General features: G+C 31.9%; 6 protein-coding genes across 13 annotated transcripts; 3 read left to right on the forward strand and 3 right to left on the reverse strand.

Moving 5' to 3' along the window:
* The first annotated feature begins 31,981 nt into the window (after positions 1 to 31,981).
* LOC125077895 (G1/S-specific cyclin-D3) lies at positions 31,982 to 46,943 on the forward strand. The gene is made up of 5 exons (XM_047690007.1): positions 31,982 to 32,392; positions 34,492 to 34,713; positions 40,942 to 41,104; positions 44,346 to 44,467; positions 44,574 to 46,943. The coding sequence occupies exons 1-5, from the start codon at positions 32,159 to 32,161 to the stop codon at positions 44,754 to 44,756; spliced, it is 924 nt and encodes a 307-aa protein (XP_047545963.1). The 5' UTR covers positions 31,982 to 32,158; the 3' UTR covers positions 44,757 to 46,943.
* Positions 46,944 to 47,886: 943 nt separating this feature from the next.
* Positions 47,887 to 60,930, reverse strand: LOC125077948 (protein lava lamp-like). 3 transcript variants are annotated; one of them, XM_047690082.1, is made up of 10 exons: positions 60,620 to 60,930; positions 59,876 to 60,005; positions 59,518 to 59,628; positions 59,113 to 59,270; positions 58,648 to 58,846; positions 57,297 to 58,445; positions 57,112 to 57,219; positions 50,314 to 56,887; positions 49,494 to 49,648; positions 47,887 to 49,071 (listed from the first exon to the last, which is right to left on the reverse strand). In XM_047690082.1, the coding sequence occupies exons 1-10, from the start codon at positions 60,740 to 60,742 to the stop codon at positions 48,992 to 48,994; spliced, it is 8,787 nt and encodes a 2,928-aa protein (XP_047546038.1). In that variant the 5' UTR covers positions 60,743 to 60,930; the 3' UTR covers positions 47,887 to 48,991. The 3 variants fall into 3 exon arrangements, with proteins under 3 accessions (XP_047546038.1, XP_047546037.1, XP_047546039.1); XM_047690081.1 differs by having other exon boundaries at positions 59,518 to 59,631; XM_047690083.1 differs by lacking the exons at positions 59,113 to 59,270; positions 59,518 to 59,628; positions 59,876 to 60,005; positions 60,620 to 60,930 and having other exon boundaries at positions 57,297 to 58,447; positions 58,649 to 58,754.
* Positions 60,931 to 61,280: 350 nt separating this feature from the next.
* On the forward strand, positions 61,281 to 63,396 carry LOC125077661 (39S ribosomal protein L28, mitochondrial). The gene is made up of 5 exons (XM_047689653.1): positions 61,281 to 61,417; positions 61,555 to 61,822; positions 62,007 to 62,326; positions 62,409 to 62,590; positions 63,250 to 63,396. The coding sequence occupies exons 1-5, from the start codon at positions 61,397 to 61,399 to the stop codon at positions 63,305 to 63,307; spliced, it is 849 nt and encodes a 282-aa protein (XP_047545609.1). The 5' UTR covers positions 61,281 to 61,396; the 3' UTR covers positions 63,308 to 63,396.
* Positions 63,397 to 63,733: 337 nt separating this feature from the next.
* On the reverse strand, positions 63,734 to 76,525 carry LOC125077553 (probable phosphorylase b kinase regulatory subunit alpha). 6 transcript variants are annotated; one of them, XM_047689479.1, is made up of 20 exons: positions 76,155 to 76,525; positions 75,094 to 76,079; positions 74,635 to 74,848; positions 74,446 to 74,555; positions 73,180 to 73,327; positions 72,588 to 72,752; positions 72,025 to 72,192; positions 71,609 to 71,735; positions 71,054 to 71,139; positions 70,029 to 70,202; positions 69,203 to 69,459; positions 68,235 to 68,273; positions 67,957 to 68,085; positions 67,524 to 67,662; positions 67,124 to 67,168; positions 66,316 to 66,420; positions 65,991 to 66,106; positions 65,636 to 65,893; positions 65,304 to 65,561; positions 63,734 to 64,646 (listed from the first exon to the last, which is right to left on the reverse strand). In XM_047689479.1, the coding sequence occupies exons 1-19, from the start codon at positions 76,411 to 76,413 to the stop codon at positions 65,313 to 65,315; spliced, it is 3,774 nt and encodes a 1,257-aa protein (XP_047545435.1). In that variant the 5' UTR covers positions 76,414 to 76,525; the 3' UTR covers positions 63,734 to 64,646; positions 65,304 to 65,312. The 6 variants fall into 6 exon arrangements, with proteins under 6 accessions (XP_047545435.1, XP_047545436.1, XP_047545437.1 ...); XM_047689480.1 differs by lacking the exon at positions 73,180 to 73,327 and adding an exon at positions 73,537 to 73,684; XM_047689481.1 differs by lacking the exons at positions 68,235 to 68,273; positions 73,180 to 73,327 and adding an exon at positions 73,537 to 73,684.
* Positions 76,526 to 81,131: 4,606 nt separating this feature from the next.
* LOC125063850 (adenylate cyclase type 9) lies at positions 81,132 to 94,364 on the forward strand. The gene is made up of 8 exons (XM_047670511.1): positions 81,132 to 81,316; positions 81,741 to 82,105; positions 82,246 to 83,252; positions 83,637 to 83,891; positions 83,975 to 84,340; positions 87,402 to 87,775; positions 88,160 to 88,354; positions 90,465 to 94,364. Exons 2-8 carry the CDS (start codon positions 81,819 to 81,821, stop codon positions 92,283 to 92,285), a joined length of 4,305 nt encoding a protein of 1,434 aa, XP_047526467.1. The 5' UTR covers positions 81,132 to 81,316; positions 81,741 to 81,818; the 3' UTR covers positions 92,286 to 94,364.
* A 1,291-nt stretch (positions 94,365 to 95,655) lies between these two features.
* On the reverse strand, positions 95,656 to 121,520 carry LOC125077684 (gamma-aminobutyric acid receptor alpha-like). Its single transcript, XM_047689687.1, has 11 exons — positions 121,395 to 121,520; positions 104,720 to 105,066; positions 104,561 to 104,628; positions 104,257 to 104,477; positions 100,563 to 100,645; positions 99,573 to 99,707; positions 97,207 to 97,334; positions 96,836 to 97,021; positions 96,628 to 96,759; positions 96,278 to 96,461; positions 95,656 to 95,873 (listed from the first exon to the last, which is right to left on the reverse strand). Exons 1-11 carry the CDS (start codon positions 121,439 to 121,441, stop codon positions 95,710 to 95,712), a joined length of 1,695 nt encoding a protein of 564 aa, XP_047545643.1. The 5' UTR covers positions 121,442 to 121,520; the 3' UTR covers positions 95,656 to 95,709.
* Positions 121,521 to 121,896: the final 376 nt, after the last annotated feature.

Consider the following 121,896-nt stretch of genomic DNA (forward strand, 5'->3'; position numbering starts at 1 on the left):
GTAGTTCATTTATTTGAAGGTCCCAGGCTATATAGCTTCACGTTCCTCAGGAGTGGAAGAGTGGTGCAGTAACCATCAATATCAACCTATATCGCAAACGGTACGAAACATTCATGTACAACGTATACTTTACTGCGGTAGAAATTGCAGAGTACTTACAGCTAGTTATTACGTAATTTTGCTAACAACGAATGATGAAAATACCGAATACAGTTTCACTTTAATAGTTCAATAAAACAGTTTTACTATATTAGATCTTTTTTGACATGAAAATACTTTTACAAAGGAAGGAAAGACAATCTTATCTTTAATTTAATGTACTTGTAATTGCAGTTTTTCGTTTCAAGTACATGTTTGTAAGGAGTTCAACACAATTGAATTGGTATGTAATTTTGTATATTTATATCAACTTCAATGGTCAGCAGGTAGAATATGATATGATATTGGCCGTCTCATAAAACAATTTCAATCCTAAAAAAAAAGTAAATCGTATTATATGAGGTACCAAGATCCTTTATAGCATCTATTATGCAATGTGGTTCGTCACAATGTAAGGATTGGTATAAAAACGTTTGACAACAATACAAAAGTAATAAGATTTTGAACATCCATTAGTGAATACCCCCGCATAGCTCCCACGCTCGATTGTCCTTCAGGGTGGTTGATTTACCTTCAATAGCCGTATGTCACGCTTAAAAAAACAATGATTTTTTTCTTATGTATCTTACATAAGAAAAATGGCCGTCTAAAATTTTAAGGAATTTAGATACACTTATTTGAAAATAATTTATTAAATAAATAAGTGACGTATTTTTTAAATAACCAATGCATTCTTTCAAACTATTTGAATTTTCAATCAAATCTCATTATTCATGTCAATAAAACATCAACCATTAATTTCTGTCCTAGTCATAGTATTTGTAACCTCGACAAAGTCCTCGCCGTCATCAGACCCCCCGCAAGGGAACACATTTATTTACCACAAGTTCCTTTCGTCTACATAATTATTTAGTGTAATGCATAACGAAAACATAGATTTAAAGAAAATAAACATTTATAGAGAACATTGAGTTCTTGATCTCAGAATTTTACTTAAAGCGTTTTCTTAAAGTGCTCATATTATATGTAATTCAGTCACACAATAATTGACTTTTTATTCGTGAGTATGAGAATTTAAGATGTGATGTTTATTGCCCGTATCAAGTATAAACGGTGGCCTCAAAAATTCCAACTGACTATGCAAACACTTGTCGCAGACCGTAAAATTTATAACACAAATATAGGTATAATATAAAATGCCTCGGTCGCCGGGAATGCTGTCTTTAAGTTTTATTTTGCTACGTGTGTGTATGCGTGTACGCATGTAATGGTTACCGTGGACAGATCCTTTGTCTTGGTTTGCATCTCTACTTTTACTTCAAAATACTCGGATTCATTACATACGTTTATACTTAACACAGCACGAACAAAAATTATCAACTGCTTTAATATTTTTATATTTAAATCCAAACAGTTGATACGGTCGGCAGCTAATTGAGCATGGGTAATTTGAATCGTCGGATTAATATAAAATTAATTTAATAAATCTAATCTAATCTATAGGTATTCATAAATGATTACATTTTTATATTCATTAGTAACCGGAAAAACATCCGATCTCATATATTATGTAATACGTCTGTGATTTTTAACAAATACTGACGCTCTTGTTTTTAATAAGACCGGTCATAATTAGTTGCGATCACTCGTTGACCTTACAACGACCATTATAAGTTTACATAAATGTCCATATGATACTCGTACGATACCTCGTACTTGCTACGAAAGCGATCGCTTATCACTCGCAAGCAGTCTAGTCTTCGTCCCGTCAGACATATGATAACTGCATGGGAAATGCGCCATGGGAACTAAGAACTTACAAGGTATATTAATCAATATAAACCCGACACGAGTATTGAACGTTTTTGGATAATAATTCATGTATTTAGTTGTGATAAAAATCACAGAGAGCAAAAACATTAAAATTTATTTAATATACAAAATAATAAGTATGTTGAATTTAAAGAATTTATATATCGTTATGATGATTGATTATAAAGTATATATGCAACGTACATTGATGAAAACGGTTTGTTACAATTATTTATGTATATACATAATTATATATATATATATATGGTTTTCCTAATTGAACGATCGGTGACACTAAGTTTTGGAAATGAGCTCATCAATTTTGTAATCAGAACGTTCCTGAACTTATGCAATCCATATACGGGCGGCGTATCGCTTACCGACGAGCAAACGGGCTGTTATAAATAATACAACGTAATAATCACATCGTACAGTAACCCTATTCACCTAATCAGAATCCCCTAATTTCGCTTCACGAGGCAATTGTAGCGAATTCACGGCACGTGACCGCTATTTTGTGTTACTGTATATGCCTTTATTATTGCATTCAGCTCATTCGTGAACTCTATTAAGTCATCTCATAATAAACGATGCGGGTTAGTTGATTAGAGTTTGCGATATGAACATGCGAAATCATGTCATTTGGTTGACTTTGAAAACTTGTAATTCAGCAATAATTTAAAAGGGATATGCTTCATTGAGACTACATTGATAAGAGCCGGGAATGCGGCGAGACGGAACGTCCGGTCGTCGATGTTGTGATAAACTATTCACATAAACTTAGGCAAACAAATATTAATGACATGGCTTCGATAAATCAGCTATGAGTAACAAATTGTGCTTTTGCAACAACGCCTTCAATAAATTATTTCATTTGTATGCAATTCAACTAACTATATGTAACAATTCTACGAGTACAAGCAGATATTGTTTAATAATAATAAGGAACGGCCATATAATATAATTATTATTATTTTTATATTGTTAACATAACAACAAATTAATTGAAAGAAGTACACCCGAGTGGGAATTCCAAGGAAACTGTCTATGAATAAAGTACTCTTAGCGGTTTTTACGGATGTAAAAATAGAGAATAGAGCTCAGAGTCTTAACAATAGGATACGGATATCTGGCGCCAGCGCGTCGCACTCACTACAAATGCCTAACGGTCGTATTAACCTGTCGTACTGAATTCCCGTCAAGTTGTATGCGTACCTGCTCTTTGTATTACAGGTATCTACTATCCGAAGTGTTTCTTTTATTGCTTGCATTACAAACAGAGTGAGAATAGAACAGGAAGCGATATTATACCTTAAATTTGACAGTAATCCACAGAATAACACTTTATTTCACGTAGCGCTTTGTACTTCTAACTCTGTACCGTGTAAAGTGTTTACTTTCGGTTTCCAAAACTTCCCCGTGTTAAATGTATTTATTTAAAATATCAGTAGATAGTATTTAGATATTTTCTTTCAATTTGAAAGCTACTTTAAATTACAATAAAAACTTTGCCTTTGTTGTATTATTTTATTTTATTTTTTATTTTGTCTAAAGTCAAGGCTTTTTTTAGTCTAAATCCTAATTACCTTTTGTAGTTATTAAAACTATTGTGCGCCTCGAAATTTCTTTTACCATAAAGTATGGGGATTTTTGTAATATAGGTAGGCGGATGGGAAAACGAGCCACCTGATGATAAGTGGTCACCAACGCCCATGGACATGGGCACTACAAGAAATATTAACCACACCAAATGACTAATGTTAAACGGGTATCCCTGCGGTAATTAATAACATTAGTTTTTTTACTTATTATTTGGTCAAAAAACAAATGAGCGGATTTAATATTTAATGGTTTCATTATATTTTTTGCTTGCGCAAACCCGTCTGGGTAGGTATCACCCACTCGTCAGATATTCTGCCGCCAACCAGCAATACATGTTAGAAGGGTGAGTGAGCCAGTGTAACTACAGGCACAAGGGACATAACACCTTAGTTCCCAAGGTTGGTGGCGCATTGGCGAAGTTGGTTAATATTTCTAACAGCGCCGATGTCTATGGGCGGTGGTGACCATTTAAGATAACATCAGGTGGCCTATTTGCCGGCCCGCCTACCAATTACATTAAAAAGAATACATTAGTTAGGAAAACCAAATAAAAAAAAGAAGTATTACTATGACAGCCATATCGTATTTTTATTAGGATCTTCGGCGAAACACGCCACAAACTTCGGGAGAAAGTGAATTTAACGGTATTTATACTGGGGGTCTAGTTTACGTAACAATAACCGCATCACATGGTTCGCGTAAACGTGGCAAGCTTTTGTTTCATGTAAAGGCCGTTCTCCGAAACATAAAGTCCTTTTGCATAAGTTGCGCCATATGTCCAGAGCCGTGGGGTAGCGGGTTCGAGGGTGCACATGTGTTTACGCATTCATTCATTGCGGTGCTATTAATGGGTCCATTCAGCATTGTCTTGCACATGCACCGGATATTGCATCTCGCCCCGCCTTCCTCGCTTTGCGACAAATTAGCAGAAACGATTATGACGAAGTCTGTATGGCTCATGGCGGACACGTTTCTTTTAACAGCGGTTTTATTTTCTTATGATTTAATGAAATTATGACTGATAGAATTATTTTAGTATAAAATATAATAGATAAAATATATTTGTATTTAGATTAGATTTTTTGTTCTATACAAAATGTAATAAAAGCTTACTTGTTTAAAGATAAATAATTATATTTTATGTAGAAAGTAAGAAGAATAGATTCCACTACTGTACAGATATATAAGTAATTGACTAAATATTCAATTGTCTTTCAATACTATTTGATTTATAGTCTGTTTTTGTTTAATCTATTCTACGGTAAAATAAAATGAGTACCACTTGTATTTGGTAACCTACTGCTACGAATGTCGTAGCAAACGTAGCAGTAGGCTACGGATTTTATCTGTGAATCTTAATCTCACGCCTACAGGTAGGAACAGTTTATATCATTTGCTACATTGGATATTTTTAGGCGATTTTGTAATAACATTTATATAATTAATACGTTGACGCACCTAAAATATCTCATAACTTGTTTTTAATAAATAACGATAAAAAAGCTTTCGTTTAAACTCAATTGTGTTTCCAAGATTTTTCAAAAGACAGTAGATTTTTAAACAATAAGCATTACAGTTGGGAATAAAGTAAAGTCGTGTGAAATTCCACCTCGTATCACGTCTATCTCTGTCCCATAAATTCCAGCTTAAAATCGGGTACCTTCGGATAACCACCCATTGCGCCGCTTTCAGGCGACCGACACTAGAGAGCTGATAATTGACTCGTTCGACTAGTTTGCGTCCGGCCACCCTTTCCATAAATATTTCCCGATCAAATTATAATGCGTTCTAAAAAATGCCACGAGCTCAATTCTCGGAAACCTCCGCTTAGGGCGGTTATATTCAAAGTTAGCGACAGGGACAGGTTTATTAGTTGCGTAACAAGTTTGAACGAGAGAGTTGCTGAATGGAATGAGGTTCAGAACAGTCAAAAGGGCGAGCTGTGAGAATTACAAGAAATGGATTTATTTATTGATCTTGCCTGTTCCGTTATAGTGTTGTGACTGTTAGTATACAAATGTGATCATTATCAGTTAGGTTTCGCAGAGAGTAAATAACGACGAATTCAAATTTGTAATATTGTACGATACAACATTCATTCGGTAACAAACATGAAAAATATGATAAAAATATAATGATTGTGGTTTGTAGAGTCATTTGATAACATTATAAAGTCACGTCTTTTTTTTTTTTATTACAAACCAAAGACTGGTTCCGTTGACCGGATTAAACAAATTACAAATAAAAACAACTTATTCAGGGCATGTTCGTAATTACTTTTGGGAAAAATTTACAGGAAGACGCTACTAGAGTCGAACTATGCCGTCTTTTCTCGAGCATAACAACAACTGTTCCATATAATTCTATTTGTGCGGTCTTGGAAGTCTAGCGCTAATTGCTACATATTTTTGTCATTACACATTAACTATTTTTACTATTAGATTGTTAAATGACATGCTTAATGGGTAATTTTATATTTTATTTTATGCAACACAGTTAAGCTTTTATCATTTTATTGGTCCAATAAAATAGTTGTAAACGTGTTTGTATCATTAATTTATATTGTGTAAATAATTTTCATAAAATAATTAGGTACTCAAAACAGTGAAAGAAAAATATTCTTTGTTCGTAATCTATTTATTCTTTACTATAACAGAAAAACAATAATTGGTCGTGTTATCCATAAAGTTTTTGACAAATAAGTACAGAAAGAAAATCACTATTTTCTACATTTCAATGAATTCGTGGTAACAATTAAGGCAATTTATCGATCACATTATAAAGTGACCCAACACTTTTATTAAAACCATTGAAATTATCGATATAAAATATTGACAATACAAACTCCCAGTCATAAAACCAGTGCCGCTTAAACTAGTCTTCCGCCAGTTAAATGACTTACTTCAAAACAACAAAAAAATCTTACATACGAACCTCTTACATAACAACTTCTTCTTGCGTTTGTTTATACATATGTCAAGTCTCCAGGCATGAACATATTTGATGTCATATATATTCCAAATAAATTATAAAAAAACTTCGGTCTTGACACTTTATTTCATTCATTCCTATCCTATCAAATGTATGTGTGAGATGATTTCACCACTTTATTTTAGGGCGACCTGATTTCTTCCAAGACATGTATATTCTACCTTAGATTTACTCTATGTGATTTGCTAGTAACTCTGTTATATTATACACAACAAACAGTTCTTGATTAATTTATCTTTATTTATAATCAGGGCCGGATTTAATGGCATTGAGGCGACAAATGAATAGAGGCCTGAATTTGTTATCGCTGATCAAATTAAATTATTTAAAAAATATAAACGGTTATAGTAAATAACAAGATAAGTATATACCTGCCTTGCATGTAATACACTTAACTGCTTATATACTCTTTAATTTTATTTCCATAGTTCCGGTAATAACTCGCCGACATACGAATCGCCATATTCTCACGAATTCATAATGAATACCATATATTATTATTCAAGATCCCGACCAATGATACCACATCAATTGAATGTCAAATATTATGATATATATATACTTCTCCAGTGATTTAAATATGCTGTATGTTTCCTTCGTAAGTTTTCATAGCACTCTTTTTTTTTTATTTACTTTACAACATTCACGGGCTCACAGTTGTCTGTGCCTTTTTTCACATTTTATTTTATTAATTATGGCGTTATTTTATATTTTTGCTGGCATTTGTTTTTTTTTTTCAATTTGAAATAAAATATAAATAATCCATAATAAATATATATGATAATATATAAAAATACTGTAGTTAGGTAGTTTTCTTTTTTTTTTCATAGCTCTCTAAGCTCGGAAATATAGACTATAGACACTTGGTATGTGCACACGATGATAGTAATGCTTACCGGATCTAAGCCGGGGTTTCATGGGAAAAATCAATTTTTAAACATGTATATTTTACTTTGAATTTTTGGTGAAAATTTTATAGAGATGATAACAAAGAACTGGCAATTATTAATTATTTATAATATAATATTACAAGAAAAAAAAACAGTTTTAGAAAGAATTCTAACCCAAAATATTTTACAAATTTGTGATATGCCAGATGTTGAAACTAACAATTCCTCAAGTACATTGTTTAAGAATATAAAAAATTACAATTATTTAAATCAATACAGAGCGATGGTATTGTTTTTCTACGAATCAACTGTTTATGTAGACAATGCACCAATTGCTTTGAAAATTTTGGGATTCCTGTTTTTTCCAACTTTGGGTCGTGAGAATGGATCACGTGCAGCCGCACTCATTAGGTAAACAGTATTTTGACGTGTTTGCCGATGACACGGATAGATATATTCAATAACTGACGAGAATTACACAGGCTTGTTTATTTCTCTTTTCTTAAACTGGGTAGTTTTACCCCCAAAATATCAAACATATTATTACTACACAAAAATTACTAATTCATATTAGGCTTTATTTATTTTTAAGTACCGTCTACATTGCAAAAAAAAAGGTAAATTCATTTTATTCAGACGAACAAGAAAACCACATTCAATTGTTTTCGAGGCAAATATAAATAAAGCGAGTGTATATGTTCCCTAAAAAATCCCTTATAAAGAAAACCTTTTATTTAGAGATTCATATCTGTCAATGTCTGTACCGTTTAATTTGTAGTTATATTTGTAAAAAGACAATAATAGTTTCGCACGAGTACAATTAACATCGGGGTAAGATATTTATACATTATAAAATGAGCTTTAGATTGCGCCGATTAATTTGTTGTCGTTTCCCAAGGATGATATCTAATCAGAGATTTACTGGTTATGACGATTGTGGCTGGATATCCCGTACGCGTCTCATGTCTCCTACTTTTTCCGGCTAAATTAAATATTAAAATACAGGAGGGCTTCCTTTAGATAAGACTCGAAGACTTCTCACGAGCGTGGGTACGCATTCTTTTGATTTCCTGTTCGTTACAATTGACATAGTTTGTCAGGTGAAAGAACTTTTTCAAGCAATACTATCTAAGAAGGTATGTTTTATTTACAATAAAATGCACTGTTCGCCCCTAATTTAAAAGACCAGCGTCTACTTATTGTGAAATTTATAATTATGGCTAAAATATATGTAAGTAACAATTGTATTGTATTATGACATAGTTTAACCCTCGTCTTGTTTGTACTGTGGATGCTCGATGATGATAATATTTATGTTGTTTAAATTATGGTGAGTGGGACAGGCGCAGGCGCAGGGTGGTCGGCGCGGGCGCACCGCTTTGCCACAGCTATGCGTACTGTCAACACCGACCCCATTCCCGACACTACACGGCACACAGTTTTTTTATGCGCACATGTGCGCCGACATACCCAGACCACAACTCACGACAAATATTTAACTTCAATTCTAAAACGCTTAGAAGCACACCAGCGAGATTGATTTAATACTCAAACGAGTTAATCAGGTCCGGTTCTAAAAAATATGTAATTATTTCATAATTACATATTTAATTACTTAAAATTGGCCTGGGTACGATATCCAATAGGTAATTATTTCAATAGCATAATTAGTACTCAAAATATACTTGATTAGAGGTACGGGAATGTATCTTTCATCAAATATATTTTCGTTTTTAATCATTCGTAAATAGACACTCAAACGATCTCATCGTCTTCAAATAAAATATTATATCCTTGAAATCTTAAAAGATTTGCTAAAACTTGGAAATGTAAAACTCGAATTAATCACTAAAACATGAAATAACTGAAAAGCGCTACTTATACGTATAATGTTATTATTCATATATTAAAACCTTCGCCAAAAGCCGCTGCACCGTCAAGTTTAAGTTTTATTTAGTTTTAGTTTTATTAATTTTAATAAACAAAAACTTTGTCAAACGTGTAAATTTGAACATTGGGAAATGGTAGTGTTTGTATGACATTTATCCTTACAAAGGTGAAACAGGCAATCTGTGCCATACAAAACTAAATAGCTATTGTAAAGTACAACATATTATTAAAGCTTTGTTATCGTAAAGCCTCAACTGTCAAGCCTTTTCACATAAATTAGTTCCAATACCTATGGTACAGCAATAGGTACCAAAAATAAACCAAGTAACGGCGCAATCCATTAATTGACCGGACCCGCCGTGAACAAAAAAAATTCTATCAGATAAAGCGGGTAAGTGTTTACGGTTTCTCACGAGCCTCGACCAACCCTCAATGGCGCCTTGCTGATTGATAGTAGCTTAGCCTACCTTCGCACCTCTTTCGGTGCAAGCGATTATCAGCTTTAAGGTTACGTCGCAAGGTATATTTAGCCACCACTTTCCTTATCGCACTATTTTCGGATATCTTTAACTTTTCTTGTTGTATATTTAAGACTTATACCCTAATCAGAAGGTCGGTTTTCAAATGACAGTCAACATTTTATAACGCCCATTCAAAGAATTCTGCACCCTCAGCGAGTACCTGTCCGCGGCCACCTCTAAAGAAGTGAACAAAAAAATATTATGTTAATTTCTAATATCAAAGCATTATTCATAGCTGCTATAATAGCTTTGTTATCATTATTGGGTAACATTCCCTTGTAATTGTCGGCGGTTTGACTTCCCGCCGACAATTTTTAAAATGTTAATCAATACTTATTTATAAAAAAAAGAAAGTTTCATCCTCACCATTGTAATCATAATAACCTGGTAAATTGCACAAAAAATAAAAAAATACCTACAGAAAAAAATACTGAGAGCACTTTAATAACAAATAATCGAAACACAGACGACTATAAGCTTCTTCGAAGTAATTTGGTAACATTAACTGGAATGTGTTCAAAGCAAATGAAAATGGCGACTTCGGCATTTTGCAACTTAGTTCGTACTTAAAATTCTTTTGGTTAATCGACTTATTTTCTGTTTCAAACTTTTTATTACTTAAGGTGTGTTTCAATTGAACGAAAATCCATAACCTTGATATTTTACATAAATACATATTGCCAGCTGAGTAGTATTCTTATCATACAGGACGTAGGGTACGAATTGGTTAACAACGTTGCCCAAACACGATAAGATCTGTTTTAGGTTAATGTTTTGTGAACTTAGCTCTTACGTATGAGTGTCGTTAAGAGCATTTTTGTAGATTTCGTAGCGTGTAACGAGGCGTGATGAGGCCCGGGGCCTCCATTGCGGCTCGCCGCGGCCGCTCTGTAATCCCATAGTCGGTGTCGGCTTACGGCGCCTCCTGCAATTATCATATTCCACCTAAACACATAATATTCAACACGCAATTTTAAAAATAACAACTCGCGTCCGGCCCGACCTCAATCGACCCTGATTTATAGCGGGCGCCGAAGCCGCCATGCCAAGCCGCTGCAAATGATTGCATTCCCGAAGAAAATAACAATAAGTGCACGTCCGTTGAAATTCTGTTATATTAAATTTTATCATTGACGGTGATTAATTAGAAAAAACTAAATTGACATAAAATTTTTACTTATTCAAGATCATTATTACTCAGATACTTACCATTAAATATTATTATTAAATAAGCAAAAATAATAAAATCAGCAAATGGTCCACCTGATGTAATAATATGTACCACATAAAACGCACAATTATGTTAAAATCATTCATTATGGCTTTGAAAACCGGTCGTTATATCTAAACGCATCTATTGTGGCGGACTGGGGTCATGAGCGAATAATCAACAATGAGCATGCCCTTAACGCGCATACAATTTATGAATCAAATGCATGAATGAGCTCGGTCGGCCACGTGTCCACGTTCTCACGCCTTGGCTGTTCTCGACGCACTTTTTATCGCTGCTTCATTTTTTCGAGGCGCTGTGTCGCGTGGGCTACATCTGCGGATCACCACCCCCACGACGCGCGACCTCACATATGGCGCTATCTTCGCTAATTGCTTCATCGTCTAACGAAACGCTTATTTTATTATACTTATCTATGTGGTATTATAATTTTTATTGTACGTTTCATATCTATCTCTATTCATGCTATCATTATTGAACGTTCTGTTTTATTGATGTTTGAATAAATTCTTCAAATGATTTAGATCGGTATGTTTTTGTTCGAAATATCGCGACAAGGAAGCGAATGTCATAAAAAAAAACTTCTTTAAATAATTCGAGCAAAGCGGTGTGAAGAAGTTGTACGAATATCAAATAAAAATAGAATAGACGTAATTAAGACAAGTTTTGTTCGCGCGTGCAAATTGTTCAAATCAACAGTCGCATTCGAGCAGTTAATGGAAGGCGGCATTCTTTTCTTCGCCATTAGTTTAACAAACGGCTGTCACGACTTGGGGTCTCGGCCGCTGGCGAGCCCGCGGCGACTAAACGCACATTCATGTTAACAGCCATAGCTAACAAGGATATATGTACACTACAAATTGCGTACACTTGTTGTTGGAATGCACTTTTTTTATTCTTTAAACGCGATTTGAGTACCTTGCAATTTAAAACTGCACTGTGTCGATATATAATACAAGGTATCAGTGTTCAATATAAATATACCTAGCCTGCAATAGCCAAGAACCTGTAATTAAAGTGTTACACATCTAAATTATTCGAATTAAACTTCTTCATACATATTAGTCTAAATTAAAAAATATATGGTAAAAAGATAGTATGTAAGAGATTTTAGTTTGGCTAATATGCGCTTGAGGCGGGATCGTGCGCTAAATTGCCGGCCAACACATTAACAAGTGTTGAAATACAACATAACAGTTATTGAATCAAATCACCTTTATCGACGCATATTTGATTGATTATTTAGTAATAGTATACGAAACTCATTAAAAATCTTGATAAAGAGTATTTTAAAATTAAATCACGATCTTCTACGTGTACATTGTTTCCAAAATTGTAATTAATTTGTTACTTATGAATAATCAATATATTACTTGTATAAATATTTTACTATTAATTTTAATTAGATAATTATAGAATCTTAAATTCGATCAATTGCTGCTAGAACATGTTTGCTCATTTTTTATACAAATTATTATCTTACCGATCATGACTTAATAAATATTAAAACAGGATCGCAAATAAATTATAAAGCAAACTGACGTTTGACAAATTAAGCCGGATGCAAAGACCGTTTTCACATCAGCTGATTGAGATTACAACTGCATAATTGAAAAGTTATTATGCTAGTAATATGTGATGCGACGCTGCACACTCGGAATGCGTGCTTGTTTTTGTCACTACAAAGTGGGACAATGGTTTTATCAAATCGTGATCATTACATATTTTCACAATGGAAGCACGTGGAAATTTCACAAATTTAAACCTACAATGTGCATACTATAAAAATTCTTAGTTATGACGATGTCTACTAAACTTCATATATTAAATAAAATTAAAGTTGACATATTATATAAAGCCAAATAAAATTTCCACACTATATAATTTACATTGGAATTCATGAAATAAATATCTTAAATTACAATTAATTTATAAAAAAAATTGATCATCTATACTAATATGATATACTTTTAATGCTTAACCCCTAAAACGCGAGCGAAGCCACCGAAGACATCTACATAATAAATTATATAAAGGTTGTATTTGTTATAGTTTCCTGATTAAAGATAATAAAAGTAAGAACTTTTTTACTGTAAGTTTTTAACGAGTAAGTAACAAAACATATTTTATGTACTGTGACTGTACAGAGTTATGTGGTTTCATAGAATCAATTTTAAATATCTAACGTGCGCGATCTACTCAGCGACTTATATACTTTTAATAATATTTGAACAAGATATTGTTCCGTTTATAAAGTAACTTTTGTATTGAAATATACAAAATCTAATTATTAAACTTAAATAGATAAAACACAATTAAGACTTTTAATCAAATTAAAAATAATTGTATAAAGATTTCTCTGCTCACTAAAGGATGTCTGATAAAACCGTGATATTTTTAAAATAGCACGAGCATAATAGTTGAACGTGACCATGGATGAACAATTTAATTAATTGGTTCCATGTTCCAATTTGATATTAAAGTTGAGTATGTAACATATGAATTGCGCGTGTAGAAAGGTCGCCCTAGGCAGCGGCCGTGGCCTCAGCTTCCTGTGGCGCGAGCGGTCAGACTCAATTAAAACTCATTGCAGGGTCGTGCGAACTGTCCGCGTGCCGCCTGCCCGCCGTCGTCCCCTTGCCCACAGGAAATAGTGCTTGTCTAAGTTGTCTCCGTATTTTCGGTCAATCAACTCTACCACGCCCGTTTATATTTTATTCTAAATATTAGATTGTCATTATATCGTGTTTTTTAGATTGTATATATTTTTGACGTAAAGTGAGTCGTTAGTTATATTTTGATTAATAGTCCCGTCATTACATACAATTAAAAATACCCTGCAAAGTTGATTATAAATATTTATTCGACATCTATCACCAGAAATAAGAAAAAAGAAGAAAAACTGCAAAATAAAAAACAACAAACTGCAAATAAAAACAAGCGCTCGATAGCTCAACAACGATCAACAGTAGGTTAAAAACCCACCTAATGTTAATTGTAGAGCGAAAAATCAACAGAAAAGTACATGAGCACAATTTTATTATCGTGGCCTAGAGCCGAGTTATCGAAAAAACAACTTTAACCCTCTTTTCAAGATCAAAGCCAAAGCTCATAACAAATCTTGGTCGAGAATTAGAAATTAAACTTTTCTTCATATCTAAAAATCATCTTCCTCGGTTTACTTGCCTTATTTTTCGACGTAAGTAAACTAAACTATTCAAATACCAATCTTTTTCTTCTGGCTGGTATTTATTAATCCCAGCTATTGCCAGGGTCTGCCTTCCGGCTAAGTCTACTCCACTTTGCACGGTCTTTAGCGTTATCATGTTTAAATACCAAAGTTATAGTTAAATGAGATACTAACATAAATTAATCTTTAATGTACATAGTGTAGGCGTACCATTTGAAACTACATTTAAAAAATATTCTGTAGCTGTGTTACATGAACGTAAGTGAATAATATGAAATCGCTAAATAAAAAAAATAAATTGAAAAGCGTGTTAATTTTTTTTAAAAAGATACATTAATATGATTCATTTATACTCTCATCCTTGGGAAAGATCACCATCGAAGCAGTGGCGCCAACAGCTGAATCTTTAAGGAGAAACAACGCGTAATAGACCTTAATTAATTACTTTGTGACATTCCACATATTACAGTTGAGTTTTTGCGGGTTCCAGTTGCGCTATCTCTATGAACGATTTATAAAAAGACTTCAATGAGTTACAGTATCACATACCATCCCCTATATAAAGATACATTACTAAAATAGTGATGAGTTAATATTTTATAATGTTGTTTTATATTAAATAACAGTTTATGCTTTAAAATTGCTAAATTGGTTATGACTGTATTATTATCAGAGTTAATCTAATCAGTTACTTCTATAGTATCGGCCATAGAACCTATTTATATATAGTCTTCTAGCGTTCTGTCAAATTACATAGATACTATATAATCAAAGACATTAAGATGTTCCCATAGATAATAAGTAATGTTTAGCTTGTTAGATATATTTCTAACAATGACAATTAATAATTACGAAATATAATTATTCTTAGGATTCCCACCCTAAATCCAAAACTCCAAACTCGACCAACAAAAAAAAAAAGACTTTTTCTTTTTTCTTTCTAAAATAAAACTTTCGTACTCATGCGCTTTTTCAAATATAAATCAATAATATCTACTTTACTAAAGAGTACTACAGTTTAAAGTGTATAAACGCCAGCTAAATAAATATTGAAGAATTGGAAAAAATATTGTTTTTTGAGAAGCGCAAAAATTAGATTAGAAAATGATTCAAGTCATATTTTAATTTATATTTCATAATTTTATGTTGGCTCAGATTAATTGATTAGTACTTCGGTGATTATCAGATCTGTGAAATAAGTGCATGTATTAAATATCTATTGATACAAATTACGTCATTGCAAATGAAAAGCATACGAAACTGTAAATAATAATGTCGGTATCCTTTTTATTTTAAATTTACTAAATACAACGTATTGTTTCATAAGCAAAAGATAATCATTATAAAATAAAATGATGTTCAAATAAAAATAGAATAAAGTAACTGCATATTGATTAATTTGGTGAAAACATGATTTTTATCTTTGATTAAATAATGATATAAATTTTCGATAATCATGATTCGTTGCCATATTAACAGCTGAATGTATTATTTTGTGCAACATATTGCACCTAATCAGTGCAATAATTCTGCTTCGCGATCAAAATCTAATATGTAATCAATATATTATAAATGTTTCATTATTAATGACGCAAGCGCATTGTTTTATCTTTATTACCTAATGCATTGTCGCCTTTATAACCTCCCCCTAATTTATAGATAAAACACAATTGATATGTCGAATGAGTGTCCTAGAATATTGCGTGGCCGTAAAACTTGAATCTTCTAAAATAAGCTAAAGATGTCTCTATGGTGAAAAAATTATCAAAGTTGTATAATCATTTTCGAAAGATATAATACTTATTAAATAGTAATCCTAATCAGCCAGCTGATTACTAAATGGGTATGACATTGCACATCTATAAGATAACCGAGACTTGAAATCTCCACCGCAGCAAGAAAAAAAGCACCAATTTAGTTTAAATTTTTTATTAATTTATTTTTTAATAAAGAATACATTAATTAATAAAACCTAATATATATTAAAGCATTCGCAGTTTTTTTTTTTGTTGTGGAGGCGATAATACTTACGTACCGTTCTTTGTTTAGTTTTGTAAAAGTATTAAGTGCAACAAGAAGTGCTTACTATTCAATCCTATTTCCTTAAACATAATTCAGAGTGTATATTCTTCTTAGCATATAAAGACAAATATAGTTTAGGTTCTTTGGTATGAGATACGCTTGTCGTGCAGAAAAATCAACAAAATATATTTTGTAATTTTCCACGGTCGAAGCCGTGACCGCTTTTTATGTGCATTATCTAAAATGGCTTTAAAAAATTGTCTAATCGAAATAAATACCAACAAAGGGATACGAGAAGCGCTTAGTTATTATAATGTCCATTACCTTGATATGTTACCACACGAATTCTTCGTATATCTGTAAAAGATTTGTCAGTAATAGGTATGTCAATAGCGTATTGTACTCTTCGAAATTATTGACTTAAGTATTATAAATATATAATTAAGCATATGCCATAAAAATATATTAAAGCCTCTTCGAAAATGGCAGTAAAATGTGATAGGATTGTCATAAATATTAATTTTATTTGATTTTGAGGTTAGCGCTCTTAAAAACACCGATGGAATATTTCGGGTTATTTCTCCTAATATCAGTCTTAACGGAAGAAAGTTAATGAGATAATCAAAATAACACGTTTAAAAAAAACGAATTATATTATTTAAATTCATGTAAAACAAATATATGAAAATGAGCGAATTATTGAAAGTGAATACGTAGAAACGTCGTAGTGAGGCCCCAATTCTTAATTCTGTCTACTACGACTTCAAGGCCCGCGAGTCATTGGCATGCCCTCACTCAAGGCGAATTCGTCCGCCGAACGAAATGACGCTACTTACTGGATACTAAGATTACCAAATGATAGAGACACTGACTTTTAAATATAAAGTAGTAACTAGATAACGAGGAAAAACAGTAACAGCGACAGTAAACATGCGTATTACTTAGATCATATAATTTGTGATGTAAAAATGGCTTTAGGTAAGCAAATATAAAATACATAAACAGATTTAAATGAACATATCTTGAGAAAACTATTTAATTAAATATAAATTTCGAATATATTTGGAAATCCATAAAATTGCAATATGTATTGCAAATGATTCAGTGAGTCGACTTTTAGATACATAAGTAGTTACACAACCAAAGTACGATAACTATTATTCCAGGTAAAAAGTAAGTTTCCCATGCTTCATTTTAATCTGTACTAGGGTGAACCACGCTTAGCCGTAATTAGTATGCATTACTTATCTGTTATTTTTACTACAATAATAGATTCAATAAATGGAAAAAAGACAACGTTCAATGGGAGGATAATATTCTGATTAAATAAAAAGTAAACACACATCGTGACAAAAGTTAATAAATGTAACCGTTTGTAGTAAATAAAATATACCTACAGTCAAAATTTACATATCACACGATGACCGTACCGAATGGTGCTAAGAATGGCATTTCAACGCTGAATCAAAATTAAATTCGGTAAAAATGATTTTTTACTGTTCATTGGCGCATTTTAGCCAACCGGTGAAGTCGAGCCTATTGATGTTATTGATTGATGCTTGCACAATTTGTTTACCAGACAACATAGACAAATGGGTGTAAAAACCGTATTAATAATGACGTTCATGAATATTGCTTCCGATTACGAATATAAAGATGTGGAATCATAGTGGATCGATATTTGAATCGATAAATTATTTAAAAAAACAAAAGCAAAACAAGATAAAATCATCGTTAATCTATTTTATTTAACCAACAATATTAAGATTATCTCTAACCGAAATAATTTGAATCTATCGCTATATCAGAAAAATACTCATATCTATACGTGCAACTGATAACAGATTCTGAAGACTTTCAGTGTGTAGATAGATCTATATCCAGATCCGAAATGTCGACGTCTTTAAACCAACCAAATAAGTATGTTCTTTTTCGAAATACTCTGCGAATTCTATATTTTTAGATTGTCTTCCGGATTGTATTCAATTCAGCCTAAATGGATAAAACATAAAATTATATTCTACAATTATTTAAATATTATATATTTTTTTAATAATAAATAAAAAATAAAACCTAATCTAACTGGTTTTGGCGCACTTTTTTTTTGCTGCGGTGGCGTTAATACTTAAGTACCCTATATTGTAACTAAGCTAACACTTTAAAATTTGTAGTCACAATGAATTATTGGAAAATCATATTTTATAATATAGTATTAAAAGAATTAAAATGGCTTAGTACATATTAGACACATAACTTCATTTCATCACAGTTTAATCAATATTTTGCCATTATTATTTTAAATATTTATTGCGGAAATTAATAATTATTTTACTGCCCTATTTAAGTATCACATTAACGTACCTTCGTTCCTGATGTCATTATCGATAAAAATGATAACCTTGAGAATCTCCATGGTACTCAAAATTAATTAACATATTCGTTTTATCTAATTCTACTAAATCTATACTTCAAGGATTTTATGGTGTATGTTTATTTTATATTTTATATGTATTTTTTTATATAAAAATATTGTTCATGTTGTAACTATTAAATGGATTTAAATTAAACGGAAATGATTTTATAAAGAAATAAGAGAGAGAAATATATATTTCCACGAGTCAAGCCAATGCAATGTGGCGGGCATGACTGTTTTATATTATTTTTTAAATACAATTTCAGTAGTGATTTACAACTAGAAAACACAAAATGGTATGCCGCATTATATTAAACTACTAATACTTAATATTTGCTAAAAACCGTTGTAAAAAATAACTCGTTAAAATAGACAAGACAAAATTATGAGTTATTGCGGGAATGTGAATTTCCATTTTTTAAGTTACACGAATCGGCATACGGCTTAGTGGGGAACAACAGGGATCCCTACGCACAGGACTCGGAGGCCCGATAAGAACACAGCGGGTGTTCCTTAAATAGAGGCCATTCGACGAACCGATACGAACTGGTTTTATTAGTATATCGACGTCTGAGGCGCCGAAACCGAAATAAGGCGTTCCGTCAGACGCCTAAACAAATTTTATAGGATTTACTTATCTTAACTTAGTGTTTACTAAATTTTTATGAATGGGGATTCGAGTGGCTTCAATTGTCATTGACATCGAAATCGACATCTTTTAAAATTCGTAAACAAAAAAAATTATAAACTTAATCTTTGTTTTTCAATCCAAATTAAATTACAAGCTGACACAAACAAAAATGCTGATAGGCATCTATTATAATAAAGTAGGTATAATATTACCCAAGACTTATTCTATGAATTTAACCTGAGTAGTGTCCTATTTATACTAATGTATAATATAACGTAAACTAGTTACGTGCTCTTGATGTCCTACACGCGTTATAGTAGTTAGGTAGGTAGGTATTTGTAACGTTTATCAAAAAATCTTTTAGTAAGCATCTGCCGAAATGTTGTTTGATGCCAGATTATCTATCGGGTTCAGGGTCAATCGCTGGAGGCGAATTATCCATAAAACCATCATCTGCTCATGTAATTTTGTTTTGCATGTAACATGTGAGCTAGTTTTGGTAATATTTAATATACTATTGGAACATTGAACTTTATCACGTGGCTTGCAATTAGCCATGTGTTCTATTATTACTTAGTGATTGTATGTTCCAGTGGTTCAGAGCTTTGGCCATAATATCATTTTTAACAGTGTTTTATACTAACGATCTCTAACAAGAGATCCACACTTACGATTACATTGCATCGTGCAATATATTTTTTAAATGTTTGTGTTCCATCAATGTATCCTTATTAATATATATATTCAATACATCAAGCTTATTAAATATAGTCTTGCAAACTGACATGACAAATTTAACGGACACAGGGTCCAAAAACATTGATTCTGAACGGACAGCTTGTACTAAAATTTTAGCAAAATTTCAAGTTCCTTAGACATTTACATCTATTACAAATTACCTATTATATTTATTTTGTGAAATTATTTATTTTTAGTGAAGATTGTATAATTATAATTAAAAATGATCAAAAATGACATGGTTACAAATATGTATGTAGATATATGCGATTACAACATAACAAAATAGTGTACTTAAAGGAATGTGCTTCGATCTAACAAAATATTAAACGTTCTCTTTTTATTATCATGGATTGTTTTAAAATATGATTACTGGAAAAACCCCTGTTCTTAATACAAGCATGTAACAATGTAAAACAAGTACCTTGGTACATATTTAATGGCGTGACTGTAATATTGTTATAGTTTTGCATAAGAATGCAACTGATGATCTAACGTCTACATTCAAGCAGTTCGGTTAAAATAGTCCATTTTTGTTTATGTTATTTTACAATAGAATTTGGCTGGCAAATTATATATACCAGGTATTACGATTAAGAATGACAGGGTTCTACTCAATCTCTCTTATTTCGTTACGTTTGATTAATATGCCTTCCCTCTATATTACGACGTCTTTGCTATTATATTTGAAACTAAGACATAAGCTTTCAAATAATAAATAACATTCTATATTTAAAATTATACTAGATTTTTAAAATATTGACACGATACTATAGTGTTAAAAATACAATTGACACTCCATATTTAAAAAAGAAGTCGATATGTACTTTATGAAAGGTTCATTTATAACTTTATCCAAGACTTGAAAATTATTCTGCTATTGTAAATTAAAAATCTATTGCAATAATACAAAAAGTGACCCTGATTAGCGTTCTAGTATTAATTCACAACGTCGTATTGTTAAAAGCATCACTTGAAACAGAGCGAGTGAATACATGAATAAACCCAGGATGCTGTAATTTTATGATTACGATACGACTTATGAATAATTTATGCAAGATACAACATGATATAATCACTATTATTTTCAAGGTTAACATTTATATGACAGCACACTTTGAATATGTGATCATTAATTTCCGGAGCTCTCGATACTTAGTGAGGAAGGAAAATGCTAAATGTTAAAAACAAGCTAATAAATTTATTTAAAACGGTATGTATATCAGTAATGAACACATTCGTGAGAAGTCTGTATCACAGCGCTAATGTGGATGCTGTTTTTAAAGGATTCATCGGCACAGAAGCGATTTGCCTAATTGGAAAGCGACCGGTATACCAACATACATTTGCAATCTGTACCTAATTCATTAAAGTTTTTTTTTAACCGTTCGCATCACGAATATTGGACCGTTGTTTTTTGAATTTAGATTAGGGTAACGAATAAATGATTTTATAAACATTTCAATATTTTTAGAAAATCATTTTAGTTCCGAAAGGTCAAGCTTTACAATATGTAAAGTAAATAAAGTCTCAATTTATATTTAAAATCGCATTCCTAAGAAATACCCTGTATTACCTAATATTACATTAAAGTTTGCCGTACAATGACACAATTGTTACCACTTGAATCTTTAAAAAAAACCAGAATTATTACGACAGCGTTAAACTGAACGACAAATTATTTATAAGCGGCTCGAAGTAACAAAAGCTCTCGAACTAAACATGAACTTAATGAGAGTACGTTGATCAGACAATAAACAGAGACAAATCTTTGGACCGTTCCCACGGGGCGGGTGCCCGCAGTCATTCCGGTTTTCGCCAACTTGTATGTTTGTTGTCAAATTAATCTGAATTCACTTAGTATGCGCTAACCGACCAGTCGAGCAACTATTCATTCATAGGCCGAGGAATGCTAGATCGCTCGTGGATCGCCTCGACCGACCTTCGCCGCTACTTGCCTCGCAAAAAGTGTGTGATCCATCGAGCCTCGCACACAACTATGTTGAAGTACCAGAATCCGATATGCTCGAAGCCATACTGCGTCTCCCATGCGATAAAACCATGCTTTAATTCACTTATTGTATAGCCAACTTCGAAGTTGACGAAGTTTTTGTCCCACATGTTATATGAAGTTTGCAGATCGTCTCGATGAATGAACGGTTATGAATAAATTAATGAAAAAAATGTGCATTGCCAGACGTCGCCTGTAATAGCGCGTATAAACTGAATCATTTCTCAGGATACCTGATAATAAAGAAGACGTAAAAAATAAACTCTAAGTAGCTTTCTTGATAAAATAGAAAACTCTCATAGTAAGTTCTTTTATAAACTAGTCAAAGGAGATTTTGTGATCATAAGTGCTATGTCAAAATAATGTTATTTTTAAAGACTCACTAATTTGATTGACTTATTAATGTTAAATAGATTATACAATTCGATGGTATTTGCTTAAATTCTTGCGTTCTCATTGAGCGCCGGATGGTTCATGTCAATGACCTCATTATATGCGCGCTGTTACGGAATTTTAATTATATCTATGTATTTACTTATCTACAAATTTATTACTAATGTATAGATTATCGTTACGTGTTTATTTCACTGCTAGTTTAGCCGAATAGCAGATAACAAGTTATCCATGTTTCTAGGACATTTTATTCAGTCTTTTTTTTATTAAAGTTATTATAGTTGAAATCCTTTTTTTTAATTATTATAATATACAATCCGTATTATAAGTGTAGGATTCTGGCGAAGTTCTGCTGAAACCCATCGGCACCTCCAAAGTGACGTCAGTCCGGACGCGTCCGAGCCCGCGCCCGCGCCATCCAAGGACAGTAAACATTTATCAGGTCAACGCTCGCTACCGTCTCTAGTCGTTTTTTTTATTCGGCCCTGACGACCGAACTGCCAAAAACGTCGTAGTTGAATGAGGCCCGCTAAATGAAGTTACTTACCGCAACTCCGACCACGTCTTCCTCGAGTTTTTTCAAGTCTACTTTCAAGGAAGTAATCTTCAAAACACAATATAAAGACTCTTCTATGCTTTTTTGCTTTTTTTTTCTTAATTCTGTTTTTAACGGTACAGTTCAAATAGGTATTTTATCAGTGATTCGAACTAACTAATCTGATGCTTTTTCATTTATCTACATAAATAAATTTACAATCTTTGCAATTTATTTTTTATATTATTTAAATTAACAGTTGATATTGAACATTTTCGAATTAGATATTTCGAAGAAAATATTAGAAATTTTTAAATGAAATAAGACCGTTTTAATACGTTTTCTTAAAGCAAGAACCGTTGAAGACCTCCCACAAATGTCAACGGAAACAATATTAAGGCTGTATCCTGTTAGACGTGTTAACATATCGTTGAATGCTCTAACATAACCGTCACACACTCCGCTCCACACTGCAGAACACCTGACGCATCATTAGGAAACATAAATTAATGAATATTGTAGAATCTGATTATGATAATCATATTATTTATAGAAATCAAAACAGCATAACTCACGGTTAAATTCCATAATTCATTATTTAAATTAAATACACATTAGCTATAAGTATAATTTAAAAAAAATGAATAAAATACAGTTGAAAGATTTTTAAAAAAATGACATATTTTATTTTTAATCCCTAATAAAATGAAACTGGCATGGAAAAATTAAAGAAATCATATTGAGAAATTAAGAAATCATATGAATAAAAGGACATTTTTACAAATTGTGGGAGATATAATTTCTATGTAATAGGGTGCAGGATTATAATATAGTAACCATCACTATACCACACATACACTTATACGTAATTTGATTAGAAACATTGACACGTCCTTCGAAGTTGGTAACCAACCACGTGACACATGCAAATTAAAAACACGTCGAGTACAAGTTTTGGCAGGCGCCACAGTAAGTACACTGTTTAAACATTGGTGAATTGGCAATTTGTTAATTTGTTCATTAGGCATTGACCGTATGATAAGTATGGATCTAGAAATATGTATCTATTATTAAAGTACGTTCTATTTTCATCCAGATGTACTCAAAAATAGAGTGATCTAAAACTGCGATTTCAGGCATTATTAATATGAAATTCAAAATAATAAAATACAATTTTCCAATACATTATCAAATATATCTTTCATACCAATAGATAAATATGATATATATTGTTATACTAAAATTACGACATTTCTGAATTTTGCTATACAAGTGTTTGTATTCAGTTCTAAATTGTGAGATTTGAATATTCTTACGGTATTGATTATTTAAAGATGGATTAAGGTATCTCCTGTAAATAAATTATGTATGTAAGTATTGAATTTACTGGCTAGCTTTTTTCACCTTCTAAGTTACGAGTATTTAAATTAAATGCATCCTAATAAAGAGAACAATGGAATTCATCCAATTTTCAAGAACTGGAATAGCAATATGTTTCAAACCTTCTTCCGCCATCTTTCACACGAGGTGTTTAACCACGAGCCTCATATAATTGTTAATGGCAGAAGCAGAAAAACATACAAATAGCAAGGTAGTCATTTTCAAATGTTCTTCATAGAAGCAAATTATCAAGCTTTTTTTAACTTCTACCAAAACGATGCTCTTATAAGATAAAACACGAAAATATTATGAAAAGTCATTTAAAAATCTGGAATCTGATACAAAGGCAGAATCTATATTTAAGAATAGCATGCAAAAGTTTTATGAAGAGGAAGAAACTCCTAATTGCAAAAACAGGGCGTTATATGAGTTTCATAACACATTTGAAACAAGTAGGTAGTATCAAGTGTCCTCGTTGTAAATTGTATTATTTATCATTAGGAATCGGTTGTAAAAAAAATAATAACGAACATGTGCATTCGGCGGTCCATTATATCAATCAGTATGAATTCATTGAATGACCGATTATTATTTGGTAAGCTTTGTAATTAAAAATGGTGATTAGAATCGCTCGCTGCTTCATTAGATGTACGATGTTCTTGAACAGTATTATTAATACTAATTAGGCATTATACGAAACTATTTAATTCAGTACGGGACTTTATAATAGAGACCAAAAATTGCGCGAAAACCACGCGCAATTACTTTTAAAAATGTCATAGCTATTCGAGTGGCATGTTTAAAATTATAAATCAGTTAAATTACAATTCTAAGGCGATAAGTTGAATTTAATTATAAGAAAAAAACGTTTTAATTGATTTATGCGGGAATCTTCTTCTGTTCAAATCACATCTTAGTCTATCTTTTCTCACATAATCAGCAGTCTATGTTAAACCGGAAGATAACTACTTACTGAGAACACTTGGAAATTCTTTATGATGATTTCACGCAGTGGTTTTAATATATTTTAACATAATCTATCGAGTTATAGAATCGTTAAGCTTGGATGAGGAACTCTAAGAAATCATGACTAACGGAAATTTCAAACCAAAATTCAAACATGGATACCTAGCGTCAATAATCAGTACTAAGATTACAATTTACTAAGATTACAATAAATAGATTTTGAGTAGTACAGAAGTTTTAATTTTCTTTTTTTTGCTTTCGTGTATTTTTGTGCAGCCCTGGATACTCTGTAGAAGTAATAGTATTAGAATACACATAATTGAATATGAGGTTGGGCGTTTGATATTACCTAAAATTAAAAACTATATTCTTTTACAATTTATTTAAAATAGGTAGCGATCATTTGCGTACTGAAAAATGGATCACCTGGCGGTAAATGGTCACCATTGCCCATGGCCATTGGTCCTTTAAGATTGGCAATTGGTTTCCAGTGTCATTAGATATTCGTATTTTAAGAAATATTAAGAACTCCAGCTACCAGCAATCCTCCGTCAAACTTGGGAACTGCGATTTTCTGTCCCCTGTCCTGTAGTTACACTGGCTCACTGTAAGTAAGTATTGCTGTTTGACGGTTGAATTATTGATGAGCGTGTGGTATCAACCCCGGTAGGCTAATAATGAATACATTGTATACCACAACAATGATGAAGCCGAAACATAGATATTATTTTATTCATAAGAAAAGAACATAAGAATTATTTAAGTACATCATTTATTATGCGTTTATTTACAATAAATTATTAAGCAATTGTACATTTAGTTGTCTGCTTAATTAATATTTAATTTCTGCTTTATAATAGATAAATAAATTATAATAAATAATAAAATGATAAAATAAGAAAAAAAAATATATTTTATATAAAATAAACGTTGGAAATTTTATTCTTTCTTAATAGTCCATGTAGTAATGCAGTGAAATCTATATAAATATATCAACAAGGCAATCGTCGATGAGACCGGAATCGAGACTACAATAATACTTGTAATCGAGTCATATGTTAATTTCAGATCTTCAACGCCGAATTTTCGCCTCTAGCTCCGGTGGCGTTGACGCACTTTGATTTAATCTCAGTTATATATTCGGTGACATTATTTCTCATGCGGACAGGTAGTTACACGCATTTTTATTACAAACATATTCCACAATCCGATATGCCGACATCTTTCAGAATAAAAATAACCGGATGATATTAATCTCAGTTCAAAAAATATCACAATTTTTATGTAAATAGTCACGGTACCGATGTACTGTAACATGACGATTTGTTTAAAATTACGAGCCTATTTGTCTTATAAATAATATTGTGATTTTAGTTTATTTTATTTATATTTAAAAATATAAAATGATCATCGATTTGTGTTATTATTAACTTTTTAATATACCTACATAATAAATTTGAGCTCCACAATATTATGTTCAGAATAGTATTATAAAACAACTCACTGTAATTGTATAGAAGTAAAACAACAATACATTCCTTGAATTCCATATGTTTGCATATTTTCAATGAAACCTAATTACGCATTTTTATTATTATTTAACACTTTGTAAACAGGCATTGCTATGAATAATAGATGTCACTAAGAAATCGAAACTTTTGATAAAATTATTCAATAAAAATAGGGTCATATTTTTTATAATGAAATTAGTTTATTATGAATATACTTAGATATATAAAAATAATGTTATAATAACATCGAAACTATTTTCTATAATTTTATGAATCTTCTATACTTAGTATAATTTAAAAATGGAAAAACAAGCGTTTTAAAGAAATAATTATCAGATAAATATTTATACATAAACTAAAAACTTTACAGATTTTACTTGCCTGACTATGACTTAACAGTCTTCAAAATTAACTGATTGATTCTATATTAATTTTGATATATTATAAAGAAGATTTAGTAAAGATAGTTTTTTGTTCCTCTTTTGAGGATTCAATCCTTATGAAGCGAATATAGCCCATGATTAATGACAAATATCTATAAAAATAGGGCCGAAATGGTAAGATTATTTTTTAAGTTGGCTAAATAATGCAATATAATACTAACCAATAAAAAACGGAAATCTATTAGCTAATAAGTTACGAAAACAGAATTAAAATAAATTAGAATTAAAAAAAAAAACGTTTTATTTTCATATCTAGTTTTTGAAAAAATAATGCTTACATAAGTAAAAAGTAAGGTAAACTAAGTTTGTAACTTGGTTATTTTATCTTTATTATCCGAGTTATTTCTGTTCCGAGAAGGCAAAGGAGCGATTAGTATTGAACAAAAATTCGTTTGTTTCAAATACACAATCGCATGTAGCTCTAGCTATGAAATGAAACAATAGAGCAACAAATACTATTAACTCATATACTTTCGTCCATAAAAGCAAACGCGAAGCGTTTACTACTCTCTTCGACACGTTTTAGTTCTTTTAGATAATATTTTTTCACGTAAAGTACCTTTAACTATAAGACAATAACGTAAATCAATAAAACTCCTTTATGCTTTAACCGTCGTTAGTAATACTACTAATATGATAATATTTCAATACTTTTCATATTCAAATAACGTATGTAAAAGTATGGATCGTATATTGTAATATGTTTGCTGTGTTTTTAGGTGGATAGTCGATTGTTCGTCCGGTGAACGGTGCAGGTTACATTCCATTTCGTCGCGTTCCATTACGCAGCCTCGTGATTCCGAGAAAGAGTGATGTCCTGCTCACACTAAGCATTCCACTTTATTGCCTATGTTTTGGAATCCTGCTCATTGTTTGAGTTCAAGTTCATTTTTATACCAAGGAAACACCTCTTAAACTCGGCGATATCCGGCATAAGGTTGGCGAGTTTCATTAATTTGTATTTCTCAGTAATGAACGGAACGCGGCGAAATGTCTTTTAACCATAAATGCGCTTGAATTACACGGCTGGGGCATCAGAGGGATTATAATAGTTAATTTGTTGTTATACAATAATGACACGACTTGAAAATTGAAAGAAGTCGGTACTGAGGTGATCGAATGGAAATTATACAAAATCTAAATTAATATAATTATGTTTTGGTCAAGATGCTTTTACTTGATTGGTGAATGGATACAGTATGTATTTAGATAATTTTTTTTAAATGTTGCTACGGCAACAGCTTTACTTTTAACGTCAATTTAAAGCTTATTTATGATTCTTCTATTTAATTCTTAATTTTTTTACAAAAAAATCTGTAAGTTAGAAAAAAATTCTTCACCGTAATAGCAACCTTAATATTTAGCGGTTTGGACAAAGCCGGCTTGTGATTAATGAGTTGCGGTTATAGCGCACTTCCTGAGCGCGCCCTACGCGCCTTCTTGCGATTAAATTAGCAAAAAACCCCCACCATAACACAGCTCATATTGTCACACTGATTGCTTAACGTGGTCATTGACTTGTAGCACTCAAAATTGAATAGATACAGCTCCATCAAGTTAATAACATAAATGACCGTTAAGCGTAGAATAAAGCTGCTTTTCAATACGTTCGTGGAACGCTTTGGTTCGCCTTGATTGAGTAGATACAAAATACAAATGACAATTACTGTGGGTACCAAAATACCTATGCAGATCGAATAAATGATATATTCTTTTAAATCGCTGAATAAATTTCACTAAAGCTCCTATGTTGTAATAATATTTTATTTTTGTTTATCAACTTCAAACGGCTGGATTCCTATTTGACGTAGAGGTAGATTATGTCATAAGATACGTAGTCTATAGAATACTTCTGTCTTTAATAATGAATTATTCATTCAATTATTTTTTTATAACAAGTGAAGTTTTCAGACATCTAACAATACATATGTCATATTTATGTGTTTTATTGTCAATATAATTTGGTCTAACACCTATAAAAACGCATGGATAAGTTTTAATTGTATTCAAATAAATTAACTCAAAAATTATATTTGCAAGCATTCCGATTATATCATTTGGGTAGTGTGAAGTGTGTATTTCCATATCATTAAAATATATTTTTTACGTACAATGTTTTAGAAGAGTTGTCTGTACTGATTAAATATAACAATAAGCATTTCATGATTACAAACGACATTGTAAGCTAATATTTAAATCAATAATTTTATCCGAAGCCTAATTGCATCCTAAGCGCTTGATTATATAAATTATTTATTTCAATGTACCTATAGCAGCTTGTTTACTGAAAAAATATATTAAGAATAGATTAAATATTACAATATTGAAAGTGTGCAAAGACCTAATGACATCAGAAAAATATTTGATTACTTGTAATATAATCATGATAAAAATTATTAAGTACCTATTTACTAACATTGACATAAAAAAATTAGACACCTACTTTTGATATTTTATTATTATTAAATATAAAATATAAAAAAACAAACTAAACAAATAAAAAAATATTTATAACTATTTAAAAGCGACAATATTATGTAATATATAATAGAAAAATTATTTACAAATAACATTATTCGTAATCGCTTTTCAACGAAGTGATAAATAATTATTTTTGCAAGAATTTCTTCGTCCGTATTTAAAGCTCGTTCCTAATCGTATAGTTATCGTGCTAACTAATGTAATTACTTCGTAATTTTTTTAAGCAGTGATGGTTATAAAAATTAGTACATATAATAAATATCACGCTAAATGATCTCTCGCCTTATACAGCCAGCACATCTATTAGCAAATACATCTTATCGTACATCGCACATTTTCTCACCTTTTTTCTTATAAATGTTCTCATAGCTTTACATATTTGTCCAGAATGTACAGACTTGTTTTAATCACAAATTTTAAAATGGTTTTCTATTTATTAATACAACGTGGCAATCGGAAAGCTCACATTTATTAAAATGAAAGAATTATGATGAACATAATATTTACGGGTGCTTAAATATTTACGTATATCCAAGAATTGTTATACTGTATGGAAAGTGATTAAAATAAAAAACAATTGCTTTAGTTCTAAAAGTATTATAATATCACTCGGTTATATTTCAATTTTTATAAATTCATAGATCGTTACAATTAAATCAACTAAGTGTCAAAAAAGGAAGGAATAAATAAAATACACTTGTTATTATTAAAAATCTCAATATGTACGGAAAAATATTAAAAGAAATAGACAATTTTTAACCAAATGACTAAAATATAGGATGAAATAAAAATAATAAACATATATGTATAACTGTACTATGCGATTATGTTGAAAGATTGACCTATTTTGTTTTATATTTGCTGACACAAATAGGTCAGTCCTAATATTTTAGTAATAGTATATTATTATTTACTAGTCAAACACGAATGTTATTGATAAAGACATCACGTAAAAATTTCACAATACGTTCGTCACTAATTAGATATGCAAAAACAGCGCTGTCACAGCTCGCTACAGTAATCAGCTGACGAAGACAGCTGATCGTTATGCGCTGCGTGTGCGCTTATATTAAGGAACCCAATACTGTGTAAGATTATTATCAAAACTGATACTATCGGAAAATTTTCATTTTGATTAAACAATCCATTTATTTATTATAAAAATAAATTAACTACCTAGATTAAGTTATTTTCGTTTCAAAGTTATCCAATTAGGGTTTCTTTTAAATTTTTTTTTTTATAAAGTATGCAAAAAGAGAACAAAGATTATAAACAGTTTGAAATTATAATAAATCTTTTTAAAATAAATTACTCAGTCTATAATTATTTTTTTTCAATCATTCGTATCGTAAAACTAATCAAATTAATATTAAAACAATAAGGAAAATGTTCGTTTCTAATATGTATTTGCTTATTTTAGCATTTAATTTAAAACATCAAAAGTTTAAAAACTAACGTACTTAGTCTTTATCATAATGCTATTTAAATATAAATACGTTCCACAGCAAAATACACAGCTTAGTAATAATTTACTCGAACTAGGTCGTCTATAATCTTATTGAAGGTACCGTAAAGTGCAACCTTTAAAATATACAAAACTAGATAGATATGGTTCAATAACCTTAATCTTTAGTTGGATTTTAAATAACAGCCATATCAACTGCCATTCAGACGGTGATATACCTACTCGCAACGATAATGTTCACTAATTAGTTTAAGTATTGAAATAAACCTTTTAAAATGTGCAATGTGCAATAAGCACCTACAAATAATCCATCATTTTACTAAATAATGAGGCACTAAAATAGGTTTGAATAAGTTATATACATACATATACTATAATTTAATCTGCCAAGATCGACATTAATATGAAGCATGCGCTGCCGTACCAACTGCTATATATTTCTCAAACTTCATAGTATTATAGCTATTATGTGCATCTAGTAATTTCTTTGTGGGTAATTTAAAAGGATAAGTAACCAATCTATAATTAAAATAGGTATCTATCGACAGATAGGTATTGTGGTCGTATGGTCACTTTTATAATCAGTCCGTGGAATCCATCTCATTTTGTAAATACTAGAACGAGAGGCAAGAATCACGAAAGAGTGTGAGCGAGCAAGAAAACGTGTTATGTATTATTATTCGAACGTCGAATCGGGAGAAACCTGCGTGCGGGCCTCACAGGCGGCTCGTGGCCCCGCGCCCCGCGCCCCGCCGATCATATGTTCGCCGGTCGGTACGGGTACGGGCGACCGCCGATCACTGTGACTCAGGCTCTCGCCGCCGAAGCATCACAACGTATTCGCTCGGCTTCCGCTCGGTGCGCTCGATCAGCTGTAAGCGACAACATTACAACGCGACACGCGACGCAAGCGAGCCATACATAAGCCGCTGTGCGGTGTGCCATGGAGCTGCTGTGTGCGGAGCGCGTAAGCCCCGGGAGCGCTGAGAGCGCACGGGTCGGGCCGGCGCCGGTGCCGGCCGCTGCTGCCTCCGACCCGGTGCTGCTGCGCCGCCGCGTGCTCGACAACTTGTTGCGCACCGAGGAGCGTTACGCCATAACTGCTAACTACTTCGGCACCGTGCAGACCGAGATCACTCCCCACATGCGCCGGCTCGTCGCCGAGTGGATGCTAGAGGTGAGCGCACCCGTGTGATGCGTCGCACGCGCATGCCGCGCCCACACCGCCCGGTCGGCCACCACTCATTCGCCGCCTCGTCGACCGTTCGCCATTTTGTTACTCACCACTCAACCACGTGTAGGGTCTCTTAACCAGCGGCTGCAACCATGGCTTATGTATGCTCTTTCGCCAATCGCTCACCCAACTTATCATAAAAAAATCTAAATCTTAAAAGTATTTACGATTTATATGTAAACTTTAAATTTGTTCGTTATTTTGAAGCGGTACCAGAATAACAGTGTCACATTCTTTCTTTGTTTACACGATCAGCTGATTAAGTTTTCGTTATCTTTTAATGTGATTCCTATTGGAATCAATAAAATGAAGGATTTGTTTTCTTCGTATAAAACTTGGTTATAATACGAACATTGCAAATAATTAAAAAGGGTATGTCTATGATATTTTTAATTTTGATATCATTGTTTTGTTTTAAAATATGGTGCAATTAACTCGTATGTTAAATTTACAAGAATAAATCGCTAAAAGTATTGTATTTTAATCATTGGAAAGTAGTGGTACATAGCGCTTGCTCGGGAGTCGGGTAGAGAGGCGCGCGAGGGGCCCCCGGCCGGAACGCGCAGGCGGTCGCCGACCGATGCGACTCGCTCGTTCTATTTGAATAATCAGCTGATTTTGACACGCACACAGCTGACGCCGGACGCGCACTATCTTTCGTTAATATCACATAAACATACGATTGTACAAAATTAACGTTTTATAAAAATTATTAGATATAGCTTTAGTTTATATGAATATTATTTGTTATATGTTTATGTTAATTAATTTTGTAGGTAAAGTTACAAACCTTTTTGACCGGGTATATATTATTAACTTTAAAAATAAATTAGTAAACTGAAGAAATAGATTAGAAATTTGAGGACGTAACCAATCAGCTGAAAAATCGAGCTCGGCCACGTGGGGTTCGGGCAGTGAGCGCGACGGTTGCTGACGTCATTCAGCGCAATGGCGGCGCACTGCGCATGTGCCTCCTACTTTACAGAGTTTACCGACACCTCGTGGTTACGTACCGTCTAAACCAGTTGCATACCTACCAAATTTCAGCACAAGCAGACCGAAACAACTCCCGTGGATGTGAGGTCACTGACATCGTTACTACAATTATTAACATTCAAGTTCAGTCTCAAAGTACAACCGATATCCCCAGCCACTGTTAAACTTGTTTAATTATTTTTTATCATCGATTTATATGTATGCATAATACATAATGTTATTAAAAACATTTCTAATTTTGCCAGTAAACGATTGAAAACCGAAACAATAAAGTAGCATACATATATCCTGCTGAAAACTAAATTTGAAATTATTTTCTTTTGTTACTATGTATATCAGAAGTCACGGGATTTTCTAACATTACAACGATATCGCATTCATTTTGTCACATACTTTATAGAGCGTTGCATGTGCGTTAGCGCTAAGTAGGAAGTTCGTAACAGAACAATGGCCTGTTTCGTTGTTACATACGTTAATCAGCTGACAGGTCCATGAGCGTGAGACACTCAGCTGAGACAGCCATGGGATGCGCGTGTTTTCTTAAGGCTACAATAGAATCAGAATCCGGACTCTCGAATTACACCGTGCGAAACTATGCGAGGATAAATTACGGCTCTCGTGACATTCTCCGCTTACTGAATAACTAGTTCATTAGTGTCATCTGCTTTCACTTCCAGTACCTTTCAATAAATTCCTGTATTTACTTAGTTTCGTAACAACAACTTTCAGAAACTAATACTCTGTCCATCTTTTACTGCAAATTGTACGTTATAAGTACCTGTTACTTATTACAAATACTTAGGTTTTGTTATAAGTTGAAAACTGTTTACCGAATAACGTTCAATAACCGTTGTCGATAAGAAACTCAACAAGTAGGAAAGTAATGCGCTTTGTATTATCGCAATATGTATGTATTACAATTTATGAAATATATAGGTTATCAGGAACTCCGGATGATAAACTCAGTACTGGGTGTGCCGCGGTTTTGATATTTCTAAGAATACACGACACTTAATAAAATAGACTGACTACTGATACCTTTCCAGGTGTGTGAAGACCAAAGTTGTCAAGAAGAAGTCTTCCCTTTGGCGATTTCGTACTTGGATAGATTTCTGAGTACTTGTATGGTGGGGAAGAGCCAATTACAACTTTTGGGAACCGCCTGTTTGCTGCTCGCGTCAAAGCTACGAGAACCAAGTTCTCGCGGCCTGCCTGCTGAACTGCTAGTGTTCTACACTGCCAACAGCATCACGCTCACAGACCTCTGTGTAAGTTACCCAATATGTACTACTGTATATTTCAGACAATATATTGTAATAATGCATGCACACTTTCTGTTGTAATTAAACTATATTGCGATGGATATAAAAGGAACCGTAAAGTAATGATTGAAACGTAGATCACGACATAACTTTTACAAATGATATAAGTACATATTAAAATCGGTCTTTAGCTCATTTATTTCTCGTTAGGTAGCTAACCGCTTAGGTTGGTTAACAAAAGAATATAGATTTTTTGTTTTATGCAATACGAAATTATAAAATTGACATTAACTGTAGTCTAATAATAAGAAACGAAAATTTTAAATATCGTTAATTTATTACGTTATTCTGTAAGCACGTTGCATGGTGATGCGATCGTGGCGCGCTCAAGAAGCTGCCAGACGCTTTCGTGTCGCTTTACTACGCTGATTTCTAACAACCTCGCCTCTCAACGAGCGTGAGAGATTGGAATTCCAGATTTATGACGGTTCAATTCCACCAATAACGGTTTTACGTACATTTTAAAATACGTTTTAAGCATATTGACCTTTAGTATTCCCAAATTCTAATATCTTACGAAAGTTACGACTATGAATACTTTAAAAAATATTTATCCAAAAATAAGTATGTGTCACATATGATTCAGAAGAGGTAGAAGACATTTATAAATAAACGTTTAAAATTAGTAATCTCAAAATATTTTGTCTTAAGGCGTAGGACAATGTCACAGTTGAGCGCAATTCGTTCTATGGTCTAGAGGGCAATAGTAACTATACGATGTGATTGCAATTTATACATTTTAAAGATTTAGCAATATATAAATCAATTTGTGATATACATCTTCGTTATATTTTTGAGCCCTAAGTTGCAATGTGTGGTTGCCACATTTGGTGAATGTAGTGTAGTACCGTGTATGGTTCTTAATTCCTAAGGGCGTTGGCATCCGTTTACTTTCGAAATAGCTCACTTTGTATCAGCGTGTTAGCGCGAATTGGCAGTATGTTTTCGTTATCATTGTCATTAGTTTCAATTATGTAATTTAAACCTACAGTTTTATCTTTAAAGGGTACACAGTTTTAATAATTGTTAGGTAATTAATACTAAAAAATATGATTATAAGTGTATAACACTTTCAAAATATTAATAGCCTGATTGAAATACGAGAACAGAGGGAAAATGTTTTGCTATTTACATTTATATTACACTGAGTCAATGTCTGTTGCATTTCGGGCGCGTCGCGGCCACCCGACGGGGCCCCAAGCGCCAATCGTTCAGTAGATAATAAGTGCACCGCACATCTTTGTGCGTCACATTTACTCGACCTGTTTTATTTTTTAAATGCTTTCAATGACACTTGTTCTTTTCCCTTAATTTGCAACTCATCAAATTACAAAGACACATAAAATAAAATATTTCCCGAACCGTCTCATTCAACTAACTTAATATTTAAAATTTTATACCAAATATATTTAAGATATGATCAATGTGTCTAAAACGAAACTTCGTCAAAAGATTACCACCTCATTTTATTTTGTGGTAATGAAAAAACGTTTAGAGCGAGATCGTTCTGGTTGACGAAGAATGCGGTAGGGAGCGGTCTGGGAGGAGTGCTGCCCTGCGGACAGTGTCCCCTAACGAGCCGACAGCCTTCTCGGAAACACCGCCGAACGAGAAGCGCGTTTCAATCAGGCCAATTACAGGCGAAGTACGCTGTTTATTTTTTCACACGCCCGCGACCACCGCTAACCTTGCATGTTTGTCACATCACTAGTGCGAACTATCTGATAATATAAGACACATTAAATGGCAAAACCAATTGACTATTTTTAAATGATACGCTTCTTAACGTTGTGAGCTATCACTCGTTCGACCTCAAGAAGAGGGAGCGAGCGCGATGATAAATCAAGATCTAGCGCTGACTAATCATTAACAGCTCTTTTGCTATATAAAACTATGACTATTGTTTGTAGTATTGTTAGTATCTTCGGTCTGTAATGCGTAAATAATATCAACATTATTCAAACTTTTAATTTAAATTTTTCAATTTCTTCCATTTTAATCCTGTTTTGTAATCATCAAATAATAATATGAGTTTTAATTAAGAATATAAAGCTAAAATTACAGTTTATAAAATATTTTAAGCTTGCTTTCATAAAATTACAATTCGCTATACGTTTCGTAGCAATGTCGTAGCGCCTCTACGTTTATTCGTAGACAGGTAGTATTGAGCAGATAGTATAAGTACACCGAGCAGAAAGTATATTTACTATAAAAAATAATTTATATTGGTTATACGGTGTACTGTCTGCATGGGAATATTAAAAAAAATAATAAGCTTAACCTGTAATAACGGCGCCGTCACACTCAATGCATATAAAATTATGCTCATCTTATGGGAGTTCATCCAAGTGTGTCGGATAGGAGGCTACAACCGTAACCCCCTACATACCAACCAATATTTTATGCTAATGGCGCATATTAAAAATAGCTAGCTTCAAATGATTTCGATATAACCACAACGTATGCTTTACTTGCCTGAGCCAGAGTTATAACGTTGAATGTGAAGCTCAAAGCAAACCGAGGTAGAAATAAGCAAAAAGACTATGCACGCTCCGGCATCCGTGCCAGTCTTAATACTGGGTTCCCGCGCTCTTTGCCCGATCATAAAACCTGTGCATTCTCACATTCACAGTACGATTATTATAATTGAAGCATTATTTTATGAGCCGTCGTACAGCTTTGTCAAAAGAAAATTCAATAACACAACTCGTGTTTCTTTAATGAGAACTACTTAAGATTGCCGCCTGTATTCGTCGAAACCGTTCATTGATAAATATAAAAAAAGATGTAGTTGTTGTTACGTCCTCTTTTACTCGAATTAAAACGTTATTAGAGAACGGCACAAATATTGCTCATAGCAATTTTATCTTACGCGGTTCATGATAAAGAAATAAAGAGTCAAAGGTTACTGGATTCTATCGTTCATACATAAAATAAAAACAAAATAATGCGTCCATATTTATTTAAAAAAAAAAACAAAACCTAAAAATATAAAGTCATAACAATAAAAAATTGAGAATTAACATTTTTTATTATTGTTAAGATAGGTTAGTAACATATTCTTTTTGGATAAATATAAATACTTGCATACACGTAATCGCGTGGTTATGGTAATGTAGGTAATATTTAATTATAGTAGTATTCCGGTTTCCTTATTCGCGAATAAGGATATTCTACTTGTCGTCTTTAAAATTAATTACGAATTGATTATATTAAACAACAAACATGGCTCTCGCACATTTTGCAAATTACAAATAGAATTATTTACACATCAAAGCATACAAAGAATTTCTCAGCTAAATGGCGAATGTATGTTTGTCAATCTCACGGCTGCGATACCTTTGTTTCCGGTGCAAATAAAATATCTCCCGCTAGCTTAAACAAAAACCTATCTCTAGGGATTCAACCTCGTGCCCTTTGTATTTTCAAAATAAACACGTAAGAGAATGTTACAATAAAAAGGTCTTTGTTCTGTTTGGTTATTCCATTTCCATTATACTTTCTTCTTATTATTTCCCACGAGTACAGTCGCCGGAGTATTGGGAAGAGTAGAGGGGAAGGGGTGACGAGAACCAGTCGCATTCCAATCAAGATGTGGCCTCGTCTACACTGATGTTTGCCAAAGACTTCGCCGACTGTAGCCATTACAATTCATTATAATCATCACCGGGGCTCACGATAATCACATCGTCGTGTACGTTACACCAGTTTTTTAGCAAAAAAAATTTAAATAATACGCTTAAACATTTTAATATGAATTGAATCTTGACGAACTATAACGTTATAAAGAAAAATAAAATGAATTTACTCCTCCCCATTACTATAATTGAAAATATTGATATTAATTCTTTAGAAGGTAATAAAATTTAAATTTACCCTTTCAATAGTTCCCTTTATATGCGGGCGTTTGCCATGTAGTTGTAAAAGTTAAATTTTTGTGGTTAAAAATGCGCGACATGTAACCTCAAAGCTATAGATTACGTTGCAAGCTTCGTACAAAATATAAATGAAATGAACATAAAATACGAGTATTATAATCAATGTAAACGTTGAAAACAGTCTTATTATACAGTACTACTACTCGACTAATTTAAATGTCAGTTAGTCTTTACAAGTCAATTCAGCAACTATATCAATTTACAGGAATTTGCCGCTATAATATATTACGTCAGACTTACTATAGTAGTATGCATATCACGTTGTAAATAATATACCCAAGGTAACTTAAGCATTCATGCCTGCTCGATACTCTTCCGATTGATGGGATAGAGCTAGTCATATCAATGCGTAAAGAGGGAGGGAGAAAAAGGATTAAAAAAAAATTAACTTATATCTTGTAACTAATTTAACCGAAATTAGTTATAAGATTTTACTTTATTTTAAACATTTTTGGTACGGGGCGTTATGATACCGTATTTATAGCTCGACTGTTATATAGTGTAGTCACACTGCTTAATGAAATTGGATAAAGCATGGGAACCAACCGTGGAATTCAGACTGTGTCGCGGGCGAGGACTGTTTGCATAGCTCACTTTATTGGCTGTAACGCGGTTCGATAACTGCTGCCGCCATAGCCAGGCCGCCTTGCAAGCTTCTCTAATGAACACCATCCATAAATTTACGTTATGGCATTCCGCACGTCGCGAGTTCTCTGCCGGTTTCTCACATTCTGCACGAGTTCAAGGAAATAAAGTTGAACAAATTATAATAAAGTATTCTCATATGTCATTGTTGATTGTTGTACACCCCTACCATCCTATCTCTCTCCTCTACCAAAGGTTGCCTGGAAGAGATCGCTGTTTTAGCGATAAGGCCGCCTATTGTACATTTTTCTTTTCTTTGTTTTTGTTGTACTCCTATTATTTTTGTCTATATTGGTGTGCAATAAAGAGTATATAAATATAAATAAATAAATAAAAGTCTAGATCATCTACATATCAGTTTTCATCGTGGCAGCAAATTCTGCGGTGAATAGTTTATGAGCTCATTGTTTCCGAAGCTTTTCAAAGACCCCAATCCAAAAGAGATACGGAATCTTTTCAGTTCGCGGTCGACCCGCATACCACTGTCATGGTAACTATTATACTTTCGAACACCTTTTCTTTATATCTTCGGAACGTATTATTATTATAAATTATATTTATCCATTTAACTTCGTAGGTTGATGCTTAAATGTCATGAAGCGACCGTCTGTTACACGATACTATATCGTGCGAGTCCCAGTGATGAGACTTCATTCATTCACAAGCAATTCTTATCAATAACCGATAGGTTCTAAGGTTTTTTTTTTGTTACGTGAGTTTGAGCTTTAAAGTAGTGAGAGTAGAAGATAAAATCGTTAATCATAAAATAGTTAACTTTTGCTGCTGCGTCCGACCCCGCCTTTGAGTTAAGTAAACATCGAGTATTATCTGTCAACGGCCATGCATTGCCTTTACTTGTATGCGTTTGTGTGAATACAAAATAATAAAGTTATTCATAAAATTAGTCATTCATATCACTACTTTTATTTGCGTATAGGGGTTGAAATATTACAATTGCTAATTATTTAATCAAGATCAGACATGCTAAGAATATTTTGATGTTGTAATAGAGTTGATAATAACATCTTTATTTAAATATTGCAATTTTTTATTTTGGTTGTAATGTCGAATTATTTTAATTAGTAGTTGTTTTTAAATTACTCTCAAAACGATATCTAGAAAATAAGTATAAATCTATTAAACTACATGAAAACAATTATGTAAATAATTCTAATATCGTTTTATTTAAATGTTGTACAGTATTAAATTGTTGTACACTCATTCTATAGGTATTAAGCGGGTTTATTTTATGAATAAAAAGACATGGATAAGTAGCTTGATCACATAACGATATCTAGGGACTCGGGGACTACCTACGCGTTGTTCCGGGAAGTCGAGCAAAACGGCATGTTTACGATTACAACGGATGTCGTGGCTGGAATGCAACATTATTGTCCCAAACGATCAACGCTTTCTTTCACTAATTAATTATATAAACTCAAATAAGCGTATCACACGAGTTTTACTAAAATACTAAAGCAAAGAGTTACGTTTATCATACATACATTTTTTATAATTTACCTATTTAATAATTGAAATCGTTATTTTTAAGAATTTTAGTATTTAAAGAATACCTTTGTATTGTCAACAGAGCTGGGAGTTGTTGGTGCTTTCTAAGTTGAAATGGGACGTTGCTGGCGTGACAGCGCACGATTTCTTGCCGCTGCTGTTGTCACGGTTGCCTCTACGAGGACATGTCAACACGGAAATGGTCCAGAGGCACGCTCAAACTTTCATTGCGCTTGCAGCCAGAGGTATGTTTTAATTTTTTTAGTAAATTTAATATTATAGATTTAGATGATGAGTCATAAAATGGTTTTACGAGTAGTCTTGCGAGCAACATCAGCTAACAATTGAAGTATAGGTACATAAACTACATGCTTAACTTACGATCGTCACAACTAACTTCGAAACCTTTTGTTTGCGGTGGTAGACAGTAATTAGCATCTCGATACCACGTCATGTCACGACAATGTCGCACTGGGCCCGCTTAGGTCGGCATGTGTATAATATCATGTGTCACTGAACCTCTATACATCTAGGAGATGGATAGGATGAATATTATGGTTGTTCTATTCATCTAAATTCAAACATGTTGACCTTTATATCACTTTATTCCTTAAAGCGTTTATTACCACGTATTTTGTGTTTTTCGAAGTATTGTCAATATTCTACAATATGTGCTTAACACACAGTCTCAGATTATGACTTGAAACTATAAGAAAGTCTTACTTCTATTTGAAAAACACAACTGCATAAAATATGTCAATTTATAGATATTTTTTAGCAATTTCGGACAAATTGCACATACGTTCGTTTCTTGTAGAGAAGATAAGAAAAGTGGGCGCAAGGACCGGAGAGGCGGTGAGATGTGAATAGGTTTGTTTACAGTGAGGGTAGAGTGAGGGCGAGGGCGCGTGTGTGTGGTGCGCTCGCGCCGGCGGCGGCGCCTCCCACGCCGCTCGCCCGAGCGCATTCCAGCACGCCTCAGGACTTCTCCCCGCACCCTTCAGACCCCCCGTATCCCTCTGGGATCATATGTTTTTGTGCAACGGTTTTTGTTGTTCGCCGCCGCTGTCGTGTTGTTTTTTTGTCGGTGAAGTTCACGCTACAGTTCTTTTATTTCACTCACTCCTCAGATATCATCTCTTACATGTCACGCAGTGGCTAATTCAACATATTATATTCCTCGTTTAAAGTCACTTATGCTGAATGTAAATTGCTTATCCTTTTTCAAAAAAATATACGATAGAAATTATAGAGTGCCATTTGACTCGTATGCTGCCTGGAATGTGATGCAACGATCATATATTCCTCGTGATAGATTGCAAAAATAAAATATAATACATAAGTGCTCTTTGATCTCGTAGCACTCTCTAGTAGCATTCGTTATACCGCCCAGGCTACATTATGTATTCATTATATAAATAGTCCAAATTATACTATTTTGAAAATGTATAATAACTTACTAAAGGTATTATAGTAATGTTCTATTATGAAATTTACTATTACTCTGAAGAATTTTCTGAACAAATACATAATACAATTTGTCTTAAGCATTTTAAGATAAGACCTAAACGTTTCAAGTATGCCTGATTAACGAAACGACCGTTATAAAGAATATATTCAGACATAGTTGAAGAAACGACTGGCGGCTTCGATTACATGAAGACAGGTATCTTATCGGACAGGTACGAGTATGTCGGGCGGTCTCACATTAAGGTAGATTTGAGCGGTTAGACAGACAGGGAACGTAGAAACATAGGTGCGGAGAACACCTATTTGTTCCGGTGAGCATTACGTAGATACATGTACTACCGGCGCGGCCTCGCGAGAGCGTTCACCTTGCGAATAGAGTCAGAACGTCGTGGCGCCCGCCCGCACCGTTTCCACATCTATTGGTACCTACACTTCACGTTCAAGGATAATAAGACGATTATGTCATCGTTGTTAGGCTCACGCTTATAGCTTTGTATGAATTTTATATTTCGTATCCTGTAATACACATTAATTGTATTTTAACAACTGTAATTAACGTTATTGCGCTCTTTTTTCTTTTATTTTTATAGGGATTTATCTAAAAATATTATATTGTTTTACCTGCATTTGTATAGGTATGACATTTTTCCCAAAGTTTCATAATCGAGGACGGAGTCGAAAGCAAAAATGGGGTATTTTTATTTGTTAGTCTGACACATTGTCCGTTGCAATAGCCGAACCGGTCGTCGCGCGGTAAAAGCGGTAGGGCTTCGATGTTTGATTAACATCAGATTATGCAAATGCTTCCAATGAGCGGCCGCTCTCGTTGTTTCATCTCATTCGTTTTGTTCCTACCCTACTCGTACCTTTTATCTCGAGTACGCCGCCACAAAAAATCTTAAATGATGCTGAAAGAGTATTCGGTATCCATACACTGCCGCAGTATAATGGAATATACCTACTTAATGATGAATTGAGCTCTTAAAGACTTGTATTATCTGTAATTCTTAATAATTTAAATATAAAGAAATTATACATAATACGGTTGAACAAATTGAACTTTTTAATGTCTCATATATATTAATAAAGATTTGCTAGTAAAGTATGTAAATAGTATAGATATCCAATTTAAACGCATTCGCCCTCCAAGGTCATTCTGCTGATTTTCCTGTTGTGTTATCGTTTCAAATAAAAATAAGCATTGCGCCATACAAAATGATAAAATATACGTACTTGAATATAAATTAAGTATTTAAAATGTATGAAGTGACTTTATTTCGGTAATTTCTCACAGTCCCTTAAAAACTAAATTTTAACGTATTATTAATTGTCGAATCGATGGTAGTATTTTTAAATTATATTCACGTCTAGAAATTTCTCCCCACATTTAATTACATGCCAATTATTTTACGGTACAAATACAGGTTGTTCAATACAACTCGAGCTGTTCAGGCCCAAATCGGTCCACAGTAGAGCCTTTTTAAGAGGTATCTGTATACGTATAATGGTTTTGCCAAAGCAAGTCCGTGAGAAATATTCCAGTAAAACGGGCGCGGGCTATGGAATGCGGGCGCGAGGGCGGATGCCGGCTCCTTTGAGGCTACACTCTCCAGAAAGGGACCAACAACCTGCGGGAAGGAGAAAAGAGCATTTCATTATCGGATACGTGTGTAGCCTCTACGCGCTAATGTATTCGCACTCGAGCTTTGTAGCCGCAAGTCGCTGTCACAGAAATTTGTCTTCTACATTAACACTGAAGTAATCACGGATTTTTTATGTAATATTCACATCCGCTCCATATACACTAGTACATTGTCAAAGCGTGCGTGACCTGCTTTTAGACTGATATGCAGGCAAAGCGCTCATTTGTTATTTCAATCGTATTTGTAGCGTAGTTAACAATGCTAATACATAGTAGATTGCAACAGGAAATATGAATTAACATTTCAATTTTCAGTTATAATATTTATATTATGTTTACTTATAAGTCGTTGAATTTTTTTTCTCTTGTTACAGATTATGAGTTCACCTTGTACCCCGCTAGCACTCTGGCTTCCTGCAGCATCGCTGCTGCACTACGTGGCCTAGAATTAGACGGACATCTTCCGCGTTTACATGAGCTAACTGGCATTGACCCGGTAAATAACTATTTAACGTTATTTCATATTGATACAAAAAACTATAAGCTCTTTATCATTATTCATTGAAAAATTATATTCAATAAGTAACGTATTTTTATCATAGGATTGTCTGCAAACATGCCTGGAACAAATCGAAGAGATGGTGCAAAAACTAATTGAAGAACGCGTCGTTACTGCCCCAAACGGACAAGGCCGGGAGGCGGGGGGGTGGACGCCACCTCCGACCCAGGACAAGGCTCACAGTAATGCCGCCACCCCAACTGACGTCCGAGACGTGCATTTTTAAATAATCCGTAGTAGCGTGTATCCTGGCCAGCAGTTCGGCAAGGAAAAATTGTTTTAATTACGGTGCATTAGTACGAAAATACTATAAACTAAAAGAATAAGACGGTGCATCCGTGGTTGAGGACTGATACTAAGACTGACAAATGCACGTGTTCAACGTAGGTATTACTCACTGCGCGTGTAGTCTAAGGATTTATGTGTACATAGTTTTCATTAATAGTAAGCCCTGCGTGCTACTTTTTTGCCTCTAGTCTAAAAATTAGCAATCAATATAGGCAGAGGCATTGCACTGAAATATACAAAATTTGATTTATCTTAAGAAATATGATTATATTTTTCCAGCTCTAGTTGTTATCTTGAAATTAAAATCTACCTCTTTATTTTTAAGATAAAATTTCAATTTTGCTTGACAACAAAAAAATTCAAATTCTTCAAAAGTCGGTCGTAGCAAAATTGTTTTCTGGGACCAAAGCAAATTTTATTAAAAAAGTATCATTTGGAGATTTGATTTATATCATAATTAACGAATTTGGCAAACATTTCAATTAAAATATATATTCTCTATAATGCAAATGAAAATATATTTTTTTTTAAGCAAAAACAGTAAGAGTGACCAAAATTACTTAAACGGTTTCAATATATCAGTTTTATTCACATTCAAGAATAGTTCTTTGTATATCGGGGGAAGGCAATAAATTACGCTTTTATTTTGTAAAAACTTTAATATAATATGTATAGTATGTCAATCTTTAACACAGACAAATAAATAAATGACATAACCAACACAATTCTTCTGATATACACATTAAATTATATTATATTATTATTATTAATTTAAATATAAAGTAGACGAAGGGCTAAATGTTTTGTTTTGAAGATTCTCTTTTTGTTCCTTTTTGACGAATGTTGTACCAACTATTATCTTTAGCGTTTAAGTACCTAACATTTAATGTGATAGTGTTAGAAAGTTGATTTAATTTCAAATCATAGTCACTTCCAGTCATAATATGTTAACTTAGGGGTACTATGTCATTGGATTAATTATAGAAAAAAATGTGATTTTCGTAACATTGGTAAGCTAGGTTTACATTTAGTTTTAAAAGTTTACTTTATTGTTCCTACAACTACTGAAAATAAAATTATGCAATAGTCAAGTTTAATAGTTTTTGTACTTAATGATTCTAAACTTGAACGAAGAGGAAAGTTAAACACTATCTACCTACATTAAAATATTGTGATATAATTTCCACAGATAATTAATATTTTGTAGAGCTTAAGTACGGGTGGAGAATGCAAATAGTTTGTTTATAATAATAGTAAGTGTTAAAGATAGAAAGCTAATCGTATATTATATCTAAGATCTACATTATTTTTAATTGTTTATTCTGCATTTATATAAAGTTGAAAATATGTTATTGAATAATAATAGTCCAATGTCTTCCATTTCTAAGATAAAGTATGTATCATATATACATAAGTAATGGCATTTATAAATCTAATTACTGCCATTAAAGTTTATGTTCATTATTCACTAGACAATTTATATCTTTCTAATACCACTCAAATAAATTTATTATATTAGCCATTATGCTGTATAAATATATTTTTTCTAGAAATAAATGTAAATATATACTATTATGCTGTAAGCATGTGGTGCCATAAGTAATACTACTTTAAAGTATTTGTAAAATTATATTGACTATGTTAAATGAAAATAAAATTAAAATACTGTTTTATTTGTTATCGTCGAGAACAGTAAAACAGATAAATACTAATAGTTAGCATGGTTGTGGTACTACTACCTAAATACGTAGACTCTTCAAATTTGACTATAAATAGAAATAATATACTATATTATATAATTGTTTATATGTATGTGGGAAAATATACGCATTAAAAATAGTAAATTTAATGCTTATTTTTGGCTTTTTAAATAGATTTAAGAAATATGATTGTTATGAAATAGAGTAAAAGTATGTAGTGGAAAATTAAGATTTTCCTAATGTTGTACATAGTATATAGAGCTGTAAAACTCTTAATAGAAGTGATCTTTTCTATTGTATTCTATTAATTAAATTTTAAAGTTGTATGACACGCGAAGTTGCGAAAATTTGATTTTTTTATGTGATCATTACGTTTTAAGTTGAGTATCTGTATTGTATGGTTGTTGCGAATTGAGATGTAGATATTTAAAACAATACGACAATAAAAAATTACAAAATTATAGTATCTTTTCATTAAACACATGGTTGACAAATAATCAACCAAAAAAATACCGTAAGGGTGTTGTTGTACACAATCTATAGTAACCCGAAAATCCGAAAGTTTAACAACTTAGCAATATCATCATTACATAGTAAAAACAAAGTCGCTTACCGCATTCTGTCCCTATATATGGTTAGATTTTTAAAATTACACAACAATTTGTTGCGCTTTTTTTAATAGATAGATTGATTCCAGAGGAAGGTTTATATGTATAATACATGCAAAATATAGTGAAATACTGATAATTTAGAGGTATCTGAAGTGATGTAAATAAACACATTACCCTACGAGATAGATCAAAATATTGTACTACAGTATTATACATCTTAAAAAGGTCTTCAAAAAAGTCCACGATGATATATGTCTATTTCTGAGGGATAGCCCACAACAACCATTTTTTATCCTTTATTTTTTTCGAGAAATAATGGCTTATTTTCGAAGCGATTTTAAACAAAAATTTTAGCATTAAATGGTAACCAATTAAGTACCTTAATTACATTGTGCGTTAAATGAATATACATAGATCAATATGGCCCTTTACAGAAATTTAAATGATTATTTTCGAAGATATTAAGGATTTAAAACGCAGGGATATAGTGGTTTGCATTGTCTAACGACTGAAAAAGTGAACGGTATAAGACATTCTGTAGTATATTTAGGGGCAGCGTTGCAGAGAAGCCTGGGTGGGTCGCTAATTAAAATATAAAATTAAATAAAACTGCATTTTAAAATAATTACCATTTAATGGGAAAACAAATTTACACTTTCATATACAATTATCGCATTAATCACTTTGAAATGTGTTGATTAATTATTTATTTACAATGAATAATATATACTATAATTTTATATACCCATAACATTACAAATAATACAATGAACAGTTAAGAAGACTGTAATTAAAAAAGGCACAATATATTATCATTGCCTATTACTTTAGACATTAAATTTACAATCCGTAAAATCAAATAAATTCATTATTTAACAAATATCATAATTAAAACATAATATATGGCTGTTTTAAAAGTAAAAGTTTAAAAGCATTCAACGATTCCTATTTTATGATAAATTGAAATTATTACTAAATAATATTTGGGATGTTATTTTATTCCTAAAAATTTTAGTATTAAATCCAGTTGTAAATTGTTGATGTAAGAAATATAATAGGTAGAACTAAAATTGGAAGTATTATTGGGACTTACATTAAGGAAAGACATAGTTCTGAACTAAAATGTCAACAATAAGTTTTTCGTTCGTTCGCACACAACTGTTTTTTGATATCTTAAAATGAATGTTTCTTATCAAATAACATAACAGCGCGTTGATGTGTTATAATAAATATATATATATTTTATTAAAGAATAATGAATTAAATTAAAAACCAAATCAATTTGAAGAACTTTCTCTGGTTAAGCAGTCTTTGACGAAATACGTTATTGTTATTTTCTTTATTTTTCCAAACGAAAATATCTTCAATTTATCTTTTTACATAATTATATATTGGAATGAAAAATTTTAGCACCTTTTGTATTAAAACCGACTCGATTCATCGTTGCCAGTAACAGTGTAGTGACATTCTGAGGTAAATTAAGCAATTAGCTATTTGCATCTTTGCTTATATACCTTTTTCATGATAAAATTTCATCAAAGAGTTGCTTATGTAATAAGCAGAGGTAAGTAAAAAAGAAAGATTCAAAGGATTGATTAAGAAATGCATTTGCAAGATCCATTGATAAGATATGGTATAGATTCTTAAAAGAAATAATATTACCAAGAACATCAACTAATTATACTGATACTGGCGTTATTCGTTTCTCGATAACAAGCTTGATAAATGCACAATTTGTAACTTTATGTTTTATTTTTAAACATTATTCAATTGTGCAGTGCCGTGGTGACAACGTGAAGGGCAATAGATGCACTTTCATTTAGAGCTTAACCTTCCTAAAGTATGTTTTATCATATTTGTGTTCACATGTGTACTACTTTAGGCGTGCTCTTTCCTCGCAGCCAGTTGAGAAGAACTGTTGGAGTACTTTGGGTGTCTCGTGCTATAAATAAATAAGGAAAGATTGAGTAAACATTAATTATTAAAATTATTATTAAAAAAATATTTGTACAAGTATGCTCAACAAAGCACTTTTGAATCGACATGTTTGACGATAGTATTTATAAAGCTACCATAGATTCGAATGGACAAACTTACTAGGCTTGACCTAAACTTGTGAGTTATGGTTATGGGAGTGAGGGATATAGGGAGTTTGTCTATTATACGTACTACTATCGTACGCAGCCCACTGAAAACCGTGGTCGAAATTGATCGGTAGGGCGTCCTCAGTGGAATGCTCGATCGGTAGGGCAACATATGTGCTGTGTGTACACAATTGACAATAATTTGCAAAATACATGCACATTACACACAATCACATACACGGCAGATGTGCACACTTTTATTAAATGGCTTAAGACTCACAAAGTGTATGATGAGCTTGAGTCAGTTGTTCAACCGCCTCCGCTGGTAAGTTGGCGACATCTCGTTGCAATAGACGCATGCCTAGCTGCCGCTGTTCACTCTCGTGTCGGAAGCGCACATCTCGACTGTGTTTCACACTACGCAATTCAGTCAACCTGTAACAATAATTAAGTAAGGGAATCAAATATATTGAGCAGCGAAAGTAACTTTGAGATTAATTACACATTTATCTAACAATAAATGATTAATTCAAAAAGGCCACAAAATCTATTACTGGATATTTCATAAGTTCAGTGTCATAATTCAGGTCCTTTAAATTTTTGTGGTTAAAATTTTTTCCCCAAAATAATGAGAAATAATTTATTGCAGGTTATATCTTACTATATTTGGCGTTCCAATCAACGTTAGCTTTAAATAGATATTAATTTTTAGGCCACTACTGTTTTTTTTTTTTATACTTTCTAAGTTTTTGAATTAGATAAAATATTTGCAAGTGAATTTTGATAAAATAAAGCGACTGACTTAAATAAAAACATAACTATGTATTTTAAAGCCAGTTTACTTTTTAGTTTGTGTCACTACTCTAAAAATAAATAGACTACTCTAAAAATAGATATATAAAAATAAATAAATAGAGAAACATTACAGAAAATTAAATTAGATATTTAGAAATAACAGAATACTTTATAATTAACAGAAACCTTTGCGGTAAAAAATAAGACAGATTCGTTATAAAGACAGACAAAAATCTCAGTTCAAAGTTAGTTTTTCTTTATATAAAATAAAATAATCCATACAGTATGTGAGTAAAATTACTTACTTGGCTTGTAGCTTTGGTCTATCTCCATCAGGATCACTTATACTACTGCTGCGTGACGTTTGCCCTTTATGCGTATCGACAAACTGACGCTCTTTTTCAATATTAAAAGTGGGCAAATCTGATATTCCTTCGTGACTCGAGCTTATAGAAATATCTAATCCTGCGGAATTACAACGCGACTTCAATTCTTCGTAAGACCGTAAACTATCAGAGAGACGTAACTGTAGCGTATCTCTTTCTTCCAGTAACTGAGTCAATTCCATGGTAAGTTCTTCACACCGTACGTCTCTTTGATGCAACATATACAACGCCAAATCTAACTCGGCTCTCGGTACAGCATCCAAAAGATCTTTATCCAGACTAGCTGCTGATATTCCACTTTCTTGAGCCTGCTTTGTATCAGATGAAAATGTTACATGTTTCTCTATTTTACTCGCTGCCCTCAATGTATCCTCTAAACTAGATATTTCATCCTTTAGCGTTACTATTTCCAATTCTTGACTTTCTAAAACTGTTTGCGTTTCAGCAGCTCTATTTGCATATTCCTCCAAAACTTTATTTAAATCACTTATTTGTTTGTTAAGATTTGTACACTCGATAATTTTTTCTTTTAGTGATTCAGAGATACTGTTCTTTTCATCTTCAATATCTTTATGGATCTTATCAAAGCGGTCAGTATTTTCATGCATTTTTAATCTTAAAATTGCTAATTCGGATTCCTTTTCATAGGTTAAGTCCTCAACTTTCTTTTCGTATTCAATCAACTGCTTTCTTACATTTTCAAATTCTTCATTTCTTTGCGTTAAGGTTATTGTAAAGTCTCTTGTTTTTTGAAATATCTCACTTTCTTTAACCTGAAGCTGCTTAGACAAGTCTACTAATTTATTTTCATAAACATTTCGTATTTCCTCAATTTGTTGATTTAAGTTAACATTAACAGACGCGGTTGCTTCTAATTCCGTTCGGAGATTTTTCAGTGTACTTTCATAATCGTCGCAGCGTAATTGATTTTTGTTATTTAATTCTTGGAGCATTTTTTCATATTCTTCTTGTTGGACAAGAATTTTATTTTCATGTATTAGTTTCTCATCTTCCATTTCTGAACGAAGCATTTCAAGTTCGTTTATTATTTCAGCATATTTAAGTTGAAGACTTCTTAGTTGTTCCTCTTTTTCTTGTAACTTATTTTGCAAAGAACTAATTTGTTCTGACAAAACAATTTTATTTGTTTCTTCTTGACTGGATGACTGAACATTTTCAAGAAGTTGTTCATACTTAGCCTCTGCTGCAGTTAATTGTGTTCTAAGATCACATTCTATTTGTTGAAACTCAGATTCCCTCTGTCCTAAGTGTTGCTTCCATAACTCAGCAATTTCAAATCCTCTTTGGTCCATAGCGCTTGATATTGACGAACGTAGCTCAGTAACAGTTGATAAAAGTTGGTCGTTTTCTGAATTAAGGTTTTGTAATTTTGCATTAAGATCGCTTAATTGTTTTTCACAATCAATAATTTTTTCCGACAGACATTTGTTTTCCTGTTCAAGGTCACAATTCTTTTTAGCTGCTTCATCGAGATTTTGCTTTAAATTTAAACAATGCTCTTCCAAAGTGCTATACTTTTCTGCTAGTTCGAAAGCATTAACTTCGTGTTTGTTCTGTACATGGAGTTTTTCAGGAGACTGGGTCTTTTGAAGCTTTATATTATCAAGTTCAGCATTTAATGCAGTTATCTTTGAAGTGGCTTCGTTTTCTAAAAGTTTTAGAGATTGAACTTCTTCTATAAGTAAACGATTTTTGTCTAAGAGTTCATTCTCACACATTTTATATGTAAACTGATTTTCTTCAACAATTTCTTTTAAATGGTCATTTTCAGTCAATAATTCACCGTATTGATTTTCTATTTTTTGTAAATTTTCATTAAGCGTCGCCTTATTTTCTTCTAATTTCTTACATTTATCATTAAGTTCGTCAATGTGCAGTTTTAATTTTTCACAATCAGTACATAATTTTCTTTCTTCTAATTGTTGTTTATGATAGTTTAGTTCGCTTTCCAACAGTTCTTTTTGCGCTGTTAATTCTTTGTTATACTCATTAACATTGTGGCAGTTATCGCAGGTTAAAGTTGATTGTTGATGTAATTTCTGAGTAAGTATATTTATTTCACCCTTTAATTGTTCTTGTTGCATGGATAATTCCTTATTTTGGGAATTTATATTATCAATTATCAATTGTAATTCATCATTTTCTTTCTCTAATTTTAATAACTCGTCGTTTACTTTCGTTTCTTTAAAGATTCGCTGGTTTGATATAGACTGCGGATTTGGGCTGGAATCCTTACCATCACCTTCCCATTGTAAGGAAGAAAATTTATCATTTACTTGCTTAAAATGAAACTTCCACATTTCTAACTCGTTATCCATTTTCTCTTTCATTTCCAATAATCTGTCATTAGCATTTTTGAACACTTCGTTTTGTTTCTTTAGGGCTTCTTTTTCAAGTTTTTCTTTATTAAGGTCTGTATTAAGCTCCTGAACTTTCTTCTCTAATTCTTCAACATTGTTTGATAATTCATTTTCTATAGTCATATCAAGCATAGATGATTGAGAAATTTTTTTTGTTAATTGTAACTCCTTTGATAGCATATCATTTGTAACTTTTAACTCTTTTAATTTCTTTAAAGCTTTCAATAGCTTAGTGTTCGAGGTTTCTACTTCCTGTTTCAGTTTGTTATTTGTTTCGTTAAGCTGTTGAATTTGTTGATACAACTGTGAAGAACCTGGTGTTATAACCTCTGATTCTTCGGTACTTTCAAGCCCCCAACCTTCCTCAGAATTAAAAGGATCACTTTCTTCTTTAACGTCATCTTCTTTGTAGCAAAGGTATGTTTTTTTCGGTACAATCACTTCCTCTGTTACACCTTCCGAGATTGAACGCGTCTTTCTTGGATTTGTCTGGATATTTTCAGATACGTTTTTAACTACAAGTTGCATGTCAGGTTGAAGCAGTTCAGCGTCCGATATTATCTGTGATTGAAGTGATAAAATATCAACCGGTTTTGATTCATTGTCCATAGCTTCTATAGTAGATGAAATAGTCATTCCTTCAGTTTTTGGTATGTTCATTTCGAAAAATAGTTTTTTGTTATCCATTATCTGTTTAATTTGTTCATCTTTCTGTGTTAGTAAATTATTAAGGTGATCGTTATTTTCTTTCAAAAGGTTGATATCTTTGATTAAATTATTTATTTGTGAATTTGAGTCTTCGATTTTTTTAACCAATTCGGTATTTTTATTTTCTAACTCTGATATTTGGGACAAATATTGAGCTTGTAAATGTTGTACTTTATTACTAAGTTCTATAATTTCTTGATTTTTAGAATTGAGCATTGAATTTATCTTATTAATTTCGCTTATGTACTGTTCTGTATAATCAGGTGATATTTCTTTATCTTTGTGAGTCGATTTTTCAACTAACATCTGATTTTCAAGAGCCATCTCATTAAGATTTATGTTTTGGCGCTCAATAGTAGATTTATACTCATTTAGTTTTGATTCCAGCTTACACACATGATCATTGATTTTTTCATACTTTTCACTTAATTGCTTTTTTTCTTTAATAGCATTTTCAATTTGTGTATTAAATTCTGATTCTAACTCTTCTATATCCCGTTTCTTTTGTCCTAGCAAAGTATTATGCTCGTTTGTAATTCTTTTAATATTTGATTCTAGTTCTCGAATATTCGATTGATATGTTGATATATCAGTTTCTATAGTATCGACTTTGGATGCCTTCATTTCTAATATACTATACCTGTTTTGCAAATCCGTATACAATTTTTGTATGTTTTGGTATTCATCATTAAGATTTTGCATTTTGAAGTGCAATTCTTTATTTTCACTTTCGATTTCCTTTAATTGTTTTTCAACAACTCTATCATTATCGATAAGTACTGCCAATCTAGTTACTAATTCGTCTTCTTGATTTCTGTACTCACTATAAGCTTTCTGTTTTTCATGTAGTTGAATATCCAGATTATCAGCTTTCCGTTCTAAAGATTGGCGCCCGTTCTCCATAGTTGAAATGCTTTCTTCTAGCCGGTATATTCTGTTTTTGTATTTATCGATTTCTGACTGTAAGCTTTCGATATACATATCACGTTCCTGTACCTTTGCATCATGACCAAATTGCACTTGCGTTAACTTTTCATTCAAATTTTCAACTTGACTAGATAAAGCAGTAATTTGCTCTAGTTTTTGATTTATATCAGCTTCCAAACATGATAATTTAGTTAATAAGTTGGCATTATTTTTTTGGTCAATTTCAAATTCCACTATTTTATTATTCAAACTCTCAATTTGCACCGTAAGTTTATTATTTTCGTCACGAGCAAAATATAAATCTTTGTTTATTAAATCCAATGATTCATTTAATTTTGTAATCGTTTCTACATCGTTAGCATGGTTTTTACGTAAATTTTCGATCTGTGATTGTAAATGTAAAATTTCTTGTGACTTCTGCTCGAGTAAAATTTTTTGAGTTTGCAAACGGTTGAATTCTTCTTCTGCATGCTTCAATTTTTCTTGTAATGCAGGTATGGTTTCTACTTGAATCAAAAGCTGCTCATAATGTTCAGTTTTATTTTGAAGTTGTTTTTGGGTTTCGTGATATTGATTTTCCAATTCAGAGTACATTGCGGATTTTTTCTTTATATTAACAGCAAATTTTTTCAACTTCTCCATCAATTCTTTATTTTTAACTTCAACGGCAGATAATTGTTCATTTTTATCAAGCGAAACAGAATTCAATTTATCTTTAGCGTTATCATACAACTTTGTGAGTTCGTTGATTTCATTGCTCTTTTGCACAACAATATTATGCAATTTTTCATTTTCTATTGATTCTTTTCTTAACTGTAACTTTATTTCATGTATTTCTTCATCACGTTCTTTAGCTTGTAATAAAACAGTTGATAATTCATCAACTTGTTTTTGTTGTTGTAACTGGGTATCTTTAATAAGGTTTTGTTTTTCTTTTAACAATTCTTGCAATTTTTGTATTTCTAATTCGAGGTTGCTACTTTTATTTTCTAGTTTGGATTTTAATGACAGTAATTGTACTTTTTCTTCTTCAAGTGTTCTCAATTTTTCCTCATAGTCAGACAAAGTTTTTTGATAAAGCGAAATTTGTTTATTTAAAGATTTTATATGTTCCGAGTTCTGATCTTTTGCCTTTTCGTCTTCAAGTAAATCAACGGTAGATTTAAGTTTTTGTGATAGGTCATTTAACTTAGTTATTTGGTTTATATATTCTGATATTTCTTTATCTTTCTGTTGCAAAGTATTACTATAGTTAATAACTTGTTTTTCATATTCTAACAAAATGTTTTCCAACTCATGAATTCTTGAGTCACGAGCATTTAAAGCTGCATTATATTCTTGATGGACTTTTTGTATCTCACTTTGCAATAGTTCATGTGTTTGTGTAAGGTGTAAATTATGTTCTGCTTTGTTCTCATTACTTAGATTTTCTATTTCTTTCTTTAATTGATTATTCTCATCAGTTAGCTTATTGATAGCTTTCTCCTTCGATGCAATGTTTTGTAATATCTCGTTGTGTTTTTCTTGCTGTTCTTCCAATGATAGTATTTTCATTTGACAATCACCAATTTCGTCTTCTCTTTCTTTTATGGTATTTTTTAGTTTAAGAATTTCTTTTGTTAACTGTTTTACAGACTTCATTCTACTAGCTCCTTTATCTCCAATTATTTTGTCATCTTGATGTATTGTTTCTCCTACTGACCCGTCTATTACATCCTCAACACTTAATGGTTTGACTGCTTCTGCAGTTTCTCTTAATATTTCACTCTTCTCGTGTTTAAGCTCATCTATCTGCTGATTTAGTTCGTCATTTAGAGAAATAAGTTTATTCTTTTCGTCATCTAGTTTATGAACACTATTTCTTAAGCTATCACATTGATCTTTTAACTCTCTTATATCTTTGTTTAAAGATTCATTTTCTAACGATAAATTATTCATTTTTTCCATCACTTCTTGTCTTTCACTTGTAAACAATTCTATTTTATTTTTTAGTTCAATACTTTCTTCCATTAATTTTTCTTTTTGCTCGTGGCTTTGAGAAATGTAGTTTTCTGAATTACCATCTTCAATTTTCTTTTCTGTTTGAAGAGATTTATTATATTCCTCAAGTTCTAGTTTCTCTTGTGTTGTTAATGACTCTACAATCTCTATCGATTCAGCTGAACTTACTTTTTCAGCACTTAATTTTTCTAATTTGTCACTAAGCTCAATATTTTCTTGAATATAATTTTCCAACTTTTGAATTAACTCTTCTTTTTCTTCTTGCAGAATTTTTATACTTCCATTTAATTGCTCTTTATCCAATTTTAAGTTATCTATTATCAGATCTAGCTCTTTTTTAGATGCTTGCAACTGATCAATTTGCTCTTCTAATTGAACAGACTTCATTTCTGAACATACTTGCTCATTTTGAATAAAGGATATATCTGCCAGTTTATCTTCCATTTCTAAATTCTTCTGTTGTAAACTATGAAGCTCTGAAACATGATTAAAATGTCAGTCTAGAAACTTAATATTTTAATTCATCATTCGATGTGCAATCGAAACTTTTGGTATTTTATTTTTATTTTTTAGTATAACATCAAGAGAATGAAACTCATACGAATTGAAAGTTACAACAGTGCAATAGACATGCATAAAAAATATTTTGAAATTAATAAAATTATCAATACCAATTTCATATAAATTATAACATTTGTACCTTGAACCAAATCAAATTTCTGGGTTTCAAGTAAACTTATAGATTTAAGTCTTGCCTCAGCTAGATTTTCTGTTTCCACTAATTTCTTATAAACATCTGATTCAGTCACTGTAAAAAAAGATATGTGAATACAAACAATGAATTTTTAAAGTGTTTTTAATTCAGAGAAGTAAAGCTATACTTACATCTTCCACTATCATAATCGACCAAATGTAGTTGAAGGTTACCTTTTTCTTCTTCCAATTCTGCTACCTTTTGTGTGAGTTGGTGTATCTCCTCATTTAACTTTACTATTTCACCGTTAGCGTCAGATACTTTACTAAAGTTTTCAATCGTCTTTTGCATTTGCTTAAGTTTTAATTTGAAATTAGACTTTACTTTAATCATATTTTTATTTGCCACATCAATTTCATCATTAAGTGTGGCTATTTGATTTTGGGCGTCTGTTAATTTATTTTCTAAATCTTTTACGTTTGTCGACATTGTTTCTGTATCACCATCACCATCTTTTTTTATTGGTTGTTGTAAATCAACAAAAATGCCAATATCAATCATTTCTTTTTCTTTTTGTTTGTCAATTAATGATTGCAATTCACTTATCATTTCTCCTTTTTTATTATTTTCAAATTGAAGCTCAGTAATTAATGCGTCTTTTTCAGATATTAAATATTCTTTTTGTAAAATATCTTTATTAAGAGATTGAAGTATCATATCCAATTTTGGTTTGTCAGATTTACCTTTTTTGTCTTGTTCTTGTTGCATAGGTTCAGCTGACAAATGACTCCAAGGTGACTTCATTTTTGAAGCGGCATTTCTGCCACCTTTGCGCACAGGAAGAGGACTACCTTTTTTACTTGGTGAAATGTTAGTTTTTGTTTCTTGATTTATTAAAGCAAGTTGACTTTCAAATTCTTTATTTGCATGTCTTAATTCACAATTAATCTGTTCCAACAACTCAATTTTCTTTGTTAATTCTTCCATATTACTTATTTCAAGGGCTCCTTTTTCTTCTTGAGAATCTTTTTGATCTTCTTTAACTTCAGTTGTAGAGAAGTCTTCAAGCTGCTTAATTTTATCCTGTAATTCATTAATCTCTTTAATTTTGGAGTCCAACTCTTCTGCTAATTTAGAATGAGCAACACTGATATCAAATCTTGAATTTTCCAATATTGTATTAGCTTCCTCAAGATTTTTTATTTTATCATTTTTTTCATCAATTTCATTCATTAATTTTAATTTTTCTTCTTTCCATTCAGTTTCCATTGCTATAAAATTATTTTGCATCTTTATCATCTGCTGTTTGGTATCTTCTAGTAAATTAGTGGTATCTTTTTCTGAAAATTATTTATAATAATGTGAAATGTATGAGACTAATTTTCTATTAAGAATGTTTTTTATCAGTTTAGTATTGAATTATTTAAGAACTATTAATATAATCAATAGAATATCGCACAAATGTATTTGTTAAAACATCATAATTTTGCAATAATAAAAACACACTAATAAAATTCTACATTCATAATTTTTTTCACTAACCTTTTTTGCTCAAACTATCTGACATTAATGTTGTAGCTTTATTTTTTGCTTCTATTATTTGATCTTTCTCTGTGATTTTTTCTTGCAAATCTAAAATTGTAGTTTCCATTGCTTTGATTTTTACTTGCATTATACTTAGACTGTTATCTTTTTCTTTTATTAAATTTGAAAGTTTTGTGATGTCAGTTGTGTTAGAATCCTGTATATTTATAAAACTGAATATTAACAATAATACAATGATAGATAATTTATATGTAATAGAAAATGTGAGCCATAAGTACTGTTATCAGCTCTTATTACTTATAGGTTTGTCCAAGCAAACTTATAGTGGTTTTCTGTAATGTACTGTAATATAATTCTTACTAATTTTTAATTGTATTTTTATATATAGAATATAAAACACATAATTAGAAATTATTAATACATGTTAATGCCATATGTCTTCATACTGAAAAGTGAACCCACCTTTTTGACATCTAATGTATCAGTTATTGAATCTCTTCTGCTAGTTGGGACTACTTTTTTCATTGGCCTTTTACTTATTTCCTTATACTGTTTAATTCTTTCCATTAATATTTCCTTTTGTTTTAAAGTATTTGCCAGACTTTCACTAATTCCAGGAACTGAAATGAAAAAGGATGGCACAATAAAGTGTCTATAAAATATATAAAAAATGTATTTACTACTGTATATATAGAATATTCATAAATATATTGCCATTATACATTTTTTTATCATTGTTTTATAATCAGTATTAATCCTTACCCTGTCCTATGTGTAACATATGATATATGGTTATTGTTTAACTGCTGTGTTGGCTATTTGAACAGGAAAATTGTAAAAATAAATAAAATAAGCAGTGTTCCTTACTGTTTAGTGCATCTTGTACAGACATGGCAGTAGATGTATCAGTTGCAACAGAATAGCTAGTTTTTTCACTTATGGTGGTTGCCACCTCAGATGCAGTGTCTCCAGCATCTTCTTCTAGAAATACATAAAATAATAGATAACATTATTTTTTTTATAATAAAAATATTTTCTCATATTAAATTTATTCATCTGGATCAATAGATCAATAGATACTGGACATAAATAAGTTTGGTGTCTATTTATGTTCGAATTAGTGTTAGTCACAATGAAATTAATTAACCAGCTTATTTTTTTTACATTAGTTGTTTGGTTTTTGTGACTGCGGAAAAAGACTGCACAGTTGTGAGCCATTCCTCACCAAATGGCCGACCCAAGAGTTCAGCAGTAGCTTTGCGGTGTTCTTTAATCCTTTTTGATACAAGGGCAGCATTTTCTAAGCATTTCTGAGCTCTTTCAAATTTAATCTGCCTCTCTGAAGAGATTGAATGCTGCAAACAAAAATATAAATAATGTTGTCTTAGATTTTCGCGATTATTACACATTGAAATAAAACTAGTTTTAAACGGATTTAATCGCGTATATTAATTATTTTAACATGCCAACGTTTCGAGCACTTTGCAGTGTTCGTGGTCACGGGCAGACTGTCTGTTATCATTACAGTATGAATATTATTATGAAAAATAAATTATGACTTATAATTTTTAACTTACAAAAATATAGTAATTAAAACGTATTCATAACTTTTGTGTATGATTGTAATAAATGTTATTTTGTAATTCCACTTATTATAATGAAAGTCATTATTATCACTGTTACACAGCTATTATATACTTACTAGTGAAAGCAAAGTTATTTCATGTAAACAGAGACATATTATAATGATTCATGAACATAATATCAATACACCGAGTATTAAGTAAAAATGTTTTTATTAGAATTATTTATTAAGAAATTTATTATATAATATTTAATCATATAAATATTTCCTAAAAACCGAAGATAAAGGACCTTGCCTAACATGGAGCAATATGGACCAAATTGATCCAAGCATTACTTCATTTCGACGTCACTTAAATACATCATAGTATTATTTATTATTTACCTTGTTTTGGGTTACACTTCCTGCAATACTGGACACTTCACTTGGCGCTGCTAAATCAGAGTCAGAGACGTCAATTTTTTTATCCTGCCCAGGATTTTTATTGATGTTTGTACTTTCGGACATTGTATGTTTTCTTTTGCAAACATTAAAACGATGAATACTAATGCGATGACTCAGTAATAAAGAACAATATCACAACTGGATTAAATCGAGAAAATACAACACAAAGCAAATTACCAACTAAATACTTAATAATTTGCCACCACTTGGCACTTGTTATTGCTTGCCATTTTTCACGTACAGAATTTCATTATTTGAACCACGTCAGCACAGATTAGAAATATCACAGACTAAATTGTATTGAAATGTTATTGATTTTTTTTTGGTTTTAAGAGAGAAAAATTAACTATGATAATAAAATTAAAGTAAAGAATATGTATGAGGTAAACAACATATTATATCATGTATATGTATTGTAAATGTATATGTTACATTTTGATGATTATATTAGGAATAAGAATATAAATTGATAACTATTATTTATTTGAAATACATTTATAATTAATTAGTATTCAAAACATGCATGTTTAACCGGTAAAATCATTTAAATTAATCGACACGAATCGCATCATGATATCTGTGAAAGTACTTCACTAGTAACCTTTAATTGTCAATACTTTTATATTTGACAGAATTAAAGTAATAAAATAAAATACGCCAAAGATTTTATTCATTTATAAATATTCCCGTTTATGTTGCTATAAGTAAATTAATTAGATGGCTTCATCTCGTATCCAGGTATTTCCAATATAAAATAACATTAAACTTACAATATTTATTGCATCATGACAATTTATTGTCACTGTTGAACATAATGATCACCTTATCGGATGTAAAGTTAAAAAAGACAACAATGTTATTGTTTTTTATTTTAGGCAACCGCTCGCCAGTTGTCTAAAACGTTCAAGAAAAAGACAAGATTTGAAATTGGCATAGCCACTGACCTTCCACCTGCCTATAAGAAGTTCTGGCGAGAATGGAAAGTATTAAAACCTGCTGCAGTTCATTATGTCCCTCAAGAGAGTAAATGGAAACGTGATGAGTTAACGGGAGAGACATTGCCCGTACAAAATATCCCCATACCTTTGAAATACCCTTCTGAAATTCATGAGGGTATTTGGGGTGGGGAGGCCGTAATTAAAGGTTATTATAAATTAACTCGATTTTAATGATAATCAAATGTGCTTAAAATATAAAAAACTTATGTTTTCTATTAATATCATATCAATTTAAATTTACCTATAAAATTCTTTTGTGTATTTAACAAAATTGTTGATTCACATTTATTTATTTTAACACACATATTACATAATTTATTCCTCTTTAGGTTTTCAAAAGCGCGATCCCCGTCGTCGTAGAGTTCCACATTATTGGGTGCCTGTTCTCAAGAGAACTGTTGTAAAATCAGAAATATTAAATACAAATTTATCAGTAACTGTAACTGATAGAACTATTAAACTTATTAATGATCACTATGGATTTGATCATTACTTGCTTAAAACACCAGCCTGTGATTTGGTGTCTATGCTAGCCTTAAAGTTGAAAAAACAAATACTCATTGAACTGATGAATGGTTGCCCACGATATGAACATGACCCAGCAAAACAAAAAGATATTTACAATGAATATAAGACCTATTTGTCATCTGTAAGTGTAAATAAACATTTGGAACCTTTATATATTGTTGTCATTATACTGTGTATTTAAAATAAAAATAATTTAATTTTAGTACACGCCTGAAGAAATTGAATGGTATGGGTTAACCTGGTACGAAGCTCTTAGCAAAGTTGCTAAAATGAAGGAAGCTGCTAACAAACCGGTACCATTAAAGAGTATTTACAGAAAAAATTTAGTTGAAAAATTGAGAGCCGCTAATAAAGAAAGTGATAATAGTCCAGCTGAGGACATATCGTGAGTAATTGTGCTTTGTAATTTATCATGTACTAGTTTCCACTTGAATTTGCAAGGGGTAGGATTTATGTCCATTTCTTTACTCCTAATATGACGATACTACTATGACGATTCAAAAGTGCTTGTAAAAGCCTACTTGAATAAAGTATATTTTGATTTCACTATGTTACATGAAAATTTTGTGGTAATTGAATAGTTAAGTTGTGAAAGTGTAACAAACAAATAAACTCTCTTCTTCTTTTTTAATATTAGTTTTAGTGACATTTTTAACTTTGCCATTTCCTAAATTCAAATCATTTATAAAAAAATACATTGGTAAAGAAGGCATATTATTCGATACAAGATTATATTGATGATGAAAAAGCTGTTGAATGCTTGTTGACTTCCAGGATATATTACATACATATATAATTGCATTTAACTAACATGACTGTATTTTTAGATGTTAAAAAAAAGTAACTACTGAGTTTTTTGCTGGTTCTTCTCGGTGGAATCTACATTCCTAACCAGTCATAGCTTCACTTAATATAGTTTGTTAAATGATGATTCAAAAGTGCTTGTAAAAACCTACTTGAATAAAGTATATTTTGATTTGATTTGATTTGTGAAGCTGCAAATATGACTTGAATGTTATTGATTTAAAATATTTGTTATTACAGGACTACAACATCTTGGCTGTCAAAAATGAATCCATTTGGTAAGAAAGATGAAGCTTAGTGAATTATGTAGAATGTTATATAATATTAAATTGTTGTGTTATAGAAAAGAATGTATCCTTGAAAATAAATAGATAGACTACTGCCCAAGTTTTCTTTTATTCTGCAAAATATATGTAAATCTATTTTATTAAATTAATGTTAGTAAAATTATGTATACAATATGTTATATATTAAATACCTATATGTGTTTTAGCAACTGTATTGTTGTAGTTACAATTATAAGTGATACCAATGCCAGCTGTACAACAATGAGACACAATTATTTTGTCTAGTGAAATAATGTTTTATCAAAAGAAAACAAACAAAGTTTTCCAATAAATATTAATACATAATTGATTATTTTAATTAAAATATTATATTCATGATTTGTTAATCAAAGGAATAGCCAGATACATTGTTAATGAAACAAAATAAAACCCAAAGGTATATTAAAATTCTCATCTATTTCAAAATGATAGTCATGCAAGAATAATACTTAAATAAACAATACTAATTATAATAATATATCTATACAAATTATAAATTTTAATAACATTTATTCAAAAGTTATCTCATTACATTGATAAACTTTAAGAAATAAAAAATTTAACATATAATATATTTGAATTAAATAAATAGCCAATACTGAAAAAAAAATCGTACACAAGATAAAATATTCCTTGCGGTAATTTAAGATGTGGCATCAATTTGGTAGCAAAGTTAGTCTTGATCCATGTTGGAGATAATTAGGTCAGGTATTAGTATAAGAGTAATTCTTTATTATATTTTGTTATAATTACTATGAATCTTGAATCATAATGTCCTAAATATATGGAGTCTTCTAGAATCATTTTCAGAAACTTTAACACATTGGTCGCACTGGCTTATCTCAAATCTTGAATTTTTATTTAATAGTTTTACTTTAATTTTTTTACCTTTCTAGTCTTAAAAATATTTTTTATTTTTATATTTTATCACAATGTATATGAATCTTTATTATAAATAAGTCAAGTAAAGAATCTTCGTTAAAATAACTTTGTTGTAGTTATGGTAGTTATTTGATTTTGCCGTCACCAGTTCTTATATAGCTGTGTATATTTTATACTTGTATTAAAGACAGATTTTAAAATTAGTAGTTGTTTGGAGTGAGTTATTTTATAATAATTTTATTTTATTATGGCTAAATCTCTCTGATAAATTGATTACTTTTTGTTTTTACCATATTTCAAATATTAGACTGACTGACTATAAAAATTAACAATTTCTATAAAAAGTACATAATAATGACTACTGTAGTTGTCCACGAGGGCACGTCCAATTCATAATGGTGAAATTTCACAGAAGTGTTGTTGATTGTTCTATAAAAATGAAAATAGATAGATTAAAAATAAATATGTAGCTGCATAATAAATAACTATGACACTTGGCTTGACGCATAATCTTCTACACGTGTAAATGCGTCATTTGAACAATAGTCAGTAGTTGTTTACCCAGTAACTTACTGTATATATACAGTAAGTTACTGGGTAAATATCAATCAGTATGACGATCCAATAAATTCGACCTTCGTAATATTTTAAACTGCCTCGTGGGTCTAATCTAATCTAGCTTGTAAGGCTGCAGATCCCGAGGACTTGGGTTCGAATCCGTGGTTGGACCAATAAAAAGCTATTGAGTTTTTCAGTCGAGAAATTCTCAGTCGAAGCACGGAATCTGTAAGGTGGCAGTGTTTACCCTCCCATGCCTCGAAAATCAAGTAATGCCGTTGTTTTTGCTCTCCGTCCTGAGATTGAGGAAATAGAGCACATCTGTGTTTGTGCACAATAATGTCTTGTATCACTTGATAGTGGAAAAAAAATCTAATATCGACCACAAGTGATATTTGTAGTACGAAACAATTATTACATACTCCAATCCAATTGAAGGAATGAAGATACAAAACAAACGAACCTAAGATTTTACATGACACATTGAATGCGATTTGTTATATAATGCGCTACAAACAGTTCTCTGACCGATCAGAGCTATGTGATGGCGCACTCCACGGGCTCGTGCGCGGGCAGGCGGTCGGCCAGCAGCGCGGCCACGGCGCGCGCCAGGTACGTCATGGTGCCGAAGCGGCCGCTGGGCGCGCTGTCGTACAGCAGCTGGCACACGCCCGCCGCGCCGCCGCACACCAGCGCGCCCGCCGCGCCCGCCGCCCCCGCGCCGCCCGTGCCCGCCCCCGCGCCCTCCTTGGCGCAGCACAGCGTCGCGTCGCCGGAGCAGCGCGTCTGCGTCCACGTTACCGTTATATTATTATCTTCCAATATTTACACAGTTATTTATCGACGTTCTCCAGACTGACCTGGTCCTCTAGAAATATTTGGTTAGCTTTGTGCACTAGATGTTCGACTGTTATAGTCCCGCCGAGATGGTTGACCGCTTTGTACTCTACGACCAATGTCAGTACCATGAGGGCCTCGACGACCAGCTGACGGTATTCTGGTTGCGGGATCGAGTTCAGTACGGTTTCCACTGCTAGAGCGAATTTCAGCTCGCCGGATGTCATCTCCTGGGTCAAGTTTGGCTGTAGAACCTTGCCTTGTATTATTAGGCCTTGACACTAAAATAAAAAAATGGACGCATGATTAAGGAAATTTGTCATCAAAGAAAGTACACATAATAATAATTAATATGAAGAAACATCAAAGCAAAGGTACCTTTTCCAAAACGGCCCACACACGTTGATAGAAATCTCTCGGGACGCGATTTAGTGCTCCATCGAGACGTCGGCGTCTTAACCACTGCCCTTGACGGTCTGGTTCCGTTATTGGTGCTAAAAATATGAAACAAATAAATCATCCTACAGTTGAATATGAATTTTTAACTATAATAAAAAAAAATCGGTTGCTTCAACTCAACTTCAGCTTCAACAAACAAAAAAAAACAAATTTATAAAATTCATTCGAAAAAAACAACCTATTTTTCGTGCAATATACATAAAGTATTTTTTACTTCACTTATATCATTTATATACATATTTACCTTCATCTATGGTACCCTGGAGTCCTTGACCTTCCAATAGAATTTGAGATTTCTTTGTGTAACGATTTGACTTGTTGCTCACAATCGAAAAATTGCCTCGACCAACTGTGAACATATATTTGATTTATGTAATTAAAATAATGTTATTTACTTTATTTTTTCTTTTAATTGCTTCCTCGTTACTGGTAATTCACTTACTGTAAAAAAAATCCTATGTAATAAAGAAACAATTATAACATTTGATAATAATAAAGGAGTGGCCAAAAAATCTTGCAAATGATGTTAAAAATAAAATGAATTGGATATGAAAAGTGTAAATTATTTAATTGGATCGTGCAAAATGGAACAATTTAAACCTCAATTAATTAATTAAATATAATATTACTACTAAAAATAAAACAAAAACCCGCCACATCGGTGCAAGTAAAGCTAACGCATAAAGGATTCTTTACGGTATTAAACAAATTACATTATCTTTAAAATGTAAAAACTATTTTAGGCTTAAGTGTTAAGCGGCAATTAAAACTATTTTTTAAATTATAGTCTTATAATCTGACTTAACTATATATTTTTTTTATTGCCAGCAGAAAATATATCTTTTAAAGTATTTTTAAGTAACCAAAATGCTGACTTTATGCTTTAAGCCTAACATATATTTCATTAACTACTGTGTTAGTGACATTTTAAAGGAATTTATATTTTTACTAAAATAATTGGTTATTATAAAAATTGCAACAATATAAAGATCAAGGGGCGTACGCGGGGTAAACAAAACATAAGCATTGTCCACACTAAACGAGTAACTCGCCTTTATTTTTAGCGAACTTTTCCTTAATGTCAATAAGCGAGTTGGCTGTAAAAGATATTGGCATATTGAATTATGTATAAATATAATTATATACAAAATATTACATAAGATATATCGATAAAAGTTATTGCTCTATCGCCATACTTTTACTAGGAACATATATAATCCGATTTTTTTATTTAACTGTATTAAATTTGCAAAGGCGTAATGACATAATGCATAAATATATTTATTTTAAGATGTCCTACATTATACCGAGAATGACGAATGCAAATTAAGTATATATAACATATAATACACTAAATAATATGGCGTAGACTGTAATTAAATAGTTTTTTTTTCATAAAATTTACGATTACGACAATAATTAAAGATTTATTGTATACAAATGAATTCCTACCGCTGTTTATTGCAAATTCTTTGCCGCTGAGTATGTGGTGTAGGAGATTCTTCATTTCGAAAGGCGACAAATTAAGTAAATGTTCTGAAGCTTCCTCTCCGTCGCAGGAAAGCGTGCGTGAGAGCTCCGTTGCCATTACCTGTTGCAAAATAATATCCTTATATAGTATTTTTACTATATTGTTATGAATCATATATATCTTCGTTATATAGTTTTCATTTTTGCAGTACTAGCTTTTAGTTCAGGTTTTGCCCGTTGATTCGATTACACTGTCTGGCTTCGTAAAAAAAATCATACAAAGTGACGACGGCTGGAAATGGGATTTCCAATGCGCCTCTCAATTTTGGAATATTGGAATTCTTAATAAGGTAAGGAAGGACTATAAGTACAGATTATTAATAATGTTACGGAATTAGTGGGAAGTTAAGCTTACTTGTATTATGAGTCCAACTCTCAGACGCAACATCTCCAGGAACAGCTGGGGTTCAGTTCGTATGAACATAGCGAGGTACACCAACAGCTCTTGGGTTAACATGGCTGTACTTTCGTCATCACCATATGCCTACAACATAATAATATAATATATTTGAAGTGAACTAAGATAGAATGACCCAGATATGATTTAATTATGATATTTTATTAATACATGCAGTGAATATAATTAAAAACATTTTATAATAAATGAAAATGGTGAATCTATTGAATAATTACCTTTTTATCATCATTTCCATGTTTTTCACGACGTAATGACTGCATGCAATAAAATGTTATATGTGATTATTATTTTTATTATAAATGATTTAATTTTAATGAGAATAGGTAGGCCGACTGACAACGGCTACATATATTGGTGCTGTAAGAAATTTCAACCTTCGCCTACGTCACCAATGCGCCCCAACTTTTGGAACTAAGATGATATGTCCCTAGTGCCTTACAGTAGTAACACTGGCTCACTCATCCTTTAAACTGGAACACAACTATACTATAAAAATAAGTATTGAGGTTAGGCGATAGAATATATGATGATTTGATGGTACCTACCAAGATGGGCCTGCACAAAGCCCTACCATTAATGAAAAAGTGTTCATGTTTGATAATTTAGATAAATTTCAATACATTCCGATCAATGATATTAGCTTAACATAGTATTATATAAACTTATTAAGTTCATGCATTATTATCCAATGTGAATACTTTATCAAATGAAATGAACCCTGTATTTATATACATATACAACATTAACACATACACAAAAAGATATATTAATAAAAAATGAGATTTGTGCTATGAATTAAAGAGCTCAAAATCGATAGATTTGTCTCCCACCTTCGATTTCAGACATCAGATAATCTTTGATAAATTTGCTAAGTTTCAATTTCTTTAGATGTTTTAAGCGGGTGGAAATCACGATAAAATATTCCCTTACATAGACAGGCGAAGCTAATAAAATCGTAATAGACTATTAATATTAGATTTACTTTTTTTATTATGTTGACATGTTTGTTATTCAGACTAAAACTGACGAACTAATTCCATGTAAAGTTTAGTATCATAAAAAATACTCCAAAACCCTCTACGGTAACTTTTATATATTCCCTTAAGAGCAAAACTCTTCACAGTAATGAATTGTTTTGATTTGTTGTGGAATGAAGTGTATTATTATATGATCAGCTACAAACCACATGTATGAGCTGTCTTAGTTCATTCTCCGGTAGAGGAGCAATGATCGTATGTTCGTTGTTCGGCGGCATGCCAACGGTGATCTGTTTCTGCCTCACGAGCAAGTCGGTCACGGCCTTGGCTAGATCTTCCACTCTCTTCCCGAGCATGCCAGCAGTGTGTCTCACGAGGCCCCACAACTTCTGACTGCATGCTTTCTCGTAGAGCACCTTGAGTAAGTCTTTCACAGTCACGTGTTTACCGTTTTCTTGCATGCCTAAAAATATGAATAAATAAATGTGATCAAGTTTCAAAATATATTCATTCCCATTAACTGAGCACTACATGGAATACAAGATGGTTGCTACAAAACTAAAACGATGATGAGATAAAATACGAAGTTACGTTTAAGTGATGAGGAGTTACTGTGGCCACTTACCGCTCCATCATATAAACACCCTGGTATCCGTTGCCAAAATTAATTATATTATATACTAGCTAAACCTGCGCCTTTATCCGCGCGACATTTATAAAACACAAACTTCTAGCTCCCGTTTTACCTCTTCAGGGAGGAGTTGAGAGGAGAGAGAGCTGGAGTTTCGTAAAATTCGTTCTTAGCGGATGTCTACACCCTATAAGCAACTTACCTGCGAAATTTCAAGTTTGTAGGTGTTATTAATGTATGTATGTGTGATTTACACACGCTGTAATTTTTCCAAACCTTTAAAACGAATTAAATAGTTTACTCGTTGACGTTCATTTAAAAGCTTATAATATGGATAGTAAATCTTTGTAATTAATTTAAAATTGGCATTTTTTAAAAGTAAAATAATGAGGAAAATTTACCTGTATTAAATTCGAGTCCATGCGTGTCAACCAAGTACTGCAAGATGTCTCCTTGCTCGTCGAGGCTCTCCGTCTCTCGTAACATCGCGATCAGTTCGTCTGTTTCTTGTTCAGCATAAATATTTTGAGATTCCGATGTCGTTCGATTTCGTAGAAGCACGTTTTTCACTGTTCCTGAAAAGTATATTTCTAACTCTTAATCCAATATATATATACATACGGACAATTTGTTATGTAAGTAGGTAAAGCAGTTGTGTTATGGAAAATCAGAAGTAGCGACGGTACCACAAACACCCAGACCCAAAACAACATAGAAAACTAATAAACTTTTTCTACATCGACTCGGCCGGGAATCGAACCCGGGACCTCGGAGTGGCGTACCCATGAAAACCGGTGTACACACTACTCGACCACGGAGGTCGTCATCGTTTTCTGACGAAATTTATATCGAATGTTTGGAAGTAAGATTAAAGTGGATTAAAGTAATAAGGGAAAATAGAGTCACATTATACATAAATATATATTAATCAATAACTGTTTGTGGTAGTGTTGCAGACTATCGATAGTTATGGTGTTAGTGATAGTATTGATAGCCTATCGATAGTATCAATAGTATCGCTGTTGCCAATAGTATTGCTTACAGAGATCTAGCGATACTATCGATAGTATTGCCGTAATCAATAGTATTGTTCACGGAGAGCTATCGATGGTATCGATAGTATTGGTCAAAACGATACTATTGATAGTACTATCGATATCCTGAATAGTTTTCGAGGTCAACTATGGATAGTCAAACTATCGATAGTTCTGCAACGCTGGTTTGTGGTATATAAATAATATTTAGAAAATCACGTGGCATATGTCAATTTGAGGTTTATTTAGTTTTTCTACTCGTCATGTACTTCCTCATGAAACATACTAAAAAATATAATAGAAAATATTTATATTCCTATTCTTGTATAGCGTTATACAGATATTTAATAATTATTATAGAATGGTACATTTAAAAGCTACTAAGGACTAACCTTCTTCTTTCGGCGGCGGAGGTGTCGATTCTTTGCTGATTTCAATTGTAGGTGTCGTTATTCCCAAACTTGTAGTCGACGTACCCCTGAATTATAATGAATATAAAATCAAATCAAACTAACTTTTTCAAGTGGACTCCATCTTCTGAACCACCATTTTACTTAATTACGTCAAAGTTAATGCTACCAGTTCTAGTTGTACTCTAGTTTCTAAGACGAGATGATACTCAGTAGATACTCTTTTCTGACATTTCAAATACAATTACATCTGTATAATCTTCTGTTTGGTGTGCCTTATGTATTGTTGATATTTTGTTAATAAACTATTTAAATTCATTAATAGACAAAGCTAAAAATATTTAGTTCGAGTATAATCAAAAGCATCAATATTTAATTCTCATTGATAATTCCCTTGTAATTTGATGACAAATTAACTAGAAATAGAATTTACCTAATAGTAAATATTTATTATAAAAGGGCTCCAACGCGTGGAAGTCTCAAATTCAAAAAGAAAAAAATACGAGTACCAAAAATAATACATGAAATTCTACTAACTTGGTAAAGGCGCGTTTCTTTGCATCTTCCGGCGACGGACTACGTCCCGGTTCCACCTCTAGCCAAGATGGTTTTCTTTCAAGTAAGTGGGATCCGACGTATTCTCCTTCCATTCCTAGAGTATCGGCTTTAAAAAAAAACACTCGTACAGATATAACCAAACAGACAAACTAATTTGTTGAGATAAATTCAAATAGAAAGAAAAAAAATCATTATTTTTAGTCCCGACTTCCCTCGGTTATGTTACAGATTCTGTCTGTATGATATGATATAGCCTTCCCGAGATCAGCGAGTTCAACCAAACAAACTCTTCAGCAGCTTTATAATGTAAGTATAGCTAATAGCTAATGAAATGAAATCGCCTAACGAGAGGCGGTCACGGTAAGTCGTCGATTCGATGGCACACAGGAACTCACAGTCGACGTTGATGGAGCGAGTCTTCTTGATGGCGCCGCGCACGGACATGCGGCGGCGCAGCGCGCGCGCGTGGCGCACGCCCGACGGGCGCGACAGCACGCTCAGGCGGCTGCTGAACGAGCGCAGCAGGTGCTCCTCCAGGTAGCTCTGAACTTGCGGGTTCAGCTCTGAAACGGGCGCCGGCTCACTCCACGAACTGGCGTGCGACGGACACGCTCCGCACGATTCGTTAGGATACACCGAAGTATTTACGAATAAAAAATGCAGAGATTATTTCCTATATCTTTCCCGGGATTGCTTACGAGTATGATAAATGTTGCCACAATTATTGTTATTATTAATATTATGTTTGTGTTACAAAAGACAAAAAAGTATGACTCTTTAACTAGTACATTAAAAACTTTTAAAATTACAAAGGGCGGATGCTGACGCTACATAATTCTACAATACAGTTATAAAAGATTTACTCAGTAATGGACTGGTAACTCTAAGTAAACCAAATCTAACGGTAAGAAGCTAAATCATCTCTATATCAATCATAAAAGAGGTAAATATAACTTACTATCTGGATACCCTTCCTCCTGACTTCCTAAGAAGCTTAAATTAGTTATGGCAGATGTACTTAAGAAGTCGCCGAGGTTTCCAAGAGTCACTCTGGTACCATTAATGTAACCGGACTTCAATTTTTTCATTGTTGTTATCATTGCCATGGGAATTTTACCTTGATCTAAAAATATAACATAATAGAAAGTACCTACAAAATAATTTAGAAAGCGAAGCAAACGTAAAACAAATAAAAAGCTGGGATCGCATAAGACAACACATACACAAAATGTTTATGTAAACTAAATGAGATAATTAAAAACATGCATTTAAAAATATATATACAAATGTTGTGAATTATATTGTAACAAACCTTGTTCTTAGAACATAAGATAAAATATTACAGTTCCCCAAATATAATTATACATCGTACAGTAAGTGTATTTTTTTTCGTGTAATATGAATGATAAAATATTTCCATAAACAATATAACAAAGTTCGAATGACATAAACTAAAATAAAATGGATAAAAGATCTAATTGAATAAATGAGAAACTTAATAATTACACACATTACACATACATATATTAAAAGAGTGATGTAATGTTTACCTAACAGGTACTGTGTAGCAAGTAATGTGATGGTCGGTCTTCCAAGCATTTGTTTCCAGCTCATACCAAGAAATGCGACGTTCGCTGTAAATGTGCTCGCAAGCAACGCTGGGTCTCGCGTCATGTAGTACTCTTCGTAGTCAAAATTCTATAAAGCCATGCGGGAAAATTCTTATATATGATATTTTCAAGGTTAATATATACATTACGCCTACCACAACAAATGGTGAATGAAAAATGTTAATATAATATTAGATGGACAGCAAAACTATGATAGACTTTGTTATCACCAAATATATAAGTAGTAAACACAAGGAGTAGCAAGCAAAAATTTAAGAGCATAAGACACAAAAATACCTAAATTCATGTCATTCAAAGTCAAAACCACAAGCGGTCTCCCGAGAAGATTTTGCCATGAAGACTTCAAGAAAGCAATTTCAGCTTTTAGCATGTCAACCATCAATTCATAGTCAGAAGCTATGAAGAATCGTTGCATGTCAGAAAACTATTAAATCAGACAAAGTGTAAATTAAATTTTTTAAAGCAAAAAAAGGAATAAACTTATTCATTAAATAGTGGCCTTGAACATATTGCTATGATTGATTTAACTTATATTTGAAATAAACTTATTACACGAGCACTAAACATAAGACTTTGAATTGAAAGATTATAAATTTAAAATGAAGACTCATTTTTAGAAGTTTTCCATTTTTTGCTGGTTAAATCTTTACTATTTCGATAATAAACAGAATATTATAAAAATTGTATAGATTTAATTTGTCTTTTACTTGTTAGTGTCTTTTGCTTTTTATAACGCAAGCCACAAATAAAAGATAGAATAAAGTAGAAATAAAATAGTTTGAAAAAGGAACATTCAAATTTTTTAATATGTTTGTAATTAATTTCAATTTATCACAATGGCAATTGGTAAACTTTGATAACAGCAACCAACCCCATGTGAAATTAATAAGTATGTAGAAAATATTATAGATGACAAACAAGTGCACCCTCGGAGGTACACTTTCCGAGGGGTCAGGAGTTAAACTCCCAATTTTCAAAATTTGATCTTTTACTGTTAATTGGTTGATAAATATTTTATTGGTCTAATCTGGGGATTTAACCCAGTACCTCCGATATCTGCAGCCTATAGACCATGGACACAGTTATTTCAAATTGTAATAATTAAAAAACAAATGTTCTACACATTGAATATATTATGACTTAAATTTAGAAATTATGTAAATTAGTTTTTCGTTGTTTACTTACTTGAGGTGTAAAAGCAAATATACGTTCATTTAATGAATACAATTTGCTTGTGCTAAGAATGCCCACATCCCGTGACTTTCTTCCAGATAGTCCTAGTTTTTTATTACGACCTTTAAATTGAAGAATAATAAAAGTAATTTTTGATAAAAATATTTGTTTAAATAATCTTTCTGAATTAAATATTTCTACCTAAATATGTATATAAATGGCTGAGAACTCTGGCTGGTTGTACTTCAATGGGAGCCACCTCACTGATTGTTTGAACATGCAAGTCATATTCAAGCAGTTTATCCCTTATTTCATTATCCTCAGCCAATATCACAATTTGAACCACAACATCTGGTTTTTTTTCTGAACAGAGTCTTCTGTTTAGGGGGTCTAATTCTCCAACTGCTAAAAATCCCTGAAATTATGTAAATTATTTAAATAAATTAATATAATAAATTTGTGTGTCTTTTTAAAATATCCAAAAAGGCTTTAATATTATTAATAAAAAAATCCCTTTTAAAGAAATGATTATAATAAAAATCCTTTGATTCAGAACTTTGTCATCACAAGCATATACTTATATTATATATTTAACAAACAAAATAGTAATTATAAGTTAGGTATTATAGAATAATTTCAAATAGAAATAAGCATGTATACCTCTTGTAACAATTTTCCTAGTATATATAATGATTGAGCCCATATAAATGGACATCTTCCTAGTGGTATTCTTTCTTGACTGCCGGGTTCTATTTGCTCCAAATGTGCTTTATCTCCTGGCACAGAATACAATTCAGGGACTAATTTTATTCCATCATCTTTTCTTATCATTATTTTCTCTAACTTTTGCATGTATTCAGTAAGATTGACCTTATCTCCTTGAAAGCAATAATCTAATATAAGGTAACAAAAGAATAATGGCCATTCACATTCTATATTTTCAAACATTCGCAATTCCCATGGTTCATAATAAAGTCTGCTGGGGTCCTCTCTTGGTGTTTTGTGACCATCTCTTAAAAATCTTTTGCAACCATATTTTCCTTGAAGCTTTGAAACTATTGTGTCTCTAGTTTTAGCTATTAACTGTGGATCATCAACAGCAAATGCTGGGTAGCTTATGATTGATAGTAAGCCGGAGTCCAACTCTTTGCTATTAGATTCTCTTGGCAACATTGACTGCAAGACAGCTTGACATTTTTGAGCCTCATCTGCCAAGACATGTATGACACTTGAAGGCCCTCCACGAGCACCAAAAAGGTCCAGCTCATTCATAGCTTCCAGAGCTGCTTTGGCCATACCAATTGAGCTAGCATTGAGTTCAGGTAACCCATGATTTGTTTTATCTCCTCTTTCCCAAATTCCATAATCAGGAGTGCAGTAGGCTGATTCAATATAAAAAACTAAGTTCTGGATGAATGCAACTTCATCTAGAGAAAATACTATTTGCAAACCAGATGCAGTCATTTGTGCTAAAATGAGGAGATATAATGAAATTGCATCAATCTGCAAATGTCCCCATTCATTGTCCTTAACAACAATTCTTCCTGTTATAGAGGAATACTTCGCATGCAGAGAATCATGAGGGTGCTGAGTGCTTTTAAATTTCTCTACCTTGTCTTTTTGCTGCATCATAGCCATAAGAAGACCTAACAAAAAAATATATTGTTTGATAACATTATTAGATTTATGATTACATCTAGCCTAAAGTAAAATATACTAGCCTCTCATCAATTTTACGCAGCTTTGTTCTAGCTCATATGTTTTAGCACGATCTTCATCCTGGTCGGCAATCTTTTTGAATGCCATGGACAGTCCCCAAACTGCCAATATGCAATAAAGGTTGTCTCTGATCCACGCATGGTCATTATGAGGGCTGGCTGGAAACAAACCCGTAACCGGTTGCTGATGATCTAAAATTAACTTATGCACAACTCTTTGATAATAATCTAAACGGACGCCCGAATTACTTCGGGTTCTCATTTTGGATAATACAATGACGCACTTTCTATTTGTGAACTAAAGAAAGACGGATAAGCATTTTTAAATACTTTTATATTGTTATTAATTATTTCCTTCGATATGTCATTTGAAAGTCGTGACTGTCATTGTCATAATGTCATTATTGTTAATTGTAATTATAACTTATATAGTTTTTTTTTTTTTATGTTTTAAAAATACTAAATAATATATTATACAAATATGATTTACGAATTAGTTTGAAATAATTGTTTTGGCTATTTATTATTTAAGTACTGTCAAAAGAAAAGTTCACAGTTCAGACTTCTCTAATCAATATCATTATATGGTACATAAAATTTGAAAATGTGAAAAATTTTAATAAACCTTTTAAAGTATTTCTTACTTTTAAGAATAGCATTATTATTTATTTTTATAAAATACTTAGAATCGTCTAAAACCTGAGTCAGCTTAGTAGAAACTAGAACTGTTAACTATTAGTTTTGCTCCGTGCAGCCCGGCCTTATTAATTTAAATATATTATGACTTTGACACATGACAACTATATTGGCATTTGGCAGTTAGGGACAATTTTTGTTGACGTTTTGAGGGAACATCTAAGTTTTTTAGTTACGTATTTAGTTCCGAGTTTTATTTTTATCGTTTTTTAGATTGTTTTATAAATGATCTATATTCTTGTGTTTATTTTTTGTTAATGTTTTATCAACAATGTATAAATATTTTGTAATTTACAACATATTGTTTATAACTTTAATTGTAGTCAACACAATTCCTGCGCTTAAGGTTCCTGATAAAACAACATTTGACAATAAATTAACTCCACCTGATAAAAACAAAACAAACCCAGTGATAAGTGAAGGTGGCTCAATTATATCCACCAATCCTCTTACTTTAAATAACGAAAATCATACTTTATTTAAAAACTTAGATAGTCTAAGTGGCAATAAAGAAAAGTCAGTCGTACCGAGAAAGGGTGTAGAGTATAACCCTGCTGAAGACATTATTGAACATGATAAAGTGAATCAAACATTAAATGTTACCGTAACCAGTTTAAATGTTACTAATTCACCCGTGGAATTGTCACAACCTAATAAAACTGTGTTAAATGATTCCAGTACAGTTATTGCTACCGAAAAGTTAAACATTACGAAAATCCATAAGCCTTTAATATTGTCACATGAGGCACTAGTAAAAATGGATGAAATAAACCACTTAAACCTTGATGAAAACGGTCCAGATATCAAGGTGCATTCTAAGAAAGCGGGAAGTCACCCAGGCATGATAATGCCAATTGTTATTACAATACTTGTTGTTCCAATGTTTGCTGTTGTGGGTTACATGGCACTGAAAAGAGGTCGCGAGGCATGGAAAAACAGACATTATAAAAGAATGGATTTTCTTCTCGATGGAATGTATAATGATTAACTTTATGGATATTCATGTTTTTACATATAAATCATTAATGATATTCCTATATCTAGAATAAGATCATTAGAGCTACCAAAATATTATAGTTCATGTACATGATGTATTTCTTATAATCCAAGAAATATCATATTTAGAAAGGTTGTTTTGCTATTGCAGTATAATCTGGCTTCAAATTATAAATTAGACAGTGAAATTAAATTAGTAGAAAATGAAACTAAGACTAATAAAATATATATATATATATATGTAAGAGAAATATATAAAAGCTCAAAGGAGTATTGACAATATATATATATATATGAAGCAATAAATAATTGAGGTGCTTTTCATGTGCCTTGTTGATATTATTTACTAATCATAGTTAAATATATTTTGTATTTTTGATATTGTAACTTTTTACATAGCTTCATAGTCTTCCTAAGAGTTTTATTGTTGTGATATATTCAGAATTTAAAATAAAATGTTGATATTGTAAAATAAAATATAATCAATTATATTTTATTAATAAAATGTTTAAAACCAATAAAACTGTTGACTTTTATTAATTATGTAGCATAAGTTGTTTTTTTTTAAGTCTATAAAATATAATTAAACACATTTTGTAAAGTAAAAAATATATTTAGTTTGTGACATTTATATTACAAAAATATATAACTTACTTTACTCAAAAATGATTATATTTCATGTCAATAATTTCTAATGACAATATTACTCAATTTTGTCTGCTCACAATCAATGCGTTTTAATTCAGAATAGAAGTTAAAACTTTGCATTAGGTATTGGATTATTTTATTTTTTAATCTAAGACAGCAGCTTACGTTGTATTAGATTTAATACAAGAGCAGTCACCAATATGTTTTTTCCCAAGATATGCATTTTTACTATCATATTGTACAGATCTTGAAACCCAGCTCAACATCAGTCTGTCAGAGAATACTATATCGCCATTGCTAGAAAACGAAAAAATCTAAATAGCTGCGAAAAAGTATAGCCCATGAAACACCAATATCCCTTCTTAAAAATAAAAGTCATTGATCCAAGAAACCGCAGCTACCGACATCCAACATGTCAATCAAACCCAACACAAATCGCTCCTCAGAACTCAGCAAATCGGTGAGCGAGGCTTGTGGTCGTGTTCATGTGATACAATGTCTTTTGTTTAAGTAGTAAGTGTAAGGTACAATAAATTTACTAGTTATCTGTGACGAGCTTATAGTTGTATTGGATACAAACTGCCGCCAAGGTAGCAATATCGCCAAGAGTCGCGTTGCTAGCGAAGGATAGTGCCAATACGATAAGATACGTAACAATGTTTCGTAAGGAATCAAAATCTCAGTTTCCTAACTACAAAAACTACCCATAAACTAAACATCGCCCCTAGAAAACAGATAATCCAAGCAACACTTCAAAGTTAATTTGGGTGACAAAGCAAAACCTAGAAGACAGTGAACATCAAGAAGCGCTCTAAACCCCAAAATGAAGACACGCAAGGGATACCTCGTCTAATAGGGATAAATATACCTATTATCAAAGTGATCAATAACACCGGCCTTATCAGATTTCCCAAGCAACCACCACTAAAAAAAAGAATGGTCAAGTTCAAGAGTCAATTTTCAAAAAGTAATCAAACCTATGAACCTGGAATGTTTCAAACCACAAAAGTCACAGATATCTAATTTCGGCAAGCCTTAAGGCTTCAAATAATCAACAAATAGGGCTGCTAAAGATGAGACTCGGAAGCTACCATCTACAATGAATACGAAAACAGATGATTTTCTTTAAGGCAATTTTAAATGCCACTGGAGTAAAGATAAATCAAGGCGCTCTGAAAAATCACATACTACTCCTCATAAAACGACACCTGGACCCTAACAGAAACCCGATTGCTGACGGAAAGCGATCTCCTTGAGTACTGGTAGGATAACGTGGTTGAACTTAGGTGAGAACCAGGGCGTGGAACAGAGGCTCAATAGCGTTGATTTTTGTGAATGACATCAAAAGGTAAGAGCGAGCAAAGTAAAATCGGCTTCTAGTCGATGAGAAAAATGTATGTGAGTTGGCATCGTTAAATAAATGCATTAAATGCAAACCGTATAAAAGGTTTATGCACATTTAGCTACTACAACTATATATTGTATGAGAAATAAAAAATAAAATCGAATGAAAGACGGGTACTATTACATATACGGTGAATTTAGTTGACAATCGACGACATACCATAAATTAATTGTCTCCAATTAACTTATTTGAAATATATCCCTTATCCATTTAGACATTGCCAGAATCATGATTTTTGCCTAAGATTGGGGATTTTTAAGCAGTTAATTTAATAATAAATTTTTAACCTGCCCTGATGTAATTTGATATTAGCGAATACTCGAGAGACGTAAAATGTTTCTTGAAATGATAGTTACATCTAATTAATTTATGATATCTATATATAAATTAGTGCGATATGTATTAGGTTTTTAATACAATACAAAATTTCTATTTGGCGTCAAATCTTATTCAAGCTATATTTAAGTATGTCACAAAAGTTTGTTTCGATTGTTGTTCGAGAACAATAAAACATTGTATAAAAACAGTGTGTACACTAATTATAAATGGATGTTTATAAAAATGAGTAGTTGTAAACAATAACTATTAACAATTAAAAGAGAAATAAATTACTTTTCTTTTACTTTTAATTCTATAACTGTAAAAAATTTCGAGAAACAGAATATGTCCAAATGCCTATGCTCGTTCTTATTTTTTGCAAAATATGTTAACATTAATAATGTCTATAATTTTAGACGTATGTTGGGAAACATTCTATAGCCTATCACAAGACGACAAAAGCCAAATAAACAATATTTGACAACGAATTGACGCGATATCATGAGTTGAGAGCTTGAATAATCTATGATGTCTATTAAGGATCGAAAAAATTCTCAACATTTTTTACTCAATTAAACGTAACTTATCACTTGTATTTACGAACATTTTTATTTTATATTAATCTATAAAAATTACTGTTCAGTAATATTTCTTTTATTAGTTATAGCATGTTTTAAAAGTTATGTGTTATAATTAATACCTTTGAGTTTAAAATTAAAGTGCTACTCAATTTTTACAATCATGTTTTTTCAGTTATTACATAAATAATTAGATTATTTTTATATGATGCTAACATTTAACATATTTATTTTTCTGAAAAATTAAATTAAAGTATATGGAAAAAACTGTGCGTAAGGAATTATTGAAAACATTGGGCAACTCTGAATTGCCTGCACTCTGTTTTACTGTCAAATCTGGATAGGTAGCAGATTATATACGTAAGTTTTGTGAGTGATAAACAATTTCTATGCGTAAATTGATAATGAAAGCAAGGAAATGTTAGAAAAACAGTTTAGATTTTGCCTGTGTGAAGTGTAATTTTATAATTTTTTAACAGTATTAGTGCTCTCAGTTAAGAAAATATAACCTTGGTCTGAAAATGGTAAGTAATACTATGTTCTAATAAATATAGTATATATTTATTTTGTATCATATCTAGCGATCATATTTTCTTTGTATTGTACAATATAAATAGTTGGATTTATAGTCATTTATAGTAATAATTTTGTAATCAAATTTGTTTACCATATCATATTTATTAAATTATTTAAATGTAAGATTTAAACTTTCACACACTGTATATTTTTACATAGGAACATCTTTAAGTTAAAAACTAATACAATGCCATAAATAGGTGTGTCACTTTTTTTTATAAGAAACATATTTTTAATTTCTTAAAAAAATATTTAATTATTTTTAATTGTAATGTATAAATTACAGGTCTAGTTATTAATATTTTATAAATAAAAAATAAGTTTTATTTGAATTGTAGTAACAGAACCAAGTATTAATTTACCTTGTTGTAGAATAAATCCAAAGAAAGGATACTTCATATGTGCTAAAATAAAAATGGAACATAATGTGAATAGATTAATACATGAACAATGAGTGCCCAGAGTGGGTGTGTTACTTGTAATGATGAGTCTGAACATTTTGATGGCAAGCATGACGGTGATTACTCTGAAGGAGAAGATGCCCAGATCCGCCTTGCACCTCATGTGCAGGCATATTTGGCCCATAACAATCCTACTACTAACTGCTGTGGTTTTGCTATACCAATTGCTTTTGAAAGAGCTGCTGCAGGCACTTGGTGGAACCCGCGATTTGATTCAGAGATACTCGAAGGACAATATAGGAGTAGTTCCTTCAGGCAGATAAGATTACGATTTAGGTTTGTGATAAAATGTTTGATTGTATTTATTTGATGTTCATTTGCTTGCTCCTAAGTTAAACAGCTGCCATTCACCATTTTTATATATATATTTTAAAATTTAAGTGTATTATAATAAGTGTTGTTGTTTCTTTTTTCAGATTTGCACTTTTGTATATTTTGATATTTTCTATATCATGGTTTATCTACTTTGTCGTCCTTGGCTTGAATGGTGTAACTGTGAAATGGCCGTTTCTGTGTTCTATATTTGCTGGTGTCCTTCTTATAACATCTATAATGCTATTTGTTACCTTTACAAATGTTTACAAAGTGTATACATCCAAGCTGTCTCTAATTATGGCACTCGCCCTGTGTACACTAAGTCTTTCTTTAGTAACACTGACCACACAAATTGATGGTGATTATTCCCAAGCAGCTGATATTAGTCAATCAGGACATTTTACTATGTGTATAGAAATACTCTTGATCATATACACTTTGACACCTTTACCTCTTTTTGCTTGTGTCATAATTGGACTCCTATACTCTACAGTATTTGAAACCCTAAACATAGTTTTGCACTTATCTGAACAAGAATGGCAATTTCCTGGAATGTTTGTGAGAGTTTTGCTCCAAGTGTGTGTCCACATTATTGGTGTACATATTTATCTAATGACATTTGTGAGAATGCGTGGCACTTTTATGAAAGTAGGTCAGAGTTTACTTGTGAGAAGACAGTTGGAAATGGAAAAACAATTAAAAGAGAAAATGATACATTCTGTAATGCCACCGAAACTTGCTAGCTGGCTAATGGAAGAGCAAGTTTTGGAATCTGAAACAAATTTGAAAACTCACGATCCTCTAAATCCACGTGCATCGAACCCTGGCGCGTCGGATATCAAATCATTATTTAGACCTTTTAACATGAGCTCAATGGATAATGTTAGCATTTTATTTGCTGATATTGTTGGTTTTACAAGAATGTCGAGTAATAAAGGAGCGGAGGAGTTAGTAAATATACTGAATGATCTGTTTGAAAAGTTCGATGAATTATGTTTGATTCATGGTTGCGAAAAAATTTCCACATTAGGAGACTGTTATTACTGCGTATCCGGTTGTCCTGAACCGAGACCCGATCACGCAACTTGCTGTGTAGAAATGGGACTGGGTATGTATTATAAAAAGTGGCGATGAGTTTAATATAAATCTTAAAATCTTACATTCCACTCGTTCGTATTACTTAAGAACGTAATATAATGACTGTGACCTAAATTTCTCGTCACATGCACACGCTTTTTTAAAACATCTTTATTGATCGATACCGGTTATAATATAAAAATGATTGTAGACTGCAACTTGTAACATTAGTCAGTCCGATCGATCAGGATGTCTGTTCGTCAATTTTAATGACTTGTTTAATAATATATTTTTTGTCAAATGTATAAAGCTTTTTATATATTATATTATGTCAGCAATCACCTGTGTAAGTTACCTTTTATTTGACCAGAAGTAAATATTATAAGATTTTACAATGAGGTCTGTAAACTTCTAGGTATGATAGATGCGATTCAAGATTTTGATAGAGAGCGCGGCGAGGGTGTGAACATGAGAGTGGGGGTTCATACGGGAACGGTTCTCTGTGGTATTGTTGGCACACGTAGATTCAAATTTGACGTGTGGAGCAATGATGTAACTTTTGCTAATAAGATGGAATCATCAGGAAAACCGGGCCGTGTACATATTTCTGAAGAAACTAGCAAATTCCTCGGTGGTTCATACGTTTTAGAAGAGGGCGATGATGTTTTCGGTCAGTATTTCACCACAGATTATAGAGCATGTAATTATTTTTATTTTACCTTTGCATTATTTAAATACCTTAAATGTATCCAGGTCATAAAACTTACTTCATTGAAAGCCGTCAGATAAGCTCTCCGTACGATCACGACCACTGCCTCACTCCCTCGAACCCTGTCAATCTCCGCCTCATTATATCTCCCGCTATTTCTCCGCAGTCCATTTTATCCTTTAATCATTCACCTCTTCCGGGATCGGGTAAAACTAGTGAATCATCAACGGACGCAAGGGAAAACAAAGATGATGCCAAAAAATCCTGTAATTACCTATCACCTAGCCCCTTTAATTTTCGTAACAAAGCTAGTTCACTTCCGAGCATTCTGGATTCCGATACCGAGATGGACGAAAAGAAGAGTTTCCCCGAAGGCACGGACAACTCATCAAAAAGTCCAACGTCTGTCGGTGAGTTCACATTATGCTATATTTGTTTTATGTGACGTAACTAACGGAATGCATCATAATTATTTTATTTACCAGTTACTTTTAAGTTTTCATTGTAATAACTAACGCAAAACAAGAACGCAGATGATCTATGACCCACAGTTATTATTTATTCAATTACTAAAGACATAATAACTTTACGCATTTCTTATATTAAATATATTTTTTTCATTCGAAATGACAAAATCATAATATCATATCATAATAACATTAGTATTTTCTGTTGAAAGGAAATGCTAGTCGAAAATAGCTGAGAAAAATGTTACTCCGGATAACGCTACTGGTTTTTGCGGTCATATATTATTTGTACCTAATGTGAACTAAGCCGCAGTTTTATTTATTAAAAGTCTTAGTTATCAGTGGCACAAGGCACAGCTCACAGATAAGATATAGAGCGACTCTTAATTGCTTGAAGGTGATGCTCTCTGCGCATCACGCCACTATTATTGCTTTTAAAATATGACATATTTTGCAATAATTATCTTTTTCTTGATATTCTAATTTCTCTTCTATATTTTAGTTTTAAAAAACTTGTTAAACGAGTTTCAAAGATGAATTAGTTTACGTATTTTATGTATTTGTATATCGATTAAGAAAAATTATATAATAATAATTAATATGATTTAAGACTTTAATGTAAATTAAGATTATATTTGGGAGAATTCATTTAAATTTGAATGGACCAAACCCATCCAATTTTTTGACCTTTCAATACTTTTATCTTGGTAATATCAAGACTGATTTATAATTAGTCGTAAACAAAACATATTCATCGGTGCCATCGTTTTTATTCACTAATCGTTTAAAAAATATTTATTTTGGTATCTGCATCACTAAGTTAATTCATTCGCTTACAGAGCATTATCAATCTTAATGACGGACATAATACATGTTATGTTCCAAATAATATAAACAATTGAAACTTTGAAGCGCTTTCGTGCACATTTGCTGATTTTTAGATCTGACGAATTAATAGGAACATATTTTCTCTAGTCTCTTAAGGTTTTTATAAAGCGTGATATTAAAAAAAAACGTTCATCTTCTATCCACGGGACAGTACATGTACATATAAAGTAATATATATTTAAAATGGTGAAAATTTTCATAAAAAAAATTGAAAATTTACAATTTCGTATAAGTTTGTCATGAATTAATAAAACGCATAATTTGCGGAAAGTAACGATTGAAATTAATTATCTATAAGTGCAGATTATCATTAAATGATAACCCTGAACTACTGAGTTCTGAAACAGGTTTGCAATTACTGTAAATGTTGATTTTATTTAACGTAAAGTCTTCCTTGTCCTACCCGAACACTAAGATCAAGATCTGGTTAAAAGACAAGATTCGATGTCTTGTTTTTCGATAGAAAACTAGAGTTCATGTGTTATCGAGTTCGGTTTGTGAGAGGCGTCTAACTTTGTACTAAAAAGGTCAACCAAGTGCTAACATTTTAATAGATTAAATATGAATGTCCGTAGATTATGTCCAAATGTTACTACGTGAGACAGGTTAATGCAACTTACGGGCAAATAGGTCACCTGATGTTAAGTGGTCACCATCGCTCTTAGACCTTGGCGCTGTAAGAAATATTAAGCATTCCTTACATCACCAATGCACTACCAACCTTGGTAACTAAGATGCTATGTCCTTTGGCCCTTTATTTACACTGCTCATCCTTCCAACCGAAACAACAAAACCAAGCATTGTGCTGAAGAGACCCTGATAAGTGGGTGGTAGCTAGCTATCCAGACGGGCTTCCACAAAACCCTACCACGAAGTAAAGTTATATTATATAAGAATTAATTTTGGAAAATGAAATTATGAATTGTACAATAATAAATTATTTATTGCAAGATGTGATATAAAAGTTATACGTCAGATTTTAGTTCAGCAAACATCGCTAATACTCAACAGCTATTTGCTGACGATCAATCTCTCACAGTACCGTTTAGATTGAAATCAATTTTAATAAAATCTATTTAACATGTTTTGTTTATCTTATGTACCACTTTCGCGATCGCTTAGTCTCAGTCATAATCATAGCAATCATATGCTTATAGATCAGTAAGACTCATACGCTAAGTGATTGTTCAATAAATAGTTTATTCATTCAATAATATACGTCTAATAATAGATGATGATTCAATACTTTTTTCTTTTAAAGATATTTTCAATACTCTCAAGATAAAGTAAAATTACTTCAGGGCTCTAGCTAAGCGTAATGCATACTTAAATAAGGACGATAGTAGCTTAAGGGTTTCATCAAACCTGCGACCTTACCATTGCTTGATGACCGATAGACCGACGAGCTAGAAAATAGAAATTGTCATTCGATATAAAAAAGTTAATTTCAAATGATAATTTCAAATTAAAATCAAATTATTCATAACATATAATTATTACTTTACACGAAAAAATACATTATCCCTTATTAAATTCATGAAATATTATATAAAAAGGCATAATTAATAAGTTAATAATACACAAGAAACTATAAAAAATAATGACCCGCTCACGGTGTGGCAATCGCGTGAACTTCACGTGGTATAACGATGTAAATAGCGTTTGTTTATATTAAAAATGATGAACTAATTTGTTTGAAACATTTTCAAACTAGGCTATTCGTGTATAAACTAAAAGATAAATTATGGAAGTTCCTAGGAACTGTTCCATATTCTCTTAACCGTTTTAAAGTAAACGGAAACAGCTTATTGATTAGTCGACATAGGCCAGTAGTTAACACACGTGTATCTTAATCGAAGATTGCGGGTTCAAACTCGGACAAGTGCTTCTAATTTTCATGTGCTTGATTTGTTATTAGTATACATCTTGTGATTGGCGGTGAAGGAAAGCATTCTGAATCAAAAAAATTCTGCTACATTTACCTCCAACGACCCACTTTGGAGTAGCGTGGTGGAATAAGCTCCATCTTATCCCCAAAAAAGCAGGGAGCCTTAGCTCAGCAGTATTTATAGGCTATATTACTTTTTTTACTTTAAGTGAATGATTTATGTTCCAGGAAGTTACGGTAAATATACGAATAAAATAAAAAACTGGAAAGTGCCAAGGTTTTTGAGGAAGCATTCGGACACGCCTTTACATGAAATGAAAAAACGCGAATTCAACGAAAAGACAATACAAATGATTGAGCGTGGAGACGACTTGCAACTAAACAATGGTTACCAACAAGTACCGATAGTGATAGAATCTCAGGACAAGTTCAGACCGCTGCAGAGTAGCAGTAAGCTTAACATACCCCATAATCATGAAGTAGCATCCTTTGAAAAAGAAATTATAGACATTCGATCGTATTTAAGCCAGTCTAGAAGTAATATGTCGCCCTTTGCTAGAAGTAGCAGCTATAGATCTCAGTACGGAAGAGTTAATTTAGAGGTTAGTAAGTTATATGAATTATAATCAATAGTATTGTTTTTGTATGGAATCTATTATTATTTTTTATTTATTTATTCGATTTAACAAGTATGTATGTAGTTTGTCCTTGAATTTACCTTCAATTTTCAATAAGTAATTTAGAGAGTATATGAGAGGAAAATGAGTTCTGATGAGCCAGTGGTTAAGACACGTAAACCTTGACACATAAATGCGGGTTCAAATTTGAGTAACAATTGAATTTCTTTATGCTTTATTTATGTTCGTAATATATCTCCAGCTCGACGGTGAAGGAAAACCTTTTCGTCAAAAGTAAAGGTCTCGTCCCAGCAGTGGGATATTCTTTAAATTAAGAAGCCTGACTCATATCTGACCCCGACTCTTCAGATACCAGTTAGTCGTGCTCGCAGTTCTACTCTCGCGACTCAGGGCGATATAGTTCGGCCCAAGAGTCGCAAACTGAACCTCCCCTTGCACGTGCCTCGTCCGCACGACGACGCCGTAAGCCTCTGCCCGTCCGTCAACAGCCGCAAGGACTCCGGCATTCGAAGTACTAGCAGGAGATCTAGTATTCAACAGCAGGTAAATTTTACGTACTAATTTTCTCTATTGTACTAATATAGACAGAGCCGGATTTAAAGTCCTGTCGGCCCTGGGGCCACAAAGCAGTGGAGGTCCCTAATTATTAAGGTGCGAATTAATTTGAACATTTTTATTTCTGTCAGTCAGGTTTGTCAATAATATGTTTACTCTTTGTATCAGTAACTTTTAAAACAGTAATTAGTAATATTATTATAATTCCTATATACCTATATGTATATCTAAACGTATATTTAAAATTATTAACTCGTCGGAATCTCTAATGGTCCCACTCTTGTGGAGGCCCGAAGGCAGATGCCCCGGTTACCTTCCCGAATATAGAAGAAGGATATAGAGAGAAAAAGATGTATATGATTCGGTTAAACTCCCTACTAATTGTATAAAAAGATATTTTTTACGTAACGATAGCTTTAGATATGTTTGGTTTAATATAATGGGTATATTTATACAACCTAAAACAGTATATGTAGATATTATTATATAGGCTATCATTATTTTTCAAGCAGTTAAGGATACTTTTGTCCAGTCGTGGAACATGTACTTACAGAAAATCTCTAGTTATGATCTTTCATAGCGAAATATATAAAAGTTCTTTATACGTTTACAGTAAAGTTCCACAATATAATAATTATATCTTTTATATATGTTATAGTTTCCTTTTAAGTTTTCACGAATACATAAATTAAAGTATATGTATTACTTACTATATTTTATTGCGTAACGAAAGATAATAAATATGAATGTCGGGTACAATTTTTTTGGACTCAAGTGAAGTTAACACCAGAGGCTACTGTTGAATATAAAGAACTTGATTAGTAAATCATGATTTTATTTGCTATTGCTTTACTTTATTTACATAAGGAATGCGCAAATATAGACTCGGTTCTAATCTGATATCACGAGGAACTCTTTTTTTTTACGATACCGAGAAATTTTAAATAAATCGAATTTAAACTGAAAAACCTCTAAATAAATTACTTAATAACCATTTTAATCTTGTCATTTGTCGGAGTTCATTTTTCAGCCTCTTAAATGTATTGACAGTGAAGGTGATTATTTTATAAAAAATGTGTTAAGGTCTCATGTTTTCTCTTTGCTCTTGAAAATCTATACATATGATAAAATTAGTGTCTGTTACCGCTTAATGTTGTCTTGAGACCTATCAAGAGTAATATCCCTTTACAAACTGCGATAGGATATAAACTCGAATGTGAGTGTGGTTTATCTTACATAGGTCAAACAAAGAGAAGCATCGGTACTAGGGTCAAGGAACATATAGGAGATGTCAAAAATAGGCGTTCTTCAAAGTCTGCAGTCTGTGAACATGCTCTGGATAAACCCAACCATTTTATTCGATTTGATAAACCACAGATCCTCACTAGAGAACACAGATTCATTCCTAGAATGATACGTGAGGCTATTGAAATTCAAAAACATCCGAACTTCAATAGAGAAGATGGTTGGAGACTTTCTAACACTTGGGATCCACTTATTAAAAATTTAAAATCCCAAATCCAACAGACTGCAAGACCTAAAGATACAGTTAGTGCCTTCTGCGTGCAACCGGAACGCTACTCAAGATACCAATTAAGAAATCGTTGGCGGTAGTTGTAAATAATATTTCTTTTTAATTCGAACAGACAAATGTCACCTTAGTCTGCCCGTGACCACGAACACTGCAAAGTGCTCGAAACGTCGGGATGTTAAAATAAAATAATTAATATACGCGATTAAATCCGTTAAAAAACTAGTTTTATTTCAATCTGTTACCGCTTTTTACTAAATGCATATGTGTGTATACACAGTACAGTGTCTGCTGTGGAACGCCTGGACCGATTTTGACGGCACTTTCACTGCAGATAGCTGATATAAAAAGGAGTAACATAGGCTACAACAATAACTTTTTTGTTAAATTCAAACGGGCACGAAGTCGCGGGCACAGCTAGTAAAATATAATTTTGAGCTAAGAAAAATAAACAATCATGCATCATAAACGTTTCTGTCATAAACTTACCGTTTTATATTTAGATACGTAAACACGAATTGTGTAGTCAGTTATCGTTTATTTACGTAATTTTTGTTTACTTTTCAGATATTCGCTCTCAATCACGCCTCACTGGCCACATCCCAAGCTGATATGATGCAGCATCGGGTATCGGGATACTACACTTCGAGTCAATCTTCTGTTAACGAGCTTCCCTCTAGAAGTAGACTACCCCCACCGCTAAACGACGAACAAGTCCAATCACTCCAGAAGCTGAGGAAACAATCGGATCTCCAGTTGATCAGATGCGTCCAAGACAACGCAAGATCGGGAATAAACTACTTTGTGCAACCTCCTTTGAATAGATTTACATTGTTTTTCAAAATACCGGAAATGGAGCAACATTACAGAGACAAAGCGCATAGAAGCGATGACTGCGAAGATTTCCCGCCGACCTTGACTACGTCTCGCTTCAATACAGCCCTAGATATTCTCGTGTCGGCGATTATTTTCCTGGCCGTTTCCACTTCGATATTAATTTTGTATAAGCAGTGGCGTTTTACGATCGGATGGTTTGTCTTGTTTATTTTTATAGAGGCTGTCGCTATGGCGTTTTGCGTGTATAGACATTATCTGAAGTGGAAGACGAAACACAATCCCCAAGATATTACGGACGCCGTTAGAAGATCAGTGAAGATATTTAGGAAACTCTCTGATTGGTATCCCTGGCATCTGTCCGGGAGTTTATTAATAAGTTTGCCAATACTAGCAATTCTATTGAATTTTTCTTGCCAAAACACTACGATGACAATTCTAAGGGGGGATCAATCGTTTTACGTGTATCTTCTTTACGTTAGTATAGTTCATTTCTGTAATTTTACACAAATGAGTTGGCTGGTAAAGAATACCTTGGTCACACTTTACGCCGGTCTGTTCCTGTTCTTTGCTGTTCTGGGCTGTCACGAAGCCAATACTCAATTACTAGATCGTGATATTAGATTAAATCCCCAAGTGATTGCTCAAAATATTTCTATATTTAATATGCTTAATGTTACCTTTGATGATTCGTTAGTAAGGAACGGTACGCACATGTTTAATGGTTTGCTCCACGAGATGCACTTGACGGAGTTGTACTTAGACGTAGCGCTGTTGCTGATTCTGGTATGGTTCCTTAACCGGGAATTTGAAATCAGCTATAGACTGAGTTTCTATAGTAATGTGGTAGCGAATCGCGACAAACAAAGAGTACAAAACATGAGAAACCAGGCAGATTGGTTGTTACATAATATAATACCGCGGCACGTCGCCGATCAGTTAAAAAACACGGCGAAATATTCAGAGAACCACAAGGACGTCGGTATTATATTTGCGAGTATTGTGAACTTTAATGAAATGTACGATGAATCGTATTTGAAAGGTAAAGAATATTTACGGGTTCTTAACGAGCTGATAGCGGATTTCGACGAGTTATTGGAGAGACCGGAATTTCAGCACGTTGAAAAAATTAAAACGATAGGCAGTACTTTCATGGCAGCTAGTGGACTTAATCCCGATTTGAGACATTCAACACGTGGCACGTACGACCATCTTTATCAGCTAATGGACTTTGCGCTGGAAATGCAAAAAGTTGTCGATAATTTTAATCAAGATTTACTCGAATTCGATTTCATACTCCGCATCGGATACAATTTCGGTGACGTCACAGCCGGTGTGATAGGAACTACTAAATTGTACTATGACATCTGGGGTGATGCGGTAAACATCGCTTCAAGGATGGATTCCACGGGCATCGTGAAGCGGATTCAAGTGGGCGAAGCTTGTATACCGGTTTTATCCGCTAAATACGAGTTCGAACCGCGTGGAAGCGTTTATGTCAAAGGTAAAGATAATATGAATGTTTATCTCGTCGTCTCAAAGAAGGACGTGTAGATAGATCATTAGAAAAAAAAGTAGAATCTGTGATTTTAACTATATATATTGTACAATACAATTTACATTGTAGAGGAAGGTGAGACGTCGTGATACTATTTATTGTGTGTTTAAATGGGCGTAATCGCTTGAAAAAATACTCGGGATAGAAATCCTTCTAATTAATTGAGCTTTATTAGGCAGCGTTCTTGTAAACTATTTTTGAATTTACGACTAATTAATGAATGTAAAATTAAGTATAGTATATTCCAACCACTTCTTAGGTTGGAATATGGTATAGTAATGATTACTGTAAGTGTGCTTCAAATTCCTTGCCTCTATTTATGAAACTGTGACCAGTGCTCTAGTCTGCGATTATAGTTAGGGATGATACAGTCGTGTGTTAAAAAAAAACATTTTTAAGAAGTATTTTTTGGAAATGAGCTTAAACTTAATACGATTGAATGATCCCTGTGTAAAGTGATTTGTATATACGAATGTGTTATCAGTTCTATGACGTTCTAGAACTATTTATACAAATTTTGTATTTAAAAATTAAAGTAATATTTTTTATTTAACGCCGTGGAAATAATACTAAAGATATTTAATTGAATTACATTGACACGAATATTTAGTCATGTTTAAATTAAAAAAAAAATGCAAATGTACATACATACGTATAAATAGACTTTTTCTATTAGATCTTCGTATTGATCTGTAAATAAAATAATTCAGGGGCCCGACATCGAATAATGTTTTTTGACGTGTATATGGCAACATTAAAAAAGTATTCGACTTTATTAGTACCCGAATAAGGTTTATAATAAGAGTTTTTTTTCAGTCTAAAAAAAATTTATTTAAATCCAATTTTACATATAACATCGATTAATATAAATATTAAAATGAATTACAATAAACGTAGTTGCGGGACCCCTCATTTTAGTGAGTCTGTGAGTTTATAGAACGATAGTTCTAACGAAAATAAGACTAGAAAAATCTTTCTAAGACTTGATAGCAGAATTAAGAATAAATATTTATATAACTAAAATTCATAGTAAAAATATTTTTACTTATATGACAGAATTCAATATATTTCTTATTATTGAGTAAATTTGATCGATATAACAGATCCTTATATAAGTGAGCACACAAAACTTTAGCTAAATAAACTATAATGATAAAAAAGCAAACTAAATACATTTTATATAATGTAGTTTATAATTATTTCCTGTTCTACTTATATGTATATCGTCTTGTTCATATAACTAGAATTACCAATTATTCATCCGTGCATTTCTGTTATTTTGAACATATAATGTACCTAATAATATTTACTAGTATTGCTGCCAGTTAACAAAATTAATGTAATTAATTTTATTATAAAGAAATATGTCATGTTCATACAATTCCATAACGAATGCATGTTCAATGTTCATCTTTGAACTTATAAAAGCCTTACTATACATTCCACTTGCAGTTAAAGTGTCTACAGATTATTCTATATTGGAATCGATTCTGTTATACACAATCTCTAATTTAAACCATCTCAGGTCTTGCTATCCTTTACTTGTTATACGTAAGAAAGAGATAGCACTCTATTTGTCTTACTTAGAAATTGTGTTCAACATAATTGACAGTATTACGTAGCAATACTTTGAAAAATCTTATATCAGAATATTACAACGAAATAATTCCAACATTTTATATTTGGTGGCAATGTAGAGATCGCACATTGGAGATATTTTTAATTATATACTATCATTTTCAAATAAGAATACTATTTAAATTTCATATGTATTTTGAACATGCTTTTTTTTTAAATATTATATAGTCTCCAGTGTATGGTTTGACTTACAATGAGATGTGTTGGGTGGGTCGATCCCATTATTGTTACCGATTGTACTGATTTAACAAATGTTGGACCAAAATTGGAATACACTAAGGATATTTGCTCTCTTTACAATCTATATTTAATTCTTACAAATGTAGTTGATATTTAAGTCTGGATTTCAACTATTTAGTGCTATTTACAATATGAGCCGCTATGACTGTTTAATTGTATATATTTATTTTAAAATTTTAACCTACTTTACATTTTTCAAACACTAAAATTATAATTTGTGTGAATAAACAAAGATATTATTTACTTGTTTTATCATTTATCCCAATTTTTACTTAAGCATTATTTAGCACAAAAGTAAGGATAAAATATTGCGAACTTCGGATGCTATCCCTACATTTTGTAGTTCAAGCTATAATACATAATTATATACAATATTTTTTTATAAACTTACAATTATTACAAAAATTGGGTATGATACCCAATTTTTGTAATAATTCTGAATGTTTAATATATATTTATAATATAAAAACAAAGGAGAAAATTGGGTGTCAATAAAGAAGAGATTTATTATTTACGAAAAGTATGTCAGCAGTCGACAAAAAAAATATTGCTAACTTTATTTAATTTTTAAATTTTATTATTAAAATCTATATTTTATAAATAAATTACATTACCTATCATATACCGACAAATTTTGTTTGGGCGTTGTTATAAAGTAACTAAAATAAAAGTATTCGAATATTTTAACTATTAACTTTTTTCTATTAATATTGATGGAGTCAGTTGAAACGAAACAGGCCATTATTAATGTATAAGGATGACAAAATATATTTAAAGCAATAAATTATGATTATAGAAAAATTATTATACATAATTAACAATAACAAATTGACCAATTTTAGAGCAACATTACGAGGGAGCAACATGGTACTTGAATGTAAACAGTATGGAATTATTAAAATACATTACATACATACATACATACATTACATTGCAAACTTTATTTTTATTTTTAAATTTATAACAAATAATTGCATTAATTCTATAAAAATCCATGTTACTAAATATTCATAGTCATACGGCTTTTGATGATCACTCTTATGTGTATTGCAAATCAAGTGCGCAAATTTGTTTTTGAAACCATCATCAAGCTATTTTAACTTAAAATTAGTTATCTAGTGGAACATTATTCACACGTAAAAAAAGTTATTCTATATGAGTCAAAACCGCCTATTCTACACAGGAGGAGTTAATAAAAATAAGCAACTTCGAATTCGAATTCTTTTTTTATGTCATTGATTCAGATCTTGAATTGTCTATGTTATTTACAATGTTTCTTTGAAAAAATTGTTTTAAATGCCGGGGAGTAAGATCTCGAAACATTTGAACTAAAATGAAAGCGAATATAAGTAGTTATTCAAATTGTGTTATAATTAAAGATTTATTAATCAAGTAAGTTGTACTTAATATAACAGAATTCACAGACCTATTAGCAATTCACAAGTAATTAATTTATCTTTACTTCTTCTTCGATAGGATTAGGCATAGTACTTCTTAGTGTACCTCCTGGTTGTATGTCCCCAAAATTAACTTTGCTTTCACTTAATGTGACAGAGTATTGATAGGGTTGTCGCTCCAGGCAAAAGTATCGTTTGATAAAGCATAAATCATCCAGTAGAAAAAGTTTAGAAGAGCGAACGATGCTGGGAACAAGACGCGCGCAGCCTTGTCTATGTGCGACACGCTATTGATGTGACCGCGATTACCTGTACATTCGGTAAAAAAATAGTTGATTAGTTATTTTTGCGCAATATAATATGACGTTTATTGTATATTTACTTAAGATTAGGTTTATAAAACAAGTCTTAAATATAGACAAGCATTTAGTAAGTACATATTATAATTTTTTAATATTCTATTTTCGTATAGGCATTATTTATTTTTTATCTGTTAATAAGCGCTATACTTTCTGAAACATTTAAGAGAGGAATAATTACAAAGCCTAATATTCAAATGAATAAAGTCTCAATATTAAGTTACAAATAGATTTTCTGCTAAGACAAACCAAGCTAGAAGGTCGTACCTATGTCATAAGTTAAAATTATGATGGTATATTGTTAAAAATGACACGCAATTTATTTGAACACAAATATTCCTGTATTATACTAACCAGCTTCCCTCTGTCTTTGACGGCGGTACTGATCGTCACCCGCGAGGCAGTATAGCAGCTGTCTCCAGCGTGGCACTCTGACCTCAGTCTGCGTAGTTCGCTCCATTGTCAGGCGGACGGCGGTTTGCTCCGGTTTTTGTGTTAAATCTGTCTGGTCGTGATTTTCATTGGCCGTTGAAAAGCTCTAGAAATTTACGAAGTGATGAACTTTAATAAAGATACAAAAAACAACTTCTGTATGTCTACATTAACTGACAGACTATATTATTAATTATCATCTTTCATAGGTAATCTTTTAACTAATTTAGTTTTTTTTGTGCTACAATTTTATTTAATACATTTTTACTCACGAAATTGTTGCCCGATCTAACAGAGCTGCGTCGACGTACTGCTAGTTGCCGAGCTGCAAATGCGTCTCCACCAACTTCTTCTATTAAATCCTCCCACTCAGAGTCATCTATCACAATTTCCCCAGATCCTACCTAGAGATAAAAATTCACAAAACCTCATTATAATTATAGTAATTTAATTAAATCTTTCATACAATTTTCAGTTTACCTTTGTAAAATAATGTACTCCAGCAAACTCAAGCAGAGTAGCGATACAATAGAAAAAACTCATAAGCAGGAACCAATCTAGGGCGGTAGCGTACCGCACTTTAGGGAGGTCTGTGCGAGAATCAAGACTTATTGTTGATAGAGTCAAAACCGTAGTTATCCCAAGGCCGACTCGATCTGACGTTGCCTTAAAGCAAACAAATTATATTATAAATATATAGTACTGAAATGTTGTTAATTTAAATAAATAATTTAATATTCAATTACAGATTTTGTACCATTGTCAGCAGCAGATAAAAATGCGACGTACTGAATATTTGATAAATTGATATAGGCTATTATTAGATATAATATAAGTTATTAAATATTAACCTCACGATGTATCCAAAAAGACACCCAAGAGAGTACCACAATCAAGATACAGGGCACGTACACTTGGATGAGGAAATATCCTGTGTGCCGCTGAAGATTGAACGACACTTGGAGCACCGAGAAGTCCCCTGAATTATGTCATAAATATAGTTTTAATGTAATTTAATTCTAAAGTTATTGGCCTTACGGCTATGCTTAATGCATTGGGTCTTATAATAAAATTTCTTCGCATTTGTCGTCCTTTCGAGAGAAAATTGTAATACCATCTCATGTATTTATTCCAAGTCTAGGCTAGTTGAAATATTTTGATGTGCTTAAGAGTTGGTTAACATATCCTATTAGTAGCTGTATCTTGTGTCCAATGACACAAGATACAGCTATTAATAGGTCGTGGGGCAATCGTAAAATTAATCGATCATGGTTAGGTCAAAAAATTCAGGTCCTCCATTTATGTTTAAAGTATTCGTGCACTTATGAGTATTTAACTGTAATTTCTTTAAAACCTTTAAGTACTTGCTGTTAATTTTTTGTCGCCCTCTTCCCTTTGAACGATATTTATTTCAAAATGCTGACATTACTTTCCTGCTGTCTGTTGCTACAAAAGTAATTAAAATAATGAATTCTTTAATATACATATCTATGCCTTGGCTCAAGCCTACTCTATTTAAGCCTGCTATTAAATCCGCCACTGCACTATAATATCAATAGAGCCAAGATGGCCCAGTGGCTAGAACACGTGCATATTAACCGATGATTTCGGGTTCAAGCCCAGGCATGCACCACTGAATTTTCATGTGCTTAATTTGTGTTTATAATTCATCTGGTTTCGTGTCTAATTTCAACGAAATTCTGCCACATGTGTATTCCACCAACCCGCATTGGTGCAGCGTGGTGGAATATGCTCGAAACCTTCTCCTCAAAGGGAGAGGAGGACTTAGCCTAGCAGTGGGAAATTTACAAGCTGCTAATGTAATGTAAAACTCTAAAATCTGTAAATTTATCTTTAGAAAGTGTGTTATTTATTTATTTCTTATTATATTAAATTAGGAACGTACAATGTTAACATTATTGTAGTAATTAAATAAATGAAACATGTCGTCATTCATTCGAAGTGAGTGCGGAAAATGGTGAAATTTTTGAAGCGTAAAAGCAGACTTGTGTCGTCATAAGACCGACGCTCGTGGCGCTACACATGAAGTACTACAGGCTTTTAAAGGAAAGAAATCTGAAATCATATTTGTACAGGAAAGTGTGTGAAAAGTCTTTCCAAAAGGCAATTTAGATAAATGTGCCTCGATGTGTTGCGATCGTTAAATATTTGACATAGCATATTTTTAGAAAGTTCTTCAATACTTATATTTTTTTACTCACACTTCATAAATTCCCGTTTTTTTAACGAGCCCTCTGTTTATTTTTTATATGTTTTGTGCTAGCGATTGCGGATTTGTCTCCCGCTATCCGCAATTATTTTAATTAATATATATAGTGAATATATAATATCACTAAATCATAAAAGTAATATTCCTTCTTAACCATAATAAGAAAAAAAATTGTTGTGGATTGTGGAAGATCTTGCGTAACGAGACTGAATTGTGCGCACGTCCAAATATTTCATAATCATAATCATTTTATATAAACGGATTTATTTGGCTCGGGTTTTGCATATCTCAATCGAAGTGTGCGAAATCACATTAAGCGTTAAGCGGATAACGCTCGCTAGCCAGGGTCGCGTTTAGTGGGACGAAGGCTGTTATGAGAGGCTGGGATCGAGTGCTTTTGCCTACCTACGATATTGATAGCGTTAGCATATTTTGCTTTCCTAGATTTTATTAATTTCACACTCTTTATGTCTCAAGTGTCTGACGTAACCGATGATACAACGTCATCACATTTATAAAAGTGATGAAATTAATATTAAAGGTTGTGTCGAAGTTCTTAATAGTTCAGTGTTTCCTTTTAGATTTATGATTTAATTTTTTTTTGGTTTAGGCTTACTTCGCACGCGTTTGAAATTAACACTTAAAAACTTAAAATAATAACTTTATTATTATTTTATAGTGTTATAGTTTATAGTTAGTTAATTATTTTATAAAGTATAGTTACTCCATATTACATCAGCTATCTGTCAGCGAAAGTCCCGTTAAAATCCGTCCAGCCGTTCCAGAGAATAGCCGGAACAAGCAGAGTAAAATTTTAAATAAAGTTATTTTGGTATATGTACCGTGTAAACATGGTTTATTATTTAGTAAAGCGGTTATTTTAATATTACAAACAGACACTCCAATTTTATTATGTGTACTAGATAATAGATGTATGTGTATTTGTTTGTGTCATTTAGGTCAATGTACATATATCTTGTTACTTACCTTCTCGTCTGGTAAAGGTGAAATTTCTGTATGGGAAGCTGATGAGGTCGAACTGAGATAAAGTCATGCCAGGCACGAAATTAACGCTCTGCGAATTCTGCCACTGATATACTAGTTGCTGGTTTGAGTACGCATCTTATTTCAGTCATGAAAAAGAAAAATATAAAGTATGTGCACTTATTGTTATATATTGTTAATTAATTTTTAATTACCGCCTTCATGGTTTTTCTGTTTGACCTAAAGGTTGACTGGCAGAGAATGCCTTCAGGCATTATGTCCCATTAAGTTTATGGTGGTCAATAAAGCTTTCAAATAAATAAATAAATATTACGAAATGTGACTTCGGATTAATTCTGGTTAATAAGTACATGTGTCTGAGTCGCGATAGTCTGGTGGCTACAACACGTTTTTCCCCCAGGGGTTCTTACTGAAGGTTTCCACTGCGTGAAAAAAAACAAAACAAAACAAAACAAAAACTGGCTATAGCATTATCAACCGAAGATGGTTGGCGATGAAGGATAACACGTGAGCAAATTGTTATAAAAATATCAAATCATAAAAAAGTTGTAAAATTGTCGATCATTTGGATATGTATGAGATTCTATGTCGAATTACTCTGTTATAATAATTACGTGGAGGAACAGTTAGAGACACACACATTATAACATATATAAAATTAAATTGTCTATCAATATGCCTATTACTCGTTTGCCTAGTCCTTTAAAAGTTACTGCCGCTTTGTAAATTAACAGTATACTAAGCACTTACTAAATAGAGTGAATATACCTATCTATACACTTAACTTATCGGCTGAGTCATATTTAAATATATCGATTTGTTTTCCTATAAAACACGAATATACGAAAAGGTGTTTAAGCGTTTGGCGGTATTGTAAGCCGATTTTGCATGCTCTGATAACTTCTTACGGCCGCCAGGTTTTTCCTAAATCGTCACTGGTTGGAATATATCATGAAATCCATGTATACTCACAGCTGCCGAGGATGAGCGGACACGATTGCCGATCCATCGGGAAATTACGAAGCTCCATCGGACATTTCGCTTTAATCGTTAACCTGTAGTGTTACAAAATGTTATGTAAATTACGAAAGTTTGATATTTTTTTCGAGTATTCATACTTTAGGCTATTGAAGTTAAAATGAGATGTAGAAGATTTATTGTCCAATCATATATTTAATGTGTAATTTATAAGCAGCAAGATATCATAATTGTGTTGTCGGGTAACCGGAGCGTCAACATTTTTCACATTGCCAATTAAAATGTACGCTATGCTTTTAGCGACGGCAAAATTAATGTTTTTTCTCGTTGAACATCATTTATATTTTTTATAATGGAGAATGGGCAGAGTTGTCTAACTACATAATACTAATGAAACGTATGTAAATAAAAAGCTTATTTTTATTATATAGGTGGGTGTGTAGACATCGCCGCAAGTGCAGCGAAATTTCTGAATCTATCAGCAACCTCTAACATCTATACTTATTCTACCATTAGAAGTATCATTGTTTTCGTTTGACGTTGTGTACTGTGCTTTTATCTGTTACTATTATTGACCTTCTTCACTTTGAACACGGCACTTATTTTGCATTTTTTATTTTTTTTGTTAATTTAAACTGTGTGCGCTTATTATGTTTCCCTTTACACACATTACGTTGTCATAGTGTCGTATTTTGTTTATGGTATACGATTGCATTGTCCTAAATGTTCTTAGAACTTGATTCTATTTGTACATATAATAGATTCGGTGGATCGGAATGTTTAAAAATTACCTTTAAGTTAATTATTATTTGAGTTTTGACAATATATTTAGGAGTCGGATCTTAATACAAGTACACTTCGATATTTTGTTTTTTAAATATAAAATACGTAATATCGTTAATAAATTACATTCCGACATCCTTTGACGAATTGCCTTTGGATGTAAACGTCGTTGACAAATATTTACCACTTTAAGAAAGAATCTCAATGTCACAGTAGTCGAATAAGCAGACAGCAGAGTGAGTGAAGTAGGTATTGACGAAAATGTTTTTATTTTTTGAGGTTTTAGGTGGTCTTCTTATCACTCGTGTGTCACTTTTAAAAATATTGCGTTGAAACTTTTAGCAGTAATTCGTTATGGCAAGAGAATGTCTCTTATTGAATCAAATGTTAAATTTCTTTGTGCTATTATACTTTGAGATCCATTGTATATATTGAAAGGTAGCGCTAAATAAGAATTTGATGATACCAACTACACTTGTTCCAAAAAAAAGTTCAAAATTAAAATGGATATATATATAATATGTCATGGAACCTACGTATTGATACACAAAAGTAGCAATTTCCCATTCCAGCCAGGGCCGAATTGACCATATCGATACCTTAGGCAATGCACGTCCCTTTACCCTTTTCTAATTTTCTAATATTTTTTTTACCACAATGCCATTTTATTTATAATAACGAACAAACGGTTTTTACTTTATGACAAGGGTCATAACATCAGTCTATTAAAAGATTTGGCTTCAAATATTTCATTAGAGTAGTACTGTATCGATAAATATTTTTTTCTTTATATTAAATTAATAATAATTGTTTTATAGGTACATATAATTGTTATATATATTTTGGATCGGTTTAAAGTTAAGGATTGCTGTAACTTAGACACATGTGGCAATGTTGCAAATATACCACTGAACGAAGGTAGGAACAGTTAGAGCCTAATTACGATCACAAAATGGAAGTGGTGAACGAACGATTCAAGCGGGACTTGAAACTCCTTCGAGTTGAGAATTTTTAGAGATTTGTTCATTATATGTTTGAAAACTTTCACAATGCTGCAGCAATACTGAATGCGTTCTATCTGATAATTATAGATAGTGCATAAGCCCACTCAGAAAGTATATATAATACTAGCTCTTACCCGCGGCTTCTCTCGCGTAGAATATGAATATATTAACAAATTAACTTAAAATATTACGTTAATGTAAGATCTCTTTGTGAACCACATTGGTGTGTGGTTTCAACTCATTTTTAATCGGTAGCCCAAAAATAAATATTTCATTCACTTAGTGGTACAATATCAAAAAACACTAAAATTCGTATTTACTCGCTTTTAATCAGTATCCCAAAAATAAATATTCGTGTTTTTAACTTAAAAAATGACTGACTCCGATAACATCTTTCAACCCTTATTTCACCTCCTCAGTGGTAGATTATCTAGATACGCTAAAATAAAAATTAAATACGTATCTACTCATTTTTTATCAGTATCCCAGAAATAAAGTTCATGTTTCTTTCTTCAAAAATGACGGACTTTTATACAAACTTCATCCAACCCTTATTTCACCCCCGTAGGGGTAGAATATGCAGAAACACTGAAATAAGTATCTACTCCTTTTAATTAGTATCTCAAAAATAAAGTTTCATGTTTCTAACTTAAAAAATAACGGACTTCCATACAAACGTTCAACCCCTATTTCACCCCTTTAGGGGTAGAATTTCCAAAATCTGCTCCTTAGTGGGTGTCATGATATGTTAGTTTATAAGTGTACATATAAGTTTTATGCTTCTAGTTCTAAAAATAACAATACTTTCAACAACTTACAACCTTTCATCCCCTTTTTCACCCCATTACAACCCTTTTTTCCAAATAAAAAGTAGCCTATGTCCTTTCTCAGGCTCTAGACTATTTGTGTACCAAATTTCATTAAAATCGGTCCAGTAGTTTTGGCGTGAAAGCGAGACAGACAGACAGAGTTACTTTCGCATTTATAATATTAATATGGATAATATGGATTTAATTAATAAATATAATAGATAAATGGATAATAAATATAATAAGCAGGTAGAGGTTTGAATTTACATTTAAAATTAAAATCAAGGATCTTACAGATCTATAGCTATCATTGTTTCGAATTGTAGAATCTACCGAGAAGAACCGGGAAGACACTCAGCGGTTAATCTTTTCTAACATTTGAGATACATGTCTAAAAGTCAACAAGTATACCTCCACGCATATTTAAACTTTCCGATTTGGAGAGGATTCTATCTCCTTCGAATTTTTATATATTTCTGCTGGCAGAAATATTACGATACTTCATACACACACTTGAACTTTTGAACACTTGCTTTTTACTCTTTTAATGGAGATTTAAATGTACTTATATTTGATGATGTTCGTGGTCCGATACATATGGGCAGTTTGCCCCTTGTATGCTCATATTGATACATATTGATTTAAATATTTAGATTAATAATAAAAATACAAATTTGGCTTTATAAATATTATAGATCATTTTAGATGTTTTTTCTGTTTTTTTATTTAACTTAGTTTATATGACGCTTACTGAACGTTTTCGACAGCACGACATACAATTGGAACATGAGAATATATATTCATTCCGCCTTGTTCAAGCCTAAACAAAATTATCCTTGATATCAAAGTAATTATAACATTTTTTGTTATTGGTAACTAAATGGTATTTTTGGTTGATTAGGTAGATCAACCTAGATACGTTTTTGCCCATTCTCCTTTCGTTTCTGTATTTTCAAGTTCGTTTGCATATAAAAGGCTATTTATATATTTTGAAAGCGAACAAATTTAGATAAAAATAGATTTGATTTAATAGAGTTTTTTAATAATAATAATACTTAATATTACTTTTCATAATAACACCTAGGTACTTACCGCATAGAGTAGAGAATATCACCGTGTTGACTGATCCTCAGTAACTTATTGGGTACGGTAATAGTGTGAACGTATGAATGCTTCCCGTTATAAAAGTAAGTATCTGGTCGCCATATTCTTTCTAACATTTTAATAGAAAGGGATAAGGAGCGAATGGGACCCAAGAATGACAGTCGAGTGTCCCTCCAGTATTGCCTGAAGTAGCAGTCCATTGAATAATCCTAGTTACGAAAACATAAAACAACATTACATTACATTACTGAAATACTTAAAAAAATAAATTACACAATTTCATTTTACCTACCATATCTAGTTCAGAAACTGGACCCATACTCCTAATTAATATGTTTGTTTGTACAACCGTAGGATAACCTGGTATTAATAAAGAAATATGCGTAATAATATTAATCAAACGCCATGAACTCTTTCAATATTTTAAGATTTTAGCTATGTACTTACGTACCTTTACCGTGAGTAGGTAGTTGCGAATTCTCGTAGTTCTTTAGCAGGTTTTCCAAGACTAATGTGATGTTTTTCGACACAGCGTCGTTTATGCTTCTCTTTGTTTTCCATAAGTTAGCGTTATTTTTGTCGTTGGTATCGTTAAGAAAACTTGAAAATAATACGCCAGAGCTTTTGTCCCAGTGACCATCTATGTTGTCTCTTGATAGATTGTTAGCAATTGCAGATAAAATCTTCGGAGTGTCTCCCGATGTACTACTGTCATGGGACTTGAAGGATGTCAGCATTATTGGAAATGTTCCATTTTTTGTCGTCAAATAAATTGCTCCTTTTGCGAAAGCTTCTTTGCTGAATTATAAAAATAATATATTATAAATATAAGAGATAATAAATATTTTATGGATATTAACTAATAGATATATATATATATATATATATATATATATATATATATATACATATAGAGTTTGAATTATAGTTTGTAGTTCTAGATAAATATCTCAAAAACAAAATGTTTTTACCAATATTTATTCAATTTGAGTATTATTTAAGCAGCACACCGCTATCTAGTTATGCAATTTCGTACCAATGTTCTACCTTTACCGCAAAAACGTCGCCCTTTTTATTTTGTATTATGTAAAACAGGGTTGCCTGATGGTATTTCAATGAGAAATTGCAAAATGTAGTACTTGTTATTCATTTATTTTCATTATTCATCGAGAGCTATAGTACTTTATGTGTGTCCCCTAAAAACAAAATGTTTTCGGAGTCTTTTTCATATAATTTATTTTATTTTTCGTTTTCGTCGTTTTGCTTCGAAGCGTCAGGCGCTTCCTAATCGGATGTAGTCACTGCAGAACAGTAAACAACATAAACCTTTAAAGAAGGAAGGCACCTCATTTTCTCACTTATATTCCAAAATACGTTATCTTTGCTATAGTTTAGAGTTATATTATTATTATGGAAAATACGTAAGTAGTCTTAAAACAAATTGAAATATAGACGTTATTTTAAACCTGATTCTTAAAGTTTACTTACTATGCCGTGGATAGCAAGATATGTTAATACTGTACTTTAAGCCACATTATTTTAATCTGTTGAATTTATTTTGGTATTTATTGAACTTAAACTGAATAACATACTTATTTGGTGAGATGACAATATGCGTGATTTTAATAACACGTGATGCAACTTAATAATAAGTCTATGTAGTCAAATGTAGCAATTTATATAAGGACCATAGTTTGAAATTGTCAATCTGAACACTTATTGTAATTGAATTACCACGCGAGATGATTGCGACTTCTCCATATCATTGATTGCTCAAGAGCTCGCTCCCTTTCCATTGAAGCGAGTAAAAACTACGCAGTGATTTATGCTTATTTCAAACTTTATAAACTTGATTCATTATCTATCACAGATTCAGTTAGTTAGAAGAAATAACTACAGAGATAAGATGAAAATTATTTTTGTAGTGCCCTTATTCTTTATTAGAAGAGATGAACAGAGAGACAATATTTGTTTTAGTAGACAATATTTGTTTTAGTAACTTTTTAATTTCATTATTTCTGTGTGGGTATAATTTTGCAAATAAATTTAAGATATATTCTATCCAAAAGATTAGGCTGAAATTTTACATACGCATTAAGTGCCAGAAAGTACAATAATAAATAATATAATTTGTTAGTAGAGGCTTACAGAAAATCTGATTCTAATTAATGTTTAAATAAAGAAAATATAGTATTTTTCTTTCACTAAAACACGGCTTATAAAATAATTTAAGTATAAAACGGTCATAGTAATATTAGCAAGAATTTGATACATAATTTAATTCTTTTGAACCATTGTTTCTGAAAGAAAACTTTGTTATAAAAAATCTTCACTTCGGAGTAATCTGATGGATGAGAAAAGTTGTAAATATTGCAGACTCAATTTAGATGTTTGAATTATTACATTTTTATACAAATTTCTTTATGATAAGCACTTATAAAAAATGAAAATATTATGAAAATTAAAAAAAAAAAATTAATAAAAAAAACCAGTAAAATTGAAACTTTAACAGTCCGAACTGTTTAAATTAAAAAAAAGGCCTACGTTATTTTAAATTTTTGTTTAAACAATGGAAAACACCTCTATGAATAACTCCATTGAGTGATTTTATTAAAATTTATTGATTTCATTCTTGTAAAATTTTATACAAATAACGTAAGCATTTTTGAATCGTCAATTTTCAGAATTTGATTAAGTATAAAGCTACCGGCTGTTCGAACTGATTGATGAATTGAAATCGATTGTACCAACAAGAAAGAGAGTAAGAAAGTAAGTACCCAAAGCATTATTTGTGTTCAACAACAAATATATTTACATAAGCCGCACTAAAAATTGCAAAGGAGAATGCCCATGAAAGTAAGGTAAGTCCCGCCATCGTATCGCTAAGCGCTACGATAATTATTTTTTAAATTTTGCGATAACTCGTAACAGATTATATAAAATTATATAAATGTAACGACAAGTTTATTCTTAATTAGTACTTAAGATAATAAACATATTTATTTTTATACACTATATTGGTTATAAAAACTTAGAAAATAATCCTTTGTTCTTGACCGAAATTTAAAAAAAAAAGGATACTGTGAGTTATCTTTATAAGACAGATATATGCTAGTCCGACCTTTTTTTTAAGAACTTATTGTGAGAAACAATTCTTCTTTACATTATTTTCGTGTAACTTTAATATTTACGCGGCGTACAGCACTGAAGATTTTAAAATACACGACTTATTTATATAACCTAATTAATTTCTACAAAAATGTACCTTTCAAATATTGATTTTCTTCAAATAGGTGCCGTAGTTCCTGAGTTTACTCTCCGTAAAACAACTAAAACACAAAATTCACGCTCTTCTTCAACTCATCCTAAATTTTAGTTCATTTTAACCGCAATGAGTTTTATACGACCGATTAATTCGGTATATATACATACATATATACAATATTAATCAGCTGAGAATATTAATCCGTCTATCATAGGCATGACGTACTAAAGGGAAGGAGGGCTCTGATAGTTTCATCAAATAGGCAAGGATAGGCAAAACCCACTTAATGTTATATTATTAATGTTTTCTTAACAAGTTATTTTAAATATATGAATTAGCAAAATGATTGAGATATTATATTATTATCTGTGTTTTTATCTAAGTACAATTAAATAATGTATATATTATACTGAAAAGAGGTAGAATAGTAGGGAATGTAACATACGTATACTGAAACCGCGAAAAAGTTGATGTAGAAGCCGATTTATTTGGAGCCCCGCCAGGCTCCAGATGCTTGTTTCGTTTGTGCATGAACTGTATAATTTTTAGTTTTCAATTTCTGTTTTTGTTTCTTCAGCACTATTCATTACATTATGTTATTAAGCTTAAGATACATTTGGAATACCTACAATTAGAACCAATAAGATTGATTATTTTAATAGATTAGACAAACATTGTAAAATTTTGGTAAGTGAAGAAAAACTTGATCAGCCGAGCAAGGTGTTCGCTTCTGTAATAAAACTCAGCAATAATAAAGTAATGATAATTATTAATTTAAATCTCATGTTAAAAAAAAAATCAAATGTAATATGTTTTACTAAATAAAGGATAAAATAGATGATAATGATAACAAAATCGTTTACTTAAAATGCAACTTAATCTTGCAAAAGGACGATTCAGAAGTACTTGTACTACGTAAATTATGTGAATTTTAATTTTAATGTAGAATTTAATAATTAGAAAAATAATAGTTAAATAAAATAGAATAGATTTAGAAAATTACAACGTTTAAGGGTTCGAATCTACACTAAACGAAAATCACACTAAGGTAAGGCAATCAAGTCCTATTGTATAATATATTTTAAAATGAAGTTGTGTGATGTTAGCATTCTTAACTATTCAAAACGCATTATAAAAATTACATTTCATATAATTTTTAAATAAAATGTTAAGTTACTTTACTTTACTTTATACTTTATTGTACACCACACAGAGAAAATAAATAAATACAACATGGATCCAGCCTAAATTATAGAGGCATACTATTCTGGCGACCTAATCGCTACGTAGCGATCTCTTCCAGGCAACCAACAGTTTAGGTTAGGATAGCTCATAGAATATGAGGTGGGTGCTGTAATAATAAATAAAATAACATTAATCTGTAATCAAAACTAATAAATAAATGTAAGTATACAATACACAAATTATAACTCAATAAATAAATCAATACATATAAAATACAAGCATATAATCAAAATACACTCTATATACAATAAGTACGAATATATACTATATGTCCTCAAACATAAAGAGAAATAGAAAAAAAATTAAAGTAAGATTGTTCTTTAGCTTAAATTGTAAATGATTTTTTATAAAAAGTTGACTTATGATCCGGCACTCTTAAAATCAATCTCTTCATAGAACGAAGGACTTCTCCAGGTTTCCCTAAAAATATTTTTTTTCCTCTAAGTAAGGGGGAGTAACACTGTGAAACAACACACTGTACAGAATAGACAGGATATGCATATTCCAGCGAAGTCTAATGGGTAGCCAATTAAGACGAGAACGAAATTGTGAAACGTGGTCATATTTATAAGTTTGTCAATATAAAAATCCCATAAAGCAGGCTCAATCCTAGTATTACTTATAGAAGGTAAATCAGAATTACCAATTAATAAATAAATTTACAAGCTTTGCTTAAGTAATATTTTATGTTACTAAATAAAAAAGTAATGTCATTACGATCTATTTGCGGACAGAATGTTTATCGTATCATTTTGTGTTTATATCACAATATGAGGAGCAAAACCATTTATTTATATAATATGTTAAGTCTGATACCGTGTATGCAGTTACGGTCAGAAGTGTAAATGAAAGTTATGTTGACACTGATAGCGGGTTGGCTCTCTATCTTTCATGGCGGTTGGGAAACTTTGTTCATTAGTGTCATTCTTTCTTAGAAATCTGTATATTTTATCTCTTTTAACTTACATTTTTTTTCAGTTTAGCTTTAGCAAGATTTTTTATACAATATATGTTTTTAATGATAAGATGTGTAGGTATGTGGGACTCGCCGGCGATAATTGTGCCAGAATATCTACAAAAAATATAGCGGTAACCACTTTCGTTTCTTCGGGGGATACTACGGTGTCGTTTATACATGCAACCGTGATGTCCCGCCAAATCTACTTCGGCGGAGCGGGTCAGTAGAGGCATTCTCCTCACGCTCCCTTTTTGCAGCCTCCTTCCGCGATATAACACATTCGCAGAAAGAGACCACCTCCACCCAGCGTTAATCACGTAAGAATGGCAGACCTTCCTAATACACTTTTCCTAACACTATTTTCTTTCGCTACCGAGTACGAGATGAATTATAGGTAAACACAAATTAAGCAAATCGAATATGTGATGCCCACCTGCGCTTGGACTCGCAACCTTTGTTTAAGATTCACGAGTTCTAACCACCGGGCAGTCCGGCTCCAATTTTAGTAACATAGATAAATAAGTATTATAGTATAAAAATAAGTATAGTAAAAATATTTCCAAATCAATGTTATTCTATATTCTTTTTATAATTTATATATATCTTCTTTGTAGCTACAAAAGCCTTGATTGTGAGCTCTTATTGGTGACAGAGAGCTCTCATCGATACAAGCACTCTTTGCTGAATACCGAAGTGTTACAAGTTTCAATTCTGACAAACCAACTTTTAAAACCTTCACCTCTATTTTCTTTATAAAAATATAATATTAGGAAAAAGAGCTCTCTATTCAGTTGAAATGAGGGCATACGTTTCGTGATTTGAATAATCACGTCAGAAAAATGCTTAAAGTTCTGTTTACTCTGTTGCTTGAGTTAAAAGTTTACATAATAATAAGGTTAATGAATTAAAGTCTCGTTGTGGCAACAATATCATCACGTAGCCAATTAAAATTATCTTATACGTCATCAAACTTCCATAAATCATTCGTTAAGAGTATTAATATTTACTTTTTAAGAAAACAGGCAGTAAGGTTGTTCATATTTTTTATTTACAAAATACGCATTGTTTTATTAAAATGTTAATGTATATTAAATTTGAATTATTTATCCCATATACTGATCAAGTTCGGCCACATGCGGCACTTCGTAATCAAGAGCTCGGACCAAATCGTAAAGAAACATAAGTATGTTACTGAACAAAAATATAATGTTAATTATTTGCAAATTGGGTTGTTCAGAAGATAAGGTCCGAGGATCAGTTAGTACACAGAGATGTCCGATTAGAACTACGGCGCTCGGCAGCGGAGGTCCAACACTTTGAAACTGTTCGAGAATGTAGCCTAGAGCCATTAAAGCGTGGCCGACATACGGCAGATATACCTCTAGAACACATTGCAATTCCAACATTTGTTTGAATCGATCATACTGACACGAATTCTGAATTTCTATTGAGCGCTGACCTCAACTCTTGATATTCACCGATTATTGAGAAAATATTTGCGATGAGGAAATAGCAGTTTGTGTTTAAGCTCCGAGTTGTCTGGTTTCCATTGAAATAAGGTGAATCTTTGATGACATTTTGTAAGTCCGGAATACTTGCTATGATGTGTCCGGTCATGATGAGAATACTTCCAATATAATATTTGCTTATATCGTGAATAAGGAATTTTTCCAGAACATAACCAAGAATGACCATGCAATTACCAGCGATCGCTAAATAGACGTCTGTATTAGTCATGAAATTGTTCACCGCCACTTTCTTCGTGACAACGGCAGCATCTTCGACGACTTATTGGGTCTTTGTATACATAATATGTTTTTTATGTTTGGATTTTTCACGATATTTCGATTATGGAAAAGAATATTGCAAAGTATGAAGTTATTTTAAATTCAAGTATGAATTATCTACGACATGATTATGAAACTTCGACTCGTACGTTCTGTCATTTTTTAATTTGTCAACGTTATTGACAAACTCAATAATTTTTTCATAAATTTTGGTATTATTGTATTCTGTATTCTTTCTTGTGCTAGGTCGTTGAGATGTTATTTTTTTAATATAAAATGAATGGTTTTAGCCTTTAGGTAAAAATAAAATTAAAGTTCCTCAAATGCCATGAGAAGTAACAATAAAATCATAACTTCTTGAATGTTATACGACGGAGGATGAAGAGACTACTCCATCTTAAGAAACTCTGTAGTCATTGTTAAATTAAATTAGGCCATTGCACAGATGCGGTACGGTGAACTGACTTCATTATTTGTTTTTAAATAGAAAGGTAAATTCCTTCATGGAAAAGGGGCCCTGAGTAAGCATTTATTTTGGGTACTAGCTTAACTTTAGGCAAAATTATACTCCCAGGTGTACATGAAATAAAATATACGGATTACTAGTAGGAATTGTAGACATCTTCTTATCCGACAGATTGAGATTTATTTTTTATAAATAATTATACTCATTTAAGCATTTTGTTTTATCTATCTTCACTTATTTATTTGTGTGTCAAAAGTAGCAACTGAATTTTAAATAAGTTTACCCCACTGACTTTGATGAAATTTTACACATAATTATCATTGATACACCTGCACACCAATATAAAAGTATTACAAAATACTTTTTGGTTTTAGTGGAAATACGGAGTACAATATTTTCTATGAATTACTTTTTTCTTACATATAATATGTTATTATTTCTGTTTATAATGAAGGAGAATTTTTTTTTTTATTATAAACTCATCGATCAGATCACAAAGCATAAAAGTTTGTCGCTTTCAGTGAAGAAGAACACATGTGGTCTGAACATCAATAACAATTATTTTATGTTACACTATTAACTATGTTACTAAATTTAAAATTTTTATTTTTTTTAATCTTGCTTATAAGAAAATTGTATTGATAAAGGATATATATTAATACATATATATCTATCTATAAAAAGTCGTTCAATTCTGATATCGAACGTTTTTTATTTTTTTTATTATTGTAGTATAGACATGACTTCGTTTCAAAATGATTTATAAAAATACAATTATATATCAATGCTATTTGTCGAAACTATGCTATGACGATGTAAACAGTGCATTATCACAGATTGATTTACAAAAAATAATTTAGTTAGGAATATTAATAAAAAATACATACTATAAACAGCAACTTTCTTAATATAACCGAAAGTACGGTGTTTTTAGGAATAACATAATTAAGATTCTAAATTTCAGTGGAATCCTCAAACAGGGAGACTCCGCAGCATATAGTATATTTTGGTTATTTTTATAGTATTGTATCATTGGTATATTACTTTGGGGTAAAACTACAATTTTTGAATTTGCATTTATTTTACAAAGGAGAGTAGTCCGGTCTATTTATAATCTTGGAGCTAGAGATATCGAGACGTTTTTAACGAAGTAGAAATACATAATATAAGTTAACTGTGAATATAGATATTCACAGTTAACATTGATCACTTTGATATAATCCGTGATAATCATTGAACGAACATGAGACGTAAGGATAAGCTTATAATGCTAAGTTTCCGACTCCGCAAAGTCAATAAATCCTTCTTGGAGCAAGGTATTCGTTTCTATAACAGAATTTCACAGATATTTTTTAATTTGCCTTGAACAAAATATATTTTATTTTTTTTTAATTTTTAAATACTCGTAGTATTATTATTATATCCTAGAAAAAAACTTTTCACTTTACAAGTGTCTTTAGTGTCAGATATCAATTAGTCTAGTCTTAGTAAAAGCAAAGTTCCGACAGCTGCAGCAAACTATCATAGTATTATCTTAATGGCGGTTAAAACAAACTTTATATCAATCTCATCTAGTCTGCTCATTTTTGTTTTACCCAGTATTTAGATTTCATTTAAAGCTTGTAAAATTCGGAGGCTGTACCTGCTACAAAGTAACAGACATTAAATGCCCAACGTTTGGGCAAATTCCTTCTCTCCTTTTGCGAATTTTGAGGATTTCGATGTCTAAAATCCACAACAGCGCGATTGTATAGTAAGATTTGTAAGGCGTTTTCTGTGTCGCATAACTACTCTGTGGAACCAGTTTTAGAACCGATACGGCATGGGTAAGCTCTTCTACCTATTCCTTAAAGTCCAGCAATGTACCTGTAAGCTCATCGGTGTTGTAAATGTCCATTGGCGGTGGTAGTCACTTTCCATCAGGTGAGCCTTCTGCTCGTTTGTCACATATTCCATAAAAAGAGGAGAAGGTTTTGGAATTTCTTCTAATGCAGGTCTCATTCCCAGGTTGTCAATCAATCAATTGGATACATATGTGAAAATCATCAACACGTGCAGTCTTTCTCATAATATTTTCTTTTGGAGCCTTCATATGCATTTGGCAAATTTATGTTGGCAAAAAGATTAGACTGTATCGAAAAAATTATCATCTGTTGTAATATTTTTATGCGACGTACCCCATTGACGAAATCTTCCAAATATAAAACATATAAGATAAGCTATAATCGTTTAGCATAGTCAATCATATTTTAAATAATATTTAGAACTTTATTTTACATAACGTAGCAAAATTGACATCTCAGATAACTAGGTTTCAATCTAGAAGCTGTAGGATCGATGTCTTTTGAGTGGTGGTTGACATTGACGGCGTCATCTAATCGTCTAATAAAATTGGCACCTTATCAAGTGACCTGTTCTTGTTAACACACTCTAAATCCGCGAAGATGAAATATAATGCGGCTAAACCAACTCATTGTATATAATATACAAGTAAGCAATTTTATTTGACTTTTGACTTAAACGCGCATTTGACGAATCGACTTAATTTTTTTTTAAATGAATACTAGCAATGCCCCAAATTATTAATATTCCTATTTACCCCTCCTTTTAAGCTTATCACTTGTGTTAGGTGTGGGGCCGACAATAGCCCAAGGGGTCAGGATCAATCCTGTGACTTTTTACATCGCTAGGTAAACCATTGCGCTATTGACGCTTTTTAAATTATTAATATTGGTTTATTACTTATGTATGTTTTTTTTAGCATTAGCAGCCCGTAAATGTCCCACTGCTGGGCTAAGGCCTCCTCTCCCTTTGAGGGGAAGATTTGGAGCATATTCCACCACGCTGCTCCAATGCGGGTTGATGGAAAAAAACAAGTGGCAGAATTTCGTTGAAATTAGACACATGCAGGTTTCCTCACGATGTTTTCCTTCACCGCCGAGCACGAGATGAATTATAAACACAAATTAAGCACATGAAATTTCAGTGGTGCCTGCCTGGGTTTGAACCCGCAATCATCGGTTAAGATGCACGCGTTCTAACCACTGGGCCATCTCGACTCTTATGTATGTTACCATTCTTTATTTTTATAGGTATTAAAAATATATTATAATTCATTATTAATGCCAATTTTTTTTTTCTTAATATTTGGAACTATACTGAATCGGACATAAAAAGGTTTATGAAAAACATCATTTTAGAAGTACTTTGTAAAATCATCATTATAATACGTTTATTTACATTTTGATTTTCTTACATGCATTTAAAATAAGATATTTTCTAATTTCTTTCTTTCTAATCATACGCAGCAAAACCCTTTTTTATCTATAAAATTTTCTAAGATTCGAATTTTCTGCTACGTTAATGCTACTTATGCAGCACAAGTGATGGTACGTGTAACTGGAAACCTAATTTTAATGTCTGAACAGGGATTTCAAATCTTTTATTCAACAAAGATTTGCAGCGGTTATGTAAGGCAATCGAAGATAATTGAAACTTCTGTCAGTTTTATATGTGTCTAATTACCATTCTCAGCTTCTGAAGAGTAGATTAAGGGTACTACATAGAAGTCAGAAAAATTATATTAGAGGACAAACATTCAATAAAAACATATTTTTTTAGCGTTAGAAACTTTCTCGAGTCTACGCAGAACATAAGTTTCATCACTACCGGATGAAAGGTTAAAGTAAATATATAGGACAAACATACAAACATTCAATTTTATTTATATAGATATATAATGGTTTATCGCATATGTCAGGAAGGAAATGTTAAGAAACGTAGTTATAACACTTTGAATAACAAACATTAAGTTAAAGATTTTGTGACGACAAAAGTATATTCAAATTTGAATCGAGTTTATTCAGATCATAGCGAATCAAAGGGAAAGTTGATAAAGAACATAATAATTAAATGAGAGCCAGCGCCCCGTTTTGGGACTTATTTCTTTATTTTCAAAATAAAATTCGTCACATTGAATCCGTGCGAACACTCAAAGGACACTCGTAAATTTCAATATTCTTAAAATGTTTAGGGTCGAAACTCTGAAAGGACCTTTATACATACAATGTGACTGCGATAAGCACGCACGGGATGTGATATTTTCAGTTAAGGCCCTCGAGCGACAACAAGAGATAGCGGACTCTTTATTGAATTCCTATGCAACGCTCTGTGCGTTCGTCTAAGGTTTTTTTGACTATGAATATCAGCAAGTTCTTTGTATATTATTTTTAAATTCTACTTCAAGTATTGTAAATATCCTGTAATTCTCTTAAAATAATTAATTATTTACGTAACAAAGAATGGCCACAACGAGCGATTCGTTATTAAAAGTTTAATGATTACGTAAAGTTTCATTTTTAGGGGTTGATTGAAACTAACCACTAAAATATATCTAAATTATAATATATATAAGTGCATAAAGATAATAAAATTGAATATTGTTTAAAGTAGTTCGTACCCATTGTAAAGGTGACATGACCGCGATCTCTCGTTACTCGAAAGCGTTTGAAATGTTATCAGATACACAAGAAGTCTTTTATGCGCACTAAAATGTATGATATCACTGTCCTCTTCAGTATATTGACTTTCAGGTCATGGTATTTGGTTCAATGTTCAGTAAGGCTCTCAATCCTAATCTATCAACATGCTGAGGGACGAAGTATGCGTTGGTTCTTGTTTTGTATTAACATTGAGCGATGAGTATTTGAGCAAACAACACATTATAACATCCGACACGATTCATTTCGCCTTGAACCATTGATTGGAATATCGTATTTGCTATATTACATCCGGTATTCGGCTTAGAGTTCTATCTCAGTTATGAGAACGAGGTCGGGGATATACGAGAAACTAGGCAAATATTAGTGAAAATTAATCTAGCGATTTGTATAAAATAATTCGTAATCTATAATATTAAGAAACTTGTTACATATTCTTTATAAATATTTATACATATAAATATAAATAAATATTGGACAACATCACATACATTACTCAGATTCCAATGTAAGTAGCTAAAGCACTTGTCTTATGGAAAATCAGAAGTAACGATGATAACGCCCAGACCCAAGACAACATAGAAAACTAATGAACTTTTTCTACATCAACTCGGCCGGGAATTGAACCAGAGACCACGGAGTGGCGTACTCATGAAAACTAGTGTGTACACCAGTACACTCGACCACGGAGGTCGTCAAATATATAATATTCATTACGTATATCAATTGTAAAATATTAATTATACGATATTATTTGATAAGCGTATAATTTAAACGGTATAAACTATAAATATTGAAATCAATGTTGTTTAATGTGTTTCTGAATTTTCGCGATTATGTTCTGCGAGGAGTTTCGAACTTCTACACTCCACAGATCGCACCCACACACATGTCTATTTTACATATAGTACAGCCATATTACTTAAATATATATACCTCTATAATTACTACTGAATTTATATGAAATCTTAATAACATAATAAATAATAAAATAATAAAGCTCGAATATTTTAAGAACCGAGATAGCCTAGTGGTGAGTACGTGTGCATCTTAACCGATGATTGCGGGTTCAAACGCAGGCAAGCACCACTGAATTTACATGAGCTTAATTAGTATTTATAATTCATCTCGTGCTCAGTGGTGAAGGAAAACATCGTGAGGAAACCTGCATGTGTCTAATTTCAACGAAATTCTGCCACTTGTTTTTTCCACCAACCCGCATTGGAGCAGCGTGGTGGAATATGCTCCAAATCTTCTCCTCAAAGGGAGAAGAGGCCTTAGCCCAGCAGTGGGAATTTTAGAGGCTGATTTAAGAATTAGATTAGTTCATTTATTTAGCGATTTTTGGATTTTTAAGTGTGAGTTCCCAGAGGGCGCTACTACTAAATAAAATCTCATCAATCAACTTTTACCGCCCTAGGGCCGCGAGGAGTAATTCCATCACTGCTGTTGAAAGAGCATTGCATGTACCATTTTATTCTATCTAGGGGTTAATTAAAAAACAAACTTGTTCTTGGTGATCACAGAATAACTTACCAAAGTTTTATCAAAATCGGATAAATTGCTTCGCAACGCATACATGATTCACATACAAAAATTCATCTGATCATTATTTTTTTGGAAATATATATACAAATTCATCAAATTATGACCTCGTGGATTGGTGGCAAGAATACTAGCTAATATTTCCCGTGATTTGTACAGTAACTATTTTTAATTTTTATATAGATAAGGTCTTAATTTTAGTGATATGACTTCTCTTCTCTCTCTTTCTTCTGACTTCTTCGTAATTAAGAATATATTTATGTTATAAAATTACTTTTGTAGTCAAAATTTAGCGAATCCATTGAAAACGATTTGAAGTAAGCTGATGTCTTAATCATAAAATTCGTTATGACCGAATAATGTACCACATTTACAACGTAATGAAACTCTAACGCGATGGAAAAATATAAATTCAATAAAAGCTACGCGTAAATGTAAAGTAACGCAAGGCGTAGATTGCTCGCAATCACTGGTAAATCCAGTTACAGTAATGTGGGCATTTTGTTAAGGTTTTATCTACCTTAAAATTATACCCATTTGTCAAGATCCGACTGTACTTGATGGCAAAACATTGAACGCTTTTGTTTGGATTTCTGAGCTTATTTTGAGTCAAATTAATAAAAAGCTTAGCATTATATAGAGTCCTTAATCATTTAATAGTGCGTGCAATAAAGAAAATGAAATTTAAGTTAGATCTGGCTTCTTATTGATCAATGCAATTGCGAAAAATGAGAAGTGAGCTTAGCAAAACAATAAGTAATAGGTATTTTTGTTTTATAACATTAATTTATTTTGACTTGTGGTTGTAGATTATAAGCTTATTATGAAATAGATCGAAATGTGTCCACGACTTATCATACATTAAAATTTGGATAGTTGTACCTGTTAATGTCAAAATTGTATTTGTTAGTCTGTTACCCGACCACTCGTTTCGCAGCGAATCATATAATTTTGCACACCATTTGGAAACGTTAATATCTTTTAAAATATTCATTCGAAGGTTATAGTAAAAGACAATCTTAATCTACATAATATATGTAATGCCCAAGGTAACTAACATATTCATAAAAACAATATAAATTAAATCATATATGCAGTCTTTCTTCGTGTATCGTTCTTAGTGACAATTGTATAAAAATCTCTAAAGTGGTTTCGAAAAAGAAAGCAAAGACATAAATAGAAACAGAAAGAGGCTGTGTTCCAGTATCTCTAGATATGAGGACATAAAATTATTCATCATCAATAAATATTTTTCGAAATTAGTTTTAACTTTTTATGTAATAAATCCTAACAAAGCAAGTGATACAATATTACGCCTAACTGTGTTCGTATATACATATAATGAGCTACGACTATAATTAAATACTTTCAGCTCCGCATAATCACCACACAATAATAATATATATATATATATACAGGTATGTACTCGCACTAAGTCTGTTTAAAATCAAAATATTCTTTATTTAGCTTTTGCGACCCTGCATTGGTTATAAAAGCACCATTGAAATATTATGTGGTTTGAAATGTAGATTCTACTGAGAAAAACCGACAAGAAACTCAGTAGTTACTCCGATTTACAATGTATGAGTCAATATTTGTTATATGAAAATTAACAAATAGAGTCCACTTTTTTATTATATAAATGAGGCGACTGATGGTAAGTGACTTTAGTCTATGACCTCTTGGATGGGTAATATTCCTTACATCGTATAAAAATGCTAGGATGCTATGTCCCTTGTACCTGTAGATACACTGGTTCACTCACCCTTCAAACCGGAACACAACAATTCTAGGCATTGCTGTTTGGTAGTAGAATATATAATGATTGGGTGATTTTTTCCCAGGCGGGCTTGCACAAAACTCTACCACCAAGTAAACTCCACGTCTTTTATTAAGCAATAATCAATATTTTTACGATATATATTTATTAATAGGCAAAGTTAAAAATAACTGTAGAATTTTATTATATAAACGACTACTATACCGAAAGGAATTTGATAAATCATAAAGAATCTGCTTATTCGAAACCTAAAACTATAAAAGGAGGGTAGGTAAGAGAATTTGTAGGCTATTTTGCTTGGACTAACAGTCCATCTTAATCATCACTCAGAAGGACATTCTTTAAGGACTAGTTTTCAAGTTCTAGTGCAATGCTAATAAGATATTCAGTAAATCGGACTCTTTTTTTTACATGTACAAAAATGAAATAATTAGTTCTAGGGATAAATCGTTTGTCATAAGCTGTGTTCAAAAAAAGCAAGAACTATAACCTTAACTTGTAGTACATTTCACATATTTTTTTAAATTAATCCCCACTTCCTCTGTGAGTATGTGTGTGGCTCAACTCTTACAATTGAGTTTTAAATAAGTTTCAACATACCGATTGTGCCTAAATTTTGCTTAACTTTTATTGAAACTATTGTTTAGTTTGTTTTTCTTTGCCTCTATTAGAACACTAAAAGCAAAAACCTTAAAAAAAATTGATTGTTGATTGGAAAGCATTAAGCCGCATACTTCAGAAGTGAGATGCTCCGAACACGTAAGGTATTTGAAAAAGGTTTCCGTTTGAACTAAAATTTTACGAGAGCTGCGGTTTAATAGCGAAAAAGGTAAATTTTAAGTTTCAGCGCACTTACTAAAATATTAATATCCGTAAACTTTCATCGTCATGAAAATTAGTAATATAACTTAGGCGGGATGAATAGTTAGAGAGATTTTTCAACTTAAAATCTGTTTTATAAACTAACTGAGTGTATTTGTTTGGAAGTGAGAATGAAATGAAACAATTTTATTTTCATAAAGTATCAACATAGTAAGGGCTATTTACTAATATTATGAGTTTAAGGTTTTATTTTGCCTAACGATTTCAAGCGTGAAAGGTCAATAAAAAGTGGTTGTTTTTTGTAAGTACATATAATATTGTGTTGTGTTCGAACGTTATAAATTTTGAATTTAACCACTTTTGAAGAAATTATTTACACTATCCCGATTTCTTAATGATATTTATCTTCTATCGCTTATCGCTATCACCTTTGTACATTCCAACTCTAATGACTTCATTTCGCTTTTATTCTTATTAACTTTTTAAAAATAATGGCGAAAAAATAATCTAGGTTAAGGGACAAGCCTGGACTGCCTCTACATGAAGTTATTACTGAGCTATTACTTTAATTTTTTCTATACACGTTTATGAGATAATTTAATTATACTTTGAATAAATAACTATTATTTATGAGGCTATGAGCAGATATCGTGTGTGTTTAACTTCTTATTGTTATTTAAAATTTAAAAAAAAATTGTTATATAAACAATAATCACTTATAACTTTTAAATATCTTATAATAATAAAATTATTACTTACCCCAAAAGAAGTACGATGCAAGTTATTAGTAAATTTTCGTAGACCATCTTAAAAATTTCGTTCGTGCACTTTGGTTTAAATAGTTATGCGTTTTTGTTAGGTTAATTTTAAATAAGTTGCACTTCTGTGGCGCCCTAATCAGTAGCTAAGATGATTCCCGTCTTGGTGGTTCGCGCGCTCCGAGTCCGCCGCGACTCTACTTGAAATTCTGCTAACCACGCATGCGCTGATCTTTTCTGATGCCTGAAAGCCAATCGGCTTAAACCGCAACTTTGTTCGACACACACTACTGTTAATAAAAGTTTAAATTACTTTAAATGTATAATTAAATGTGACTCGACAGGAATTCGAAATTCAAACCAAATTAAGGCCTGGTATGTTTTATCATTAAAAAACAAATCAATCACTCGTTGTTTATAAAATTTTAAAATTAATTATATGAGATACATATTCATAAAAGCTTACATTTCGATAATTTTTCTATTAAGTTTTTAAAAAAAAT

This window comes from Vanessa atalanta, chromosome 4 (assembly GCF_905147765.1).
Source record: "Vanessa atalanta chromosome 4, ilVanAtal1.2, whole genome shotgun sequence".
Classification (NCBI taxonomy): domain Eukaryota; kingdom Metazoa; phylum Arthropoda; class Insecta; order Lepidoptera; family Nymphalidae; genus Vanessa; species Vanessa atalanta.

Coding starts and splice junctions, on each gene's coding strand:
- LOC125077895 (XM_047690007.1), top strand. CDS start 32,159: ATGGAGCTGCTGTGTGCGGAGCGCGTAAGCCCCGGGAGCGCTGAGAGC. Junction 32,393..34,491: donor TCGCCGAGTGGATGCTAGAG/GTGAGCGCACCC, acceptor ATACCTTTCCAG/GTGTGTGAAGACCAAAGTTG. Junction 41,105..44,345: donor CATTGCGCTTGCAGCCAGAG/GTATGTTTTAAT, acceptor CTCTTGTTACAG/ATTATGAGTTCACCTTGTAC.
- LOC125077948 (XM_047690081.1), bottom strand. CDS start 60,742: ATGTCCGAAAGTACAAACATCAATAAAAATCCTGGGCAGGATAAAAAA. Junction 60,006..60,619: donor GAAGTGTAACCCAAAACAAG/GTAAATAATAAA, acceptor TTTTGTTTGCAG/CATTCAATCTCTTCAGAGAG. Junction 56,888..57,111: donor GAAATTTGATTTGGTTCAAG/GTACAAATGTTA, acceptor ATCATGTTTCAG/AGCTTCATAGTTTACAACAG.
- LOC125077661 (XM_047689653.1), top strand. CDS start 61,397: ATGGCTTCATCTCGTATCCAG. Junction 61,418..61,554: donor TGGCTTCATCTCGTATCCAG/GTATTTCCAATA, acceptor TTTTTATTTTAG/GCAACCGCTCGCCAGTTGTC. Junction 62,591..63,249: donor AGTCCAGCTGAGGACATATC/GTGAGTAATTGT, acceptor TTGTTATTACAG/GACTACAACATCTTGGCTGT.
- LOC125077553 (XM_047689479.1), bottom strand. CDS start 76,413: ATGAGAACCCGAAGTAATTCGGGCGTCCGTTTAGATTATTATCAAAGA. Junction 69,460..70,028: donor TGGACTCGAATTTAATACAG/GTAAATTTTCCT, acceptor TCATATTTTTAG/GCATGCAAGAAAACGGTAAA. Junction 66,421..67,123: donor AAAGTTCGCTAAAAATAAAG/GCGAGTTACTCG, acceptor ATATGTTCACAG/TTGGTCGAGGCAATTTTTCG.
- LOC125063850 (XM_047670511.1), top strand. CDS start 81,819: ATGAGTGCCCAGAGTGGGTGTGTTACTTGTAATGATGAGTCTGAACAT. Junction 82,106..82,245: donor CAGATAAGATTACGATTTAG/GTTTGTGATAAA, acceptor TTCTTTTTTCAG/ATTTGCACTTTTGTATATTT. Junction 87,776..88,159: donor ACGGAAGAGTTAATTTAGAG/GTTAGTAAGTTA, acceptor CCGACTCTTCAG/ATACCAGTTAGTCGTGCTCG.
- LOC125077684 (XM_047689687.1), bottom strand. CDS start 121,441: ATGGTCTACGAAAATTTACTAATAACTTGCATCGTACTTCTTTTGGG. Junction 104,629..104,719: donor ACTACCTACTCACGGTAAAG/GTACGTAAGTAC, acceptor TATTAATACCAG/GTTATCCTACGGTTGTACAA. Junction 97,022..97,206: donor CTTTTTGGATACATCGTGAG/GTTAATATTTAA, acceptor GTTTGCTTTAAG/GCAACGTCAGATCGAGTCGG.